The following is a 125303-nucleotide window of genomic DNA, read 5'->3' on the forward strand; positions in this document are numbered from 1 at the left end:
ATAGCCTGACTTCAGAAATTTTACATACACTTTACATACATTCACATAATTTTACATACACTTCCTGGCTACTCAGGTGGATGAGCAGTCACTGGAAAGTCACTAAAAGGCCAAAAACTGCAACGTGTCGTTAGAAGATTAGAAATTCGCTAAACTGAACAGTTAGCATCATGGCACCAGATGGTGGGTGCTTTATTATTCTATTAGCATCTCTTTGAAAATCGAAAGCAGCGAAACTGCCATTACACGCTGTGGCATTATGTACGTGGTAGCAGACGTTGCCTCGGACTGCAGGCTTCGTAACACTGGTCGAGGCTGCCGAAGTTATTGGCATTGCCGCCGCAGCTACCGTCGACGAATCCTTGACACGTTCTGAGGCCGGCTTCATAGAAAAAGCGATCAAGGTAGCCGGAACATATGCCCCGGTACGGTGGAAGGAAGAAGGCCCGGTTTGTGAGAACTGGTATCAGGCAGAGCGAGAAGAAGAATGGATCGTAAGAACGGTCTTCAGCGATGAGGGGAGAGAAAATCCGCGTTGAAGTTTAAATGCTTACGGTTATCACCTGTTCCCGACAATTGAGCGCAGTACCGCGGTTGGCGCGACGGCAGTTTGAAAGAATGCAACAGCGTAAGAAAAGCTGCAGCTAAAATTTGTTGAAGATTTTACTTGCTTTGCGCACCTCGGTGTACAGGGGCGAATTTTAATCACAGCTGTTTGTTTCAAATGGTTAAGCCGCTACATCTCAGCAGCCACGAGTAGTCTATGAAAAACATCTCGTCTCACTGAGTGCAATTCTTCTATGATCGACACCATCCTTATGGTCAGGTAATCGGTGTTTGACATTTGAGCCTCTGAGACACAATGCGATGAAATTGCGCGTCGCGTTACACGATCTAGCAATGTTCAATGGCCAATATTTTGCAGCGAAAAGCTTGTGCTTTCAAAGGCCTAGCGTAGTACGGGTGGCACCTAAGTTTCCACACAAGTCCGGCAGGAGAAAAATCTGAAAGGAAATTATATCCTGTAACGCGAGGTTACAGCAGCGAAAAAGTAAACAAGTTGATAATTACCATTGAAATCAGGCAGCACCCGCATGAGCTCAAGGGATCAAGGTGACCTGGAGTGTTAGACCCGTGGTCAAAGTGGTTGTAAGAATTACAAAACAGTGCCCTTTTACAAATACCCGGGTGCATCTTACATTGGGAAGAAAACAACATGCTTCAGGTGAAGCAGGGCTTCAGCAGTAACCTTCTATAACGCAGTTGATTGAGATTTTAGCGGCATGATGCTGAAAAAGAAAATAAGCAATAAAAGAAAAAAATGTTACCAAATTAACTCCACAAAATGCATAGTGGAAACGCCAAGGCCCGCGCCGCCAGTACCACACAAATGAGCTCACTGCGCGCACGGTGTTTCAGTCTCAGTTAATGGTATCGGTAATAAAGTTCTCAGATATATTTAGCATAATATATGCGCTTACAAATAATTGATCACTACTTTCTTGGATACATCTGAGTTTCAAACGATTGTGACGGCACGAAGGACGAGAATTCTTGTAAGGGAAATTCGAGCATTGAGAACGGGCTCGGAAGACACAATATCTTCTCTGCGTTACGCCATCGTGCCCTAGCAGAGCCGTTCAGCAGCAAAAGTGCCGATACTTGAAGAAACCCTTACTGAAAAGTTATTAAAAGATTTAGTCTACTTACCGGACCACATAAGGTTCGGCACATCTGGAAAGGGCAAAATGTCGTTGTTGAATTCTCGCATCTCCTCGGGTCTTGCGCCATCTGTAGAAGCTGCAAAGATGCCAAGGTATTTGTTGGGCGAGGTGCGTCGAGAATGGCCAAGTAAGCTTTCCGCCATGACAATTTCCAACAACTGAGTGGTGATAAGCTTGCCGAATCGAAGCGCTAACTTCTGATGTCCTTCAGTAAGCTGAATGCACGACGCTACGCATCTTTTATTGATATTGTAATGGATATTGTAATGCGGATGCGGCTGTTCTCGCTGTGGCGGAGCGTCACAAGTAGTTAGACCTCTCGGCATAAAGTGTTCTAAAAAAATATATTCTTGTGCCCTGCTCTGTCGTGTGCATGAGGAAAGGAGTCGACACATTGTGTGCGCTGAACTGTTCCGCCACGCCAGTTGTCCTTCCTCGCAGTTTGAAAATCGCTCTCTTCGCTGAAGCCGCTTGTAGCTCAATAGCGGCGCGAACTGCGGACGTTTGTACAGCTTGCTCTCCTTGCGATAATCGCCATTCTGAAGACATTATGCTTGGCATGATTATGCTTGGCTTGGACAACCTGGACAATCGTCCACTTTCAGAACTAAAAGCTTTAGGCCAATGCTCCGAAAGAACATCCGCGTTGAAGGCCTTATTCGCGCTATTAACGTTCTTGCGGTCTACGGGGCTTCACGACAGACTCTAAGAATGCCGCCCCCTACCGTTCTGTAGTGTACGCGCTTTGTTCGTGCTTGTCTCCCTTTCTTTCTATCTCCCCCTTCCACTCTGTTTCTCTTTTTATCCCTCTTAACCCTTCCCCCTGCGCAGGGTAGCCAACCGGAACTACCTCTGGTTAACCTCCCTGCCTTTCTCTGCATTATTTTTTCTCTCTCTCTCTTGGCATGATCAGCAAGGCTCTCTGTACATTGGAAGGCAAGCACTGGTACAGGTCCTTGCCAGGCATGAGGCTGCATTCGACTTCACGCATGGAGATGCACCACTTCATTCACCGTCATCCCGCGCTCATCACACAATACATACCGGCTCAGCACACCACATCCGCAGAAGCCCTACCGAGTGTCATCCTCCAAGTGCAAAGTTATTGAACAGCAAGTCAAGGAGAGGATGAACAGAGGTGTCGTTCAAGAGTCGTCTAGTCCATGGGCAGCCCCACTAATCCTGGTCCGAAAAAAAGATGTCTTCTAGAGATTCTGCGTGGATTACAGACGTCTAAACGCAGTGATGAAGAAGGATGTCTATCCGCTACCTCGAATTGATGACGTCATTGATTACTTACACGCTGCTGTTTACTTCTCAACACTTGATTTGCGATTGGGGTATTGGCAAATACCTATGGAACCTGCCGACAATGGAGGCGAAATGCAAAAGCGCTCGTGTGCTTCAATTTTGGGGCAAATTGAAGAATCCCAGGTGATCGAAATTATTCTAGATTCCCCGCTTAGGGTGCGTCACATAATCCGATAGTGTGTTTGGTGTGATATACCCCAGAATTTATTATGATTATTATTATTAATATTATTATTATTATTATTATTATTATTATTATTATTATTATTATTATTATTATTATTATTATTATTATTATTATTATTATTATTATTCCTTCTTTGTTCCGCCACACAGACTACGCTACTCGTGGGCGGCCGCTGCCCGGCGCGCTCACGAAAACGTGGCTTGCCAAAAACAAATATTTTGTGTAGCTGACGATATAACAACGGATCATGTGCTGTATCGATTATGCTGACTGTGAATGTTAGGTAAATTTACGTCATAAATGTGAAAAAAGCATCCTTATAGATCAGGCATTCAGTTTATACGTAATTCTTTGTTCTCTAAAACTGTCGCCTCTTCAATATGAAAGACGAAGCAAATTGGGTCGCATTATTCGACCCGCCGGTTTTCTTGTTATTCTATCGCCCACGTCTTCACCGATCCCCCTTTGTAGGTATGTGCCATTATCGGGTATCATCATCATTATCATCCTCATAACCGCCCCCATTATTACTTCATAGTGGGCATGCGCCATCAGTAGAGAAAAATCGAACCCAACCGATCGAACTCCGAACCGGTAAGCGCTCAATCAACATAGCATAAATGGATCGTAACTGTCCATGCCAATTAATTATGAAGTAGTCGTTCGAAACAGCGAAGTTGGTACCTTCAAAACGCACAATTCAACAGCGAATGCCTCTTGATTCTCTTGTTGAAGGGAGAGTCTACCGGTGCGTGCGAATGCTCCAGCTCATGTGCTGCATTTAGCTTGCAAACGGTCGGTTAGACGTCACCAGAACATCAGTTTCCTTTTCTGGCAACGGTTTCAGTATGTAAGAAATACCTTCTTGTTACTCTGGAGTTTCGTTCCTCTCCTTATTCCTCTCCTCCTCTCCTTTTTTGTTTTTCTCCTTATGGTTCCTTACAGGAACCTTTTGCGTTTTATTGCACGGCTACCCTGCCGCAGTTCGGAGACCGGCATGTAAATGAATATTTCATTGCATTGATTACAGAGTAATAAACGCTAGGCCTTCCTTGTCTCTTTCTAACTTTGAGGGTGCTAGCTTCTGGACAATGTGGTGGGGCACGGAGCCATCGGTTACTCACTGGTGAACCATATGGACGCACGCTGTCCCCGGCCTGAAAGGCGGTTTTAATTCCTCGGTGAACAGTTGTAGGAAAAGCGTCCACGCTAAAGAAATCGCGTTCAACCCTCTGAACGCCACAAAACCCTGTAGAAGAGTGCATGCGGCGGTGGTGGACGCTCAACTAAGGTGTCTATCTCCCATTCCGGAGATACCGGACAAACCGAGCTCCAATACAAACAGAAATGGGCCCAAGCGCGCACCGTGCACGGAGGTAACAAGAGGCGCAAAGGAAGCCTTGATCGAGCAGGAGGGTCTTCTATAACCAGCAAAACAATGTTTAGCACGCGAGTGGACGCTGGCTTGTAGCAGGAAGTAAAGCGGCGTCAGCAGGCAGGAACCAAGGGCGGGAAAGGTCAGTGGACGTTTGCTTGCAAATGCATAAACCTGGTGGCGTCCATACGTCATGATGAGACATCAGCGGAACGGTAACGGGTCATTCACTGCTGTATGCAAGTACTTTCGTAAATGCGTCATGCAGGGCAAGTTATCTTCGGTGTACATTATTGCATATGGACCCTGGGTGGTGTTCGAGATCAAGAAGGTCACCTTAAGGGAAGCATTTTCTCGCCTAAACGTGTCCAATTTTGTTATTTGGTCTTAAATTGCAAATGGCCGCTAAACAAGATCAGTATCTTTAACAAAGAACCGAACAAAGAAAGCTTCGCGTATATTCCTGGAGATCTTATGATGTACATTAGCTTTATGAGTGCTATGTCGGTTGTTTTAAATGCAAAGTATAGTATTTCTGTCATCTCTCAGCCGCTAATTCTCTGTGGCTGGTACGGAAATCTAAACAGAGATATCTCTCATTGTCTTAGTTTCTATAAAACAAATTAGTACTAAGCTCGAGGGCGCGGAATCAAATCCCAGCCACGCCGGCCATATCTCGACGAGGCGAAATGCAAAAAAGAACGTCCGTGTACCGTGCATTGGGTACAGAACCCCAGGCGGTGAAAATTTTTCCAGAGTCTCTCACTACGACGTGCCTCACAATTATATCGTGGTTTTGGCACGTAAGACCTCAGAACGTGTAAGTAAAAGAACTGTTGTTTCAATAATGCACCAGGTGTTATTCATGTTTGATACCTGTTGAGCTAGTTGTGATGATGCAGCGGATCTTTAGCAATAGTGTAAATATATAGTTAAATAATGTGTCCATCATTTTGTTTCTGCCGTCCTGAGAAAAAACGAGCACAAATATCTTTCGATGTACAGCTCTGCACGGCGGAGATAAAGGAAACTAAAAACAACGCCGTAAAGGAAAACGCCCGCGTAGGGACGGTTGATTTAAAGATGAAGTATTTACTATATTCACCTTGCACGCCAAATTGCACACAATAAACAGTAATAATATGCTGTATTGCTGCCACAATTTATTTTCGAACCTCCAGTCAGACGTTTGTCACTAAGCGCTCCTACATCACGTAGGTGCTTCACATTGACTGCACTATCCATGGCCGTTCAAGAATAGCGAGTTCATTTACTGGTCATGACAGTACAATTGCATGTTTACATTCCCCCTTAGAGCTGGTACTTGATATAGAAAGCAAAAAGGGCATGCATACTGGGCTCCTCAATATTGACTTGAAAATACCTATGGATTCGATATATCTAACGAAGTTTAGAAAGATAAGTCTTTAGCAAAATACTTCCGGAATCTGTTTTTAGGTTATTGCACGAATAGCATGTCTGAAAGATTGGAATATGACTAAGGTGAAGTTTGTGTAGACAATTAGGAGCATACACTACGTCTAAAATTACAGCTTTAATTTAGCGCAGGACGAACAGAGCTCGGTGCGGTGTGAGCGATAGGGTCTGATTTTTTGGCCGATGTGTATGCAATGTCGTAGCGAGTGGATTTAAGACGGGAATTTCGCCATCAGAGGCTAGAATTATAACTCACAATTTGACATCCATTGCTTCTTCTCCGCCACTACTACTCAACCAATGGTGTCAAAGCACCAACTTTTGCGACAACTTTGCGGAGCTGCGCTTCTGCTACACCAAGGCGAGCCTGTTTATGCGCTCGTCTCGCAGGTCGCGTCGTTCCAGCCATGACTGCATACAGCCTGGAGGTGCCCAGCGAGTACGGCTACGTGGTGCTCGTCGGGGTGGGCTCCACCCTGGTCAACACGTGGCTCTCCTTCCGCGTCGGAATGGCGCGAAAGAAGTACGACGTCAAGGTGGGCTGTTCCCCCCCCCCTCTCTCTCTCTCTCTCTGGAAACGTGCGTTTGTCGGAACACCACAATTGTCAATACTGCAGAGTCAATCTCGCTTCATTAATTCTTTTAACCAAGTTTTTGAAGCGAAGCGTTCCTCGCCTCTGGCAGGCGAGGAACGTAAAAACAGTGAAGAAGAAACTAGGAATTGGCAAGAATCAGATGTATGCGTTAAGAGACAAAGCCGGCAATATCATTACTAATATGGATGAGATAGTTCAAGGGGCTGAGGAGTTCTATAGAGATTTATACAGTACCAGTGGCACGCACGACGATAATGGAAGAGAAAATAGTCTAGAGGAATTCGAAATCCCGAAGGTAACGCCGGAAGAAGTAAAGAAAGCCTTAGGAGATATGCAAAGGGGGAAGGCAGCTGGGGAGGATCAGGTAACAGCAGATTTGTTGAAGGATGGTAGACATATTGTTCTAGAGAAACTGGCCACCCTGTATACGCAATGCCTCATGACCTCGAGCGTACCGGAATCTTGGAAGAACGCTAACATAATCCTAATCCATAAGAAAGGGGACGCCAAAGACTTGAAAAATTATAAACCGATCAGCTTACTGTCCGTTGCCTACAAAGTATTTACTAAGGTAATTGCAAATAGAATCAGGAACGCCTTAGACTTCTGTCACCCAAAGGACCAGGCAGGATTCCGTAAAGGCTACTCAACAATAGACCATGTTCACACTATCAATCAAGTGATAGAGAAATGTGCGGAATATAAGCAACCGTTGTATATAGCTTTCATTGATTACGAGAAAGCGTTTGATTCAGTCGAAACCTCAGCAGTCATGGAGGCATTACGGAATCAGGGTGTAGATGAGCCATATTTAAAAATACTGGAAGATATCTATAGCGGCTCCACAGCCACCGTAGTCCTCCACAAAGAAAGCAACAAAATCCCTATAAAGAAAGGCGTCAGACAGGGAGATACCATATCTCCAATGCTATTCACAGCATGTTTGCAGGAGGTATTCAGAGGCCTGGAGTGGGAAGAATTGGGGATAAAAGTTAATGGAGAATACCTTAGTAACTTGCGATTCGCTGATGATATTGCCTTGCTTAGTAACTCAGGGGACCAATTGCAATGCATGCTCACTGACCTGGAGAGGCAAAGCAGAAGAGTGGGTCTAAAAATTAATATGCAGAAAACTAAAGTAATGCTTAACAGTCTCGGGAGAGAACAGCAATTTACAATAGGCAGCGAGGCACTGGAAGTCGTAAGGGAATACATCTACTTAGGGCAGGTAGTGACGGCGGATCCGCATCATGAGACGGAAATAATCAGAAGAATAAGAATGGGCTGGAGTGCGTTTGGCAGGCATTCCCAAATCATAAACAGCAGGTTGCCGTTATCCCTCAAGAGAAAAGCATATAATAGCTGTGTCTTACCAGTACTCACCTACGGGGCAGAAACCTGGAGGCTTACGAAAAGGGTTCTACTCAAATTGAGGACGACACAACGAGCTATGTAAGGAAGAATGATAGGTGTAACGTTAAGGGATAAGAAAAGAGCAGATTGGGTGAGGGAACAAACGCGGGTAAATGACATCTTAGTTGAAATCAAGAAAAAGAAATGGGCATGGGCAGGACATGTAATGAGGAGGGAAGATAACCGATGGTCATTAAGGGTTACGGACTGGATCCCAAGGGAAGGGAAGCGTAGCAGGGGGCGGCAGAAAGTCAGGTGGGCGGATGAGATTAAGAAGTTTGCAGGGACGGCATGGCCACAATTAGTACATGACCGGGGTTGTTGGAGAAGTATGGGAGAGGCCTTTGCCCTGCAGTGGGCGTAACCAGGCTGATGATGATGATGTTCCTCGCCTAGCCACCCCAGGGTTATGGCATGTCGTGTTTGTTGTCGGCTGTCTCGCTAAGTAAAAGTTATTCCTCAATAAAACAAAAATACTGTGCGTCCCATGGTGCGTTTCGAATATTGGTCAACTGGCTCAGCAGCCTGATACTCGACCACTTCTGTCCGGTGTGTAGTGTTATATTCTGCATTCTGTCGCACATCTTCTTAGGGTTAGAGTGCGGCGAGGTTACGCTGAGCCATGCGTTTCTAGGTGAATACACGCCGGGCTTCGTCGTGCCGTCCGTACTCGCAAATGCTCGTTAAGCGTAAAAATTATTGCTCAGAACCCAAAATAAGCTTGGTCTAAACGTATGCCGATAACGTCTGGGAACCGAATAATTTTTTTTGCTAACCACCAGCAAAGAAAATGTGAATGACACCACTCCCACTTTTAAAAAGCAATTCTGCAGTACCCATGTAGGAACTTTTTTGTTTTCTTATACAATCAAACGGCAGAATAAATACCCATTGATAAGTACGGAGGCTCATGGGTGTCTTAGTTTCTTTCTCCCCGCCCTTTTGAGCTGTAATAATTAAGAAACAATGAACCATAAGATTACTGCTGTAACGCTGTTCCGTGTGTGCGGTGGCCAAGGTGTCTCGCACTAATTTGGCCAAATTAGAGCGTTTGAATTTAAGAGGAAGCTTTAGCTCGAGTGCTCCTTTGTAAATAAATGTTAACGGAAAATTCGTTTTTCTCGGCAACGACTGCACCAAACTTGACAGGGTTTGTTGCATTCAGAAGACAAACTTAAAATCTAGTGACATAGTTACGAGGTTTGTATTTATGTCGATAATGTTTTATGAAACTTGGCAGAAATCAAAACTTTTTACAAAACGAAAATTTCGAGTTTAGAAATCTGTACCTCAGCGAGGAAGAATGATATCGCAATTCTCTGAATTGCATCTAATAGTGCATCTAAAGCTGACCAAATTTATATGTTACACATGAATCTGAAAAAAATTATTAATATGGAAATACGGCTTTTCCCCATCCCTTGTACATACCGTAACAAATTCACGTAAGGTATGAACTGACATATCCAATTTGTCCGCTTTTAATTATCTTATGGATGCCGTTGACAGTACCGCGATATCTGTTCTTGATGCAGAGCTATTAATTTGTAAACTTCGGGTGTCTATTTTGTTCGAACTTGCGAATTCTTTAAACTTTTTTCCACAGAGTTTAGGCATTCAATTAAAATTCCACTTGAAACAGCCACTAGAATTTATCTTTCTCTCTCAAGTGCGACAACTTTCATTAAAATTAGTCTAGGAAATATCTCAGAAGACCGTTTTTGCATCTTACATGTATTTTAATAGGCCCCATCGAAGTTGAGCCCGAGCTAAAACTTCCTCTTAATCGCACATGTGATCACGCGCGGAACGATATGTTTGCCGGCATTGTTAACGAGTGTTCCACTATCTTCATTAATCACGTGGGCCAGGTGTGTGATTTCTTTATTCGTCTTTGCCACGTATTTTTGCAAATGTAGAGACAACCTCAGAGACAAAAATGTGCAGGCAGTAAATGGAGCACGATTCTCATTAGAACTCAAGCGACTCGCGTCGAGGCATGTAAACGCCAGCTACGTGCTTTGGTATTTTTGTGGATTCCTTCACACCCTCATATTATTTAAATAACACTACCCTACTAGAAAAGTTTAACTATTATGTCGCTCCTGGCGTCCTTTTGCAGTTATTACGAAAGCATGTTCAATACCGCATGCATCGAGCAGTTGTAAGCAGTCAAGCATCTTATTTAAAACGGCTTAGTGCAGGGGTGCGACAAGGAATAATATAGGGACATTTTGCTTTATCGCGTATATATAGTAATGATGTAGTAACTACTGAAAAATCCGGAATATTTATTGTGATATGCACATAAGACGAGCACACTTGTCACCCAAAAAAATCCTACAGATGTCATGATCAAAGAAAATGAGGCACTAACCAAACTATGTAACCAAAAATGTTAACGAAACAAAGGCAGTTTTCTAAGGGCGAAAATTTGAAATATTCACACATGTGCACCACTGCAGCTTCATTACTTCATACCAATTGTTCTATATGTCAAGTGTCTCGGTGCTGTGTTTCAACAACTTATGATGCGGAATGCTCATGCGGAAATGGTAAACGGTAAGCTGCTTCAGCTTTCTGCAGTACTTTGCAAGCTGCGTTTATTTTTAGTTTGTTTTTTCTGCTGTACAAATAACTTAACTTATTTAAGCTCTTATTTAAGTTCTTAACTTATTTAAGCTATTGCTATTTTTCCTGAGGTACTACAACGCTATTTAATAATAATACACTTCATACCACACAGAAAAGGCCTTAGGTTGTATCCTATGTGTTCCTCACACTTACAACAATGCTTTATTTTAACAGCTCAATTTCCTACGAATGCCGAATGTGTATGAATGAATTTTAACACAACGCTACGCAATCGATATTAGAAGAAATACCTACACCTTATAACGTGGCTCTAAGTTGATTCGAAAGCATAAGACAGTCAAAATAAGCAACATTGAATTATGGGACCTGCCAAGGGCCAGAACAGCTTATACATATGAAATGCTTCGGTTTCAACGCCCTTATCATCTCAACAAAGCGAACATCCCCCAACTTATTCGGTAACCACCAGAAGTATGTTGACATGTCTAATTGTTTATTTTTGTTAGGTGACCACGTTTCACCATCTAAGAAATGTTATCACTGAGGCCAAGACGCCTTTGCATGTATCGGAAGTTTCTCGAATGTTATCGACGGTTATATGCGCTATCTGTTGTCATTGAACCTTGTGTAATCTGATGGCTTGTATACGCGACGCGAGTTGTGTAGAACTTTCTGGAAGACACGCTGGCACCAGCGATTATTCTGGAACCTACGATGACTCATGTATAAAAGCCCACGCGCTCGCCCCGAAGATCACATTTCGACGATCGCCGACCGTGTTCGCTGCTATCGCTCTGTTTTAAGTGTAATTTGCTTTTGTGGGCACAAGTTCGCCCAATAAAAGTTACTTTCGTCCTTCATAGATTTCCAGCTTTATTATTCACCATCCCTACTACGTGACAATACTGCCGTGAGAAAGAAGAGGTCAGCAGGATTAGGCTGGCACCGATGAAGAAGAGGTAGAGGTTGCTCATCGCCATCTTGGCTGCTGTTACGCCTGTGATGCTGATGCTAGCATTGTAAATATTCCTAATGTACGTGTTTTTTGTGCCACATTTCTGGTGGAGGTGCGGGGTACGCTGTAGGTTCATCTAAAGCCCCTCCATACACGTTTACGCCGACCAGGTTAAGTACCGCCAACCTACCCTCCTCCTCCACGGTCCTCTCCCACTCACCCCCTTAGCTTCCGGCGTCAAGCGGAACTTACGTAGCTGCAGCTTGCTGTTCCGAGTGGAAGTGACGCTATGTTTTTTATCGTTGTTTACTTTCGCGTCAATGGAGAGGCTTTAATTGCACTAGCTGCGGTTTAAACTATGAATGCTATTCCATCCAAGAACCACCGCCTATTGTAATCAGCGGCCTGATCGTGTTCGCTGTTTCGCGTCAACCTGCGACGCGTTGTGCCACGAGAGAAAACGTACAGTGGAATGTAGTGCCTGGGCGCACTGCCGTTTTTCGTGCATTTGGAAAACAGCGACCGCGAACTACTACTTCAGCGGAATACAACAACCTGTCTCCTTTGCATTCTTCTTATGGTGACTGCCACAGCTCTGCTAAGCACGCGCGGGCGTCTCATCATCGTCTAACAGTAGTCAAAGCGGAAATTCCCGCAGCGCAACTCGATGAAGTGGAAACACCGGAACCGGAAATTTTGAAACCGGAAATGCCGAAACTGGAAATGCCGGAACCGGAAATACCAGAACCGGATTTGGTGTGAGGCGAAAAGGCGGCGCACAACAAAGGTTGTCGCTACTTAAGAAAGCGGCGGTGTCGCGTGGATGGAGGGGCTTTAGGTTCATCCCCACCACCCAAGCACGGAACTACGAAGTGGTCGCCGCGTTGTTCCCTCGGCAATGGCCACTGATAGACACACCGCACCGGAACCTACCGTGCGGCAGCCGTCTACACAGTCTCTCATCTTATCACTTCCAAAAGATCCAGGCACATTCTGTAGCAGAGATGACGTGGACGTCGAGGATTGGATCTCATGGTATGACCGCGTCAGCAAACAGAACAGGTTGGACGATACGCTTGTGCTGGCAGATGTGGTATTTAATCTTAAGGGAATCGCGCGCGTCTGGTGCGAGACGCATGAGCAAGATCTGACCAGCTGGCACCTATGCGAAGAAAAACTGAACGACTTGTTCAGCAAGCCCTTGGGTCGTCAGCTAGCCGCTACGAAAGAACTTGGCTCTCGTGCGCAGTCATCTACTGTATGATATATTTTCTATATTCGTGATATTCTAGCGCTCTGCGTAAAGCTGACGGTAACATGTTCGAAGTAGACAAGATTGCACGCAAACTCAAACGCATCGCCGATGACGCATTCAACCTCTTGGTATTCTGGAATTCTGCTACTGTGGATGCTATTGTGAAAGAGTGTCGGTGAATCGAACAAGAAAAATGCCATGTTATCGTCCAGCAATTCACCAGGCTCCCCAATGCTTCCGCATCATCAGCATATGAATAACCGCCACCGACTTTACAATCGCCCGCTTCGGACACTTTGAAACGTATCGTTCGTGGTGAAATAGAAACAATGTCCCCAGCCCCTCTTGTGCCCTATGTATCGATGGCGAACGAGCCTGTGGTTTCCTTTAGTCAACCCGTGGTTTGACGTGAGGTCGCTAATTTGAGACTCTTCTCTGCCTGCACCATACGCGTGCCACCAGTCACGCCAGTCACACCACCAATTCGACCCGTCAGACCGAGGAAACAGTCCTTTTACTCGCGATACCGCAATCCAGCTGAGTCGAGGACCCCGGATGATACACCCAATATGCCTGGCGTGCTCTCGAGTCGGGCATATTGCACGGCACTGCTGGAAACGTTGGACGTCGCCGACTGGCTGGAGCACCCAGAACCCTCGTGCTGAAGGCTACTCCCGTGCAACATCGTCACGCTCTCTACCGACTGACACGCCCGATGTCGACACTCGCACCAATGTGTATAGCAGGTCGCGATCCCCGCACGACCGCCAATCTCGCTCGCCTCAAGCCCGCCCTTTCCCGTGGCCTGCCAACCCTGACCCCTACGCATCGGAAACCTAACGAGTGCAGCACCCGGAGGTGGCACTGCTTTTTTGACCCGGCTTCGAAATCTTCGTATGGCTGTCCCTACTCGCTCTAGTTTGTTCAAAGTCGAAGTCGACGGTGTTACTGTTACCACCCTTATTGACACCGGTGCACAAATCTCGGTGATGAACGCTAGTCTTCGTGAGAAGCTGAAGAAAGTACTGACACTTGCCGTGCAGCGTACAGTACCAGTCACGGATGAAAGCACACCTACTGTTGTTGGAACGTGTACTGCCTGCATCACTATATCTGCCCATCGGACAAGTGCTCTGTTTCTTTTGCTGGAACAGTGCCCATACTACGTGATCTTGGGCACTGACTTTTTGTCTACACCTAAAGCCCTCGTTGATTGTGGCACCGACGCCCTCCAACTTGAAATTCCTTATGTCCCCGAGACTCTTTCTGCTAGGACTACGCAACTGTGTACTCTAGAATTCGTGCAATTGCCACGCCAATCTACTTCTTGCGATCTTTTGGTGCCCTCTACCTCTGCTCTGACAAAGCTTGCGTTGAATCTTCTATTATTGACGTTGTCTTGGCACACGATGTGGCCCTACCACGCACGGTTGCCGAAAGCGTCAATAATTAAGCTTATCTACCTGTACTCAACTTTGGCTTATCCGCCCACGTTTTATCTCCCGGAATTGCGCTTCCAACGTTGTCGTCCCTAAATGACTGCCAGATCTCCACGCTAACATGTGGAGCCCCTTCAAGTACCACCTGTGCAGCAGGAGCCATGACATTGCCCACCAGTGAACTCAACAAAATAATAGCCGGGGACCGTTGATCGCCGACATGAGGAAAGTTCGAGATAGAAAGAGCACAGGCATCGGTGTCAGGGTTGGTCTTGTCGGGCGGATCAACAGCAGATCGGGATAGGCAGTCCGCGTCCTGATGTAATTGGCGAGACTTGTGCATGACGGCAAACGAGTACTCTCGTAAGCGCAAAACCTAGCGTCCACCTGCACGCGCTGGTGAGCTTTGCCGTGTGCTGGCGTCATACCGGTATGTGTTTGGCTTCGACACACACCCACTTGGCCAGACAACGGTTGTCATGCATTGAATCGACACTGACGACGCAAAGGCTATTCGTCGTCGTCCTTATCGTGTTTCTGCTGCTGAATGGGCGATTATACAAAAAAGTCGACAAGATGGCGGAAAGAGACATTATAGAACCCTTTAGTAGCCCTTGGGCATCTCCAGTTGTGCTCGTCAAGAAAAAAGGCGGCGCCTGGCGTTTCTGTGTTTGTGGTATTGTGTCAATTACAGGCACCTGAACAACATCACTAAGAAGGCCGTATATCCGTTGCCACGCATAGATGGTGCCCTTGACTGCCTTCTTCGAGCGAGTTGTTTTTCGGGCACCGACTTGTGGTGTGGCTATTGGCAGGTCGCCGTAGATGCTATGGACCGCGAGACGACCGCATTTCTAACACCGGACAGCCTGTGCCAATTCAAGGTTCTGCTTTTCGATCTATGTATTGCGCTAGCTAAATTTGAGCGCCTGATGGATTCGCCTCTTTGAGGCATCAAATTCTTGACCTGTTTATGTTGTCTAGGTGACAATATTATTTTGTAAACGACATTCAGCACCTGTCGGCCATTCACCAAGGGTTTCGTCGGCGCTGCGTAACCCTTGCTGCCACTTTGGTCGCAGCGAAATAAGGGTGCTCGGTCACCTTGTTAACGGTGTAGGTATCCGACCTGACCCAGAAAATATTCGAGCCATGAAGCATTTTGATGTACCTTCCTTAAACACACACGTTCGCTCCTTCATTTGCTTATTTTCTTACTTCTGTCGCTTTGTCAAAATTTCACCAACATCGCCTGTACACTCATCGAACGTCTTAAGAAAGATACGTCTTTCATATGTGGTTGTAGAGCATCTCATGCATTTTCTGCGCTTATCGGCCACCTGACGACTACTTCTATCTTCGCGCACCTTGACCCATCTGCTCATACAGAAGTTCGGACGGACACCATGGGACACGGCATCGGAGCCGTCCTTGACCAGCGCCAGCATGGTCGTGAATGCATTATAGCGTACGTCAGCCTCCTGCTCTCTGCCCCAGAGAGCAATTACTCAATTACCGAGCGTAAAGTCCTTGCCTTTGTTTGGGCCATCTCAAATTTCTGCCGTACCTCTTTGGCAATCCATTCATGGTAGTGACTGACCCCCATGCGCTCTGCTGGCTTTCCTCGCTGAAAGATCCCTTGGACGCTGGGTTCCGCGCTTACAAGAGTACTCGTTTTTCATCGTGCACAAGCCTGGCCAATCACATCAGGACGCGGACTGCCTGTCCCGACATCACGTTCATCCACCCGACAACAGCAGCCCTGACACCGATGATGCCTGTGTTCTTTTTATCTCGCACTTCCTTCATGTCTGCGATGAACAGCAGCGTAATCCGGCGTCACGTTCCATCATCGACCGTCTCAGCTCCGGGGCCTCTGACAAGTCGCTCCGGATATTTGCATTACATAGTGGAACTGTATACCGCCACAGTGTGCATACCCCGAAGGTCTTGAGCGCTTGCTGGTGGTGACCTCCCACATGCGTTCTACCGTCCTCCAGCAGCTTCACGACGAACCCACAGCAGGCCATCTTGATCTTATGCGCACTTATGACCACGTGCGGCGCCGTTTATTTTCGCCTGGGCTTTGTCGCTCCGCACAGAGTTATGTTGGCAGCTGCGAACTGTGTCAACGACGCAAGAGGCCACCGACGCTTCCCGCCGGCCTTCTTCAGCCTATTGGTGTCCCACTGGAGCCGTTCTTCTGCGTAGGCCTGGATCGGCTCGCACCTTTCGCTACATCAGCATCAGGGAACGAATGGGTCGCTATCGCGACAGATTATGCCACGCGCCTACGCTATCACAAGCGCACTTCCAAGCAGCTGTGCTACCGAAATCGCCGACTTCTTTCTCCACAATGTGATTCTGCATCACGAGCTCCTTGTCAGCTGCTCATCTGTTGCGGTTCTTACTTCTTGTCCCGTCTCATCAATGACCTCCTCCGCTCATGTTGCGCAAAACGCAAGGTCACCACCGCCGGTAACCCTCAGACAAACGGTCTTACCGAACGACTGAATCACATGACAACCGCCGTGCTCTCTGTGTATGTTTCCGCCAACCACCGCTACTAGCATGCTACACTGTTCTTTGTTCCATTCCTCTATAGCAAGTAAGGCCACGATACTGCAGGTTGTTCATCGTTTTATCTTCTTTTTGGTCGTGAACCAACACTCCCCATGGATGCTTTACTACCATCCGCTCCATAACAACCATCCGAGTATGCGCAAGATGCCATTGCAACGGCGAACGCTGCGCGTCATATGGTGGGTGACCGTGGGTGACCGCCTTACGATGTCTCATGTTGAATTCCAATGGTAGATCGCGAGCGCTCAGCCAGATTACGAACGGAGCGCATCGCTCCGACTGAGATCGCTCTCATCTGCTCACACCATATCTGCGAAGGGAATGCGTGCGCTCCCGCGGGGGCACTTAGTACAGGAAAATCAAGTGAGAGGGCGCTAGGATAGAGAGAGGAAGAAGCGCTTGGAAGCACAACCCACCACCCCATTTCACTGCCCGTGTCAGAAGAATCATCACTCGACTTGGAAATCGTACTGTCTGAGTCGGAGCTGTCTAGGAGCGCGAAGCGGTGTCCACGTTTCCCATGTCGTCCATAGCTGCCCGCGACCGGAAACAGTCGACCGTGACAGGAAGCAGAGGCGGGTGAAGGAAATACGTCACGAGGACTTCCGGTCAAATCTGCCGATTTTGGCGGAGCAAATATTTTTGCTCCACGGAGCAATCCGGGATCATCGGCTGGTCCCAATCTGTCATTGGAACACACAGCTCACGCTCCGATTCTGCGATTGGAATAGGATTGCTCCATACAGAGCAGAAAAACTTGATCTGGATCTGCCATTGGAATTCAACATCAGTCATCAGAAGTTGTGTTGCGATTGCCGTCACGAGGATGTATATTACGCTCCAGGATCCTTAGTGCTCCTATGGTAGCCAACGAAGTCACGTTTCCCTCAAATGCTCTCTTTTCAGCAGAAGCCCACTCTTGAACCTTTCATCCGTGGCGGCTATTGGCCGATAGGCGACATCAATCAAGAAGGGTGTTTGGATCAGTGCGCTTCTTCCTGCTGTTACTGCGTATATTGATATAGTTTACTAAACAGGCTGAAATAAGCCAGAATCTGCTTCCGAATTTCTGTAATTATTACGTACACCGAAAGAAGCCGAGGCCACCAGCATAGGAAATAAACTCTGGCCACCCTACATACCGGTGACGTAATCGTCGGGTCTCGCTGATTTATACTAGTCTTGAACATTCAACTAGCCTCTAAACATGTAAAACTTCATATCAGACCACACGCACGATTCCCAGCGCGTGCTTACTCCTGGCCGCTCCTGGTTATACGGCTTGGCAGACTTCACTTTGTATTGTGCTATTGGTAGCGCTTCAAAATGCTCAATTCGGATGTGGCTACTATCCGTCCGTCAAGCTGGTGCAGGACAAAGCCGGTGCGGGCCCCGTAAGCACGGCCAGACCGGAGCATAAGGAGAGCACGCACACAAGCACTGTCAAGCATAATGCAGAAGCTGCGTACATGCACTGCACTTGCATGTGGCTGCGGTCTGCTATACGTAGCGTAGATACCACGGCCGCGTGGTGCTGCCAAGCTGCCACGAGTCCACTGGCTCAGCGCACTGTGGTTCGCTGAGGACAACCTCGTTTGGCTTACGTTTTGCGCGTCGTAATTGCCAAAATCACAATTAGTGGCGTCTACGTGAACATCCAAAATCAAATTTGAATATCAGCAGCGCTTGCTGATATTCCGTAGGCAGAGCATTGTAGGCACGCCCTGCCGCGCAAGGCATTGAAGAAGGAGCGGAAGCATCGTGAAGGGGGTGTTTGATTTCCAATAACTCCGCTTCTGCTGAATGCACCGAAAAACTTTTTGTGACAAAGCATTTCTGAAATTACTTTTGCGTCAAGTGCATTTATCCAATTCAAAAAGACGCGACTTAGAGCCCCTTTAAGGAGACAAGCTACAGCTTTCAGTCACACAAAAAGCCTGCAAAACATTTCGTAAGTAATCAGAGCGCGGAACCACACACACACATGAATAAATAGAAGGAGGATGCGCACGCGCTCAATCAAATCGCCCGGCAACAAGTTATAACAACTCATACTAAGTAGGATACAAAGGTAAACGCGGGGTCACAAGGACCGCCAAAAATACTATTAGAGGGGGATAGTGAAGTCACAAACACTTTCGCCACGCACACCAGTAGCTCCCTTTCCCAGCCTAAGCACTTCTGCAGGTGAAGTGCAATGACTGGTGCATGCGGATGGGGGCTGGTTTACACTACCACCAGGGGGTTATGGGCTGGTTGGTGATCATAATGGACCGTGTGAACACGGGCGAATGGAGCACGAAGAAACCCGCAACAAAGTGTTATACGTTGCTTCCGCGTTCAATATACAGCATTGTCTTTGGTACTTGTTCATTGCTCATTTGGTACTTGTTCATGATGTTCCCTAAGTAAATGGCAAGCGTGCCATAGGCCGGGAGAAACAAAGATTATGTTGCACGTGAAACTAAACTTTGACTACTCAAGCGTAAACAGGTTGGTCTAGCAAAGTTTTTTTTTACCTTCTTGGCAAATTCACTGCGATACTTTCTTAAAAATGTGCCATGTTTTCCACCTAAGTTTCCTAGATTTCCGCATTCCTATTATAGCAGTTCAATCATACTAACAAATGCAAGTGGTACTGCAAGAATGCGTTCGCGTAGTTTTACCACGAGTTGCCTTACTGAGAGGCAGCCGAACCTATACCAGTTCCTGCATTTTTCTAAAGCGCAGCTCTTAGGCAGTCGTTCCTGCGTTGAGCGTCGGCGTAACTGAGCCATCGAGCACCGCGAAAGATGAAAGAGCGAACGCGGAGTGCATCGGAGGATGTGAGATGGCGATAGCGAAAACGGCACGAGGAGGAAAGCGAAAGAGGAGAGTACGGTGAAAGGGTGACGAGGCATGTGGCAAGTGCGTCCATCCATACCATATATGGAAAGAAAGCGTGGCGTGGGCTTCGGAGCCACTGCTCATGCGCTACTCCGCCTGCGCCGCCGCCACTAAAAATGCACTCCGCGCGAGCCATACGGTCCCCTGTTCACGCTTTCATTCTGAAAAATGAGCGACGAAACTGGTGGAGTTCCTTCGTCTGCCGCTGCTGCTAAACTAGCTACCTGAGCTGAGGCTCAGCGCCGCCGTCGAGCGGACCCTCTCGTTCAGAATGCAATTCTTCGCCACAATATACAGCGAACTCAAAACACCTAAACAGCTGCGCTCTAAATTCGTATTAAGGAGTATTGTAATCGTCGGTTATTCTTTTTCTGCAGTACCCGGCCATGTACTCGGACACCAGCATCGTCTTCAACTGCATCCAAAGATCCCACCAAAACTTGTAAGTGCAGGTTCATTTATTTTGTTATTGGATCTTGTGATCAATTCACGAGTTGCAGAGCGTCCTTCCCAATGGTGAGAACCATTTGTGCCGGAAACATGTACACACATTTGCAGGAGCAATATTTTGCAAATAATCCCTCTTCGGCAAGTTCGCTTGCCCGTAACATTCACGGAAGGCAAGTACAATAGGCATGGTCAGTATTCCAGATGTTCACATTGGAGAACAGCTAATAACTGAATTACGAAAATAATCATCTATTTTTTTCCGCCATATGCCCACCTTGTTCATAAACATGCCGCTTGGCTGCAAATTTCCTTCACAGCGTTTAGTTTTATCACCACCCTGCATGCAGTATGGTTGAACTGTGTTCTCGGTGGTAACTACTGTAAGCTATAACCATGCAGGTAGTCGCTGAATATAGTGCGGAGATTCACTGGCGTCCCATGAAACGCGCTCTGAAACTACTTGAAACAGATTGCGATCCCTGTCCTTCCCGCTTAAAGTGGTACTCACGTGACATTTTTTGAAGAAACAGCTTGAACATGGGACACAGAGGGCAAGAGGCAGACACAACGCAGAGCTAAACTAACAACGATTGCTTTGTTGCTTTTCCAATCTTTTCCAAAATGAAGCGCACGCGCGAATAGCCATTGTATTCAGGAATAGAGCCAGGGACCATTGAGTGAAGACTACGAAGTTCGGTAGCACGGCGAGCGAGAGCTAGCGACCGACGCTCTTGGGCCAAGGCTGTTGTTGTGTAGCCCTGCTTGTAAATAAACCCCCTTACAGTTTAGTGGAGGTGCGGGGTAATCTCTCAGTCTCCCAACCTGGAACTACGAAGCCGTACCTTAGCTCAAGCCGCAGCGATGCCAGAAGAAACCACCACACAAGGCTGCCCGACTCAAGCCACCGCCTGTCCCAGCCTGCTGCCTCAGCGTCACCCACCGATATTCAGCGGTACTGACGACCCAGACGTCGAGAAATGGTTGGCAACTTACCAGAGGGTGAGCGCAGTCAACAAATGGGACGATGTGACTAGGTTGACCAATGTATCATTTTACTTGACTGGCGTCGACATTCTCCGATTCCGAAATCACGAAGCGGAATAATAATTGGGCATCGTTCAAGACAACGTTTTCGGAAATCTTCGGGTGCCCCGCGGAACCCAAGCTCCTCGCAGAACAGGGACTTTGTGAACGCGCTCAAGAAGCCGGTAAAAACCTCACCAGTTATATTAAAGACGTCGTCAACTAGTGTAAGCGTCTAAGCCCGTCGATGCACGAGTCGGATAAGATCAAGCACATCCTGGAAGAAATAGCCTATGACGCATTTCAAATATTATTGACCAAAGATGTTCTGAGCGGATGTTGTCAGCTTGTGCCAGACTTTCGACGGATTGCGCAGGAAACGAAACTCTGGAACAGAACGACTCAATCGCGGCATTGACTATGGGAGACCAGAATACCCTGTTAATTCAGATCAAGCGGTTCGTGCGTGAGGAGTTCACCCGGTGTCTCTCAATTTTATCGAGCATGCCCGAGCCCGCACAGGCACTACATCTGGCCCCAATCATGGGACAAATGATACAGGAAGCGATCCCCGTCGCTTTTCTTTTAGCTCGTCCGCCCCCTCTGGAGTCTGCGCCCTTGTCGCACGCGCAAGTCGCCACTGCCGGGTCGCCCCGTCAACCAACCTATCCTTCCTCGTAGGTAGCCGTTCGGCCACCACCAGTTCCGTTACGCCGACCAGCCCCCACGTTTTCCAATCCATGGCGCACTGCGGACAATCGCCCTATGTTATTCTCGCGGCTATGAAAGACATGTGGCACGCTACTGTCGCCGTCGCCCTTCTTTTCCAACTGAGGCCATGCGCCTGTCTACTCACGATTCCAGACGCTTTAACAGCTCAGTGCGGCTACAACGATCCTCTTCGACCGAAAGCCTGCCATCAGCTAGTCGCCGATCTCCGTCACCCCGACGTCGCTCACTGTCACCTATGCACCATCAACCCTGCCCTTCTGACGCGGAAAACTAGATGCCGCAGTCCCCGAGGCACGAACTGCGTCGGGCGTCAAAAACTTCAAGTCCCCGAATTTGTCCAGCAAACCTTATCGAAGTTTTTGTGGATGGCTTTCGTACCCTTGCGCTTGTGGACACTGTTGCTGCCGTTTCACTGATAGATATGAAACTTCACCGCTTGCTAAAGAAGGTTACCGCGACGTCAAAAGGATTGTCCCTCTGTACCGCTAGGGCACACCATGTTCAGCCGTCAGCGGCCTGCACAGCCCGCGTCGTCATTCAAAATGTTGTGTATCTCAATGATTTTCTTCGGCTACCGGCCTGTTAGCATGATGCGGTCCTCGATTGAGATTTTCTCTCTCGCCATCATGCAGTTATTGACTGTGCTCGTGCCGAAGTGGCGTTTCCTGCGGTGTGTTCCGCGTCGTCTGAACCTACGTTGGTGAAGTTGTTTGTGGCCGGCGATACAAACATACCACCAAGTTTTACAACCCTTGTCCCCGTGTCCTGTGCAGGTGTTAGGGATTCCATAGTTCTGTTTACGTCCTCCAAGACCGTTCGAGGCCGAAAGAATCTCGCATTAGCATTTGCCCTTTTCGACATGCCTAACGGCGCTACATCCTTGTTTGTTACGAATCCGTCGCTAGTTCCCTCAACCTTACTCCGTGGAGAGTGTATGGTCACAACTCAGGCATTCGACGTATCATCCATGTTCTGCCTTGACGACGCGGAAACTTGCAACTTACTGCCTTGACACCTTCTACTGGTACACCTGATCACCCACCTTTAAGCATGTTGGCACCACCAACGACGAAGTTGCACAGGCACACCATGAGAAACTTCTTGCACTTTTGCACCAGTTTTGTGGCTCGTTTGGTTGCCAGAAGACGTCATTAGACCAACCGCACACTGTTCTCCATCCGAGTTACACCGGCACCCAAGCGCCTCTGCAACAGCGCCCTTACCGCGTATCCCCTGCTGAGCACCGTGAGATCTCCCAACGAGTCGACGACATGCTTCAGCAGGGCGTGATTCAGCCGTCCTGCAGTACGTAGTCGTCGCATGTTGTTCTTGTCAAGAAAAAAGACGGCTCAATTCGCTTCTGCGTCGATTACCGCCGATTAAACAAAGTTACGAGCAAAGAAGTGTCGTTGTCTGCCACGCATCGATGATGCCTTGGACTGCTTGCAGGGGGCCGAATTCTTTTCATCACTAGAATTAAGGTGCGGCTATTGGCAGGTGTCTGTGGAACCATCCGATCGCCCGAAAACGGCCTTCGTAACTCCAGATGGGCTGTACGAATTCATCTCCGTCGTCTGTAGGAAATATTGAGCTGTTTGACGCGCGCAGGACTTCAGCTTTATATCATGAAATGCCGGTTCGGAGCTCATCAACTCACCATGCTGGGTCACGTAGTCTCGAAGGACGGCATCCTTCCCGATCCGCAGAAAGTTCGTGCTGTGGCTCTATTCCCGAAAGCTATCACTGTAAAAGCGCTTCGCAGCTTCCTTGGTCAGTGCTCATACTTCCGTCGCTTTGGGAAGAACTTCGCTTCCATAATATCACCACTAGCGAAACTGCTCACCGGCGATGGCCATCTGTCTGGCTGGTCGCTGGCGTTAGATGAGGCTTTCGCAACATTAAGTCGTCTCCTGACTTTGCCACCCATTCTACGTCACTTCGACCCTACCGCTCCAACCGAGGTACACACGGATGACAGCGGGATCGGACTCGGCGCTGTACTTGCCCAACGAAAGCCGGGCTTCTCTGAGTACGTAGTTGCATTTACAATTCGTTCCCTCACTACGGCAGAGTGCAAGTACTCGGTTACCAAAAAGAATGTTTAGCAAGTCTTTGGGCTTTGAAGAAATTTCGCCCTTACTCGTATGGTCATTCGTTTGATGTCGTCACCGATCACCACTCGCTGTGTTGGCTGGCTTCATTAAAAGATTCGTCGGGTTTACATGGACGCTGGGCGCCCAACGTTTACAAGAATTCGATATTCGCGTCATTTACAGCTCAGGACGCAAGCACGCCGACACACTTTCCCGTTCACCCGTGCCTTCTGACGTTGCGCCTGTTTCCCTTTCCGCGACTTCCTTCGCTCACATCAATATCACTGACATGCCTCAGAACAGTGCAAGGACCCTTGCAAAACCTCGTTGATGAACGTTCTCTCTACGCCTTCGGTGACAACATCGCAGCGGCTCTCTCGTGCCCTTCATCGTAAAGTACCTCATTATGCTCTCCGGGTAACCATGTTGTACCGCCGCAACTATCAGTCAGGTGGTCGCAGAACGCTTCTTGTTATACCTCGACATTTGCGCTCCGACCTGTGCACGCACTTCCACCCACAAAACATGCGCACTGGCGTTTTCAAAACCTATGATAGACTTCGCCAGCGATTCTACTGGCGATTCTACTGCACGCACACGTCCGCAAGTACATACGTTGCCGGATTGAGTGTCAACGCTGAAAATTAACTTGCCACACGCCTGGCCCATTGCAACTTTTGTCGTGTCCAGCTCGCCCGTTTGATAGAATCGGCATAGACCTGTATGGGCGCCTTCCTTCCACCCATGCAAGCAATCAGTGGAATATTGTGTCCGTCGACGATCTTACTCGTTATGCCGAAACGGCCACTCTCCCAGCAACTGGAACTCGTGATGATGCCTTATTCACCTTGCGCAGCTTCTTTCTTCGCCACGGCGCGCCACTCGAGCTGCTTAGTGACCGAGGCCGCGTGTTTCTTTCGCAAGTCGTACAAGAGCTTCTCAGTCAGTGCAATGCTATTGCACTGACTGAGAAGCTCTCGTACGATGAATACATCGCACCACTACAAGCTATCATCCGCAGACTAATGGTTTGACGGAACGCTTCAACCAAACACTCTGAGATATGCTCTCCATGTACACAGCCTCCGATTATTCTAATTGGTACTTGGTGTTTCCTTTCGTGACATATGCCTAAACGCAGGCATGCAAGCCACCCCTGGATTTTCCCATTTCTTTCTACTGTACGGACGGGAGCCTTCTTCCACACTGGATACGATACTCCCATACCGCCCGAATCTATCCGAATACCGCCCAGCCTCAGAACTCGTACAGTGTGCCGAAGAGTACCGCCAACTAGTACGCTCATTTACATCCGTGACACAAGGTCTTCAAAAAGAACGCCTTGACCTGGCTATGTATATATATATATATATATATATATATATATATATATATATATATATATATATATTCTAAAGCGAGCAAAGGACAGAGCAGAAAAGCAGTAAGAAGCGTTCGCAGCGTTTTTAAACAAGAGCAGCCCAGGCAATCTCGAGCTCGCACCTCGCCGAAAAACTGGTGATGTGGCTGCAGAGCCAAGCATTCCTCTTCACTACAGCTACCCTCATCAGAAAAAGGAGCCACCATGACGACTCATGGTGAACATAGTATCCGTTAGTCGTAATAAGGCTTCAGACGCTGTACGTGCATGGTTTCACGGCCGCGGCAGAGTTGGTTATTAGGAGGCATGGCATGCTCGACGATATAGTTCACAGACAATGTCGGCGCTACAGCACGGTCAGGTCCTTGATATTTGGAGACGAGCCTGGATGAGAGGCCAGCAGGAACAGCTGGAACTCAAAGCCACACAAGGGAGTCTGGAAGAAAGTGGCAACGAGGGTGGTCATCGTCATGTTGATATTTATGTTCCCATTGGTCGACGGTTATAATGGAACGGACGAGCTGACGGCATTCCTTGGCATGACCGGCAGCTTCAGAGATGGGCGTCTTCAAAGATGCGTCGGGTCGGTACGGAACAACGGTGCCAAGTTTGGTCGAAGGTTCACGGTCATGCAAGTGGAAGAATGGGGAAAAGTTTGTGGTCGCCAGTGGTGCAGTGTTGTAGGCGTACGTGATGAACGGCAAAATAAGCTCCCAATCAGTGTGATCAGAGGCGAGTTATTCGGAGAGCATGTCGTCAAAGATGCGGTTTAATCTTTCCGTCAAACCATTAGTTTGAGGATGGTAGGCACTGGTGGTGCGATGGACGATGCGACTTCGGCAAGGAGCGCGTTTACGACTTTGGAGAGGAACACACGTCCTCTATCACTCAAAAGTTTGCGAGGTTCGCCATGACGGAGACTGAAGTTTTTCAAGAGGAAGGATCCTACATCACGGGCTGTGGCAGCAGGCAGAGCGGCTGTTTCTGCGTACCATGTCAAATGATCGATGGCAATGACTATCCAGGGAATTCCAGAAGTTGTGTTCGGAAGAGGCCCGTACAGGTCAATGCCATAGCCATCGAAGGACTTGGCAGGGCACGGAAAGGTTTGGTGTGGACCAGAGACATGCTGAGCAGGAACCTTGCGGCGTTGGTAATGAGGGCACAATCGGATGTTTTTGCTCACAAAGGAGTACATGCCACGCCAGTAAAACCTGCGCGAAGTCGGGCGTGCATCGGGATCACACCCGCATGTGCACACTGTGGGTCAGCGTGGAAGGCCGAACCGATTTCATCACGGAAATGTCGACGAGTAACCAACAACCACTGGCGGCCGTCAGACACGTAGTTCCGGCAATAAAGAAGGCCATCCCACATTTCGAAGTGAGAAGTTTTACGGTGCAAAGCTCGAGAAGAAGGGGGAAGTGTCGACGGGTTTGAAAGGAAGCGGAGGGGAGCGCTAATCCAGGCATCCTTTCGCTGCCCCGAGCTGTGTTGCGGCCTGCTGTAAACGAAAGTACCTCGTCATTGGCACACAGGCAGGCAGTGCTTTCGATTAACACGGGCGAACGGGAAAGCGTCTCGGCATTGGTGTGGCGGTGGCCAGACCTGTAGACAACGCGCACGTCGAAATCTTGCAACCGCAAAGCCGAGTGAGCTAATCGACCTTAGGGGTCCTTCAACGTGGACATCCGAAGAAGCGCATGGTGGACTGTAATTACGCAGAAGGCCTGGTCATAGAGGTAGGTTCAAAATTTACCAAGCGCTCAGATTTCGGCCAAACGTTCTTTCTCCGTAACGGAACTATTCATCCCTGCTTTGCTGAGGGTGTGGTTTGCGTGTTCAACGAGGTGCTCGTAGAATCCAGATTTGCGCTGCGCGAGCACAGCGTCAAATCCAACATTGCTGGCGTTGGTGTGCACTTCGATCGGAGCTGTAGGGCCAAAGTGGCGCAGTATGGGTGGCGAGGTTAGTAGACGGCGCAACTCTTCGAAGGCATTTTCACAAGCGGGCGACCAGGCGTAAACGCTTGAGTCACTCCGTAGAAGCTGGTTCAAGGGAATGGTGATGGACGCGAAATTCCGAATGAAGCGGCGAAAGTAAGAACAGACGCCAAGGAAGCTGCAAAGTTCTTTTATAGAGGAAGGTTTGGGAAAATCAGCAACTGCGCGGAGCATGGCGGCTTCAAGAAGAACACCGCCTTTAGATACTACATGGCCAAGGATGGTGATCTAACTTGCGCCAAAATGGCATCTCTTCAGGTTGAGCTGAAGGCCGGCGTCAGATAAGTACTGTAACACTTCCTCTAGGCTACACGGATGGGTGGGAATGCAAAGGCACGTCTTCCACTTGAGACCACGCAAAGGGTTGTTCATCACGAGCTCAAATGTTGCAGGGGCTTAGCAAAGCCGGCAACAAAACGAAATTCATATAGTTAATCTGGTGTTACAAAAGCCGGTTTAGGTTGGTTTTCTGGTGCCATGGGAACTTGCCAATAGCCGCTGCGCAAGTCGATAGAAGAGAATAACTCCGCACCGTGGAGGCAGTCAACGGTAGCGTCCATTCTGGGTAGAGTGTTATATCTCTACGAGTTATGTTAAAACGGAGGTAATCGACACAGAATTGAATCGGTCCTTCCTTCTTAACAAGAACAACTGAAGATTCCCAGGGGCTACCCGAACGCTGGATGACGCCGCGCTTGGGCATGTCAGCTACTTGGTCGTCGATAACACGGCGTTCTGTCGCGGATGCGCGATATGGTCTTTGTCCTGGTGGCAGGCTGGTACCGAGTCGATGCGATGACGAAGAGTTGACGTGTGGCGCAACGACACATGCTGGCAGTCGAAAGAAGAACGGAACTTGTCGAGGAGGCGTAGAAGCTGGGCGCGCCGTGAAACAACGTTTCGGCGATGGAGCTATTTAGAAGATCGGGCGAAGTTGGCTCTTGAGCGGGGTTGCAGGCCAGCCCGGATACCTCATGAGTGGTTATGGAACCAGTTGGCATGTCAGTGATGGTAGCAGGGTTGACACAGTGGACGCGGCCAGCGCACTCCCCCTAAAGCAAAGCGAAGGGGCAAGATAATTGGTTGGAGACGAGCACTCTGCTGTCGCCGGCATGAACTTCTAAAAGAGCGAAATGCAGCGGGGAACATTGGCGACGGAGAGAAGTGGCAGATGGCATAAAAAGCTCGCTTGTATCAGCAACAATGTTGCATGACACCGTGGCAAGGGCAGAGAAGTGCGGTGGAATTGCGACGTCTTCGGCAACAAATACTTTATTTTCCGCTGCGCAAGCGTCAGGGAGCGGGGCGTCACAAAGCATTTGAAATTCCACTTCAGCGCGAGAACAATCGATGACGGATTTAATTAGAAGAAAGTCCCAGACCAATATAATATCGTGAAAACAAGAATAGAGCACCTAGAATTGACGACGTAGAGCAAACCGTTAATCACAGCACAAGCACTGCACAAAGCCACAGGCATGATAAGGTCTACGCTGGCAGTACGAAGGGATAAGTTTGTCAGTGGCGTCGTAACTTTTCTGAGCAAACGGCAAAGCTTGGCGCTAACTGAAGCTGCGGCACCAGTATCGACGACGGCGAGTGCAGCGGCGCCGTCCACATATACGTCAATAACATCAGTCGGAGAAGAACGAAGGCTTGGTCTTTTCACGGATGACGCAGTTTCTGCCTCTGGAACTGCGACGATTAGGTTTCCTGCTCCGGGGTAGAGGTACGACGACGCATCGGCGAAAGCGAGCGGCGTCTAGGCAGTGGCGAAAGGTGGTCAACGATCGGACTATGAAGACATCTGGCCGGCGTTACGAGATGCATAGGACGACACGGACGGTGACGCATATGGAGCAGGGTCGAAGCTATGGCGGTAAGCTGGTGCGCGGCGGCGGCAAAATGGTTCGACGTGGCCAGGTACACCACACACAAAACACAGTGGCCGGTTGTCGGGAGTGCGCCATTAACCACTGCTGCGTGGGTGCCTCGGCTGAATGAAGCGAGGAGCTGCATACAGCGGCAAGGCTGATGGGCATAGCGCAACGGTCTGGAGGTTGTGGCCGTGGGAGAGCCTCAGCATAGCTGAGCGGTGCGTTCACCTAGGTATAGGCAACGGGAGTGGGTGCCAGCGGAGTCTCGCGGGCACTAGGCAGAGCTGGGCAAACTCGCTCCTGTATGACTTCGCGAAGCTTGGCAGGCAAAGTAGAGAATGGTTGAAGAATCAAGATTTGGGCGAGTTAGTACTGATTGAACATCTTGAAGGGGCAGCGCAAGACGACAAATACAAAAGGCAGGAAATAGACAAGGCAGAGGATGGTTCCCCGCAGTGGACAGCAGCGAGAGCTGGCGAGCGACCTTGGCATGAACGAGCATCTTTACCTGGTAAGGCACTGAGTCAATGTCAGGAGCGGTGGCCACGCTCGAGAGAGTTTCGTCGGACGCAGATGGGCGCTACGTACGAAGACGCTATCGACGGAGCTCGTCGAAATTCTGGCAGAGCCGAATGAATTCAGAAACAGTGCCAGGGTTTTTTGACGGCCGTACATGAAAGGCATCGTCGAAAATTCCCTTCATGATATGACGCACCTCGTCCGCCTCCGCCATCGTTGTGTTGACACGCCAACGGAGATCGACGGCGTCCTCTATGTAGCTGGTGGACGTTTCACCAATTTGCTGGGATCGTCTTCGGAGGCATCGTTCAGCGCGATGCTTGCGCATGCCCGGGTGGCCGAAAACTTATGAGATGCTAGTTTTGAAGCTAGCCCACATTGGAAATCTGCTTCGTGGCTTTCAAACAACAGCTTGGCAGCACCCAGTAAATAGAAGATCGCGCTGTTGAGCTCCAGGAGACCATCCCATTTGTTGGTGGCGTTCGGTCTTTCCTACGATTCCAGCCAATCTGCAACGACTTTCTCATCAGTACCGCTCAAGATGTCAGGATCTCGCTGACGCTGGGCACCGGCACATACGATGGCTGGTGAAACCGGTGGAGATGTCAGACTAGTGTTGTCAGGCATGACGGGCGGCAGACTGCGGCTACGTAATTTCAGATTGGTCGAAAACCGCAGAAACCTCGACCAAAATCTAAAGCGAAGGAACGGACAGAACACGAGGCCAGCAGGCAGCGTGTTAGCCAAAGCAGCCCAGGCAATCTCGAGCTCGCGCATACCCAGAGAACTAGCGATGTGGCTAGTTATATATATATATATATATATATATATATATATTGTTGCGGTGGAAGGGAAGGAAGAAGTTGGATTGGACGAGAGGAAGACGACGTCTGGTAGTTGCCTGAGCGCCATTAACCTCACTTGTAAATATACATTATTTTACACTCGTGCGCCTGCTTTCTTCCTGCAACATTTTGGTGGAAGGTGCGGGGTACAATCACGGAACTTCGCAGCGGACGTCGTCTACCTGCCGCCACAATGGCAAATCAACCGACACAAGCGACAACGCCTCAGCAGCCCCTGCCAACAGTCATCCTCACTCATCCGCGGGACCCAGGGACATTTTGTGGCACGGGCAACGCCGACGTCGAGGACTGGCTTACGATGTACGAGCGAGTGTGCGACAACAACAGGTGGGATCCAACAATGATGCTAGCAAACGTGATATTTTATCTAAGAGGAACTGCAAAGCAATGGTACGACACACACGAAGCTGACCTAACGAGCTGGGATGTCTGCAAAGAAAAAATGCGGGACCTGTTTGGCATACCTGTCGCTCCCCTGCTGGCAGCAAAAAAAGAACTTGCGTGCCGCGCTCAGACGTCCACAGAATCGTATGTCATGTACATACAGGATGTGCTGGCCCTCTGTCGCAAGGCTGATGACAACATGACCGAGGCAGACAAAATTGGTCACATACTGAAAGGTATTGCAGACGATGCATTCAATCTCCTGATGTGTAAGGATTGTGCCACTGTCGATGCAATTGTAAACAAGCGAAGGGCAGCCGCGTCGCTCAAACTTTCGACCGATTGCCCAATACCGCCGCGACATCTTCTTGCGAAGACCCGTTGCGGTTCCTTCAGCCCGCAGGACCGGAAGATATCACGCGCATCGTTCGCCGTGAGCTTGAGGCCATGGCTCCAGCTCCAGTTCGTCCCGACTGTCGGGAAAGCGTGCCCGCTATCTCCCTTATACAAGCGGTTGTTCGGGAGGAAATAGCAAGTTTGGGCATTCCCTCTCTCTGCTCGGTCCGCCATACAAACACCTACCAGATTTCTCCAGCCGCTCGCTCCCAGACGCGAAGCTTTCCGCCACCCCGTCGCAACCCAGCTGACTGGCGCACAGCGGATGATAAACCCATCTGCTTTAATTGTTCCGGTATTGGACACATCGCCCGTCATTGCCGCAACCACTGGTCGTCTCCGAGTCACTACCGCCAAGTACCAGACAATCGCACTTTCTCGCACTATACGCCGAGTAGGAACATCAACGCGGACAGTGCTCCGCCAAGATCTAGCCGCTCCCCGTCTCCACAAGGTCTTAGGTCCCGTTCGCCTCTCGTTCACCGCTCTTCGTCCCCTTCTGCAACCGGTCGCTTCGCTTCGGGAAACTAGGCGGTGCAGCTTCCGGAGGTAAAGCTGCAACTACGACCCGGCCCACAAATCCTCTGTTGACCCTGCCTACATGTGGAAACCTACTGGACATTGAAGTTGATGGCGTTCCTGGTAGATCTCTCGTTGATACAAGAGCGCAGCTTTCAGTTATGAGCGCTGCTCTCCGCCGAAGGCTCAAGAAGGTTCTGACACCCGCCGTACTGGGCACTGTGCGAGTCGCCGATGGGAGTACTGTACCTGTCCTTGGAATGTTCACAGCACGTGTGAGCATTGGTGGCCATTATACCGTTGTTCTATTTATCGTCCTTGAACACTGTCCGCACAACCTAATTCTCGGCCTCGACTTCCTTTCGAAACACTCTGCCCTCGTGGCGCTTCTGCGTTCACTACCGTCACCTCAACAGGATAACAAAGAAGGATGTTTATCCCCTGCCTCGCATTGATGACGCTCTTGACTGCCTTCACGGATCCCAATACTTTTCATCAATTGACCTTCGCTCCGGTTATTGGCAGATTAGCGTCGATGAGATGGACCGCGAGAAAACCGCCTTCATCACACAGGACGGTCTGTACCAATTTAAAGTCATGCCCTTTGGATTATGCAATGCGCCAGCTACATTCGAGCGCATGATGGACTCTCTCTTGCGCGGCTTCAAGTGGTCTACATGCCTCTGTTACCTCGACGATGTGATTGTGTTTTCGCCGAACTTTGAGAGCCATCTGCGGCGCCTCACAACCATACTCTCCGTGTTTCGCAGGGCTGGCCTTCAGCTAAACTCCTCCAAGTGCCCTTTCGGTCGTCGTGAAATTAACCTGCTCGGCCATCTCGTAAACGCCGCCGGAATCCAACCTGATCCACAGAAAGTTCACGCCGTGCGAAATTTTCCTGTACCTTGTTCCACAAACGATGTACGTAGTTTTCTGGGCTTATGCTCTTATTTCCGGCGATTTGTGAAAAATTTTGCCGACATCGCTCACCCTCTCACTGACTTTCTTAAGAAAGACGTCTCTTTCTCTTGGGGACCTCTGCAGGAGAAAGCCTTTTCTACCCTTATTGAGCGGCTTACAACTTTGACCCTTCGGCGCCCACTGAAGTACGAACTGACGCGAGTGGTCATGGCATCGGCGCTGTCCTCGCTCAGCGTCAACAGGGCCAAGACCGTGTCATCGCTTACGCTAGCCGCCTTCTTTCCACGCCCGAGCGAAATTACTCCATTACTGAGAGAGAATGTATCGCGCTCGTATGGGCGGTCGCGAAATTTCGGCCGTACCTTTTTGGTCGGAGCTTCTGCGTCGTAACCGATCATCACGCTCTCTGCTGGCTCTCCTCTTTGAAGGACCCAACTGGACGACTTGCACTTTGGGCCTTGCGTCTACAAGAATATACATTTTCTATTATGTATAAATCAGGGCGCCTGCATAAAGACGCTGACTGCCTGTCCCGCAATCCCGTGGATCAACCGGACGATACCGATGCAGACTCGGACATCAGTGTTCTATCCATCTCCGGCTTCCTCCATATTGGCGACGAGCAGCGCAAAGATCCTGTTCTTCGAACACTTATGAACGCCTAAGCTCCTCGCCCAATGACCAGTCCCTCCGGATGTTCACCTTGCGCGATGGAACTTTATACCGTCGTAGCGTTCGTCCTGACGGCCCGGAGCTCCTCCTAGTCGTTCCCAAGCACCTTCGACTAGCCGTGCTCCAGCAAGTTCACGATGCTCCTACTGCGGGATATCTGGGCATCACTCGTACATACGACCGCCTGCGGCGACGCTTCTTCTGGCCCGGCATTTATCGCTCTGTGCGACGTTATGTCGCTTCTTGCGACCTGTGTCAGCGCCGGAAGACGCCTGCTATGCCTCCCGCTGGTTTGCTGCAACCAATTGATATCCCTACAGAGCCCTTCTTCCGGGTGGGCCTAGACCTCCTTGGCGCCTTTCCAATTTCCATCAAAGGAAACAAATGGATTGCTGTAGCAACCGAGTATGCCACGGGATATGCCATCGCACGAGCGCTACCAACCAGCTGCGCTACAGATGTCGCCGACTTCTTACTATATGACGTCATCCTGCACCACGGCGCCCTTCACCAGTTGCTGACGGATCGCGGCCACGACTTTCTATCCAAGGTCGTCGACGATCTGCTCCGCTCCTGTTCTACAGAACACCAGATTGCTACCGCGTACCACCCTCAAACGAACGGCCTCACCGAGCGACTCAATCACACGCTAACTGAGATGCTGGCCATGTACGTTTCCGGCGATCACCGCGACTGCGACGTCGCTTTACCATACATCACTTTCGCATACAACTCGTCCCTTCACGACACTGCCGGATTTTCACCATTTTACCTGTTGTATGGCCGCGACCCCACCTTGCCCTTTGACATGTTGCTACCTTCCGCAGTACAATCACCCAGCACTGGTTACGCTCGCGATGCTATTGACTTAGCCGCCCAGGCCCGAGAAGTCGCCCGTCATCGCCTCGCAGTCTCGCAAGCTTCTCAAAAGCGACGCTGCGACCTTCGGCACCGAGACTCCCATTTTTCACCTGGTTCCCTTGTCCTTCTCTGGACACCTTCACGTCGCGTCGGCTTGTCGGAAAAACTACTTTGCCGTTATTCTGGTCCGTACCAGACCTTACGCCAACTGTCCGACGTGACATACGGGATTGCCCCAGTCGGTCAGCCTTCAGTGCCTCCCAACGTCACCAGCGATGTTGTTCACGTCACCAGGCTGACGCCCTATGTCCCCCCATTAAATGATGCTATATAACTTGCCCCGGGACGGAGCTACTCCGCCGGGAGGGTGATGTTACGGTGAAGGGAACGAAGAAGTTGGATTGGACGAGAGGAAGACGAAGTCTGGCAGTTGCCTGAACGCCATTAACTTCACGTGTAAATATACATTATTTTACACTCGTGGGCCTGCTTTCTTCCTGCAGCAATACATACATATATATATATATATATATATATATCTGGGCTCATGATAAAGACCCTTGGTGGTTGAAAGTGGCCCGGGACTCCCTACTGCCATGTCACCACTAGAACTTCATTTGTTGTTGGCCGTTTTGTCTCAAAAATAATTTTTGTTCTCTTCTTCTCATCACAGAATTGACCCGCCGTGGTTGCTCAGTGGCTATGGTGTTGGGCTGCTGAGCACGAGGCCGCGGGATCGAATACCGGCCACGGCGGCCGCATTTCAATGGGGGCGAAATGCGAAAACACCAGTGTTAGATTTAGGTGCACGTTAAGGAACCACAGGTGGTCGAAATTTCCGGAGTCCTCCACTACGGCGTGCCTCATAATCAGAAAGTGGTTTTGGCACGTAAAACCCCATAATTAATTTTTTTTCATCGCAGAATTTGGGCATTCAAACGGTAGAAACTTAGGAAAGGCGCTTTTTTTTCTTTCCCCCCTCCCATGTGCGGCGTACGTGTATCCAATTAAATCTCTTGCTTCTTTGTTGATGCTGCCGACGCTTTTAAAAAATTACACATTTTGGGGCTTATCTTGTTCCCACAACGATAATCGTCATGAGTTTTGCCCGCATTTCCTTTTTTAACGCTGCAAGCCCGGTACTTCCAAGTCACGAATCGCTCGCGCGTTATCAGCATGACACAGCATTCTCGACAGCAAAGTAGGAAGCGCCGAGTTCTCAAGAAACGCAAGCAAGGAACATGACGTTACTGTTTCCAACATACATACATACATACATACATACATACATACATACATACATACATACATACATACATACATACATACATACATACATACATACATACATACATACATACATACATACATACATACATACATACATACATACATACATATTTATTTCAGCAGCTCACATGTTAGATATTTCGTGCCCACATAATCGCAACTCGCTTGACGGTGGGTCACGCCAGACAGGAGGCGTTAGCTCGCTCCTTTGAAGGCAGAAGTACAACATATATATCCATGGAGCAATCATCTTCAAAAGTACACTAATCTTTGGCTGCCTTAGTAGCGAATAAAGAAAACAATCGGTTTAATTTTTGGCTTGATTGCTCTCCCGTTATTTCTCCGGTATCTGGTAAAAAAATTTAACGAAACATACCTAAAATGAACACAATATTTTCATTGTTTACGAGACAAAAGTGAAATTAATGATAGCAACACTTACATTAAAAACACAATGCCAACAAATATTTTAGCCAGAAAGCAATTATGCTTTAATTTGTTGTTTGGCTTCGTGTTGTGAATGTTCTCCAATGATTTCTTTGGTCAACTGGTTAAAATAAAAAGGAACGTAACATTCGCAACGCCTTTTACCGTAGTACGCATATATGTGCAGTAAATTATAATGGTATGTTTTACTAAGCATTTTCGGTTTACTCTGTATTATTTAGTGAAGATTCGAGAAAATATCGCGCAGAAGTATCGCTTGCAAAAAACACATCCGGGAAAGTTCCGACACCTGTAATGTTACTTCTTGCGTTATTGTCTGAACAATCATAAGCAGTACCATACGATGTCCTTGCAAATATCCTAATAACTTATCCTCTCGATCGACTTTCGTCTGTGTCCAGGAACCATAAACTGAAATACCATATTTGAGCACTCACTGGCCCAGAGCACTAAAAGCTAACCTTCGCAACTTAAGATGGGCGTTAAATTTAAGCGTGTGTAACTGTGTTGCTACTGTTCGTAAACGTTTCATTACTTACTCAATGGGAACATCCCACAGCATACGCTCGTCCATATGAACTCCAAGGTACTTAACAGAAAGAGATAACGGCAGACACACGCAAGAGCAAGATAGAACAAGATAAGCATTGCGAACCATGTAATTTAATGGGCAGGTCTAGGTTAACAGCCTTATGAGTATTTCTAAAACATATCAAGGTAGTTTTTTCATTGTTTAAATATATTTGGTTAGCATTTACCAATCAACCACACGTATTCTGTCCTTTTGAAGTAGTTTTACGGCCTCTGAATACGATTCGTGTGAAGTCGTGTAACGTCATCAACACATTGAAAGCTTGCAGCATTCAGTTGTATATTGGCTATATCATTCACGCAAATGTTAAATAAAAGAGGTCCCGGAACAGACCTTTGAGGTAAACCATATCTAATTGATGTAAAATCACCATATGTTTCTTTTATAGAAACAACATGCAGACGGTTTGACAAATAATTCGAAAATAATTTCGAATAACGACCTCGGAAACCAACACGTTCTAGCTTGATAACATGATGTTGTATTCTATTGTTTTAAAAGCTCTTGTCAAATCTAAGAAAAGCCCCAGCATAACACTATATTTATCAATGCCTTTACATATAAAATCGTTACATTCTTCAAGTAGGTCAATTGTACTTCGACTACGTGTAAAACCGTGTTGGGAAGGAGTCAGAATATCAAATTTATCGCAGAAGGATATCGTGCAAGTGTAAAGAAATTTATCCATTATACGCGTCAACACGTTGATTATTGCAATTGGTCTACAGTTATTTTCATCTAGTTTACTACCTTTCTCATAAATTCGTCTAATTACTCAGGTCTTTAAACATTTCGGGAGTATGCCTGTTTCGAAATAACCATTCAACAGAAGTACGTTTTGTAGATGAAGGAAATTGTACTTTGTCTTGGGCTCTTATTCGGCCATAACATGCGGGTTTATTGAGTGGAAATGCGTTAATCAACTCCCACAGGCCCCTTGCATTAATGAATGGTAGAAAGCAAAGTTTGGAATCATGTGTTCTTGGACAAATATACATCCCAAAGGGTGCAATGTTTTACGAGTGTAGCATACAATTTCATTGCATTGCTACTACGATACCTTTATCTGGGTACTTACAATTTGTATTTACTCTATTCATACAAATTACGCGCCTTATCTAAATGTGGCGTCTATTGCTTGCCTCGTGCAGCCTCGAGAACTACCCTCAGTTCTTGATGACGCTGTTCCTCGCTGGATTTGAGTTCCCGGTGAGTGCTATAAACCGTCACTGGCGCAGCGGAATAACAAGTCTCTGGTACTACTGCGCGCGAGGTAGTGGGATTGATAAACCGTTGCATTGGTAACGTTTTGACGCGACCGCAACGAGGAAATTACTTTTATACGAAGGCATCCTGAAATCAAAAGTTTGAAGATAGCTTCTGTTGTCTGGATTGAAGATGGAAAAAGAAAATTAAGGACATTGAGCGGAATGAACTCTGAAGGGAGGTGTGGTGACGGGCAGTTCGGTTGGACCATTTCAGTGTATAGACTCCGAGGCTTCCGGGGCAGTGCATAGACTTCGAAGACATAGAGAAGATAATAGCTCGTTCTCCAAGCGGTGCTCGCATTCTCCCCGGGGCTGATCGCAACAGGCTGCGACAAAACAGAATAAAAGCATGAATGTTTCGTAGGGTACGGAAAACATTGATACATATTTTCTTTCCTTTAAAACTTCATTTCTGTCGGCGTCCTCCTCATCTTTCGTCCTTATAAGGACCCACTGTTAGCAATTAAAACAGCACAACCGCGACTGTGCGAGGTTCAAGGCTCCGCTGCTAAAGAGACATCATAACTTGTTTCGTCACTGACTGCGTGTGGTCTTAAATGTCACCGCTTTATACAGGCTGTGATAGGTAGCGGTCAGGTGTGTTGTTTGTGCTGTAGTTTGTGGCAGGTATGCTTTCCTGCTGTCCTTCAAACAACAATATACTGGGCATAATTCTTAAACTAAACAGATCGGCCACAGTTGGGCGCGAAGTCAGCGCCGGCAATGCCTCTCCCCAGGCTCTTCGCGCAGCTTACCGCAGGGATAGTGCATTGATGCATGCAGTTGCACGTGACGGTGTGATAGATTTGGCACCATATCGCATTTGCACCCCAAGCGGTCGCGCTGCAAGCCTGGATACCATAGCCTGCGCACTCGTCGGGTCGCCAGTACCTGGTGAGCGGACGACAGATACTCGACGCGTCTGGCAGAGCTAAGAACAGTGAATTCTGCCCCTGGTACAGCAGCGCGATCGCCTAACGGGTCAAGTGTAAGGGCCCTGAGGCTGTCAACCTTTTTAATAATGGCAACATTTATGCGCGCGCACTTGGCAACATTATGTTTCCGCCATCATTGTAAAGAATATACGTGCGTGTGAGCCCAAGATGAGCGTAGAAAAGTTGTTCGTGGGATACAGGCGCTATGCTACAGATTTCGTTTAATGGACTGCAGGGCCCTCACGTACACTAAGTGTCTTCCCCTCATAGCCTCTAAAACAAGCTTCGTTTCCCGCATTGAAATGGGTAGAACACCTTGGCATGTTCCTGCGCCTGCACGATGAACGCGTCGTTAACTACAACAAAGCAAAAGCAGCGATGCAGAGAGGCCTTGACTACAGGAGCTACAACTTCTTTGTCATTCAGGATTCCGTCAAAGCAAACTATTAGGAAAAGAGCCATGTAAACCGAGGAGTGCAGCATGCTGCGATATCTTATGTGCTGGCGTGCGCGATCCTGCGAGACCACAGTACAGCGAAAGTGTGACCTCGCAAAATCAAGCGTATTCGATCACATGATCGGTTCAGCTTCTCGCAGTCACCGTTACCCGGCATCTCACCCTTTCCCCGAGAGAGAGAGAGAGAGAGGGCTCTTTATTAGAAAAACAGAGAATTTTGCCGGCGCGTATGTAACCGCTGGCATGCTACTCTGTATAGGGATGGGGAATGGGATTAAAAGATTCCCGAAGAGAGTGGGAGAAAACGAGGATAAAAATATATATGAAATGTCCGAGTGGACCTGATACTAATATTTACAGGTGACATGGCGGGTAAATTAGGCTTTTGTATAGAAGGATGCAATTTTTAAAGCTTTCCTATTTGACCAATTTCAGTCAGGTATTTGAATAATAAATCCAAAACCCGTCGCTGTTTTGAAGGGCCAGGCATTGGACCTAAGATGCTCGGTAACGTTAACGGTTCGTGGCAAATCGTGTACATTTGGTGCTCAAAAAATTGTCTCTCGTCGCGGTACGCGGGGCATTCTAGTAATATGTGCTCAATTGTCTCTAAGTTGCGACAGTTATCACAGTATGGGTTAGTGGTAAGTCCTATGCGGTACAGATAATTGTTCGTATATGCCACGTTCAGTCGAAGACGATGGTACAATGTCTGTAAGTGTCGAGGAAGTTGTGGAATTTTCGGTCTCATTCCTGGGTCAGTGTAACGTAGGAAGTTGTCTTGGTGAAGCGGCAGATTCAAGATGCGGTCTTTTTCTTGATAGGCATGTTTTTTTGCCATGTTTGAAGCGTCGGCTTTTGTAAAATATGTTCTTTTGATTTCCCCGAGGAAGGTGACTGTTGTCCCTTACACGGCTTGGGCAAATGCCGCAGATGATTACGAGAATGTAGTAGCTCATATTGGCCAAAAACGGATAACTGGGCGTGTATGCTGTTCATATTATTTTAGATATATCGGAGGGACTTGCAATTAAAGCTTCTGCATTTACCTGTTACGATTATTGTGAAACACGGGCGAACGGTCTACACGCCTATTTCGCGGCCGAATTCACATGTGAGCTTGGTGCACTTGCCAGCATTACGGCTGAAACTATATGTGCAGACACCCCTCTTGCAATGTGGCACGAAGCAGCATGTCGGCACGTCGAATTTCGTTACAGAAACAGCCGCGAAAGAACTTCGCTGAAGCCCATCTCACGACAATTGTCGATGGTACTGCATTTAGCACTGAATAAATATAGCGACACAACGCATTGCCACCGTAGAAACGAGTTTTGTATTAGGCGTTTATTGCAGTGGGATTCCTCTTTCGCGCGTCCTTAAGAACAGTCAGCGCCATCTAGTGCCACCACCGCGAAGCCTGCGCATTGCCTCCAAAATACATGGCGCACCGTGCGCGTCATTGGTGCGTCACGTCACGCAAACGGCCTTCTGTCTCGCGAATCTTTCTGGACAAGCTGCACCATGTTGTGGCATTGTCGGGAAGTTCGTGCGTGGCTTCCGAGACAAGAACTATGGCGCGCTGGTGCCTGCGAACGCTGAGAATTGTTCCCTCCCGTTACACTGGCTAACCGCCCTGTCTTTGCTCCTCTTTTGTCTCTCTCTCTGTCTCTCTCAGTGACCCAAGTTGGCGAGCAGCAGATTAAAGAGTGGCACATACCAAGTGCATTCATGGCGCAGCTCAAGAAAATGTTGACGTGAAAGGCTCTCATTGAAAAGCGATGCATACCCAGCGCATTTGTCGCACAGCCTGCTAAAGCGGGGGGTCGCCGTCCGTGAGTAAGCCTTGTGACCTGGGTTGGATTCTGCACAGCATCGGATAAATTTAAGGGATCTTTTTCGTCAATGTTGCACGGCACATTCTGAGTGACACATTCCTGGTTACCCAAGATGGCGTCAAAGACGTTCTTTAGAGAGCAGCACACACCTACTCTAGCATACCCAGTGACTCAAGTTGCCATGAAGTAGGTTCATTGGAGGCCAGCACAGACCGAGTCGAACATACCTAGTGATCCAAGTCGGCATCGCATAATTTCTTCGAACAGTGGTGCCTACTAAGTCCAGCATCTTAGCCATGCCAGCGTGAAAGACGTTCATTGAACAGTGGCACAGGTGTACACATTGCTAGATAATCAGTGACCGAAGTTGACTGGACGGTTGGTTTCAAACCCTGTTCCCTCATCCCAGCAGCACGATGCGCTACCCATCTGACCACGGACTGCCCAGTGACCCACGTCGGTGGGAAAGCGGTTACACACAAACATACATAGATACAAACAGATGGCCCTCGGAAACTGCGTGAAGTACGCTTAGAATGCTAACGCACCAAAATGAGTCTGGTGGCCACATGCCGCCAACCTCCCAATAAGTGGGTGTCCTTGCAAGGGTCTCGAACTCCCGTAGTTTCCGAGCGCGTGGGCGGGTGGGCGCTTGCACGTATTACGCCAGTAGGCACCCGGCAGTAGCACTGATCTGCCTTCCATAGCAGCGGCGGATGCTCGGCTGCTTCACCGAAGCTGTGTACATGGGGCTCCCAGACACCCTGTCAAAGAAGTATAGGGCCCCCTTTCAACATGAAGGATTATAAACAGCCAAGTACCCTGTCTTAATAGATCTCTATACAGTAGAAAAAAGCAGTAGGCTTCCGGTGCCACCACGAGTCGTACCCAGTACCTCCCACATACATACGAGGTGGACGCTCCACCCTTTCACTATCACTGCGGTTTTTCGTTCACGGCCTCGTAGATAGGAAAGCAGCGACAGGTACACTGACACGCAGATGCCAGATCCTGTAGTGCCTGGAGGCACAATCCCCGAGCCGCGCCGACGAGCCGACGAGCGTCGCCGCCGTTGCGGCAGTGGGAACGCATGGCACCTAGAACGGCGTGTTTTGTTAGCAATCCACCTAGAACGGCGTGAAGGTGGTATCAGCCGTGCGGCTGATACCACCTTCACGATGGGAAGGAGTGGTAATTTGTGTGTCTGTTATCAGCCACTTCACACCCTGCCGCGGCAGAATCGCTGTGTAAGGAGCTGTCTCACGTACGGCATTTGTCGCGCACGTTTCTGAGTGGCTCGACTGGCATGGCTAAGTAGCTATTTGTGCGGCAGAGGCCGAGTGAAAATCTGTTTCTACGCGTGGATGTTGTGCTCTAAGGGTTCTTTGGCAATTTGCCGAAGGACACACAGGCTACGCCTGCTGCGAGATTCCAAAAGCGTGGGTGAATTAGAGTCACACCTTCAAGGCTCATAAGATAATTAGAGAGGCGAGCTCTTAGTTACTACAACGAGCTAGAAGCTATTCCCAACTGTTTCTATTCCATTTCTGCCACTTACCACAAACCAACTATTGGCGGCGCACGCCCTCTATGCGCAGCCCGTGCGTTAGTGCTCGTTTCTGATTATCTATGCCTTTTTCGCCATCAGTCCTCCGCTACTGGTAAACTTTTTTTTTCGAGCGGCGCCCACTTCGTCGCGACGTCATAAAATCGCAGAAAGTCACCGCATCAAAGTGACGTATATGCACTAAATAGCCTTTAATGTGCCGGCCAAGCCTGCCTAAATTGAAAGCGAAAACTCATTCGTCTCCTTCGAAAAACTGGAGAATGGGGGTGCTATGCAGGCAGGCCAGAGTTTGGAAATACTCATCTCCGCGAGCTCTCGAGACGCCCTTAGATGGATATCAATGGATACCGATGTTATCGAGACATAAAGTTCAACTCTCGGCATGCCTGCAGTTTCATTCGCTTAGCTAGATTTATTCTTGGGTTATCATCACTTACGTTACCATCATCAGATTTATTCTTGGGTTATCATCACTCATCATACGTTACCTCGTAGGCGGCCGAAAGAGGAGGAATCAGGCGGCCAAACCGTCAGTGCCCTCTTTCGTTCGTTTGTCGTTCCACTTAGTACATTACCTGTGCAAGTAAGGTATAGAAGATATGTTTTCTGGTGTATTTTTATTAAGCACTTTATGGTAGTTTATCAGCATTTGAAGATGTAGATTATGTGCACTAAATGTGCTTTAAAATAATTCGCCATTTATTAAATTTTGCGTTGCATTGCGAGGGAATGGTGGATAGACAGATACTGTCCGAAAGAGGAGACACGTCCGTGACTAGGCTTAGAAAGGCGGGGCAGGTTGCTTGCGCCGATTGTGTAGATACATACGAGGGTCTTTAGATAAGTATGGTAAAAATACAATAGATGGCGCTACAATTCTGTTTTTCTAAAGGCAGCGCGCAAGAAGCACCCTTCGTACGACGGCCGAACTTGTTTACGCTGGTACCGAGAGTTAGTAAGCTTCTGACAGCCATTGCCACTGAGCTGTGTGATTCCCGCTATAATGAAATAAGGTGAATTTCTAGCAGTGATAAAACCGTCTTATTTAAAGCACTGGACGGTTGCCCAAATAAAGCCGAGTTGTGCGAAGTCATCACTAAGCCCATTTACTACTGTATAAATGGATTCAAACATGGCCGAACTTGGACGCAAGTTGAAGCACGTCCTGGGCGTCCAATGGAGGTCGCGACGCCAGAAAGGGTATCGAAAGTTCATGGAAATATCATGGAAGACCACCGAGTGAAGGTACGCGACAAAGCTGGAATTGTAGGCATCTCGGCAGATAGAGTTCACAATATTCTTCATGAGAAATTGCAGATGAAGGAGGTCTGCGCACATTGGGTGCCGCGACTGCTGACGATCGACCAAAGGCGCATGAGGGCAGACATCTAGAAGCAGTGTTTGTCGATGCTTGATCGCAGTGCGCAAAGCTTTTGGAATCGATTTGTGACAATTGACGAGACGTGGATACATCATTACATTCCAGAGTCTAAACAACAGTCAAACCAATGGAACGGGCCTAATGAATGGGCCCAATGAATGGGCCTAATGAAGCCGAAAAGGTGATGGCGACTGTATTTTGAAATTCACGAGGAATAATTTTTGTAGAATACGTACAAAATAGCAAAACGATGAAAGTACCATATATGGAACACTCCTAGATAAAGTAAAAATAGTGCACAGAACTACCTGAGTTAGCACGGAAAGAACTCCTCTTTCACCAAGACAATGCTTGGTGAAATAGCTTGCTGCAATGTCTGAATTGCACGAGTTAGCTTCGAGTTTGTGCCTCATCTACCCTATTCTCCGGATTTGTCCCCATGCGACTATTTCCCCTATCCAAACCTGAGGAATTGGCTGGGTGGAAAGAAATTTTCTTCAGATGAAGAGGTTATCTCAGTGGTAACTGACTACTTCAAAGGCATCGAGCCATCCAGACTTTTTTAGGGGATAAGAAAATTGGAGCACCGCTGGATGAATTCTGTGGAGATGGAAGGGAACTATGCTGAAAAATGAAATATTGCTTTCTGCAAACATGGTACCTTTAAGGGCTCTTTACCTCAGTTATAAAACGACCTTCGTAGCAGCACACTCACGGTATCTCTATAATATGATATTGCGTTGATAACAATGAGCGGCGCTGGCGCGTAACATTTCCCAGTTCTCTGTGTTTGAAATGAGGAGGTGGCGAGCGCAGGGTGCGCACATGTTGACAGGCGTGGCTTCATCTCACCATATCACCACTGCTTTAGCGCGCTCCGCGCTATCATTGTTCGCTGACTGCCGTCGAGCAAGCTCAGCCAAGAGCAAAACTGCATATGCATATCACCCTGGAGCCCTATGACGTAAAGCTATTCCTAACTGTTTCTCTTTCATTTCTGCAATCAGGCCGCCACGAGTGGTGCAACATATTTCGGGCCACCCTCTCCCCTCTTTCAGCTGTCTGTCACTCGACGACGTGACAAGAACTGCGAGAGCTCTGCATCTGGTATGAAGTGCGCGCACGGATTAGTCATAATTGGAGCAAATTTTTAAAAATTCGATTCAACGCCTTTGTTATCACTAGCATTCCGCTATTGGTCAAAAAATTTCTGGTCACACCCACATCATCGGTCTATCGTGAACATCGCAAAAGCACGAAAACCCATCACGTCAATGTGACGTGTACGCATTAAAGAAGCATTATTATTCCGAACAAAAGCGATTTTTCTTTCGGAATAGCCGGAGATTGTCCCCTTCCGAAAGGAATAGAAGGTGGCTGGGAGCCGATCGCTCTAGCACCGGCTACTGGAGCAGCTGGCGAGAATGTTTGCTTTTTTTCGCTTCTATTAAACACTTTTGCGTGGCAGTACACTCTTAGAAAAATTTACACCATTTCAGGCTTATCTTGTCCCACAACAATAATCCTCATCCGTCGTGCCTGCATTTCGTTCCTTTAACGCTGCGAGCCCGGTACTTTAAAGTCACGGACGGCTTCCGAAAGGGCGCCTTTACTCCACTTCTCCAATTCTTCTCGAGCGGCAGGTTGCAAAGGTAGCGCAACGAAACAGTAGGCGAAACAAAATGGCTATAAGTACGCCTGGTGCAGAAATGGCAAGGTTTTTCTCCGTGAAAGAGATGGGTTCTCTGCTCGTGTGATCAAACAAGTGGAGGACCTTGTGGGTCCAGTACAGCTGTTCCTTGGCTGGTGCTCGCGTATTCTCTTTATCCTCCACACTCATGGATAGTTTTTTCTCTTTTCCTGCCTGATCATAATCTTCTACTTACAGAATTCCCTGCGTTGCTTCTTACATTGTTCCACTTGAATATGCAGCCAGCGCAGAACAAATATGAGTAGTTTTGTGTTTTCTCAATTAAATAAATACTGAATTCACCACTATCATGCTGATAGAAACATGGTTTGTAAGTCACGGTGATGTGTTTCATCTCTAAGGGTACAGCAGTGCTTTTTTAAATAGGGAAACAAGATGAGGTGGTGGTGTTTGCTTAGATTTGAAAGAATTAGTTACGAACACACTGACGAGTTTTCTCGGTCTGAGCCTGATGTAGAAATGATTTGTGTGGAATCAGGACGCATTATACGCGCCGTGCACGCCGACGGACGCGCCACTGGTGGCGGCCTTGCGCAGAACACGCGGGAGAGGCGCCTGGCGCGCGCCGTCGTTTTTTGTGCTTCTCTGTCTCGTGCTTCTCTGTCGTGCTTCTTTGTCTTATTCACGTTTTCAGAGCAAGATAGGCAACACCATTCGTACGTGTGGGGTGGCCAAAGCTTCAGGGAATGTTGAAGAAGAATTGTTGCAGGGTGGGGGGCTCAAATACCGGTGAAAACGTGCCGGCGATACGGTTCTTATCGTTCCCGGAAAAGCCTCATCAGCGGGAGCAATGGTAGCAAAAGTGGATCGTCGCTTCGAAGGGAAATTTCTTGTTCTCGTCCTTTCCTTTGTCTCGTCGGTGTTTTTTTCCACTCGACCATAGTTAGACGCGTGAGCAACGAAGTTCTTCTGCAGTGCAGCGTGAGGTTTAAAGGCATTTCGCTAAATTTCGGAATGCTGTTTGCCGCTTATATTGTTTTCCGCTTCTTTACCGCGTTGCGCTACACTCTAAGAACAGTTTACACCCTTTGGCGTGCCCCTTCTGCCACACAACGATAATCGTCATCTGCCTTGGTGCGTTTCCTTTCTTTAACGCTGCGAGCCCGGAACTTTCCAGTAACGAACGGCACGCGCGTTATCAGCATAGAACAGTTTACACCCTTTGGAGTGCCCCTTCTGATAACGCGCGTGCCGTTCGTTACTGGAAAGATCCGGGCTCGCAGCGTTAAAGAAAGGAAACACATCAAGGCCTATGACGATTATCGTTGTGTGGAAGAAGGGGCACTCCAAAGGGTGTACACTGTTCTATGCTGATAACGCGCGTGCCGTTCGTTACTGGAAAGTTCCGGGCTCGAAGCGTTAAAGAAAGGAAACGCATCAAGGCAGATGACGATTATCGTTGTGTGGCAGAAGGGGCGCGCCAAAGGGTGTAAACTGTTCTTAGAAAGTAGCTAGGCAGCCCGACTGCACGAGCGCATTGCGTTGTTTGTTAAAGCTACTGAAGTTTACAAGAACTGAAATTGTTGGTTTCATGTGGCGCGGTAAATCCTCGCACCAGCTCTCGCGCACTTTAGGTTTTTACATCTATTTTATGCGTGGCTTTGCACGTTTAACTGTTGCTAGTTACTCCATGCATAACTCTTGTCGATTCCTTTGAGCTGCGAAGTTTTCACCCTGCGTTGTTTGTAAAGGGTATAAATCACGGTGTGTTTTACCCTGTGTTTTGATACCAAGGAAGTGCTTCTTTAACAGCTTTATTCTTTTCGCCCGAGGGCATCTTAGATTTTGTTTGCGTTTTTGGAAATGTGTTTGGAAAATAAGTAGTTCAGGGCGAGAATTGCTAATAGCTGCTGCATATGGTATTTTTGTTCCATTTCTCGCTGGAAAGTTCGCGTCCCGTTTGGGAAGTCATCACACCTCGATGCTGCCTGAGCAAGTTTAACACGCCGAGTGATTTATTTGTTTCACAACGTAGTCCCTTCTTGCATGTGAGTTTTGTACTCAACTGAATTATTTCTTGTACTTACGCTGCAGACGACTAAACCGGGCCTTGCCGCCAGCGCTCATCTACTTTGACTGGCGCTGCTCTGCCTTTAAATATATCATGCGGCACCTCTTTGTAGTAATATAAAAAAGTACTGAAAAGTTAGTCAGTATTTAGCTTTGTACTTTTCCAAGCAACTCCCTTGGGGAACTTAAAATTGCACTAACTGCAGCGGGAGCGGTAGTTCATCGGTGTATGCAGCAGAATTGCATCGGCGGTAGAACACTAACACGCGCTTTTATTAACCCGTGTGCTTGGTGACTTCGTTGCCTAGTGTACGCGTTTCCATCAATAAATTGGTAATTATTCTTCTTGAGGCGACTTCGACTGCACTTATTCGGCGATGTCACATGTATTCATCGGCATAAAAATCACAACGGCATATGCAGAGATTGCACCGTGCGGATTTCTTTGATGTAAGTCTGCACTAATGACGGGTGCTTATTATTCAGGTACAGAAGCAGCATTGCGGCAAGGGTAGAATAAAAAAACCATCGAGAGATCGCATCACTCAACAAAATTTATCGGATAGTGAACATGAGCTCCACGTCATGTAAATGGGGTTCATGGTGTTTGTCTGCGGGGCACACCTTGCACGTATGTGGACCATGTTGTCCCAAACACCAGTAACATCGTGTTCATACCCGCTCGCACAGATGTCAGCATCTTCCCCACAGCTGTTACCGCAGAAGAAGCAGCCTGGCACCCGAACAAAGGAGAAATCGCAGCCGCGAACTTCAGCCATCCGTGCTGCAAAGGGTCGTCGTCGGCTCCTGCTCCCGCGTGTACTGTTGGAAGCGTCCGCTAGGTGGCTTTCAGTGGCGCCTCTATAGGCGGTGCACGAGGCGTATACTTGTCGTTGTGTACAGGTGCCCTGATGGTTCTGCTGAAAGATTTTTATTGCTGCTAGATGAACTTTACTTTGTTTTGACCCCCAATTATACATTAGTGCTTGGCGGAGGCATCAATATTGACATGCTGCAGAGAACTTCCAAGCAAACCTAACTAACTATCCATGTTCCTTGGCTGATAAGTGGTATGCTCACTGGTGCTGCGCGCACAACTTCAAACACTGCTACACTTATAATGTTTTCCTGACAAATTTGTCACAAGACAGTGCACGTGCATCTACAATTGCAGTATCTGAGTGACCATTTGCCCATTTATCTGATTGTTGGCATGCAAAAATGGCTGGGGCATAAAACGATACCGTCCACCTTTGTTCAGAACATAAATGCAGGCCCTTTACGTCCATTTAGGAATGTAATTAGCAATACGAATTGGGACAGCGTACTCTCCTCTTTTTCTGTGGAAACCGCGTACAATAGCTTTATGGAAATATGTAGCTGTGGTATAAAAACATTTTCGTTATAAGAATATTGAGAAACCAAGACGCGCGCGTAAACCGTTGATGATGCCACACTTGTTGAAAATGATCAGCCAAAAAAATTAACTGTATAACATACTTCTGAAAAATCTAAATCTGCATGCATTACAGGCGTTCAAAAACTGTAGAAATCTTCTAAACAAGACACTTCGAAGCGCTCAACGCGGCTACTTATCTAATATGTTTGATGGCATCAAGGCTAGTAAACATTTCTGGCAGCAGCTTTCTTCAGTTATTATTTCTGAGAATTCAAGTACCGAGTTGAAAGAGTTAATTATAGAAAACAATATTCTAAACGGACAAATGTTAGCAAACATTTTTAACGAATACTTCGCATCTCTTCCTCAGAGTTCCCACAACCCTGTTATACATGACTATTTAGAAGCCTGCGTCCGAGTCATTTGTTAAGCTCCAACAGACAGTAGTGAAGTGTTCGCGGCACTTAATTCGCGGTACTTTAAAAAACAGATGTGAAGACATTGATGTATAAAAATGAAACTAGTAATATTCGTCCCGGACATTGTCACTCCTTGTATAACCCACGTTTATAATCTTGTTTGTGGTACCGGTATATTTCCTATGATAATCACGATAGCAAAACTAACACTCTTGTTAGAAAGCGGCGACAGAAATAATCTAGGTAACTATAGACCAATATCTATGTTGCCGCTGTTTTCTAAGCATGTAGAAAAGTTAATTCACTCAAGACTCTTTACTTTTCTAGATAAACATTCACTTATTATGTGAGGCTTGGGCTGAACGCAGGAAGACTCGCATAGTAGGGTAACGGTTTAATGCGGGTTAAGGTTACATTTAACACACCGACTGATCACTCCAGCGGCAATGGCTTGACTGACGCCCATCGCGGGCAAACAGCAAAAACAAGCGAGGCTCCCGGAAACGGAAGCAGGACTAGGTAGGTGACGATGTCGGTGCGGCTACTTGTTGCGCAGGTCACGTTGCGCCATCTGTAGCAGCCCACACCAACTGGCCAAGCCCCATCACGTCACTCACATTCCACCCCCGTCCGGATGACCAAGTCCCTTGGTCTAACTTGGCGTCCATATAGTCACTCAAGAACGAAGTCTGGCAAGTGACGGGGAAGGTGGCGCACACGCTGTTGGCGCTGAGGCTGTGTTTGGTGGATGGCAGTTTCATCATCAGGGACTGTAGTGGCGGATGTTTCCCCTTCAAGGCTGGACGAAAGGTGTGCCACAGGAGATGACGGAGGCACATACAACTTAATTTGCAAAACATGCACAGTTCTTGGCTGGTTAAGCAGGCGAGCTGCCATTCCTGACACACGCAAAGCCTTGAATGTGGATGCAGTCAACTGCTCAGTGAGACGGTAGAGCCCTCTAAAGCGCGGTGCCATTTTCTCGGGGGGCGCTGGCGCTTGACGTTTGATCCATACTAGGTCACCTACTGTGAAGCTATGAGAGCGATGGGTACTATCATAGTGGCGTTTGCGGGTGGCTTGAGCTGCTTCTGAATTGGCAGATGCCTCTGAACGTTGCGCTGTTACATCAAGGACGCGCTCAACAAGGCCGGTTTGTTGGAGCGACCGTTGTTGCTGGAGAGGAACCTTAGGCACGTAGCTGAAGAGTAACTGGAATGGCGAAAAGCTGGTGCTCGAATTCACCGAAGTGTTAACCGCAAAGGCTGCTTCATGGAGCTTTGCAGGCCATGATAAAGGTTCCAAAGCACATATTTTCCGTAATACTGTAAGTAATGTTCCATTGCTTCGTTCAACGAGGCCATTCCCTTCAGGTCGGTAGGCTGTTGAATAGTGCAGCTCAACGTTATGTAAATGCATGAACCGCTTGAACTCTGTCGACTCAAAGGCCGACCCATGGTCTGAGAGACAGTGGTCAGGTGCACCATAGCAATAAAATACTTTATGCAAAGTCTGAATAACTTCGCGTGCCGAGGTTGACGGAACGGCTCCTGGAGCAATAAAGCGAGTTGCAAAATCAATCACGTTCAGTATGTACCGTGATGAGTTGCTGGGAGGCATAGTTATGTGGTCGATAGCAATGCTCGAGAATGGAACATCTGAAGTTGGCATTTTGCCAAGAAAACCAACACTTCTTGAGGTTGGACGGTTATACTGCTGGCAGCATTGGCAGGATGACACGTAGCTCTTGACTGTCTTTTCCATACCTGGCCACCAGTAGCGGTCTTGCACTTTGTGTAAAGTCCGCTTGACGTCGAAGTGACCTGCACCATCATGTAGTGCCTGGAGAATGGCGGGACGCAATGACGATGGCGCTACAACAGCATATGTTCCTGAAGGTGTCCGATGGTATAGCACGTTGTCGATTAGGTTGAACTCGGCCGGGGCATCTCCATTAGCAAGGCTTTGAAGAATTGCACTGCATTCGGGGTCTTTTTCTTGAGCGGTAACCAGCGCTTGAGCGGAGTGTGTGACTGCACACGAAAGTCTAGACAAATGGTCAGCTACAACATTCTGCCGTCCAGGCAAATGTCTGACCGAGAAGTCAAATTCAACCAAGTCCATGAGCATGGAAGTAAATCTGCGAGATGGTTTCACACACTTCGTCAAGCAAGCAACAGTCCAGTTATCTGTAACTAGGACGAACTTGATTCCGATTAGATACTGACGAAATTTCAGTGTTATTGCCCAATGTACTGCGATGCCTTCCCACACGTTACTGTGAAGCTTGCGTTCGTCTAGCGTCAGGGATCGGCTAGCATAGGCAATAACACGTTCTTTGCCATCCTGAAATTGTGACAACACTGCTCCTATGGCAGAAGGATAAGAATGGGCTGGGGTGCGTTTGGCAGGCATTCCCAAATTATGAACAGCAGGTTGCCATTATCCCTCAAGAGAAAAGTGTATAATAGCTGTGTCTTACCAGTACTCACCTATGGGGCAGAAACCTGGAGGCTTACGAAAAGGGTTCTACTCAAATTGAGGACGACGCAACGAGCTATGGAAAGAAGAATGATAGGTGTAACGTTAAGAGATAAGAAAAGAGCAGATTGGGTGAGGGAACAAACGCGAGTTAATGACATCTTAGTTGAAATCAAGAAAAAGAAATGGGCATGGGCAGGACATGTAATGAGGAGGGAAGATAACCGATGGTCATTAAGGGTTACGGACTGGATCCCAAGGGAAGGGAAGCGTAGCAGGGGGCGGCAGAAAGTTAGGTGGGCGGATGAGATTAAGAAGTTTGCAGGGACGGCATGGCCACAATTAGTACATGACCGGGGTTGTTGGAGAAGTATGGGAGAGGCCTTTGCCCTGCAGTGGGCGTAAGCAGGCTGATGATGATGATGATGATGATGATGATGATGATGATGATGATGATGATGATGATGATGATGCTCCTATGGCTTCACCAGAAGCATCAGTGGGTACTGTTGTTGCTGCATATTGATTGAAATGAGCAAGTAGCGGTGGCTTTGTAAGGGCTGAGCGAATAGCTTGGAAGGCACTTTCGCATTCTGGGGACCACAGAAATGTGGACGACTTGACAAGGGCTTGAAGAGGGGCTACCACTTTAGCGAAGCCCTTGATGAATCGACGGTAAAAGCTGGCTGTCTGTATCCAGGAAAGGACTTCCTTTTGGTTTCGGGGAGTTGCGATACGGTACATGGCAGCTGCTCTTTCTGGATCCGGGCGATGGCCTTCGCTTGAAATGATGAACCCAAGAAATTTGATGCAAGCGAGACCGAAGGAACATTTCTCAAGTGAGGCCTTAAGTCCACTGGTATGCAGCAACTGGAGGGCCTCTTCCATCAAGTCTGCGAATGTGGCGAATGACTCTGCATAGATAAGGATGTCATCGAGATATACTCGTATGCCGCTTTTATCCGGGCGAGGCTGAAGGTGTTGGAATACCAGTTGCATGGCTCGCTGAAATGTGGACGGCGCATTCTTTAATCCGAATGGCATTCGGGTCCACATGTAAGTTCCGTGGTGGGTGATGAATGCGGTTTTCTCATAGTCCTGGGGTCTCAGGCTGACTTGCCAGTAGGCGCACTTAATGTCCATTGTGGCGAAGTAGGCGCAGCCAGCGATGTCCTGAATGATGTCATCCACCAGAGGTAGGGGGTGCACAACCTTGATCGTACGTTCATTAAGTGGAATGTAATTCACACATAAGCGTTTCTTCCACTGCGAGACACCACAACGACTGGGAATGCCCACGGGCCAGATGCAGGGAGGATGATATTTTGAGCAAGAAGCTTTTTAATTTGCCTTTCGAGGAACTGCCTGTCTTCTAGCGTATATCTGTAAGGGCTGCGGCTGTACGGCACGGTATTGGGCAGCAAATCAATGCGATGTTGAGTGTCAGTAAAGTGACCAATGTCATCTTCATGGCGAGAAAAGACGGCATTGTTCTTGGCCAGTATGTCAGCAATGACAGACTGCTGTTCAGGCGAGAGCTGGCTGCCTAGGCTGGCTGGTGGAAGTTCGGGGTGGATGGTCACAGGCACCGTAGTGCAGACTTGTGTGGCAGTGCTGCTTTCCAGCGGCACTGTCTTCGCCGCCAGAACTTGCCAGGGAGGCTCTTCCGGAGAAGGTAAGGGTTCTCGTTGTAGACAGTCTTGTAACGTTGCTTCTGCCGGCGCAAAAAGTTTTGAGCGGGCTAAAATGACGGCATTGGCCATTCGCGGGACCAGACGCTGAGTGGCTAGAATCATTACACCCGTGGCTGGATGTTGTAGCTGAGTGGGCTCTGGTGGCTGGAAGATCAAGCGGGCTCGCGCTGCCAAAAACCAGTCTTCACCCAGAATAAGAAGTAGGACGTTGTTCTCCAAAACTGCTGCCTCAACCACACCAGTGATAGGGTCAATAGTTATCTTAAGGAGGGCGGACCCAACTGGTAGCGCTGTACCACCTCCAACGACGGCAAGAGGGAAATTAGTCCATCGCAAGATCATTGCGGAAGGTAGGATGGCTTTAGAAATCAATGTCACGTTCGAGCCAGAGTCCGGATATGCTTCATGTTCTCCGACTCCTGCAATAGCCGCCGTGAAAAATGGACATTGATGTTGGGAGCCTTCAAGTTTTTCAGGCATACTGTGAAAGGCCCGTGGCTGTTGGGCATCAGGGATGGTTGACGGTGGTGCCCTGTTGCTACGCGAGGGACATGCCGACGCCAAATGCCCTAACTCTTTGCACTTGTAACAAGTTGCTTGTGCGATGTCTTGGCCGCTCCGGAATGCTGGGGCCCCATACTGTGCAGAAATGGCTTCGTATCTTCGTTCCTGTTGTTCCTTGGGCAACTCGGAAATGCGCTGTCTTGGCTGGGCTGTTGTAGCTGTTGGCGTAGCTGGTGGCTGGAAGTTATATTGCTGACGTCCTGAATTGCCACTTTGAAATGAACGAGGGGGTGGCTTCTGTGGAAGCAGCGGTTGCTTTACGCTTGCCCTGTCATGGGCACGTTGAGTGCACATGTCTAGGCTTGTGCACGTGGACATGAAGTCACGCACTGTTAACGGCCTATTAGCCGCGATGGCAGCAATGACATGTGGTTCTTGAAGACCTTGTAGGAGGTAATCAATCTTCTGGGCGTCGGTAAGGGTGACGGGGCAGCTTTCAACTACACGCAGCTTTGCGTAAGCGTACTCTTGTAGACTCTCGCCTGGGCCCTGTCTGATCTTTATGACGCGTTCCTGCCATTCGATGAGGGTCAGCTCCGATGAAAATGTTTCCCTCAGGGCGACGCTCCATGTTTCCCAAGTTGAATGGTGATTTCCAAAAGCGAGGTGCCAATTACGAGCTGTGCCTTTCAGTTTACTTGCGGCAATGAGACGGGTGGTGGCGTCGTCCCATGCGGCAAGCTGCTGTACCCGGCGGACGTCATTGAGCCAGACATTAACATTTTGTGCTGGAGACTGATCGAAGTAAGCAATCGATGACGATAGGTGTGGCAGAGTGGTAACTGTAGTCGAGGGGCGTGGCATCTGCTGAAGTAGAAGTGCCAGACTTTCGAGCGTCGCGGTATCAAGGGTCAAACCTGAGTTGCCGGCGGTAAACGCCCTCTCCACGCTTGACCGTGGCGTTGCCTCGCGACGTTGGTGAATGTCAGCTTCGAGGCGCTGAATGAGCTCTTCTTTAGAGCCGGTGCTCTCTAACTCTCGCCGGGCCAATTCATCGCGGATAAGGTCGACTCCGAGCCGCGACATGGTCGTTGAGTCAAGCTCCTCCCAAATAATTCCTGGCATGATGCACCGCAAAGCGAGGCTGGGCGCACGGGAGACTAGGCGAGTGAGCGCTAAGCCACAGGTTGTGCGCGGGATTCAAGTTAGTTCCGGGCTAGTTGTGAACATTCACGGCAGTATTCATCTGACGGCCGTGCTTTTCTTCTGATGCGGAGTGAACACAGACGAGCGGTAAAATGGCTGAAGTATCTTCAGGCGTGAGTCTTCGGCGGCGTGAGGGCGCGACTACAATGCCGAATGCGGCTGAAGAGGCGTACTGACCGTCGTTCTTGCGCTGCCGTGGCTGAATGGCTTGGCAGAGGTTCGGGGTCGACTGCGCCAGATGTGAGGCTTGGGCTGAACGCAGGAAGACTCGCATAGTAGGGTAACGGTTTAATGCGGGTTAAGGTTACATTTAACACACCGACTGATCACTCCAGCGGCAATGGCTTGACTGACGCCCATCGCGGGCAAACAGCAAAAACAAGCGAGGCTCCCGGAAACGGAAGCAGGACTAGGTAGGTGACGATGTCGGTGCGGCTACTTGTTGCGCAGGTCACGTTGCGCCATCTGTAGCAGCCCACACCAACTGGCCAAGCCCCATCACGTCACTCACAATTACTTCATCTCAGTACGGTTTTAGACCTCAATTCTTAACGAAAATGGCCTTATTGCACCAAAAAGAATTATTATTACGCCAAATAAACAATAAACTGCTAACACTGAGTGTTTTTATTGACTTTTCTAAAGCGTTCGATCGGATAAATCATATGACTATGTTAAAGAAAGTGTGTTGTTATGGAATTCAAGGTATTGAAGCTCATTTGTTAAGTAGCTACTTATCAAGCAGGTATCAATCAGTTTGCATTGACCGAGAATTATCAACAGCCCGTGAAATTAAATCTGGCGTTCTACAAGGCAGTATTCTGAGGCCTCTGTTGTTCGTTATACATATGAAGATTTTGTAAGCCTTGAAACTTCAGCCAGTTACATAATATATAGTCACGTAGTTGTGACGTCAAAGAACACAGTAGCAATACTGTTAAACACAAAACTAACTTCTATTGGGCGAACCTGTGCCCACAAAAGAGGCTACACTTATAGCACAACGATAGCGGCGAACACGGTCGGCGATCGTCGAAAATCTGATCAGCGGGTCAAGCGCGTCGGCTTTTATAGAGCAGTCGTCGAATGTTCCAGACTAATCGTTCGGACCCGCGTGCCTTCCACAAAGTTCTACACCATTCGCGTCAGGTGATGAAATCAGATAACATAAGGTTCGGCGACAACAGACAGCAGATAGAAGCATCGATAACTTTCCAGAAACTTCGGATACATGCAGGCGCGTCCCACGCTGTGCGATTACATTTGTTAGCCGGCGAAACGTGGTTGCCCGATACAGATAAGTAGACGTGTCAATATGCAGACGACACAAGCATCTTTCTGGCAGGAACAGATGCTAATGACCTTGTAGAACGTGGAAACCAAATTCTGTATAAACTAAATGCTTGGTCTGTCGAGAACTCACTATTATAATTTCTTCTAAAACAAAAGCTGTTCTTTTCCGCCCGAAATCCGTACCATGTAACCTCGGTGACGTTTTGCACTCAAATGACTATGTCATTGACATCTCTCTTGTAGCTAAATACCGCGGTAGCTCAATTGGTAGAGCATCGCGCGCGAAATGCGGAGGTTGTGGGTTCGGTTCCCACCTGCGGCAAGTTGCTTTTTAATCCTCTTTAATTGCAATTAATTTATCGTTTCTTTATTTCACTTATTAAGCACAAGTAATTCCCCCTATGGCTGCCCTTGGTGTCAGTGTTTGTTGGCTTCTTATGACACGACTAATAAAAATCGGGCCCCTCGGTTAACCCTCTTTCTTCTCGTTTATTGCATAACGGGGGTCTCGAATCCGGCAACATTGATGCCTTCAGGTAGCATATGTGGGTTTATGGACCAGTTCCCTTCACCCAAAAAGATCGAGTTCTCGTGACGCCTGCGGCAAAAAGGACGTTCCATGTCCGCCGCCAAGGTCTGTGAGTGGTGGCGCTGGATAACACTCCCAGGGTTCTACTAGGACACATAAATACCCAAGAAAGTGGATGGGAAAACGGCGCCATGGTAGCTCAATTGGTAGAGCATAGCACGCGAAATCCGAAGGTTGTGGGTTCGGTTCCCAGCTGCGACAAGTTGTTTTTTCATCCACTTTAATTTCGATTAATTTATCGTTTCTTTATTTCATTTATTAAGCACAAGTAATTTACTCTATGCTGTCCTTGGTGTCAGTGTTTGTTGGCTTCTCATGATATAAATCCTTGGAAGTAATTCTTAACGATTTCATGCTTTGGGACCACATACGTACTAAACTTCCGAAAGCTTTAGGCATGCTAAGGAAGTGTATGTATTTTCTCTCAGTCTTCCACAACCATTTAATACACACTGCCTTGTTTGAATCGCTTTTGCATTACTGTCATCTCGTATGGGGGAAATAGCGCTAGCAAAGCTCTGTATAAGCTTATTATACTGCAGAAAAATCCTCTATGAGCGATTGTCAAGTAGCCATATGATGCGCACACATCTCAGTTGTTTACTAAACAGTACATTTTCAAAATAGCCAAATTATATAAATTTGAGCTACTGTCTGCCTTTTAATGCGAAATACGTAAGAATACACACAATGTGAGAACACTAATGATATTTGGGGTTTTACGTGCCAAAACCACTTTCTGATTATGAGGCACGCCGTAGTGGAGGACTCCGGAAATTTTGACCACCTGGGGTTCTTTAACGTGCACCTAAATCTAAGCACACGGGTGTTTTCGCATTTCGCCCCCATCGAAATGCGGCCGCCGCGGCCGGGATTCGATCCCGCGACCTCGTGCTCAGCAGCCCAACACCATAGCCACTGAGCAACCACGGCGGGTAATGTGAGAACACTGTCAAACTTGCAATATAACGCTTCCTTACACTGCTTGAGGCGCACAGAGCTTTGGCACGTAGCAAGATCTCGCAGCAACTATGGTTTTCAGATGATGCAGTTTAGCATGCCGCAGGTTTTAAATAAATTCCATCTGATGTTAGACAATTTGCGTATACTTTCGAGAAATGACTTGTATGAGCTTTCTGCATAATGCTTGTTATCATTAGTCTTTTAGTTCATTTGGTTACATAATGCAGTAGTTTCCATCCTATACGTATTATTTAACAAGTATTGGTACTTTTAGTTTTTGTTAGCATGTTTTATTTACTTCTGTTAAAGCGTCCGCTTTTCTTTAACAAACAAATATCGAAACTTTAACAGGCTCTGTGTACTTATATTATTTACTTCTGCTAAAGTGACCGCTGCTGGGTACTGGGAGGTGGGGCCAGTCAGGCTACATGTATGTCGCTTTTTTCCCGCTTTCCCAACCATATTTCATGTGCAATTTTCTTTTGTACTTTGTGTGTGGTAAAATAAAGTCAATCAAATGTGGCGCGACTGCCTCGCTGATCGGGAGATCACGCGAGGCAACGGGTGGGTGACGCATGGGTGCGATTCACAGCAGCCGCCGCAAACAGACCTCCGCTCATGCAGTGCTTAGTTTTCACATATGGAATCGGTGGACGCGCTCGCCGCTTGTGTTATCGATGGCGTCAGTGAACAGACGACGCGCCATCTCGTAGCGATCGTCACGGTACAACACGTGTTACGCGGCTCGACGCTTTTCTTTTCACGCTTTCATCACACCCTCCTCCTCCGCTTTCCTCCTCGCGATCTCTTGGTTATCGCCGTCTTTCATCCCCCAGGGCACTCCGCCTTTGCTATTTCATCCTGTGCTCGCTCGCTAGGTTACGTCGAGGGACGTCGACGCTCAGCGCAGGAACGGGCGCCTGAGCTGAGCTCCAAGAGATTATAAGGCATTACAAAATAAACAAGCTCATTTGTAACCGAGCCACAACAGAAAGACAAAAAAAAATAAATGTATTTTACGAATGTGTTCAACGCGTCAGCCTCGCTGCGCCAATAATAGGCTCGTGCTCAAACTCACTCACTTCTTTCAGGGCATGGTTCACGCAGCTCGCAACAATAGATAAAGCGACGCTTTGCGTGGATAGCAACCACTTCGTCGAAATTGTGCATGAGTGACCCCACGGCAGTTCATGCCTTCGCCACGTTTCGATATTTTTCATGTTTCTTCGCCACTCTCCAAACTCTCAGTAACAACTTCAAAAGAATACATGCCAGGAGACCCTAACGTACGGTAGACGCTCCTCGAAACGCTTTTTTTTTAATATTTGTGCTAGAGTTTTCAAAATGCCGCCGTTTATAGAGTTTTTTTATGCAGATTTAAAATATGTCATTAGCTTTTCTGTAGCTGGTGTAGCTGTAAGTTTTTGAGTAATTGGATGCACAATGTCAAAATATAGTCTCCGTTGGCACTTTTTTCGTAAACATTTTTCACAAGTGTCTTGCTGTTTCTCATTTAGATCTTTGTAAATGCCGATATCTAGCCAACGAGCCTGTACGATTATTGTAACTACGCAATAAAATTGGGACACTTAAAGTAATTTTTTTCTCAATTTCCTGAAATTTTCGCCGTTATTTCTATGAGATATTTCAATTTAAAGTAGATATCAGCATTGCGCTTATATTCAAGAGTGTGTGGGAGGAATTTCGCTAGTATGGAACAATGATAAGTGTACAAGGCTATTTTCACGGTATTGTGAAAAAAAGTTTGTTGAAATGTACTAATTATTTTTATAGTTCCTGTAATATTACGCGCACTTTGTATAGGCATCGGCTCTTCTGGGTCTAGAAAGAGATCAATAAGCAGCAGCACAATCCTTTTCGCGAAAACTTAATGCACCATAATGTGCCCCCATCACTGTATTTTCCCATTTTGTGGAATATAAATCAAGCAATATTGCAGTTACACAAAAACTAATGACAATTGCAAATATACTTTAAAAACGCTATACGTAGGTCAATATTCAAATCTTCAGTGCAAATGTTAAAAATGCATTTCTTTCGAAGAGCGCCTCCCCTTAAGACATCTTGTATGCCTCTTCGAGGTTAGACGCCGCCGCGTGCTCCTTGTTGAGGCTTATTGCGCAAGCGTATGGGAGCGTGTGATGGGGGAGCGCCTAGAGCATGACGTCATCAGCGTTACCATACATTTGGATCAATGAATGATTGAGTGTGAAACTGTATGTTCAGAGGGACTTTTAGTGGCCTTTAAGGTGTGCTACTTATTGGGAACAGCGTGTAACGTGGAGCTTGTTTTTTATCTTACAGAAAGTCGCTGCTGGTGCGGGACTTGTCTACCTGGTCGGCAGGATTGTCTACGCCATCGGGTACTCCACGGGAAGTGCGTTCGTTTTCTGAACATTGTCCTGGGGGCTTCAACTGGTATAATTTGTCCGGTGATTGAATCCATGTGTGTTATTATCGACACCAATTCTGCTATATTCTTGAATTGACTTTCTTGTGTTTTTGATTGGCTCACAGAACAGCTATGACTTCATTCGATGCGACAGCATGACGGAATTCGATGCGACAGCAAGCCCAAATTTAACTACGCCGGGAATGACACTCTGGGAACTGAATAAATCAGCTGATTTGCTAAGAGCCTATAAGCTGTCTCTGTGGCTTTTAAAGTATCGAGGATAATGTGTTGATAATGTTGTGGCTTTTAAAGTATCGAGGATAATGTTTTGCGCGCACAGAAAATTTTGGTAGGAGGTAGAGGATTCCTTGCAGGCATTTGGCTTCCCATGTCCACACTGTGTTACGTTGGCCTCTCCACAGCCTTCACTCAGAAGACGAGCTACGCAAGAGGGTATAGGTGATGAAATAGTATATAAGCGAGAAACCTGTTTGAAGGGACAACATGAAAAAGGAAGAATGGGTAATGCATGTTTATTGCATATGTTCTTGATCACTGTCTCCTCGCCTCAATATTTGCTCCGCGGCTATTAGCCGGGCGGTCTTGGTCAGTTCTCACGTACAGGTGAAGCGTGGGCATGGCGATAAACATTACGGCATCTCTCGTCTGTGCCAACAAACTATACCTGCTGCACCAGTAGCCACCATTTATGGCGCGCCTTGTGGTGGCGCTTTATAAGTGCCGACGCTGGTCAGTTTCGAGAATATTTCATCTAGGCTCTGTACAATTATCCTCAACCACTTGGTGGCGCCCCCAACGTCAGCTCAAGATCCCTCTCTAGCTCTGCTGCTACTCATCGGTGTCGTCGGCTAATCAAACATTGTCGTCATCGCTCTCATGGTCACCAAAACCACTATAAGCGAGGTTTCGCTGCGTTGTAAATCTTTTAATACAACGGCAACTATGGCGACACTCGAGCACGTTGACGCAGTAAGCGTCGTTGCAGTGCTATCTCGGTGTCGCCAATGACGCGCTAGTGGTGCGGCTGGTTGACTAACTGATTGACATCGAGTGAGCATCACGTAAGCATTACGAGATGCCAAATAACTGTCAGGGGGCTTTTCCTCCTACACAGCAGCAGTTTAATCGCGTGCTGCGTCACGCCAACATGTCGCCTCTGCGTATTATTGAAGCGTGCCGGAGCGATTAGTTGCGGTGTGTAGACCTCGCTATGGCTTTCAATGCTTTCCAGTCGAATGAAGCTGCCCATATTTTGCTAGTAAATAAATCACCAGACAAAAGAAAGCAGCCGCACATTGCTGTCCCGTGCGGCATCGACGCAGGCAGCGTGCAAAAATGTCTTGGAAATGACCAGACATGGCGACATTACATGGTTGTTCTTTAAAGTATCGTGCATAATACTACAGCGACACGAGCCGTGGTAGCTCAGTTTCCATCAGGTGAGCAGTTTAAATCTGGCAGCAACGTGATCTTCATGACCTCCACTCAGAGCCAAGACGTATGCGAGTTAGAAAAGGAGACTATGAAATTTTTCTGATATTAAAAGCGGCCACGATACCGGTAGTAATGATAGTTGAAACGATGGTGCCGATCTCTGTGACAGTTCGTGAACGGGTTTGAGGTGCTGGGTAGAGAGGAGAGCAGCTCTCTTCAGTCTTCAGTTGAGTCACTAGTTGAAACTTCCACAGGTGGCACAGTCAGTGTCTAGTGCAGCAGTTATCGCTGTACACACTTGGTGGCTTCAAAACTCAAGAAGAAGCTAGCTGTACACCAGTTGCCTTCCTTTTTGAAAGGATCGTCCCTTAATCCTGCACTTGATGTTCGCAGACCCGTCCAAGCGGATGCGTGGCGGCTTCCAGTACTTCGGCGTGGTTACCTTGCTCGGACTCACTGTGCGTCTGGGTCTGCGCATGCTGGATTACATCTAAGCCGCCGTTGTTCACCCCAGCAGCGAGTTGGTCAAAGAAGCCGGCGCTCAAACACTGCGGTCACAGCGTCTATGGAACTGACTTGTCCGCATCCAAAGACTGTGCTTGTCGCCCATTATCATGGACATTATCGCGAAACCTTTTGTTGAACTGACGGGAGGAGAATGCGCGGGAGTTCGGCTGATTGTGTGCAAAGAGTTTGTCAGTTTGTGTAGTGACAAAAACTTAACGGAAGGAAGAGGAGAAAAAACTAAAGAGGTGACCACGCGGGTAAGAGATGCTTGAGCTGAGATTCGAGTTGACTTTTTTGTTCAATAAATTGGTTTTCCAGAACGTGGAAGCCAAACTTACCGAAGGGGGCTGCTATAGTCAAACAGTGCTGCGCTAGCATAGTTTCAAATGTATAAATGCCTTCAATACACCAAGCGAAAAGGAAGGGGATTAACCGAGGGGCCCGATTTTTTATTAGTCATATCATAAGAAGCCAACAAACACTGACACCAAGGACAACATAGGGGAAATTGCTTGTGCTTATTAAATGAAATAAAGAAACGATAAACTAACGGAAATGAAATCGGCTGAAAACTTGCCGCAGGTGGGGACCAAACCCACAATGTTGTCCTTGGTGTCAGTGTTTGCTGGGTTCTTATGATATGACTAATAACAAAATCGGGCCCCTCGATTACTCTCCTGCCTTCTCGTTTATTGCATAACGAAGGTCTTGCATCCGGAAACATTTATGCCTTCAGGTAGCATGTGTGAGTTTATTGACCGGTTGTCATCGCCAAAAAAAATCACGTTGTCGTGACGCTTGCGGCAGAAAGGACGCTCCACGTCTGCCGCCAAGGTCTGTGATTGGTGGCGCTGGATAACACTTACAGGGTTCTACTAGGAAACATAAATGCCCAAGAAAGGTGACGTGGAAACCCCGCCACGGTAGCTCAATTGGTAGAGCATCGAACGCGAAATGCGAAGGTTGCATTTGCAGGTCGGAATGCGACGGTCCGGAGACGTTCATGCGCTGTCCCGTCATAAAATGGGATATCGCATAGGGGTTCGTTACAGGAAAGATCAAGCCAAGCTTTCGAGAAGACAGTGTTTTACTTTAAGGCCCTCTGCAACACTTTTTTGCATTGTGTACATCCACGATCCGTATACAACGCTTTACGAACATTGAGCCCCATATTATCTCAGTAAGCTGCAGTCTTCTGGACCGTTCTTCTATGAAATGAAGTTTCTAGCACGAGCAATTAAGAGGAAGCTTTAGCTCGGGTGCTCCTATCTAAATACATGTAAAAGCAGAATTCGTTTTTCTCTGCAACCACTGCACCAAATTTGACGAAAGTTGTTGCATTTAAAAGAAAAACTAAAAATCTAGTGACTGTTGGTTTCGGATTTTTTATTTAGGTCGTCAATTTTTTATTAAAAATTGGCAAAAAGCGAAAATTTTCAAAAAACGAAACTATCAAGTTTACAACTCTGTGACTCAGCAACGAAAATTGATATTACAATTCCGTGAACTGCATCTAATAGTACATCTAAAGCGGACAAAATTGATACGTTACACATGAATGTCAAAAAGTATAGTAAAATGGAAATATAGGTTTTGCAGAACCCAATGTAAACAACGTAACAAATTCACGTAAGATATAAAATGACGTATAGAATTTGTCCGCTTTCAATGATCTGATGGATCTCGTTTACAGAACCACGATATCTGCTCTTGATGCAGAGTTATGAATTTGTAAACTTCGTGCTTCTATTTTTTTCTAACTTTCGAATTTTTGAAAATCTTTTTAACAAAATTCAGGAGCTAAATAGAAATTGCGCGACCAACAGTCACTAGAATTTCACTTGCCCTCTCAAATGCAATAAATTTCATTAAAATCGGTCCAGGGGTTACCTCAGAAAAACGTTTTTGCGTTTTTACATGTATTTGAATAGGCCGCGTAGAAGTTGGGCCCGAGCTAAAGCTTCCTCTTAAGTCCCCTTTGCTCGAACATCAGAGCGAAGCTTCCAGCGCTGCCTACATCTCCATGATACTGTACTCACTTGCGGCCCGATCCATGAAGGATTGAACAAAATTGAATGATGCTGCCTTTTTAGTGCACTAACGACTAGAAACCCAAAAAGCCTTCAGCCGCGTCATTATAAGCGGAAACAGGCGAAGCAAAATGTACATAAACTTGTATGGTGTCCACGCAAGTTACGTTGACCCAGCTCGTACATTTACTGCAACTTAACGCAGCAACTAAATGAAGCTTTCTAGCGTGAGCGGTGCCTAAAAACAAGAAAAAGAAAGATTCTTACCAGTAAAGCTTAATGTAATCAGCTTTCGTTATGAATGGCTAGTACATCGTCAATATGGGCATTAAAAATATTTCTGATTTCGTGGTCTCTTCCTTAGATTGAGTAAGACAGTAGATTCTTTTTATATAGAACTACGAATAACTTTTTGGACCAAGCGCATGAAATATTTAACTGAATTCACGTGTTCCAGCATGCATGTTAATGTTTGGTATTTTTCTCATCATGTGCGCAACCATTCATACTTTCAAGAACATCACATGAACTGGTATTCCAGCTTCTCCATTTATAACCCTTCTCAGCAATGCACGCAAAATCTAGTGCAGAATCTGCAAGGGGCGAAACTTCGCTGGGAATGATTGCTAGGCACAGGCATGCGACGTGAGCTGTAGGACATTTTATTAAGAATTGCAGACTTTCTTAAATAAATCGTACTTGCGATTGTTTTTACAACTTCGCATTTCATGTTGTTTATTTCGCATTGATTAATACGAGTGAAGCTCATTCCTATTTAATAATTTTCCATATTACTCTAAATCATTATGTAAGCATCTGAACGATAAGTGGCGCACAGTGTCAAATTAAGAGTACAAGAGCGAAGGCCGCGTAAGATCATTCGGGTTTTCTTTGGCCGCTGCGTTCTTTCTTCGTAAAACTAGTTGGCAACACTGTTATGGCATCATAAAACCATGGGACAGCCGACGAACGCCAACCGTACTGCGATGACTTAAGATCATTTCTCCGAACGAAAGCTCATGCACACAGGCACATGCCTTCTGGTGGAATATTTTAGTAAACGGCAAAGCGGTGGTAGTCAATGCGAGCTGCACATCCTTTCACTGCCCCTTTGTTGTTACCGGGCATTTTTGTCTGACGGCAGTCATAAAATGTTACCAAATGTGCACTGATAAAATAAAAACCATACTAAAAATAGGGAGCCATACACAAATTGTTCTTGCGTGGCCTGTGGTGAGGTAGCTACGTTGCCTCATATGATCTGGGAGTGCGGGTCGCTGGGCCCAAAGTTCACCAAGGAAGAGTGGGACGCGCTCCTGCGAAGTCCCGTCTTTGAGGGCCAAATCCTGGCCGTCCAGCGCGCTCGCGACCGGGCCGGCAGACTAGATATGTCAGTCCCGTCGTGGGATTAGCCGGGTGCGCGTTTTATCGCACTTTGCTAGACCAAATAAAAGTTTATTCACTCACTCATTCACTCATAAGGCATTGCTATCGGAACCACCCAGCTGAGAGCAAACTATTTGTTCAGGGAAATTAAAGATTGTACTTTGTATATAACTGTTATTATTGGGTCAGTTTAAAAGTTTTCTGGGAAAACATATACGTCTGGAAGCTTCATTATGGTGTGTTGTCACTTTGGAAGAGTGTAACAAAGACCGCTTTACAAGGTACTACTTTCAATAAATATTCTAAGTGCCATGCGCACACACAGCCTGCAGATGACGCAACTCCAGACTTCGTAGACATCACAGAAGCCCCGGACAAGGGGCCCCTTTCCTATATCCCCTTACCTGCCACTAGAAATGTTTTTATCATCATTAACCAGCACCGACTAGGACACCTCTAGCGGGAGCATGAGCATTTCTTAAGAAAAAAATTACCGACGATTACGTTACTTCCTAATGCGAAATTTGAGCGCAGCAAATAAGCTATTTCACCTTTTGGATAGATTGAGGCAAAGAAATCGAGCAACACATGTATGCGCTATCACATAATTTTTTTTTTATTTTTCACACGTATTCCTTTAACAAAGACTCCACTAACAGTTCTTGACAGTCATGAAGGAAGCTTTGTGGTCGGAGAAATAGACTGATATATGTTCGACTTGGTACACCAATGCTTGATTCTCAAAGACGAGATCTATACAAGTGCCTCGCGAGGTTGTCACAGCCGTGGGGGAAGCAGAGGCTAAGCGCCGCCGCCGAGAAGACCCTGCCGTTCGCGCCGCCGAAGCGGAGGCTCATCGCCGCCGTCGAGAGCAACCAGCAGTAAGCGAGGCTGAAGCAGAAGCTCATCGCCGCCGCCGAGAAGACCCTGCAGTTCGCGCCGCCGAAGCGGAGGCTCATCGCCGTCGTCGAGAGCAACCAGCAGTAAGCGGAAGCGGAGGGGGGCGGCGTGTACACCCAGCGGCAAACGATGGGGGCAGAAGCGCGCGCAGCAAGCGGACAACACGATAAAGGGAGGAGGGAAGAGATAGCAGCGACTGACTGATGCCGCTGACGGCGATAGTGAGTCAACCCCAGCTATCCGCCACACAAGAACAGGGGGGGGGGGGGGCACCCTTTCGTCCTCTTTCTGCATGGCGGCGACGGTGTTCTATGCAGTCACGTTATCTTGACTCTCTAGCGGCGTCAGCGGCATCCAGCGGTATCAGTCGGTCGCTGCTAGCGCTGGGGGGATCAAAGGGGGGCGGAGCTGGTTACGAGGCCGACGACGACGCCGACGACGACGCCGACGCGAAACCCAGGAACGGACGCCAAAGAGCTGCGCTCTAAAACAGCGCAAGCAGAGGTTGGACTTCCACTGTGATTCCGCGGGCAGGCACGTAGACACCAATGTTGGAAACTCTAGAAGCGCTCTTCGTTTTCTTTGGTTATGGCACTTCACATCTTAACCGATAACCTAGACTCTTGATATTAGCTGCGATGCGTCTGCGTCCAAGAAACGAGACCTCCTGTGCTTTCGGAGGCAACAGTATTTAAAGCAATCCTCCAGGTATGATGCCTTTTACGAGCTCGGATATCAGAGAGGCAATGTCGCGAACACTGGTTTCAGTTGGTTTCTCGAAGAAGGCCAGCTGCATGCTCGGCATTTTCGTTAAATGTATTGTTATGACAAACGTGCGCATCATTGATTTATCGTTTACAGTTTCATTTTTTTTCACTACAATGAGCTTGTTTTGTCCTAGAGACCGGAAGTAGTGTGCACAAAGTTGTTGAAAGTAAATTCAAATAATAAACGGCCCTTAGTGGCGCTGTAACGTTAAAACCGCGATTTATATGAGCAAATTCTTCCCGTATATGCTTAGAAATGTCACTCACCGTCTCGGTTTGCAACGAGGAAAGACATGAGGCGCGACGACGAAGTGATACGACGACAGCAATACGACGAAGTCTTGCGCACTGCGATCCGATTGTGCATATTGCTTTTTAAGAAAGTGATCATGGGCCAAGCAGAGCAAGTACGTGTCCATAATCACTTAAACGCTTTTGACACGTCAACGAATGAAACAATCATTACCGAACACGACCAGGAATTAGGTGACGATAGTGTTGATTCAATGGCGTCCCCTTTGAAGCGGGGCGGTGAAGAATAGTAGCCTGGCCTTCTTGATTTAATCAGGTATGCTGCACATGTTTTATCTGGTTTTTGTGTGCATCTCCTTAACCTTTCTTTTTCCTCCAAAACCTACCTTGTACCGCTAGCCATGACTGTAAGAGGTCCGGTCGCATCAATCTCTTCCCTGCTTTTTTCCACCAATACTCTAAACGTCTGTTGCTTAACTCGACTGCTGACTGGTTAGTGCTTCCGTCCACTTTAAGCCCAAACGCTTCTGGAAGGTGTATGTTACCTACGCTTCCCTCAGGGTGAATCTCTTCGTACTCACACGAAACACCACCCCAGGCAAGGACAAAATAAATAACAAGAGCGCTGCGTCCGCATCATGCCTCTGTCTCTCGTACCTTTTCGTGCGCTAAAAACCTCAGTTATGGAGTACCAACACGCCCTAGCCTACGCTCTTTAAGTAACAAGCTCCTGCGCAATCTGGATGACGGCACCATTCAATCTCTTACTGACCTCTTGAATTATCATTGGGAAGCAGGTACGCTACCAGCAGATTGGAAGCACGCGGACATCATACAGCTTAGAAAATATGAGACCAATATCAGTGATTTCAAGCCTAGGGAAGCTCCTGGAACATACTATTCTTAACCAACTTTAGCCTTACCTAGAATCCAGCGACCTCTTTCCCGAAACAATGTTCGGACTCCGGCCCCACCTTTATATCCACGACATCCTTCTTCAGATGAAGGAACAAGTTCTTGAACAAATCTCACCACACAACACAGGAGCGATTTTAGCACTCGACCTGAAAGGCGCTTTCGACAATGTGGCTCACCATACCATCCTTACAAACCTAACCCTCACGAACTTTGGTTGTAATACTTACAAGGGCATACCTGCCTTTCTAAGCAACCGCACGGCCACAATAGACATTGGCTCACTCAGAACACCGACGTTACCTACCCTCAACCAAGGAACCCCACAAGGTGCTGTTCTATCACCCACCCTTTCCAACATTGCTATGATGAAATTACCAAGTAAACTCAACGCAACACCAGGAATGAGGCATGCAATATGCCCCGATGACATCCCTATCCGGACCGCCACTAGTTCCGAAGGAGAGAAACAAGACACCCTCCAACAAGCGACTGACGTCGTCCAGCAATATGCAAAAACAAGTGGTCTCCAGTGCTCCCCCGAGAAGTCAGAATTATTAGTCGTTCGACAGATATCACGAAGGAAAACGGAATGAAATACCCCACATCACACTCACCCTCGACGGAAAAGAAATACCCACAGTAAACCGCGTCCGCATGCTCGGCCAACACTTACAACAGGACGGCGGAGGCGAATACACCATCCAACGTCTCAAGCAGACCCCCTTCCAAATCATGCGAATGGTCAGCCGCATCACCACCAAACAATATGGACTGAAAGAAGACGACATAACACAGCTCGTCCAGGCCCTGATGATCAGCCACATTGCCTACGCTGCCCCGTGCTTACCCCTCACTCCCAAGGAGATAGATCAATTAGACGTACTTCTTCGGAAAGCATACAAGCTAGCGCTCGGCCTACCACAGAGAACAGCCACACTCAAGCTCGAAGCCCTAGGAATCCATAATACTATAAGAGAAATTATAGACGCCCACCTCACAAGCCAACGAGAACGCCTAGCCCTAACACCAACAGGAAGAACAGTCCTAGCGCGCCTAGGCTACCCCACACACGCCAAAGGCCACGAACAAGCAATCTATCTGGCCCCCAGCGTCCGGGATCACGTCAAGGTAGCCCCTATCCCCGGAAGCATGCACCCGGATCATCATGCCGGTCGTCGCCAAGTTCGCACAAAGACACTACAGACAAAATATGGCAGTCTCCCCACCACACTAAACACAGATGCCGCGCAGTACCCCCAAAAAGTAGCCACGACGGCCAGCGTTGTCGACCATAACCTTCAAGAGGTCGCCTCGATGACGGTCCGCACTGCCAGCGCCCTCGTAGTGGAGGAGATAGCCATCGCCTTGGCCATCAGCTTTAGGCTAACCAACGAGCACGCCACAATTATTATTTACTACCAAGTAGCTTGCCGTGAGAGCCAGAATATCTTCCATCGCCAACTGACTCCTCAAACAAGCCTCCCGATTCCCGGACGTTGAAATAGTACGGACTCCAGGACACGAGTCCCTTCGTGGAAATCAGTGTGTGCTTGTTGTAGCCCGAGCTCGTGCCTCCCGGGCACCACAATAGAGGGATACGGCCGCATTTATGCAGCCCGTACCTTTACAATACAACGTCATACTACAACACCACAGATTGAACAGACGACAATACCGACTTCCACACAAGACCCTCTCACGCGAAGACGCCGTAACATGGCGACAACAACAAACCAACACATACCGCCAATTAAGCACACTACAGGCAATATGCCCTACACTATACTCATACATATGTCCTCTTTGTAACGATTACGCCTCCCTATATCACGCCATGTGGGTGTGCCCCAACGTGAAGGCAGCCCCACAAATACCCAACCCCACACCCGAGCAGTGGGAGGCCCTGCTGACTGGTTCGGACCCTCGTAACCAACAGCAACTGGTGCGGCGGGCCCGGGAGACAGCAAAATTCGCAGGAGCCCTGGACTCCCCCTGGTGCCTCCCTGCAGAAGTAGAAAGACACTTGCTTGTCCTTTATTTATGTTTTTTTAAATGGGTTTTTTTTTCTTCTCCTCCTTTTCGCCTTCCATTAGCATGTGCTGAGTGGTCTCCATATTTTTTCGGCAGCATACACATGCATCCTCTATTTTCGAATATTTGCTCCGCTATTCTTTTGTCCTTAAGCAACCGGCTCGAGCATCAAATAGCAAGGCACTGGCCTTTGTGTTATGGTACGGATTTTTCCTTCTAGAGGATCGCTAAACATTGCCTCGAGTGGTCTCCCTTGCAAACATGCGCGTTTTCTACACCAGAGCGTCGTTTTTCGCGAGTGATTAATCGTTGAAGCCATCTTTCAAAAAATTCCCGTGGAAATAGACTCGCGCCTAACTCGACATCTCATGTAAGCGGTACCTTTACTCCCAGGCGAAATAGGGGTCTAGTTTGCAAGCGAAGTTTGAACTATGGGAGTCTATGGAAACGTTAAAATTTCGGAGGCTTTGTTGGCCAGTAAAAAGCAATTTGCGATGAAACTATTACATCGACTGGTATATTTCCGAGAATTCATCAACTTAAATGACAGCCTTCAACTGGTTGCAGTAGCAGCTCTTAATATGGCAAGAAGGCCGCTCCAAAATCAGTTTTCAAAACAACGTCGCGGAACTTATTGTGCTGGATACATAGACCTTTTTTTCCTGCCACAGCGTTTTCAAGTGATAGCAGAGCGTTCCGAACAACGGCAGATCGAAAGCACTCATACCACATGCGCCCACTACACGTGCAAGGGCGTCATCCGAGGCGTCTCCCTTACCGACGGGCCCGCGGCGATCGACAAAAAAACTCGTCAACCCGACAAATCCTACGGCGCCGGGCGCCAAAAGAATCAAGAACACCGGCACCGTGGTGGTCCTGTTCAAGGGGTACCGGCAACCAAAGTTTGTCTCGTACGGCGGCACTATCGTCAGGTGCACTTTATTTCGCAAGCAAATGGACGTTGTTAAGAACGGCCAGCTGCAGTACAAGTTTTGACAACCAGTTGCGACCGCGGGCATCACCTTTTCCTGGAGCGCCGCCGCCAACCTCTAGCCACAGCGTCACTATTTCGACTTTGTGTCAGGAACAATACGCCCATCCTCCACTCTCCGTCGCTTCAGCTAGGATGCGTTTGACGAAGCAGGCTGAAACCGCCACCGTTACGCTCGAGCCTCGTCGCCGTTGTGATTGAATGAGTTCGGCGGGCCAACTATTGTTACCGCACTCCCCAACGCGGACCTGATCTGCTATGAGTGGGGGAGTTGCCGCGGGAACGTCGTCGGACACCCCTTCCCACGTGCCGACCAAGACGCAAGACAAAGGCGACCCGAGCGCACTACGCGGGGCTCCGAGTTCTACGAAATTCGTATGATGTCGGTTTCGGACTGAGAACCTGTGTGCGTGTGCGTGTGCGTGTGTGTGTGTGTGTGTGTGTGTGTGTGTGTGTGTGTGTGTGTGTGTGTGTGTGTGTGTGTGTGTGTGTGCGCGCGTGTGTGTGTGTGTGTGTGTGTGCGCGCATGTGTGCGTGCGTGCGTGTGTGTGTGTGTGTGTGTGTGTGTGTGTGTGTGTGTGTGTGTGTGTGTGTGTCTGTGTGTGCGCGCTGTGTGTGTGTAAACCGTCCCACGGAGCGGCGGCGTGTTTACGATGACTGGACGAACGTTTCTGCCACCTTGGAATCGGGAGAGGACCGAGTGTTTATAAACGGCTGTTGTGCGGATGCTCGATACACTTTCTTAAGCAGTCATGTTAGAATAAGACACTCTCTCAAGCAGTCGTGTTAGACTGACATACTTTCTCTCGCAGTCAAGCTAGACTGATGAAGTGCATGTAAATACTGTAAATAAACCCTTATTCCTCGTTCTCGATGAGAAGCACTCCTTCCCTTCATCAACGTCCTCAGTGTGCATAAGTTGGACGACGGCATGGGCCAGCTACCTTCGAATTCATGCAGGACTCCAATCTTGACAACAGGTTACGAGCGATGGGATTGAGCCCCCAATCCTAACAACGTGTGTTACAGCTGCGGCAGACTCGGGCACCACTCCGACGTCTGCCCTTCCCCCAACGACGCCATCTGCAGAGGATAAGGAGAGGCAAATCCCGACACTCAGCATAGGTGCGATCCCAAATGTAAGCTGTGCGGAGGCGACCACCTTACCACCGCCAAGGAGTGCAAGCGACATTTCAGACATCGTAACTCGTCAGGCGCAGACGGGGCGAACGCTCCCGCACCCTCAACGCCGAACATTTCCCGCCCATGGAGGACGCGAATCAAGCCCGGCAAGCATCACCTGAACGCCAATACGGTCGCAGCCGCTCCCGGTCCAGGGGCAGATCTAGGTCTCGTGGCCGCTCCAGGTGTCGCACCAGGAGCCGCTCCGTTTCCAGGGCCAGGTCGATGTCAAGATCCCGAGTCCGATCCAGATCCGGTTCCAGGGGCCGCCCGTGTTCCAGAACCCAGCCAGCATCTGTACCTCAGCCCGCCTCCACACGCTGCCGGAAGCAGCCGACCCTCGTTTCGGCCGACCTGGCACGTCCCAAGCCCGGTGCAAATATAGAAGCTGCTCAGGCACCTCGTAACGACCCGCACCCAGAGTAAGCTAGGGACGCGGAAGTCACTCGCTTACGCAGAGAGAACGATGATACAAGAGCACGATGAAGAGGCTAGTTAATGAAATGGCAGAGAACAGGAAACTCGTTTCGAATGCGTCGGATAAGGGTGCGCCAGGCAATGCCACAGAGACTCCAATCCCAGCTCCGGTGGACGGTACTGCGACTTCCTCCAAGCGCAGAGCAGTAGTAATAAAAACAGGTGAATTGGGAGCGTTGTTCGCAGAAGTCAGCGAGATTGAAGGGAAGCTGAAACATATTTGGAAATAAATGAGTTCCCTGCGGCATTCTACAGTTTTGAGTCCGCTGAACGCGAATATTTCGTTTAAAAAGGGCGGAAACAAACGCAAGCGGCTGTTTTTTGCAAGAAAACGCGCACCAGCGCCTCAGAGAATCGCGCGAACGCCGCTGTTCCCTGTGATTGGTCTGGACCGCTTTGACGTCATTCACGGGGATCGCCGGTCGGCGCCGCCGTTTCAGAGCGTAGCACGCTGTTCTCTTCTGGCTTCACAGCTGAGTTGTAAGCATTATGGAACGTTCTCGCTGTCTCAGAGAGCTTGTATTTTCGCCGTACATGTTCGAACCAACAGCCGATACAGAAAACGATGGCGGCGACGGGGGCAACGACGATGTTGAGTGCGCTAACAGCGAGAGCGATGTGTGCACCTTCTCGCGCGTTGAAAATCTTAGCTGGTACATATGCATTTTCATGTAGCTGCACGTTCCAATGACGGGAGAAAGAACGCGCAAAGTGTCACTGGGAACTTGCTGCTGGAAGAATGCCAAAGCACTAACATCTCATTAGATTGTGAACACGGGTGCAAGTCCGCGATGGCATGCACCTTGCCGCTGCTTGTCTAAAGTTCCGTGGTTTTTTGCGTGTTGATACATGATCGCGAACATAAGTGCCGCGTTTTGCTACTTCAAACTTTTCTGCATTACCTGCCTGTGTCACACTGGCTGCTTCAAATTCTTCGATTTGGTGGAACAGGTTCATCAGGGGCTCGGTTCTCAAGATGCTCTGCGAGAACCTGAAAGAGTGCATGGCATAGATGTCATGAATTTCAGCATGTCATGCGTATCAGCAAACATGACAACAGTTGGATTACTTACAGTAATTGAAATACTTTTTCAGTAACTTATGTGATGGATTAGTTGTCTAGTGATTTAGTAATGTGAATTATTTGGTGTCTGTAATTTCATGGCTAAATTAATTTAATAATTGCGTTAAATATGCACCAGTAAGCTGTGTATGGCGCCAGAACGTTGGTAGTGTAGTGAGGTGTCGTGGAGGCAGATGGGGAGGGGGGGGGGAGGGCATGAAATCTTGGCTAGTGTATGTTACCTTGAAGAAAGGTTGGCGTCCCTTTATACTTTGCTTTTTGCTTTTTGTATGCATGGAAACTGTTTGGAAGCAATCGTAAAGTAATACCATTACTTTCTGGAAAGCGGTAATTGTAATGTAATTCAAATCAATGAGCGTAATAATAAAGTAATGAGTAATATATTATATTTACTTTGAAATAATAATTTTGCCATGCGCGATGCATAGCTAGTTAAAGGCAAGGAAACATTTTTTGTCCAGCAGCGATGCCTGTATTGGGCTGTACCACGGCGAACGCTGACAAGTGCAATACCTGACAACGTTACTTCATTATTTGAGCCCGTTCGCCTTGCCACGGGCGCGGCTGTGCCGTCGCTCGTTTTTGCGGCATTTCGCTGCTGGTAGTAAGCTGTGAGTGCGAAATCTACGGAACGAAGTTTTTACACGACGAGTTCAACTACTCTAACGCGAGCATGAAAATATTACAGTAATGCCTTATGTCGTGCGATTTGAACACGAATGCTGAACAGCTAAACCTGCGGGCACCGCGTGGTAGGACGAATAGCAGATATCACTGAATGCGCAAGCGTACCCCCGGGCAGTTATTTCACCGTACCAAAACAGCGCCGATCAAACAGCCGTAGTACAGTGTTCCGTGACAAAGGGGAGTGGAAAAACAAGATGAAAACGGCAAGCACTTTGCACGCATGTGCACATTCCCGGCTGTGCCTCCACCTCGCTTCGTCATAGGCCACTGTAAGGCCGTTTGTTCGACACTCAGGTGATCACCCGTTCAAAAAATTGCCCGTGTGCACATTAAAACCCTTACCTCACCCTTTCTTCTCTTGGCGAAGGCCGCTCTTGGAAGTGGCGAGGTGTTTCTCTTGTGGGAGAATATAGATGGAACAACGCCGGCCTTCAGTCGCGCCGATTTATTTGGAATACCGATTGCCCGCATCGTTGTCTAGTTCCGATGATAATCACTGTCGCGGAAATAGTCCAAACACAGCACAGTTGATTTCGTCGGCAAGAAATTATCTCTCCTCACCGCACGGACCCACTGCGCTGCAACTTTCTTGTCCTTCCGGAACATGTGAAACACCACATCGTCTCGTCCGCTTGTGTTCGCACAGCCGAACGCTACACAGAACGCGGGCATGTTGGGCGCCCTTGGCTGTAGGCACTCACGCAGCACAGAAAGGAAGCACAGTTCACGAAAATCGCAAAAGAAAACAAACGTGAGCGGCGGCAGATCTCTCCTAGCGTCGTTTAGTAAAGCGCAGGACAGAAAGAAACATGCCAGCACATGCGAGCACGCCGGTCCGGCAGTACGGTCCCCAGGAATGACGTCACTCTCGCCGGTTCTCTCCTCCGGCTGCCTCCTTACCCGGTGCTCCGGAAAGCGACGGGGGCATGTCCGCGGGGGGGGATTTAGAAAGCGATTTCTGCCACTTATATTGCCAATACAAAGAAAAAATTCAGAACCGTAAATTAATAGGGCTGTTCTTCCCAACCCCAGAACTTCACGGAAATTGAAAACCGTTTTAGCTTCCCTTTAAGCAAACCCTCATTGGGCTGGCAGATGGCCTCAAACAGGTCACCGCTAGCGTCAGTTGTCTCATCGATAACGTTCGCCAAATTCAGGTTGCACTCGGAGACCCCAACAGGGGCCTCGGAGCACGCACTGATCGCATCGGCGCCATTGAGGCTCGAATGGCTTCATCCGCCTCCGTCGTACAACCGCTAACCGTTCCCGCCATACTAAAGGAAGCAAGATTTCAGTATCCCACCAGGGCGGCGACAGGAGGTCCCAGTCATTGCGCAGCCCTAACTGCCCCGCTAGGTGGTAGTCCATCCGGTCCGCCATAATGGATAGGTCCAAAGAGAGTTTTCGCATTTGCCAATGAAACTGCAGGGGGTATTCTAACAAAAAAGCCCATCTGCAGCATTTTTTCAGGCCTTTCGCTGACAAACCTCAAGTCATCGCTCTCCAGGAAACAGTTTCCGCCGCCTCGCTCCAAGGCTACAGGGCCGCATCGGGTCGGCACGGGGGGCGATGGATTTGCACCTTGATTGATAAAAGGCTGATTCATCTCACCAACGACCTTATGCTGGCAAGTGGTAGAATTAAATATGTCATGGTTGAGATCCTGCTCGACGTACCACAGCGGACTCAGCGCAGAAACAGCGTGTTCGTCCTCAATATCTACAGCAACCCCAGGGACTCGCGCCAGCAGTTCAAGACCATCCTCAAGAAAGCGACCGACTTGGCCAGCCCTCGACCCTTGGTCGTCGTCGGTGACTTCAACGCACCGTACGGCATCTGGGGTTACGTCTACGACACTACCAAGGGACGCAACCTGTGGCAAGACGCCAACGAGATGGACCTCACCCTGGTCACTGACAAGGATTTTCCTACGCGCATCAGCAACTCCGTCACCCGGGACTCGACACCCGACCTCGCGTTCGTCAGGAACGTTGAGGACGTTGGCTGGGAGAACACCGCCATGGAGTTTGGCAGCGACCACTACATTCTCGAGACCAACTTCAAGGTGTATCGGAGTAGGATCAAGGAATTCACGTTCATCGATAGGGACCACTTTCGCAAGATTCGCGAAGAACCCAGCAGAGCCAGGGCACCCGCCACTCTCGAAGGATGGTGCGAAGCCGTCCGGAACGACGCTTCCGCGGCTACCAAGAAAGTGGAGACCGATCTCGACGTCGAGCGGATGGACAGCAGCAGACTTGCCCACCTGATCAAGGCCAAAAACGCCCTGCTCCGCCAATGAAAGGGTCAAAGGCTCAATCGCAGACTCCGAAAAAAAATCTCGGAGCTCAACAAGGTCATCGATGACCACTGCAAGGCGCTATGCCAGCAGCAGTGGGACGAACTCCGTGAATCGACGGACAGAGGCGCAACGGCAAATCCTGGGGTATGCTGAAGCATCTTCTCGGCGAAAGCGGCTCGAAGTCAAATCAAAGGCATACGTTGGCCCGTGCCCTTCACGAAGCCACCAGGTCTCACACGGTCGATGACCTCGTCTCAACAGTCATACAGAAGTACTTGCCCGTCCGTCGCGACGGAGATCCGGCGACCCAACTCCCGGACTACCGAGGCCCTCCACGCCCCGAGCTCGACGAAGACTTCTCCGTTGCCGAGGTGAGACAGGCCATCTTCGCGCTCAACCGCAAGTCTCAGCCGGGTTCGGACGGAGTCACCAACAGAATGTTGAGAAACCTTGAGGACACATCGATTGTCTTTCTGACCGACAAAATCCACGAGTCCTGGAATAGCGGCGTTGTTCCTGCAGAATGGAAGATGGCCTGCACGGTGCTCATTCCCAAGCCCGGCAAGGCCCCAAACATCGCTCTAACCTCCTGCGTCGGCAAAGTCACTGAGCGCGTCGTCCTCAACAGGGTCGACGGGTACCTCGAGGACAACGAGGTTTACACGTACAACATGATCGGCTTCCCCGCCGGACTCTCGACGCAGGGTGCAATGAAGCTAATAAAGCATCAGTTATTGTGGATGGCCATTTTAGAGACGTCAAGACTTTGCTCGGTCTGGACCTCGAGAAAGCTTTCGACAACGTGCTCCACAGCTTCATCGTAAAGACCATTTCAGACCTGGGTCGCGGTTCCAGATTCCATAGCTACGTCTACTCTTTTCTAACGGACAGGAAGGCCAAGCTTCGCATTGGGGACTTCCGTTCCGACGATGTGCCCCTCGGAAGGCGGGGCACTCCTCAGGGCGCCGTCATCTCACCCGCACTGTTTAACATCTGTATAATTGGTCTTTCCGAGAGGGTGGCGCGCGTAGAGGGCATCAAGCACACCATATACGCCGACGACATCACCTTATGGTGGTCCGGCGCCTGCGAGGGCAGAGTCGAAGAATCCATGCAGAAGGCAATCGACGTGATCGAGGAGTATCTCCGCCCCACCAGACTTCGATGCTCCCCGCCGAGTCAGAGCTTCTGCTTTACAGAAAAGAGAAGGGACGAAGACCCAAAGATTGGAAGCCAGTCTCCGAAAGCAGCATTAGTCGTCGCACTTGTGACGGGGGGGAGGTGGGGGGGGGGTGATACCCAGGGTCGACGTTATTCGGGTCCTGGGCATGTTTGCCGAATTCAACGGCGGGAACGCAACGGCTCGCCGCAAGATCATCGCAAAGACGGACAACACTTTCCGCTTCGTTCGCAGAATAGCAAACCGGCACCGGGGAATAAAGGAAAACAATCTCCCCAGGCTTATCAATGGCTTCGTACTACGTCCCTTTACGTACAAAATTTCTGTGCACAACGGAGCGAGACAATGCAGCGGAGCGAGACAAGCTCAACGCTTTCATCCGCAAAGTGATCAAGAGGGCTCTCAGACTACCATCAGGACCCATACCGAGGACCTCCTCAAGCTGGGAGTGCACAACACTGCCGAGGAGATTGCCGAAGCCCAAGAACGCGCGCAAATCACTCGCATGAGCATTACAGCGGCAGGTAAACGCATCATCGAAGAGCTGGGTTACCGCCCTGCGGGATTCCCGATGGTCAGTACCCCGATCCCTAGGTGCATTCGAGACAAGTTCCGAGTGGCCGCTCTGTCCCGAAACGTCCATCCCGTCCACAACGAGGGCAGACGCAAGGCCAGAGCAGCAACCATCCTCAAACAGATCAAACAACGAGACATTAGAGCAAGCTTCGTTGACGCCGCGGAGTACAGCGATGGGAAAACCGATGGGTCGACTGCAGCGGAAAGGTTTCCTATAGCGCCTCCATTCGCACTTCAGACCCCGGAGTCGCCGAGCAAGCCGCGATCGCACTCGCCCTGCTAGACGGTCATGGGTCCGAGATCTATAGCGATTCGAAAATGGCAGTTAGGGCTTTTCAAAAGGTTTGCATCGCCAAGCAAGCTGCTCGTCTTCTTAGCAGCTCGAGTCCATATGCTCTCACGCATCATTCTATCCACTGGTTTCCCGCTCACGTAGGGTCGGTCGAGGGTGCTCCCCCGAACCTCAATGAGTCTGCTCACGAGGCTGCACGTGACCTCACCGACCGCGCTTCCTCTGTAAAGCGCACCAACTGCCCTCCTCCCTACGGCCACAGGGACGCTCCCACTACTCACAACGAGGTTATTAAATTCTTCTACATGTCTAGAAGGACCCTCTCACCCCAAGTTGAATAGGGCACAAGCCGTTTCCCTTAGACTTCTATACAGACTAACACATATCCGTGTCTGCCCGTTCTGCAGGAGGCTTACCCCAACGTGTATCGAGACGACGCCTGCACGTCCTGCGGGCAGACTTCCACTCTGGTGCGCGTGCTCTGGGAGTGCGGGTCGACATACACCAAGTTCATCAAGGAGGAGTGGGATTCGCTTCTGCGTAGCCCCGCTCTAGAAAAGCAAATCCTGGCTGTCCGGCGTGCCCGCGACCGGGCCGGTGGGCTAGACCTGCCGGTCCCGGCGTAGGACTAGCCGGGCGCGCGACGAGTTGGCATCCTCGCCGGACCTGCAATAAAGTTTCTTCCCTCACTCATACCACATGCGCGAGTTCACTTGTTCGGAGCTGGCTGCCCCTTTCTTTTTTTATCACTTTGTTGCTGCTTAGTGTGGGAGTTTTGCGCCAGATGGCATATTACGAATGCGGGCCATTCAGTTACGGTTCTTGTTTCGTTTCTTTCTGCCTGCATCAAACTTTTCGTACAAAAATATGGTACGCCGGTTTCATGAACATGCGAACGTGCTTCCAAGCTTCTTTGGCACTGTAGGTATGATGTCCTTTAGACAATAAACTCGGATAATCTGTTTCTGAATGATTATTTGATTCTTACGGAGAATATGTATGAACATATTACTAAGAAATATTACTTTCCTCTAAAGCTATGTCACGACGAAGGCGTGTATGTGCTACTCTTGTACTGCTTGAAACGTACCAAAAAAACTGCGTCCAGTGTACGCAGTTAACAGACACAAATGTAGAAGATTCGCCAACTGCCCCAGACGCAGTACTTGTACAAATAAATATAGTTGATGCCATTTGACGGAGTGCACTCGCATTATATCAAAGCAGGATTTTTGCGCAGCTGACCTCGGGTGTAAATGAAGGCTGTCCGAATTGTTGCACAAGTTTGTTTGTTTAGTAGCAACGGGCACCTCGATTCTAAAAATTATCTCCTCAATATGCTGCGCACGCGTCTTGTCATTTGAACCATTCCCATATAGCTTCACGAAATTTCTGAAATACTAAAAGTCTTCATATCCTATTACCACGGCATACGCAGAGGCGTATAGGAAATTACGCATGTGTTAATCGTGAAAAAAGAGACAACGACTCGAACCGCAGGCCTTTTTTGAGTTACATCCATAAAGTTCTACAAGAAGACCTTATAGTCGGTAACAATCATCACAGTTGCCATAGCATTTCTTGACTCACTCTGTTGCTGAATTGCTACAGTTCTTCCGTAATTCTGTGAGCCTTCTTCCGTAATTCTTCTAGCCTAAATTTAACGCGTTTGAACAAATTAAGAAACAAGATAGAGCACCGTGAGGGTTTGCTAGAAATGTTTCCTTATTATGATCGTTTACGACTCATATCGGTTCGGCGGGTTTGTCATGATCACGCCAGCGCCCACTGAGCACCATTTCAAATTATTTCCGCTGCCTGCGAATAAAATCTAAAGGTGTATTTCGTTGTGCATGAGTAGCACAATGGCAGTTGAGCCTTTCATGTGGTCCCACTAAGACACAAATTTCCTCGTCTAGCATAGTGCCACAAGACATGGCAATTTCAACCTTGAATTTCGCCCTTTGAGTCTTCCAGAAAGCTTAGGGAGGTACACTAGATGAGCAGGCCAAGTTTTTAAATAGCCCTGAGGTTTCATTATACTTCATTTGTTCACATATATATTATACCTCATTTGTGCTAATAACGATGAAATACATGAGAGTTGAGTTGCTATACTTACTATATCATGTTTGCGATGGTTGTCTTCAAAATTACCTAGGTGTAAGCACTGCATGACTTTGGCTGGAAGGCCATTTATTTAAAGAATTGAGTACAGAAAAAAGAAAATACTTGTACTCAATAGCACAGTCGCCGTCAAAAGTTTAGGCGGCCGAGGTTCTGCGAATAAGTTCATTTCCAACGCAGCTAGGTCCACAACCTGTACACCTACGCACAACTGTTTTTTACTTCAGACGAGTACATATTGTAAATCCGAATACCACGCTGCATGCCTAAGGGATAGAAATATAAGCATTTCTTTTAGATTCCACGTTCCGTAAGATTTTGACGCTGACTATACCTTCTGAAGACCAGGCCGCTATTTTGGCTTATAGGTGATGACAAGCGCCGAGCTCTTGATTATAGAATGGTGGAACTTATGCAAGGTCAATGCGACTTCAGAACGCAAATCTAGCGATAAAAGCTCAGCATGCTTCTCGTTCAGTAACACTGATGATGAATGAAATGTCAGAGCGAATGAATGTTACCGTCTGAATGTGGACGGACTCGTGTACTACATAGGTTCCATATCGCCTTCTGTTAAGTTATTGGGGAAAAGAATTTGTAGAAAGCCCTTGTCGGCGTTACAACGTTATCACCGGTTCCAAAAGAAATTGACTGTATAAGTACATCTTTCTTGGGCATAGTTCATTTCGCATACCTACCACCGCCTGACCTTTACATCCGCTTCGATGGCGTAACTTATGTCGCCAAACAAAAATAAATACCGTTTCTAAGGGATGAACCATCACAGCTTCCCGACAAAGCTCGGTACGTTGGCGGGAGTCGTCATCTCTGATGACGATTAGAGCGGCAGCCCGTCGTTCAAAAGTGACTTGTCACTGCCCGTTTTCCTTTTTTTTTCTCAAGGACGCAACTAACCCCTAGAAGGGCAATTCCAACCTTGACATGATGCTTGCGACCCTTCAGCTGCCGGACGAGTGCGTTCCTTTACAGCGAAGCTGTATATGGCTAGCCGATTCGTCCATCCCTCTGTCTGTCACCTGTACGTCGAAAACTTGTCCGGTGCAACTCCATGCACATGCGTGAAAAAAAAGGAAAGAGGCGCGCTATCGGCTTCGCCAGTAGCGACTTAGTTGCTCTCCGTCGCAGCCGAGCGTAGGCACAGCAGTTTCTCTCCGGCTCTGAAATGGGTAGGCCACGCGTCACACGTACTTCTGAGGAGCAGGCAGCTTTCTATCGGCAACACCTCGAGCAGAATCGGGAAGGAGCTCGTCTACGCCATGCTGATGCTGCAGCCCGGGCACGAGAACAGGTTCGTACAAGCGAGCGCAAGCAGCAACTGTGTACCGAGGATCTGGCAACTTATAGCAAGTCATGGTTCAATGAACCGTTGGGATTAACCCGGTGATAAACACTGGGGCCACACGTTTCAGCCTCGCTGGGTAACATGGGTGCTTGGGTGGTGATCTTTTGTATATTTCTGGCGCATGTCATCGGATAAAAAAATAATGCAGTGATTAAAAGTAATTTTGTAATCATACAATTTTAGCTGATGGTAAATGGAAAAGTCAGCGCGCACTCGGAAAGCAGCTTTACAACTATACAATATTACCTGATACTGCAAACTAAAAAGGAAAAAAAGTCAGCAATTAATAAACTCAGCACGCTAGTTAACGTTGCATGAAACTTGCGTTTATTAGTACTTTTTAGTATTTCTTTGGGGACGCAAATTCATTCAAGGGGAATGAGAGGCCAAGAAGTGCTTAAGAAAGTTAATGTGACTGGATTTGATACCTATTTTATACATCTGATCAATACGATGGGATTCATGTTACGATGTAGTTATCAGTTTAAGAGCTAGAAATTCAAAATTAGTTTCCTATGCGGTTAGAGTAGCTATTTCATCATAAGATAAACATATAAACTAGCGGAGTAGTTTTGAGAAGTTCTAGTGAGATAGTACATTTAATGTAATTTCACACGGTAGGTGTATCCTTTAATTTTCTTCGTATTAGTGTTTTTAAAGTGGTAGCATGAGAGAGGATGGTGGCATTATAAAAGCGGTGGAGCAAATAACCCAAGGTTCGATTCACATTGTCACTAATGCCGATATGTCGAGATCGGATTAGCGGTGACATGAACGCTTACTTTCGTGAATATACAGGCTTTAACGTAATGTTAAGTAAGTAGCTCGAAGAGCTGTTTTGAATTGGAGTTGCTCAGATGATCTTTCTCCTGCGACTGATGTGCCGCAAGGCTCCGTTTTAGGGCCGGCTTTCTTTCTTGTTTTATTAATATTTGTGCTGTTATCGAAAGTGAGATACAAATTTTGCGGATGATTGTGTACTATGTGCAACGGCATCTAATGAGACACTGTTTTCTATTGGCGGTCAACGTGAAGCGAATTAAATTGAACTGAATACTGGGGTCTTACGGGTGAAAACCACGATTTCATTATGAGGCACGCCATAGTAGGCGACTATGGATTAATTAGGCCCACCACATGATCACATTCGATCCCATTAAGAATAGGGTCATCCCATGTAAACCCGCCGTGGTTGCTTAGTGGCTATGGTGTTGTGCTGCTAAGCACTACTCACAAAGCGATAGGGGCAAAATGCGGAAACACCCATGTACTTAGATTTAGGTATACGTTAAAGAACCTCAGGTGGTCAAAATTTCCGGAGTCCCCCACTACGGCGTGCCTCATAATCAGATCGGGATTTTGGCACGTAAAATCCTATAATTTCACCCCATGTAAAACACAGCTACCTCTTAATGCCTCGAGAAACACGTGTGACCCTTTCCCATTTCTTTCCGCAAGCATTAGAAGCGTTCTTCCGAAACATGATTCACTTCAATACTTTGTCGAAATAACTGAGTTTAAAATAGTTGCGCTCACTGCAACATCGCTAAATTCGTCTGTTGACGATTCTCAACTGTTCTGCATTATGCCCGATTTTCATATTCTTTGGAGAGACCGAGATGGCAGGCGTGGTGGTAGTGTTATGCTGGCTACCCACCATAGCCTTAGCTGCTCATTAATTGACACAGCTATGACAATATTAACCTTATTTCTTGTTTGTAAAGCTTCATATCCACCTGTGATATTCGCTGTGTGCTATCGCCCTCCTGACACTGAACCTTCCTTCGTTGTTTTGCTACAAGAATGACTTTGTTCTATACCGTGCGCACACCGCGACACTTCCATCATTTCATAGGGCGATCTTACCTTTCCCTCCATAAGCTGGCTTGATCTGCTAGATCTACATCAAGGAATATGGAAGAATGCAAATTCTTGAAAACATGCCTTACATATGGTCGTACACTGCTAATCTTGAAACCAACTGGACTTACTGATAAAAACGCGCACACTCTGTGTCTTATGTTGACGTCACATCCTAATAATGTCTCGTCACTAACAATATTACCTGGGTTGAGTGATCACGTAATTGCTTACGGTTCCATTCATTGCAAGCTATTACGCCCTAAATAGGGTAGGAAAATATTAATACTGTACGAAAAGGGGGATTATGTCAGCATGAAAAGACTTAGCTGATTTCTGCACTTGGATACTAGTTGATTTTCTGGGTAGATCAGTTCAAACAAACTGGCTATTGTTTGCAAACAAAATGCGTCCCCTAATTAATAAATACAGAGAGAAAGCGAGAAAGAAACGTTTATACGAAACAGTGTCCCGAGCGAGGCCGGGTATCATCCTAAGGTGGTAAGGCTCTTCAGTCCAGGAACCCTCTGGCTTCGACTGCCCTCTTGGCCCTGGCGACGAGTTGTCGTTGGTCTTCCAGGTCCCCTAGGGTTAGCCTGGCCTCCCACGTTTCGAATAGGTGGTTTGCTTCTATTTCTCGTTCTGCGTACGTTTCTGGTTGCATTTCCCTGCCTTCCTGCCACGGGCATTCCTGGAGCAAGCGTGCCAGAGTAGGTGCGGTGCATTATCGTTCCGTGAGTGTACGTATTACATTGCAGGCGTCTAAGGATCAGGCTTTCTTCTCTTCCGAGTTTAGGGTGCGGTGGAGGGTACATTTGAAGCTCGAGCCTGTAATATTGCAATATGGCCGAATAGTTGGTGGGTACGGTCTCCACATCTTCTGTCGCGGGTCGGAGAGCGCGTGGGGAAGGGGAGCCCAGCTGACTTGCTCGCGGGCAGCGGCGTGGGCCACTTCTTTCCCCTCCCTCTAGCCCCTCGTGTCCGCGTACCCACGTTACGCAGGTGTACGGGACCGGAGTGCTTCGTCTTTTTAGTATCTTGAGTGCATCGGCCGATATGCGGCCCCTCAATAAGTTTCTGCAGGCGGCCTGAGAGTCGGTGAATATATATACATAAATACATACCAACTATTTATGAAACAGAGCGTGCATGATCCCCTTCGTTCAACAAAAACTTAAAACGTCTGAACAAAAAAAAGAACAAATATTTCCGAGCTGTCAAAAATTCAAACAACGCATGCACTTGGGTAATATGCAATGCGGCCGAAAAAAGATTACAGCGCTTTGCAGCGGAAGCTAAGCAACGATTCCTTTCTACGACATTACGTACAATGTTGCGGTGTAATCCAAAACAATTATCAAAAATAATTAAGCCAGGCCACCATAAAACTGTCTTGTTATGCGACCATCATAATAACGCTCTTCCTTAAGCCGATGTTTAAATGTTCTAGTACAATGACACTTTTTCTTCTGTATTCCCCCTCGAATCCAGTGATGAACTGCCCGATTTCGAACACTTAATTAGCTTACGTAGCCCGACATACTATTCAGCGCCCACGTTATCAGCAAACTCACTGACACTCTTTAGCTGTCATTTTGTGCAGTCATCGATGGAATTAACTCTGATGTGTTAAAGAATACCAAACATTATAGAAGCGTCATCTTGCCTCATATTTCCCAACAGTTCCTGTCACTAGGAGTGCTGCCACAAGACTGATAGCCGGGCAAAGTTGTCCCAGTTCCAAAGAAAGACAATAATTCATCACGTAACAGCTATCGACCCATTTCCATAACGAGTGTACCCTCAAAATTAATGGAACACGTCGGTTATTTGCATATAACCAAGTTTCTAATCACTCCGTTTTTGTGCGCATATATTTCTTTCCTTTCAATAAAATTTTTCAGCTGTGAGTAAGCGCTTTGTTCTGTCCACCCTCTTCGTTTCTCGTGTGTGTGGGCTTTTACAATGGCGAGTAAGATGCAAGTAAACCAAGTTGCACTAGCCTAGTTATCTATTCTGTTGGCTTCTTTAACCCACAGCAACATCGCTTTCAAAAAGATTTATCCTTTGAGACACAGAATAGCATTATTTATTCATGACATCAGTGCAAGCATTGATCACAATATTCCCATAGACATTTAAGAACGTGCCTTTGACAAAGCGCCACGCAAACGGCTATTCCGTAAGCTCTCACACCTAAAATTTAGCCCTTTGTCTTCGACTGGCGGTGTGACTTCCTCACAAAAGGGGAACAGTTTGTTTGCACTAATGGGCATACTTACTCGTTAGCACCTGTTATATCTGGAGTTTCTAATTTTTTTCACTAAACTACCGATTAGCATCTCCTCCTGTAGTCGCCTATTCGCAGACGATTGTGTCCTTTACCGTCCTATCTATAGCTTCCATGCCAACATTTCCCTTCGAAACGATTTACTATCAGTTGCTGTAGAACTGTGTTAACATCTTTAAATGTCAGAACAAATTCGCAAATGTCTTTTCATCGCCGAGCGTTCTACGAAGCACATAGGCACGCCGTTTTTTGGTTTTGAATTATCTTCGGTATCCTTAAGTACTTAGGTATCAAATTATCTCATTAACTCAGCTGGTCGCATCATATAGCAAGTATAGCAAATGAAGCTAACCATGTCCCTGGCTATGTCCGACATAATCTTAAGTTTGCCCCTTACCACGTAAAACTGCTAACGTACCAAACGTTTATTCGTCCCAAGCTAGAATTCGCATGTGCAATGTGGGCCCGCATCAGATTAACCTACAAAAACTCAGTGCCCTTCCACTCTGTGAAGAAGGATGACCAGCGAAGTCATGTAGGTGTGCCCCTCAATGGCGAACTGCACCTCCGCCGCTGGTCGGCCCGGCATTACACTATCTCCGGGATTTGCCCACGTATGGAGAGTTTTTTTCTTACCACGCCAACGACACGAAAATTTCCTTGGACGGTAGAGGTATACAGCTTCTCTGTCAAGCTCTTGAGTCCGTCCAAAACCATGCTATTAGGTTGGATTTCTCAGATTGTTCTCACTATTCTAGCGTTACTGAACTAAAACATGGAGCTAATCTTCCCAGTCCTGAGTCACGCAGAAAGGTAGCGCACCTCTCTCTCCACCGTAAGTTTTATAACTCGTCTCTTGCTCGCTCGATTATCACACTTGCTCATCGCCTTTCGCTCCGCAACAGTCATTCTAAAGCTCTATACCATCCGCCTACGCGCACTACTACACTTTTCAACTCATTTTATTTTTTTATTCGAACAGCGAACAACTGGAATCATTTGCCCACGGAAGCTGCTCACTACTCCAATTCGAGCCACTTTAAGTCTTTCATCGAAGACCTCGCACAACTATGACAACCCATTCATCATGTGAAACCCCGCACTAGGGACGTTTGAGGTATCAATAAACAAATACTTACCGTGCGCCGAATGCATAGGACACGGGTGTTTTCGCCACCATCGCAACGCGGCCGCCGTAGCTGGGATTTGATCCCCAGACTTCGTGCTTACTAGCGCAACACCACAGCTGTTAAGTCACCGCCGCAGGTAACCTGAAGAGCGTACAAAATTGGTGTATCACTGATAGTATGTTCCTGAACATAAATAAATGAATACACCTTAGCTTTACTAGAAAAATCAGATATTATACCATAACAGATTAACGTATTTGTTAAGTGGCCAATAAATAAAAAAATATCAATCAAATATTTAGGCATTATTCCGTCAGAGAATGGCTCTTGGTCATAACATGTTAATACCGTAGTTAGAAGTGCAGGGGAGTTGGGAGTCAAGCCAACGCGGAGTGTAGCCAGCGTGTCACGGAGCTCTTGTTTTGGCCATTATAGGGTATTACACCCCTGTAATCTCGGTTCGTTACATTGTGCGGCATCGAGACACCTCCTGGCACCTCTTCGAGTGGTCGTCACCCCGGCTAAAGGCCTAGAGGCGAGCCCTGGCCCCTCTGAGAATCAGAGGTGGGAGTTGGGCCTGACTCCCAGCAGCGTTGGTCGGTCCCGCGGTCGAGAAGGTGCGTTTAATTCGTGCGCGCCAGCGATTCTCCAACTATGCTCGACAGCGTCACCGCTTATGGCTACCGTGAATGCAACGCCGACAGTGTCTCATGACTGCTGTGCAACAGATACCACCATGGACATTTCTTTACCGTGAGTATGTACAAAGTTCTACCAATGCTGGCACACGCCGAATAGACGCGTCGTCTCCTGCATCAGCCACATCGATGGCGCCCCCGGCGTCTAAGGGGGATGTCTTAGCACTCTAGAAGCGTTCCCCTCGTTACGTGTAACGCCTCCACTATTGGCTCTGTTACGTGCGTCAGAACCCCTCTACAGTGTGGCCATCAAGCCCCACTGGTTTGCTTTGACGTTACGTCGTTCTGAAACCGGGCGCTCCAACATGCCCTGAATTCATGCCTAAAGACAAACAACTTTTGAGGCTTTGCCATCCATAGACCCAGAAACACTCTATTTGTTCGGGTGCGCTCTCTCCAGGACGTAGAGCATATACGGACGCTCCAGGCTGTGGCCAGTTCTCAAACATCCTCAGTACCCGTACAAGCTTATCTGACATCTGGTTCGGACCTTCGGCGCTATGTTGTGAGCGGTGTGGACCCTGGTGAAAACCCAGAGAGATTGGGAAGGATTTCATTTGCTCTTTGCATCAGGTGGTTAGTGCCTGTTACATGGGTCAAGGGCACACATGCCTAGCCACCCTTCGGGGTCCTACAAGGCCTCCTGAGTGCATTGTTTACTAGGGCTATCTTCTACAGTTCCGCCCGTATCGGCCAGCAGTGGTCCATTGCTATAAGTGTTTCCGACTGGGACACATGCGCGCCTCGTATCCACACTCATCAGACTCTAGCATGGCACCCGAAGAAGCCGCTCTCGCCAAAATGTAGAATCCCTCTCTAACATGCTGGACGGTAACATGAGCCTGCCTCAGACCTGGAACCTATTTCGCCATCTCATCGATTCGACTCAGTCCAAGACACACCAGAGACACAACCTCACCAAGTTCATATAGACATCCGAGGCCTCCCTGCAGGAACTCCTCGAGACGCTTTGTGATCTCATCATCATCATCATCATCATCATCAAGCTGGTTACGCCCACTGCAGGGCAAAGGCCTCTCCCATACTTCTCCAACAGCCTCGGCCATGTACTAATTGAGGCCATGTCGTCCCTGCAAACTTCTTAATCTCATCCGCCCACCTAACTTTCTGCCGCCCTCTGCTACGCTTCCCTTCCCTTGGAATCCAGTCCGTGATTTCTACTTCCCTCCATTTCCTCCCTGCAACCACCCCGACCACACAGGCTCCTCCAGTGACCTCCTCAACCAAACCATCACTGAGTCAGGGCAGAACTTCGGCGCCTCAATATGTCCTCATCTCCCTGTCCCGATGGCGTGCACAACATTAAAACTTCTTTCTGGGCATGTTGGTGCATACTTGACATAAAAATTGTTAGAGCGCAAACACATGCAACCACAAGTATCAAGGACGGGACACAAGCGCTGACTGTCAACTTAATTTTATTTATGGAAGACGGATACCTTATATAAGGGGAAAGGCAGAAGTGAAGGGGGAGGGGAGTGATACAGTCGGGGAAAATTACATTGCGCATCGATGAACGAACGTGCCAGCAGTCAACGATACAGAAGGGGTGCTTACGCACCCCTTCTGTATCGCTTTTTGCTGCAGAGCTTCATTTTTTGGAAGCGACTGCTTACTGATTTGATTGTATGTTAGTATCCCTCGCCTTTTTCTAGTGTTTTTCTAGTTTTTTTCTCGCTTTCTTGTTTTTTTCTGCGCCTGATTCCGTTGACTGCTGGCACGTTCGTTCATCGATGCGCAATGTCATTTTCCCCGATTGTATCGCTCCCTTCCCCCTTCACTTCTGCCTTTCCCCTTATATAAGGTATCCGTCTTCCGTAAATAAAATTTAGTTGACAGTCAGCGCTTGTGTCCCGTTCTTGATACTTGTGATCAAATGTTTTTTGCGTTGTAACAATTTTTATGTCAAGAGTGCTCAACAAGACACTCTATTCCCCCTCCATCACAACCTTAGCCGACTACTTCAATGAATGTTGGCTGCGCGCCGCCCTCCCACCTCAGTAGAAGGGTGCTAAGGAAGTCTTCATTCCCAAATCAAGCAAACAACTTCTCCCCGTTAATTTCTGTCACGTTTCTCTTACGTCCTGTGGGGGAAAGCTCACGGAGCACGTTCTACAGACTCGGCTCAGCCGGTATCTGGAGAACAACCTCTTGCATTCGTGACTATTTGGTTTCCGCCCGGGCTTGTCCACCCACGGCATCTTTCTACAACTCAAACACCACAACCTCGACTCCCCCGCGGGTGACACTAAGGCTATCCTCGCTGTCGACCTAACAAAAGCTTTCGACAACGTTACCCACGCAGCCGTAGAAGGCCTCCACGTCCTAGGCATAGGCGCGGGGATGTACAATTAGGTCCATGACTTCCTCCCCCAGTGCACAGCCACACTCATTCTGGGCGAGCACCGGCTCTCCGGTGTCTCATAGGAGCGCGGGGTACACCTCAGGGTGCTGTTCCGTCTCCTATCCTCTTCAACATAGCACTGCTCCAACTTCCCCACCAACTCGCCCAAGTCCCCGACATACATTTCAGCTTCTATGCTAACGACATCAATGTGGCGCAACCAAGGCAGTGATGCCGACATGAAGCATAATCTGCAGTCGGCCCTCCGGATCATCGACTCGTACGTTCGCGCCCGCGGCCTAGCCTGCTCCCCTTCCAAATCCGACTTATCCACTACCACCCCAGGCCGCACGACCCCTCCAACCCTTCCATCTCACTCACGCTAGGGAGCCACCCCATTTCCCTAGTATCTGGGATTCGCATCCTGGGTCTCGTGCTTCATTCCCCCGCCGTGCACGGCGATGCCATCCAAACGCTCCATACCAAAACCCAACAATCCACCCGTCTGATTCGGCTGATGGCAGACCGGCACGCCGGTTTGCGAAAGCGGAGCACTCTCTGCCTCACCCAAGCCTACATCACGAGTCGCATGGCGTATGCATTCCTATACATCCCCCTAAAGCAGGCGAGGGGCCACGCCAACGCGTTTCTCAGGAGCAGCACGAAAGCCGCCCTCCGCCTATCCCCAAGCGCCTCTACTACCCGGCTCCTCAACCACGGCACCCACAACACGTTGGAGGAGCCTGCAGAAGCAACCCTTACACAACAGCTGACTCGCTTGTCAGATGCCGCTACAAGCCGCACTCTCTCCGTTAGGCATTGCCCTGATCACCCATCCCACCAAGGCAGTCCCCCTACCTCCAGCCCTACATTCCCGGATTATCATTCCTCCCATTCCCAAGAATATGCACCCGGTGCGCGATGCGAAACGCAGGGCAGCCCACACCAAAGCTCTTCACAAGCAGTACAGAGACAGCTCTTAGGTAGCCTACGCGGGCGTGACAAGGTAGTGTAGCTCCTGCGTGGTCCTCGCCGTCGCTAACAATCAGGCCCGATTACTGGCATCGGGCTCCTTCACCACAGACTCATCTGAAGCTGCAGAGGAGGCAGCCATTGCGCTCGCTCTCATACGTCAGCCACTAAAATTCTTTCTGACTTAAAATCCGCCATATTGAATTTTGCGAAATGCCTGGTATTCTGCACCATGGCCCGGTTTTCTTGGCTTGTGGCACCCCAACCACCCCAAAACACTCATCTGGACCGCCGCACACGCAAGCCCCGAGGGTAATGAGGAGGTCCACTGTCTCGGCCGAGGTCCTACTCCTCGGGGCGGAGTCGAACCCCTGTGCCAGCCCGGCAACGTCTGCTTACCTTCAGAGACAATTTTACCCACTAACGAGATACCTGGCTTAATTATGCGCCGCTGGCTCCCTCCCTAACCCTAGCCCAAGCCTCCCACTGGCGCCGACTCCAGACCCGATCTGCTCCCTACCCTCTTCTCCTTCATAATGGATACCCGGATCAGTTCCTGTCCTCTTATAAGCTCTGCGGGAAACCGGGAGACTTTCTTCCCATCAACCTCAGGTGCCCTACTTTCCCGCACCCTCCACCCACAACCACGGTGGAGACACACTGCGAGACCTCCGCTGCCACAGACCAGCGCCGGATCATCGCCGACGCCCTGACGCGGGTAGCCCTCCAAGGGCACTCCGTTGCTCCATAAGGGCGGACCCCCAAGCGCTGCCTCGAGCCATGTAAGGGGGATTTTGCCCCATCTCTGCATTTATTTGGTAATAAATGTTTTCACGACCACCACTACCCTCACTGTCCCTCGCAAGACTGTGTTATCACGCTTTCCTTGTCCACGCAAGCCCTCGCCTGCGTTTAAAGGGACTCTAAAGTGAAAAATGATTTCTTCTGCATCAGTAAATTACCGTTCTACAACACCATAAACACCACTCTTATAACGATAAGACGTATTCTAAGCCAGAAAAAGGGCAAGAACGAAATACGGGTGGCGAAGCCTACTTAAGTTCCCGCACCTGGGGGCTGTGACGTCTTGGATTTTGATGGCATCTTCTAGGGCCTACTAATAATATATAGCGGTACTGATTGACTACATTGCGTTCTAAAGGAACCAAATATTAAAAATGGCGAGTTTCGGGAACCCTAATTCAGTCAATGCCCCCCAAATGCGAAAACATACTTTGGAATTCCTGACGTCACGCTGACGTACCGGCGCTGGGGTTACGGCGCGAAATTCGAATACTGATATTTCGACCTTCATTTTCTCATGTGATAATCAAACTATATTTTTATATGACTGCCAACAGGGTTCTCAAACAATGCTTCATTAGTCTAAACTGATCTATTGTTTCGCTTTATTGTCCCTTTAAGTTGGCCCACCCCACGTTACAAGTTAGACCGCCTGTACATTTCAAGTTGGCTCACCTTCAATTTTAAGTTGGCCCACATGCAAATTTCAAGTTAGTCCACCTCCAAATTTGAGTTGGCAGACCGCCAAAATTTCAAGTTGGCCATCCTCTAATTTCGGTTGCCCACCCCAAAATTTAAGTTGACCCACCCCTAATTTAAGTTGGCCCACCCAGAAACTTCAGTTGGCCAGGGCGTCTACCAAGTTTATATTTTCAAATTCGCTGAGTTTCCCAGGTGTTCCGTTAGTGTTCCGTTACTGCCTTTGAGAATTTCCCTGAGTGACACAGAACTCTGCTTTATTCAAGAAGGGCTGACAGACTCGCCCGATGCTGTCCCTCTCTAGTAAGCATGTTAAAAATAAAGAACATGACTTAATCCAGTTTGAATAGTAAGGAGTAGTGTTTATTTTATGCAAAATAGAAAACTCGAGGGATCTGTCAGTAAAATGCACAGCGAATCAACTATCTTCGAAAAAATGGTAAAGCCCATTGTCAATCGAGTCAAATATTTTCAAATACGAATAAAAAGAGATAAGCTCACTAATATTAGGCCCAAACTTTGGCGCAAGATAGATGCTCTCAGCAGCTGGAAAGTCAGACTGAACTGTCTTGACATACTCTCATCCCGCACACAATGCCTCAGTGTTGGGTTTCACTGCTTTAAAGAGTATGTTTTGGTTTGGTTGAAGGTCACCTGCATCTCGGCGTGAGCCAACACTTGGCTTTTTGAGCTCAAGTTCCTTCAAAGAAGAGGCAGCAGTGTTCCGTTCCCGATCATTCCTCAATGCGACCGTCCTTTCTGTTTTCGTCCTCGTTCCGCCATGCATTCGCGCCACGGACCATTTGAAACATCCTCTTGGTCAGGTGTACAGTCAACCTCCTCTTTTTCGGACTCCCTAATGGCCTCGAAAACGTCCAAAAAATGAATGCATGTCTTTTTTATTATTTATTTATTGATGTATGTATTTATTTATTTTTTTTTTCATGATACTGAATCCCCAAAGGGCTATCGCAGGAGTATAAAAATACAATACATGGAAAAGCATAAAAGAGCACTGAACATCACTGATTAGTAATATACAACAAAAAGTCATCGAGTGGCAAAGGTCTTGCGCCACCAGGCAGAGCATTCCACCATTGTATAAACGAACAAAAAGAAAATGTTGAGAAGAGGTTTATTTGCGGCTCCTTATGCAAAAGCACAGAAGAAGAAGAGGATCGAGAAGACGAAGAGCGGTCGAGCGGCCAGCGACCTTCTGCCCTTCTGCGTTCGACGCTGCAGAACGACGCTCTGTGGACGTCGACGGTGCTCGGCGTTCGATCTCCGCCCCGGTGTGCCCAAGTTGGAACTTACTTGGGGGTTTGGCTGAGTTTTGGGTGGATTTCACCTTGTTATCTTACTTATATTATTTTTGTAGGACTCATCCGTGATTGAAACAACGCTGATGTCTAAAAACTCTCCTGGGCAAGGGCCTAGCCCTTGGTCAGCCTCCCTTTCCCCTGATGATTTGCCTTTGCAATCTTTCTTCCGCAGCGGTGTTAGCAGCATCCCTGTCGCGCTGGTGCCCTCGAACGGTGGATTCATCCGGCTGAACAACCCACAAGCTGTTCAGGCCGAGCTCCAGGCCATGACGCGTCATTTCCAGCTGATAAGCGATGTCCGACAATTTGGAAGAGGTGGGATAGTCTGTAGGTCATCAGATTCGACCTGTGTCGCAGACCTCCTAAAGTGTAAGACTTTCGCATCTGTCCCGGTGAGTGCGTTTATTCCTCCTCATCTAGCATGCACTAAAGGCATTGTCCGGGGCGTAGACTCTCGATTGAGCCCAACTGAGACTCTGGAGAAACTGTCTGATGCTGGCGTCATAGCTGTATACCGGTGTAACCGACTGGTCAATGGAGAAAAAGTGGCCACAGAATCAGTTATCGCTACGTTTGCTGGCCTGTCCTGCCCTTCTGAACTGAAAGTGTGGCCGCTTATTTTTAGAGTGGAACCTCTCGCTTCCCGTCCACTTCAGTGTCGGAACTGTTGGCGTTTTGGCCATAGTGCAGGAGGCTGCAAATCAAATGGACGCTGTCGCGCCTGTGGGGCCGATCATTCTCCGAATGAGTGCACAGCTGAAGCCGAAACTTGCTGCTTATGTGGAGGAAACCATGCGGCTGACTATGCAAACTGCTCGGCTAGAGCTAACGAAATACAGGTACTCGAGGTAATTGACAGGCGACGATGTTCGCGGCGAGAAGCTATTGCAGTCGTCAAGGAAAGAGCCTTTGGATACGCTGGCGTCACTGCGAGGCAATCTATTTTACAGGAAGACAACTTATCGAAGCTCATTGAATCAGCCGTAGAAAAAGCAATGACAAAGGCTATGCAGCATATTGTCACAAGTGTTACCGACTGTCTTTCCCAAGTGTTTACTGCGCAGATGACACAGCTATTGCAAACAGCTGCAACTCCAATCACAAAATCAATTGCTTGTGCTGCAGAACAGGTAGCCAGTTCAGTCCTGGTGCCGAGTACCACATCGGATCCAACATTTCTTGGATCCGATCCTTGTTCTTCGCGTCAGTCAGACTCGCAGGTCGACATGGAAACAGGTCATGATACCAGGCCGCAAAAACGAACTGGGTCTCCAGTAACTGCTTCTTGTCCATATACCAAAAACAAAAAGGGTAATCCAATTTCTCATTCTGGCATCCAAGAAAGTTCATTGCGACGGTAGTCGCTGAAGTAACTATATCAGTTAGATCATCACCATAGCTTCTTTAAAAGTGCTACAGTGGAACTGTCGTTCCCTGTTTTCTGCTTCAACGGACTTATATTGCTTAACAGCTCATCTTAATCCTGACGTCATAATCTTACAAGAAACCTGGCTTACTCCTGAGAAAAATTTTCATTTTAAAGATTTTCGATCTTTTCGATTAGATCGCCTTACACAAGGAGGTGGCTTAATGATTTTGTTGTCATCTAAATTCTGCCATAAGGCGAAAATAGCTTTCAAGTTAATGTCTTCGGAATGTGAAATTTTGGCAGTGCACCTTAGTATCCCAGGCTACCGTACATTCTCAATTATATATGCTTATTTCCCTACGGGCGTACACAGTACATATCAATTGGATAGTGCGCTTGCCATCTGCAAAAATGAAGTCATTCTTACTGGTGACTTCAACTCGCATCACGTGTCTTGGGGATACAAAACAGATTCAGGTGGGACACGTCTGTGGAACTGGACCATAGATAAAAACCTTTCATGCCTTAATAGCAGTGGACCTACATTTGTCCGCGGACAATCTCGCTCAGTGTTAGATTTGACGTTTTCTAGCACAAGTGTCACTGTGACATCTTGGACAACGATTGATTTCTGTACAAACAGTGATCATCTCCCGGTATACTTTGAAATTGCATGCCCTTTGACATCAGTTGAACGACAAGGCAGAATATTTGTTAATTGCAAAAAATTTAAAGACTGCTTGCGGTCCACCATTGCATCACTAAATAATAATAATGACGAAGAAATTGGCTTGAATGTTTGCTCAGCATTACAGACGTCCCGACAAAAGTCCGAATTTGTAATTCAGACAGCTAAGCGTTCCTCATCTAGTCCCTGGTGGAACAGCGAATGCACACGAGTTTATAGAAGAAGGAAAGCTGCTTGGAAAAAACTTCTACATAATCAGAGCCCACAAAATTGGAAAGATTATCAATTTATTTCGGCAACCTTCAAACGTACTATTAAACATGCAAAAGATGAGTACGATAAAAACCATTTTACTTATCTATCTAATTCCAAAAACAAACGTGCTTTATTTAATTACCTTCGTTTTAGAAACAAACTCCCAATGAGCATTAATGTAGACTCAGTCGTATATACCTCACAGGAAATGCAGGAGTCCTTAGAACTACTAGCTAAAGGACTGGAGAGTCGATTCGCAACGCGTCTTCAACCTTCTGCTTTTTCTCCTGCATTCTCAGGCTACAAGGAGATATCCTATTCGGAAGTAGCAAAGGTTATGTTACAGTTGCCAACTACAGCGCCTGGCCCGGACGGCATAACAAATGCAATGTTAAAGATTTTCTTTCAAGAAGCTCCACGTGAGCTTCTGAAGTTGCTAAACTACTCTGTTAGTAATGCATGGATTCCACAAGAATGGAAGATCGCCAAAATTATTCCGTTAATTAAAAAACCAGGGGCAGGGTATACTATCGACAACATCAGACCAATTGCGTTGACATCAAACATAGTGAAACTTATTGAAAGAGTGCTTCTCGGACATATTTTAGAGTTTATTGACGACAATCGATTGTTGAGTCCGTGTCAAATTGGATTTCGATCTGGCTATTCAATATGGCACGCGCATGTAGACCTTGAAAGTCGCATAAACATCGCCAGACAGGAAAAACAATACGCGGCTCTAGTTACCTTAGATATATGCAAAGCCTATGACAGCATTGAACATACAATTTTAACGAATCGGTTACAGAGCCATTGCTTTCCAGGCTATATAATAGCATGGGTGCATGAATTTTTAAAAGACCGGGAGTTCTATTGTTTTCGAAGCGGCTATTCTTCCAGTAAATATAAGCAAACAAGAGGTGTGCCTCAGGGATCGGTACTTTCACCAGTGTTATTTAATATTTTACTGAGCAGAATCCCCGTTCACCCAGCTGTCAGTACATACGTTTATGCTGATGACATTGCCTTTTTTGGTATGGCTAGCGACATATACTCTCTTTACGAAATACTGCAGTCGTATCTAAGGGAACTGGAAGGCTGGCTGGATAGCTTACACTTGAACCTGAATGCTAATAAGTGTGCTATCCTCGTTTTTCCCGTTAAAGACCCAGTATACATATCGCTTAACTATCATCTCGAAGATATCCCACAAGTAGAATCACTAAAATACCTTGGAGTGATTTACAACGGATATCTTAACTGGCGGCCGCATATCGAATATATTGCGACAAAAGGAGCTCGTTCAATGCGCATTTTGCGCAAGTTGAGCAACCGAAGAACAGGTATGCGAAGAAAATCCCTCTTGATGGTGTATAAGATGTATGTTCGTCCGGTGTTAGAATTTGGATGCGTTTTATTCTCAGGTGTCCCAGCATACAAGCTTCGGCCGCTAGTTTTGTTGGAACGAGAGGCGCTACGTCTGTGCTTAGGCCTCCCAAAATTCGTTTCGAATGCCGTACTATACCTGGAGGCAAGAATCCCACCCATAATATGCCGATTTCGCCTTCTGACAGTTCAGACTTTCCTAAGGCTATATGAATCCCCATTAAACCGCCTTCAAATTATTTTCCTCTCTAATCCAGAATTATTTTTTCCTATTCATTGGCCCAGGTTTCATAGACCACAGATTATATTTGTGCAAACATTACTTGAACCACTAAATGTGCACATTCGCGAGGTGCTTCATGATAATACGCATTCAAATTACCCAGAGATCAGGTTTGATGACATTTTCCCAAACCACGCGAAACTCCTCCCTTACGGCATTTTAAACGCCATGTTGCAAGACCACCTGAGCAGCCTAGAAACAAACGTTATCATTGCAACAGATGCCTCACAGTGCGAGGAAAAAGCTGGCATTGGAATATTTTGTCCTGCGCTCGACTGGTCTTTTTCTTTAAGGTTGCCTGATTTTGTGCCTATTTTTCTGGCCGAGTTGTTAGCAGTAATCCTAGCTTTACGTAAATTAGACCCAATTATTACAACGGCTGCCATTCTGACTGACTCCCTTTCGGTATGCTCTTGCCTTACCGCTACTAATGAGTCACCCATGCTAAAACTATTCCGCTTACTAGTTCCTGCCCATGTGCGATGTGTTCATTTGATTTGGGTGCCAGGGCATAAAGGTTTGTTTTTTAATGAAACTGCTGATTCACCGGCAAATGCATCACTATCCGGCCCTGTTCTTCCTATTCTACCAGTGACAGCACAGATCACGGCGACAAGATTTCGGATGCGATCAATAAGATTAGCCTTATCAAACCCACATTTGACTGCTTCTCCAAAGTATAAGCACCTGGCATTTCCCTGGCATAGCGAATCCTGTGACACAAAGATGCTGGAGGTCTGCCTCACCAAATTACGCTGCCGCATACCCTCGCTGAATTTCTACTTACACAGGTCGGGTTTGGTTCCCTCCCCCCTCTGTTCTTTTTGTAATGAGGAAGAGACGATACACCACTTTCTTCTATCTTGTCGCCGCTTTACTGCGCTTAGAAAAAGATGGTTGGAAATCCCTTTTCGAAGAATTGGCCTGGACTTGACAGAACCTGCAATTCTTTCGTTCGGAGCGTCCACTTTGGGATTCAGCCACACGGATGCATGCTTCGCTGTCCGAACATTCCTTATGGAATCTAAACGAATGCCCTGCTAAATTCCTTTATTTTTGTTTTTACTTTTAAGTTAATTATTACCAATTCAATATTACCTTCCTGATGTTATTTAACAGGCAATTCTGCGCTATTCAATGCTATTTCAATAACTATTAGGAAATTTATGCTCCATAATAATTTCGAATAATCCACCCATCTCTTGGCCAATCCCCCATCGTGGGTAGGAGCCACACGCATCACAGGCCACAACAACAACAACAACAGCGACCGGGAGCGGCGAAACAGCCCGAAGCAATGTCCAAAAGACGCCAGCAAACAATAGCGTGAGCCGAGCCGAGCCGTGCGTTGGCGATGCGGCTTTTGCGCGACATGCGTCTTCTTCACAATCTCCCCCGGACAAAAAGAGCCATCCTGGCGCCTTAAGAATGTACAGGCAGAGGGTCGCGGTAGGGCTTGAGACGCAAGACCTGGACAATGTCACGTCCACGCCGGCGCAAGTCGTCATGTGGTGACAGTGACTCAATGAGAAAATTCACCGGAGATGTTCGCCCCAAGACTCAGTAAAGCCCTTCGAATTTGGGGACGAGTTTTGAGGAAAGCCCCGGCCTTTGGAAAGGGACCGACAACCACACAAGAACGCCTGGAGCGTAGGTGGTGTTTGGAAGCGAGTCGGTGCGGTTTTCTTTCTGGCGCTGCTGTTGCTCTGCCGTAAGGGAGCGCGCTAGCTGGCGGCGTTCTTCGGCTTGTCAGGCGACGTCGGACACAGGTAGACACTCGGAGGCGTCAGGACGATATGGAAGGAGCGTGTCGATGGTATGCGTAGGCTCGCGGCCATAAAGGAGGAAGAAGGGTGAAAGTCCCGTAGTGGCCTGAATCGTGGTGTTGTTCGCGAACATGATGAATGGAAGGATGCGGTCCCAGTTACCATGATAAGATGCCACATACATTGAGAGCATATCACGAAGTGTGCGGTTAAATCGCTCTGTGAGCCCGTTAGTCTGAGGATAGTATGCCGTGTTTGTCCGATGAATAATGTGGCATTCCGAAAGCAACCCATCGACGACGTCGGAGAGGCAGGTGCAACCTCGATCACTGAGGAGTTTTGAGGTGCGCCGTGTCGAAGGATGAAGCGATATAGGACGAAAGAGGCTACATCCCGCGCTGTAGCACTTGGTAAAGCAGCAGTTTCAGCGTAGCTTGTCAAATGGTCAACAGCAACTACGATCCACCGATTGCCGTTTGATGTCATAGGAAGCGGGCCGTATAGGTCGATGCCGACGCGATCGAAGGGTGTGGCAGGGCAAAGGAGCGGCTGCAAGGCAGCAGACGGGCGTAAAAATGGCGATTTTTGGCGTTGACAGTCAAGTCAGAACCGAATAAACTTTTGTACAAAATTGTACATTCCGCGCCAGTAGAAGAAGTGGCGAATTTGTTCGTGCGTCTTGAAGACTCCTGCGTGGCCACACTATGGAACGTTGTAGAAGGGGGCACAGATTCGTGACCTTAAGCTGCAGGGAATCAACAGAAGCCACTGACGGCCTTCAAGAGCGTAATTGCATTGGTGGAGCAGCTGGTCACGAATGGCGAAATGAACTGCTTGGCGTAGGAGAGTTCGGGATACAGGGATGGTCGATGATCCAGATAGATAGTCGAAAAAAGAAGCGATCCACGGGTCACGACGTTGTGCCGTTGCAAAGGAGTCCATGTCGAGAGATGGCACGCAGTGGGCGGAAGTTGTTCCCCAGGCCAACTCTGGAGGTAAAGGTGAACGAGACAGGGAGTCTGCGTCTGAGTGTGTGCGCCCGCTGCAGTATACGACGCGAATATTGTACTCCTGGATGCGTAATGCCCAACATGCTAGGCGGCCACTGGGATCTTTCAAGTTGGCGAGCCACAAAGCGCGAGGTGAAACGTGACAAGTCGAACGGGCGCCCGAACAGGTATGGTCGGAACTTGCAAAGTGCCAATACTAAAGCCAAGCACTTTTTTTCGATAACGTTGTAATTGGCCTCAGGCTTCGTAAGCGTGAGACGCGAATTGGCGACTACGTATTCGGGGTAGCCGGGCTTCCGTTGAGCGAGGACGGCGCCGAGACCGAACTCCTAGCGTCTGTATGTACCTCAGTTCCAGCTGACCGGTCGAAATGGCGAAGAATAGGCGGGGAGTTTAGAAGACGGCGCAGCGTAGCAAAGGCGTAGTCACATGCAGGGGTGCAGGAGAGGGCGGCGTCACCGCGTAGAAGCTGAGTCAATGGTGCCATCATCGATGCGAATCCCAATACATAAGTCAGGCTGCAAAGACGACCCGTCCAACTTTCGGTTGATTTCGCTTACGAGTACCGTGTGCAGACTTCTAGAACACATCATACTAAAACATATAACCGTTTTCTTAGACAAGGAGAGTATCATATCACCATATCAACATGGCTTTCGCAGAGGCCTTTCTACAATCACTCAACTACTAGAACTAACCCACGACATATCATTTAATATCGACCAACACAGACAAACAGACCTCATCCTACTCGATTTCTAGAAGGCATTTGATCGGGTATTACACAAAAAGCTCATAAGAAAACTTGAGGCTACATTAGGTACAGGCCCCATAATTGACTGGATTTGCGACTATCTTACTAACCGTACCCAGTTTGTGGAAGTGAATGGACAGATTTCCCAGACAGCCCGGGTAACATCGGGAGTCCCCCAGGGAAGCGTTCTGGCTCCCCTTTTATTTCTAATTTTTATTAATGACCTACCCGCAAAAATCACAGGAAACATTAGGCTGTTTGCAGACGACTGCATCCTTTGTCGAAATATTAACTCGTATGATGACCATATAACATTAAACCACGACTTGAAAGCTGTGTCTAACTGGTGTGCCCACTGGCAGATGACCATCAATACTAAGAAATCTGCTGTTCTTTCAATCACCAGAAAAAAAAAATAACTCGAGCTTTATGTATACCGTTAACGACGTGCCACTAATACGAGTTCATGAACACAAGTACCTCGGATTAACGTTAACACATGACTTCAGATGGAACTCCCATATAAATAATGTTACAGCAACTGCAATGAAACGCCTTTTCTTTCTTGGAAGACACCTCCGACTAGCACCACCCGATACAAAACTTCTGGCTTACAAAACTTTCGTCAGGTCAGGCCTTGAGTACGCAAATGTTATCTGGTTTCCACACACTAAACAACTACTTAAAAAACTAGAAGGTGTACAAAGGAAAGCTCTACGGTATATATACAATAAACATAAATTAACAGACTCGCCCACCGAACTACTTAACAAAGCCGGAATCCTAACAGTACAAAACCGAGCTGTACTAGCCCGTTCTAAACTTATGTACCAGCTCTTACACAACAAGCTTAATATTGATACCTTTAGATACATCTCCAGAAATGAAACACGGCCAACGCGGCATAAAAACACACAAACACTCAATGAGCATTCTTTTCATAGCGATTGCTTTAAGAATTCATTCTTTCCTTTAGCGATAAGAGAGTGGAATAAACTGAGTGAATCCATTAGTAACAGCTCCTCATTAGATACATTTGCTAATTCAGTGGAAGAACACCTCCTTGCCTTACAGCTCTGACTTACATAGTCAGGTTTGTTACCGATCTTCATAGCCTAACTCATTATTCTATGAGTGTTCCTTTTGTATGATGCATCATACGCACGACTGCATCCTGTTTGTCATGTTCATTAGGTATTGTATATCACATGTGCTTTCAGTAGTATTTTTTTTCTTTTTTCTTGTTTGGTTTCTTGTTTTCTCAGATTCTTCCTTGCTATAGTATATTGTACCCAAATATTGCATTTGTGATGAACTACTTAATTATTTTGTTTAGTGAAACCAAAACCTTTGCAATAACACACTTATGATTATATAATCTATTTATATTCTTTCTTCGCAAATACTACCATATGTACTTGCCCTTCCTGTTATAATCCCATGAGGGATTGACAGTATGTGAAAATAAATAAATAAATAAATTCCGAACAAAGCACCGGAAATATGAGCATAGGCCCACAAAGCTTCGAAGTTATTTCATGGTCTTGGGCTTCGGAAACTCAGCGACTGCTCGATGTTTGGCAGGATCGGGTAGAACGCCGTGCTTGGACACAATGCGGCCTAATATGGCGAGCTCTTGCGCGGCGAAGCGGCACTTTTTGAGGTTGAGTTGGAGGCCCGCGTTCATTAGACAGGTCAAAACATGTCTGAGGCGTAGCAGGTGAGTCGAAAAATCAGGCGAGAAAACCACGACATCGTGCAGGTAACTTAGTCATATAGACCACTTGAGACCACGCAGCGTGTTGTCCATGAGTCGTTCAAACGTGACAGGGGCGTTACAAATCCCGAAAGGCATCACGTTCAATTCATATAAGCCGTCAGGCGTAATGAATGCGGTTTTCTGGCGATCAGCTGCAGTCATCGGGACCTGCCAGTACCCTGAACGCAAGTTCAGGGACGAGAAGAATTCTGCTCCCAGAAGGCTGTAGAGGGCGTCGTCGATGCGCGGCAAAGGATAGACGTCTTTGCGCGTTACCTTATTTAACCGACGGTAGTCGACCAAAAAGTAAATAGACTCGTCCTTCTTGCGAAGGAGAACGACAGGGGATATCCAGGGACTGTGCGAAGGTTGAATAACGTCACGGTGCAGCATATCTTCGACTTGGGTGGTAATGACACGACGCTCTTCAGCATAGACGTGGTACAATCCTTGACGTAATGGCTGATGTGAACTGGCGTCAAGGTAGTGCTGCACTTCCTACGTGCGGCCCAGTAGAGGTTGTGAAATGTCGAATGAACTTCTACAGTAGTGCAGGAGATGAAGAAGGTCAGCGCGTTCGGCAGCTGTGAGGGTATCGGCGATGACACTCGAGAACGCATCCCTGGACCTCTCCTCATGTGCGGAAATCGAAGATGCTTGGCCGGAGTCGACTTCAAGAGAGTCTACGTGGACGTCAACCAAAGACGAGGAGTCTAGGAGTTCCACGAAGCCAAGGCATTCACCAACGAGCAACGTAATAGGCGCAAAGAGGGCATTGTAGAAGTACATATTGCTGCAGCTGCCAGCGATTTCAAGCGTTGCGAAGTGTAGTGGCAAAGGTTTACGGCTCATGAAGACGTCAGACGGTGTGAAGAGGACCCTTGCATCAGTGATGACATCGCAAGAGACGGGTACGAGGGCGAAGGAGCCAGGCTTAATATCTGTTCTCTCGCGCGGTAAGTTTAGAAGAGCGATCACGATCTTCGTGCAATGGTGCGTCACACAGAGGAGAAAATTCTACTTCGGCGCGTGCGCGGTCTATCATGGCTTTATGACGGGATAAAAAGTCCCATCCGAGTATGACGTCATGCGAGCAGGCGGGCAGAACAATACATTCGACTATATAAGCAATGCCGTGAATAAGCACACGTATATAGGCTACGAGCTGAGTGACGTGCTGCGCGCTTGCCGTACGAAGCGACAGTCCAGAAAGCGGCGTGGTCGCTTTGCGCAGTGAATGGCACAGCTTGGCGCTATCGCAGAAACTGCTTCGCCGGTATCCACAAGCGCGAATGCAGGAACACCTCCTACAGAAATTTCGGCCACGTTAGCAGGACAGGCGCGAGGACTTAGACAGTTCGAATATGGCGCAGTTCTTGCCTCGTGAACTGCGACGTTCAGTTTTCCTGGTCAGGCGGTGCGGGTCGCCGACGCATTGGGGATAGCGAGCGTCGGCGAGGGCATGGCGAGCGACGCGAAGGAAATTCTGGAAGGTCAGCACGAGCATACGGTTGGGGGGGAAGGAGCGGCGTATTGGCGAAAGGGTTGGCTGCTGTACTGGAAGGGCCGAGAGGCGTCGCGGAACGCTTGAGGGCGACGGCGGCAATATCGGGCGATGTGTCCGGGAGTGCAGCAAGAATAACAAATGGGACGATTGTCAGACGTCCTCCAAAGATTACCTCTCGGTGCGGTCCAAGATGCAGCATGGGCGTCTGGTGGCACCGGTTGGGACTGGGTCGAAAAAGACGCCGGCGGAGGCCTGCGTACTGCATGCGCATACGTAAGAGGCACGGCCACAGGCAGGACTGGCTGCGCATAGGTGAGAGGCGTGGCGACAAGCTGCACTGCCAGCGCAGAGTTGAGATTCGCAGCTGCAGGCTGCTGATGATGTGCCGAAGGAACAACTTGAGCGACCTCTTCGGAAATGAGGGTGCGGAGCGTGTTTGGAAGACGGGAGGAGGTGGGCTCCTGAGTGAAGGGGACTAAAGAAAGTTGGCAGGCAACTAACTTCCTCATACACAAAATCTTCGACCCGCTGAAAGAATGAGAATGGGTCGTCCATGCTGTCACGGCTCGCCAACGAGTCATCGCTTCCCGGAGCACGCCGAGTCAAAGCGCGTTGCTTTCTTAACTTATCATAACTTTGGCATAGGCTGACGACTTCGGAAACGGTGCGCAGATTCCTGGCTAGGAGCATCTGGAACGCGCCGCCGTCGATGCCTTTCAGTATATGGTGAATTCGCCCAGCTTCGGGCATGGCGGCGTCGACTCGTTTACAAAGGTCCACGACGCCTTGAATGTAGCTCGTTAACGTTTCTGCCGTCTGCTGTGCTCGGGCGCGCAAGCGTTGTTCAGCGATCCGCTTGCGAATAGCGGGTCGGCCGAACACTTCCGTAAAGGTTGTCTTAAAGGCTGACCATATGGGTACGTCACTTTCATGGTTGTGAAATCAGAGTTGGGCAGCACCAGCCGGATAAAAGATGACGTGGATTAACATCGCTGGATCATCCCACTTGTGCGCGTTCACCCGTTCGTATGACGCAGGCCAGTCTTCTACGACTTCGTCGTCTGCACCGCTGAAGATCTTGGGGTCCCGCTGTCGTGCAACGCCGGTGCAGGTGACGGACTGTGGCATCGGCGCCGTTTGGGGATGAGGTGTTGGTCATGGCGGGCAGAAGCGTTCTTGATCACAGCTCCTGGGTTTCAAACGACGGGGTTTAAATCCCAGCACCTCCACCAATTCAGAAGAGTTTTATTTGCGGCTCCTTATGCAAAGGCACAGCGACCGGGAACGCCGAGACAGCCCGAAGCACTGTCAAAAAAGACGCCAGCAATCAACAGCGCGAGCCGAGCCGAGCCGCGCGTTGGCGCTGCAACGGTGCCGCGAGACGCCTCTTCTTCTTCCCATTGTATTTAAACGCATCAGTATGTTGGTGACAAGTGGACATGTTTAACTAATGTTGATGTCTGTTTGTTAAGGGTCTAGCTGGTGTGATGTATTGGCGAAGTAGAAAGAATAGTGGGGAGTTAATTATAGTATAAAGGAACTTCAAAGATTCAATGCGACGACGAGAAGAGAGACTGGTAAGCTGAAGACTACGAAGATGGGAACTGGGGGAAAAATACCTGTCGAAGCGACGTTAAATGAAGCGCACAGCTTTCTTCTGGACAGATTCAACTTTGTTCATGTCAGATATTTTGTGTGGGATCCATAGGACCGAGCCATACTCCAGTATTAGACGAACCAGTGTATTATAAGTGAGGAGTCGTCTGCTAAGTCGGGCTGAACGTAATGTTCGTGGCAAGTAGCCTAGACTTCTAAGCGCACGGTTGCACATCAGTTTGATGTGATGCGGCCAAAATAAATCCTGAGTGAATAAAAGACCTGGATATTTATACTGTGACACATCTCCTAAAGGGTAGCCATTATACGAATAGGTAAATGGAGAAAGGAAAGAACGTTTGATGAATGACATAGGTACAGTTTTCCGGAAGTTGATTTGCATTTGCCTGGTCTCACAACCTGAATCATCATCATCATCAGCCTGGTTACACCCACTTCAAGGCAAAGGCCTCTCTCATACTTTTCCAACTACCCCGGTCATGTACTAACTGTGGCCATGTTGTCCCTGCAAACTTAATCTCAGCCGCCCACCTAACTTTCTGCCGCCCCCTGCTACGCTTCCCTTCCATTGGAATCCAGTCCGTAACCCTTAATGACCATCGGTTATCTTCCCTCGTCATTACAGGTCCTTCTCATGCCCTTAATAAAATTATGCAAATGAATCGTTAAGGATAGTGTGATCATGAGGAGTTTTATTCGTATGGTACAAAACACAATCATCTGCGTACATGCGAATATTAACAGGAATATTACTTGGTGGATCATTTATGAAAATCAAAAATAGAAGCGCACTTAATATTGAACCTTGAGGCACGCCAGACGTTACACTGCAAGAGGAGGATTGATAAAGAGTACGTACTGAGACCAACTGGATAAAAAAGAAGAAATGCATTTAACTAATGCGTGGTTGTTAAGAATAACAGTGAGCTTTTTTAACGATTCGCAGTCTGCCACAGTGTCGAAAGGTTTTAAAAATCAGTAACTACTGCTTCAATTTGACCACTTGCATAGCGGGCCTGGATGATATCGTGAGTGAATTCACTGAGCTGAGTTGTGGTGCTAAATCTACGTCGAAAATTATGTTGAGCGTCAGATAAAACGTAATTGGAATCTAGAAATTCAATAACATATTTGTAAATCATGTGTTCAAGTATTTTGCAAGAATGAGATGTGGTAGAGATAGGTCTGTAGTTTAGTAAGGACTGCTTATTCCCAGATTTGAATAGTGGATGAATTTTAGCCATGTTCAAGACAAAATGGATAACAGACGTCAAGAGAGATTTCTGAAAAAATAGCAGTTAAATATTGTCTAGTCTATATGACGTATCTAAAGATAAATGCAATGTCTATATTGTTGGGACTACTTTTCTTTTTCGGATCCAGGTTTATTATTAAATTCAGCCCACCCTTGTCCGAAATCACAATGTCGTTAATAGAACTGTGCATCTGCTCTAGAAAAGGAGGAACAACGTAGTTATCAAGTGTAAAAACAGATTTAACGTAATTATTAAATACATTTGCAATTATAGAAATGTCACTTGTAACTGAGTCGTTTATTTCAAAAATGTCAGTGGTAGATTCTCCTGGCAGAATAGAGCTCCAAAACTTGCATGGATTACTACTAAGCAAACCTGGAAGTGTAACCTGGAAGTAAAAATCACGATCAGCATTAGTTTTGCTTCGAAGTTCCTTATTAAGAGCAATGAATTGTGCCGTAAGAACAGAGTGACCAATACGTTTAGTACGCCGCAAACATCCAAGTCGTCGCGACAGCTGCAAAATTTCCCATGTGATGCAAGGCAGCTCTCAATTCCTTGTGAATCCTTAAGGGCTCAAATCGCCATAGGAACACCAGAAAAGCTCTGAAGGCCTGCCAGTACACTTATTAGGCATATCGTTGCTCATACTGTGACAGGAGATTGGCGGGTGCACGCGTGTATATTTAGGGAATACGTAATGTATCCCATGACAATCGCCCCTTCACACGCTTGTTAAGCTTCAGCGCAATACTTTACGTACGCTTCACCGCGTAACATTTCTGTGCCGAGGCAATGCTGCCTTTCTGGAACCGGCATTATATAGTCCGCCGTGCTTTCTAAGCTTCGAAGTCAGTCGCGATGATTACAGAGGTGGAGTCGGTGCCATTGCTGACAGCCGCGAATCCTTTCAATGGAAAACACGACACCGAACGGCAACAGCCTTAATAGCTAACGTCGAAGTAGCTAGGCTTCGCGTTGCCGCGGTGGTGGCTACAGCTGCCAGCGGATCTGCGCGCGAGAGCGCCGGTTCGAGGTGGCGAGATAATTAAAACGATGGTGTTGGCTTTGATTGCCGTTTCGGGCCTGCGGTCGCGGAAGGAAGGCCGGAAAATTGGACGGCGATTGGTTCTTGCGTCCGAAATTTCGGACATTCTCATACATTGATTCTATGGTGTACGGAGTGGCGCCGCGAAGCCGTCAGCATTATCTGGCATGTCCCTTAAATCGGACGTCCAGAAAATCGGTCCTTGACTGTACACTGCCAACTCCTCCAGCCGACGACACGGTGTCAAAGACAATTCGTTACAATTCCCCTCTTTCACTCGAGCCAGCATTAAGGCGACTTTCGTTCCCTTTCACCAAAGTGACAGCTAATTTTCCCTAATAGAAGCAAAAATTCCCTGAGTTTTCCTGAGTATTTTGAGATATTCAGAATCCCTGAGAATTCCTGGTCTTCCCGGTTGCTATACACCCTAGTTGGACCACGTTCAAATGTGAAGTTCACCCACCCCCAAATTTAATTTGGCCCATGTCGAAATTTCTAGTTGGCCTACCCCCAAATTTTAAGTTTCCGCACCCCCTAATTTAATTTGATCCATCCCACATTTCAGGTTGGCCCACACCCAAATTTCAATTTGACCCAACCCCAAATTTCAAGTTGGCCCAATCCTACTATAAGCTTCTCCATTCAGTTATAAGGAGTCCTACATGTATCTATGGGTATTCTCTTTCTATTAGCTTTTTTTATTTAAAAACGTTTCTTGTCCCTTGAGAAGAAGAAACGAGAGCGTGCGTCAATATCTGCTTCTCCTGCTTCTCTACATGATTAAGGTCGAGAACTTGCTTCAATCTTAAAGATGTCGGCACCAATTGACGGCTAAAGTTCCAAGGATTCCGCCGTTACCAAGTTTTCAACGGTGGGTGGACATTTTCCCAATCGCTCGAGGGAGGACCTTTCTGTGCGACCTCTGCCCGGCAGAGGCTCGGCGGGCGAGCTCAGCGCGGTTCCGCACGCTCAAGCCACGATGTCTACAGCTATGCAAATCACCGTTGAGGGTGAGGATATCGCTCCCGATGAAGTCAATGAAAGCGCTGGGTGGACCACGGCATTACACAAGCGAAAACCCATCATCCAGGACCCGCTCGGGCAGGGCGGCCGAGTCACCGACATGCGACGTGGCGGTAATAAAAGCCAGGCTACGGCGAGTGTCAAGACACGGCTAACGACTGCTTCGAGATTGCCTCGCCTACTGAAAGAGCATGTTCGAATCATAATCCGTCCCCGTGGAGGACTGGACATCAAGAAGATGGGCCACTTCAGAGTTGCCCAAGCCCTCACTACCGCTGCTAGACTTACGGAGGCGGATACGGCGGAGGATATTATATGTCCGAACATGGTGCAAAACATTGGGGGCAAGCACGCCATCAGAACGCAACGCCATGGCCTACGCCGATGTGAAAGCTATACTCATTGGACAAGCAAGCTACGAAGTTAGTACATATATCGCAGCCCCCGAAAACTCAAGCAAGGGAGTTATTCGTGACATTGATCCCACCATCGATCGAGAGGAGCTCAAACGCCTTATCATTCAACCCAAGAATCCAAGCGCCCTCGAGGTGAGACGAATCAAGAACACAAGCACGGTAGTCATCCTGTTTGATGGACTCAAAGTCCCGGACTACGTAAAATGCGGTCCCAGTTTAATCAAATGCTCACTCTATCGCAGACAAACTCACGTTTGCTATGCAAGTGGAAAGCTTGGCCATAGAGCTGACGTTTGCCCAGCCCTTGAAAATGCCATCTGCCGCGGCTGTGGTGCGAGCAACCCGGACGATAAGCACGAATGTACACCGAAGTGCACCCTCTGCGGAGGCCCTCATCCCACGGCTGACAGAACCTGAAAGCAAAGGTTCCAAATTCCGTTTGTAGTTAGACAACGGAGAAGAGAACGGTGCAACCGCGACCAATCCAAACAACCAACTGGGTCGCCAATGCCTCTCAAGCCGGCCCTCAGCAGCTCGCACAGATCCAGGAGCCGATCCCGAGACCCTGGCGGCGAGGATAGCGGCTACCAGGACCGTGTCCCTTCTAGGGGTCGCTCGACGGAACGCTCGTCTTCCAGGGGCCGCAAGGCCCCCGGGACCCGCTCCCGCTCCAGAGGCCACTCTCGTTCCAGGGGGCCTGCAGTTCAGATCCAGGAGCCTGCTCATCGTGGTACCACATGGGCTGACCGGGTCAACGAATCACCGAAAAAGGTAACGGGGGGTCAACCGCCAGAGCACGACAGGATTGCACAATTAGAAAGAGAAAACGCTTCGTTAAAATACGCAATGGAGCAGCTAAAAGCAGAAATTGCAGAACTAAAGAAAGCCAGCAAGCGAGAGTCAGTTCAACCCAGTCAGGTCCCTGCAGTAGAAACGCCCATGGAGATCCCCGTAGCGGAATCGACTGCCAATGGTTTACCCAAAAAGAGGGCGCTGGCAGTTCATGCCTCAGACAAGAGCGCCAGTGTTCGAAAATTGGAAAAAACGATAGATAAAATTGATGAATCCCTCGAAAAAGTTCAAATTGTTATGGACAAACTTGCGGAGGCGGTCAGAGCACTAGGAATCAGATGCGATAATCTGGAACGCCACGTTTCTACAATGGCTTCAGTTACACCGTTGGAAAAAGTGAATAACACCGACCCTCAATGGTCGGCAGCGGCTGCGCTCCGCAGCATTTTATAATACAAGCTATCTACTACGTCCCACCATGGCGGCACATCACAGGGTAATTAACACCTGGCAGTGGAACTGTAGGGGATTCCATCGTAAAAGGAACGTCCTCCAACAGTTCATTCGGACCCACTCGGAAAATCCACATGTAATCTTATTACAAGAAACGCTCACGGATAAGGTCACCCTTCCAGGCTATAAATCGCATACCCAATATGCTGACGGGAAGAGGGGAATAAGCACATTAGTCACGAACAAATGTGCGTTCATAGACCACGATCTGAATCTTGAATCCAATAAGGTTGAACACTCGCTTGTTGAAATCATCCCCAGCGGACCATTCAAGACAAGTATATCTATACTTAACATATACAGTACACCCAAAGACCTCAGGCAAAGATTCGCGGCAATTATTAACAGGGCTACAAGCAAGGCCAAGACATTTCCACTCCTGGTGGCCGGAGACTTCAACGCTCCGCATCAAGCATGGGGGTACCAACAAGCTAACCGCAAGGGCGTTGACCTATGGCAAACTACAGTCAATAATAACCTCACGCTTATAACAGATCCGGCTTTTCCGACCAGGATCGGCAACTCCTGCTCTAGGAATACCACACCCGATCTCTTTTTCATACGGAATGTGGAATCGGCATCTTGGTCCAACCTCCAAGTTGACCTTGGCAGTGATCACAACATCCTGGCCACCTCCGTCAACGTGAGAAGCGGGGACCTCAAAGAGTTCATTATTACAGATTGGGATTACTTTCACAAGATTCGGGAAGAGCGAGCACAAACGCATGACTTAGCACTTAGCCTGGAGCAGTGGGCTAAACAGTTAAAGGAGGACATCAGCGCGGCGATAAAGAAAATCCAGACTGAACTGGAGGTGGACAGGATGGATAGCCGCCTCGCTCATCTTCTAGAAGCTAAAACGTTACTGTTGAAACGATGGAAAGGGCAGAAACTCTACCGAAGGCTCCGAAAAAAGATCGCGGAGCTCAACGGAACTACAGAAGATCACTGCCAAACCTTGAGCAGACAACAGTGGGATGAGGTCTGCAATTCCATGGATGGCCAGATGAGAGTTGGAGCTAAATGGAACCTACTCAAGCATCTGCTCGATGATACCAATACCAAGTCAAACCAAAGACAAGTGATAGCGAAGGTTCTACACCAGGCATCGCAATCAGAGACATTGCAGACCGTACTCGACAGATTAGCTCGCAAGTATCTGCCACTGGGCAACTCGAGTGACGAAGACTATCCCCCCTACAAAGGCTCATCTTGCCCCGAGCTAGATAACCCCTTCAAGGCATGCGAAGTAAGGGAAGCTCTCCAGAATCTAAATGGCAGGTCTGCCTCTGGTCCTGATGGCATCCCCAACCGCGCCCTCCGAAACCTGGACGACTGCTCTATAGAATGGTTGACGGAGGAGATTATTGGAATATGGGAAGACGCAAGACGTCATGAAACTCATCAAATGTCAAATCATTGACAACACCACAAGAGATATAAGAGGCATCCTAGGCTTAGACCTAGAGAAAGTCTTTGATAATGTATCCCATGCTCACATTCTGAACTCCATCTCAGAGCTCAATTTGGGAGACGCCTTCCACAGATACATAAGGTCGTTCCTACGGGATCGCAAGGCCACGCTCCAAATCGGTGACCTCAAGTTGGACAATTTCAGTTTGGGCCCCAGAGGCAGGCCACAAGGAGCGGTAGTCTCACCACTGCTTTTTAACATCGCCATGAAGAAATTATCGCAAAGGCTCTCCAACATAGAAGGGATCAATCATACGCTCTACGCTGATGACATCACAATCTGGTGCACCGGAGGAAGCGAGGGAGCTGTTGAATTAGGCTTACAGGAGGCTGTAGATCAAACAGAGATGTACCTGGAAAATACGGGGCTTAGATGCTCCCCGAGCAAGTCTGAGCTCCTCCTCTACAGGCCAGTCAGGAGAGGTCCCAAACCTGGAGGATAGAAACCGTTGTCTGAAATAAACATCAAACTCCACACTAAAAGCGGCTGTACCATCCCCAGAGTAGACACCATTCGGGTCCTTGGCACGTTCATCGAATCCAATGGCAGTAATAATACTACGCTCAACAAACTCACAGCCAAGACTGAGAACGTGATGAGACTCATCAACAGAGTCTCGAATAGGCGTGGAGGCTTAAAGGAAGACAACCTCCTCCGGTTGTTCCACGCCTTCCTCATGAGTCATATAGTTTATGTGGCAGCCATTCACAACTGGTATAACTCCGAGAAGGAACGATTAAACACTCTCAGCAGAAAAAGTATAAAAAAGTACTAGGCATTCCGTTACGGGCGAGCACGGACCTCCTTATGCAACTAGGAGTGCACAACACATTGGACGAGATAATCGAGGCCCAGGAGTCAGCCCAACTGGCCCGTCTATCCTGTACCCCGGCTGGAAATAAGATCCTGGCAGTTCTTAAGATGAACCCTATCCTCATGGATGAGCGGAAATATGAAATATCAGAAAATCAAAGTTTCCCCGTAATGTTCATCCTCGACACAACGTAGGCAGACGCAGGGCAAGAGCCCTCGCCCTCCTCAAGCGTACCAAAGACGATCCTTACTCGGCATGTTTTGTCGACGCCGCCCAATATGGACAGTCGTCTAACTTCGCCATTGCCCTCGTTGATCACAACGGACAGATAGTGAATGCGGCTTCCCTGAAGTGCTCAACACCAACCAGAGCGGAGCAGGTCGCAGGTGCTATAGCACTCCTAGACAACAGCAGATCACAAATCTTCACTGATTCGAGATCGGCGGTCAGGGCTTTCGCTTCAGGATCCATCGCTGAGGAGGCTCACAAGATTCTCAAGAACAAGATAATCTCTCCGCACACCATCACGTGGTTTCCGGCTCACCTCGACCCCCAGCTTGACTCGTTTCCCAGTCTTAATGACATTGCCCACTCCCAAGCGCGCGCACTAACCCACCGCGCGGGAGCAAGATTGAGCTCAGACTCCGGGGCTCTCGAGTTTCGGGACACTCTCACTACTTTCAGCGAAATTACTACGCACTATCACCTGGGTAGGAGGACTTATCCTCCCCCTCACTGCAAACTGGCTAGACCTCTGGCGTCCACTTTACGTATGCTTCAGACGCAGTGCTATCCGAACCTGGCCCTTTTCCACACGATCACTCCAGAGGCTTTCAGCTCTACTTGCCCCGACTGTGGGGCTGTTAGCAATCTCGCACACATGCTCTGGCGATGCCCCTCGTTACAGGGACCCAATCGCATCACAGAACAAGAATGGAGCTCTGCCATCCGGAGCTCAGAATATGCACGTCAAACTTGGGCTGTCCAGAGAGCCCACGATGCGGCGCTTAGGCTCGGCCTACCAGTCCCCACGTGGGAGCGGCCCGCAGCTCTGCCCTAGGGCGAAGCTTCTCAGGACCTTGTTATTAAAGTTCTTTGTCTGTCTGTCTGTCTGTCTTGTCCCTTAAAAGCTGCCAATCGTCAACATGTACGCTATCATAATGGCTAATTCTCGTAACTTTACAAATTAGTCATTTTTGAGCAGATAAAAGGTAGTAAACATTTTGTGTGACAGGGCAGGGGAGCTCGCCATAGATTGCTTACGCATTGAAATTGACATGTTAGTCAATCGTCTTGTTGATTTTTATTCTTTCTTTTTAAGCTCCTGCTGTAACTGTTTATGGAAACAGTTACAACATCTTGAGCGTAATGGTTGCATGCGCACAGTGTTATCAAAGTTCACGTGCAAATGTTTGCGTGTTAACGTAAGCTTTCAGGACCAAACAGGTTATGCTGGCAGTTTGGAAATGTAATATGGCGTCGTGTGCTCTTTATAAAAAGCTGTGGTTGCTGCAATAAAAATTCACTTGTAAGAACAGCGCTCATCTAGTGTTCCGTGTTTTCCTCGTTCTTTTTTTCCTTGCGCTGCGTTCCCCACCTAATCGAGTAAGCCTGTTCCTGAAATAAAAGTCTCCGTCTTAAGAAACCTCATACTGTTATCTGATGGCATCTCGTGAAAAGCAAGCGAAGCCAAATGATTGTCGAAAACGAGGTGGCATTGTGTAGTGAAAGCGTGTTCGAAGGTGACTCCTTTCATTTTTTTCTTTATCCATTAAAAATATGAAAGCAAGGCCTCCTGTGCTTCGGCTGAATACTTGTTCGGTGCTTAAGATTGCTGACAAATGAGATCTATTTTGACAGTTCGCGGAGTGGTGTTCTGCGCCAAAACACGCTAACAATGTTATGACCTGTAGTAAGGCTGATCGCAGCCCTAAAGACACGGATGCTCGAGCGATTGTATGGCACAAGCGTTGAATGGCAGAACTGAAGTGTTAATTTTGCACTGAGTAAAATAAAAAAACTTATAGGGTTTTACTTGCCAAAACCACGATCTGATTATGAGGTACTCCGTAGTGAGGGACTCCGGAATAATTTGGACCACCTAGGTTTCTTTAACGTTCACCTAACTCTAAGTACACGAGTACAGTCGCCCCCATTGAAATGCGGTCTCCGTGGCCGGGATTTGATCTCGCGACTTCGTGCTTCTTGCTTCGCAGTCCAACGCCACAGCCACTAAGCAACCGAGGCGGTTGCCGGTAACATCCGCTGTCTCGTTCCTGATTCCCGCTCGCCTTGCGTATCGTATACAACTGCATTAGGTTGGCCTTTGTTTTTTCAGCGAAGCTGTTTATGGCTAGGGTTCCGTGTATTTTTCGTCTGTGCTAAAACTCAGCTTCCGATGTGCACAAGATCACATTTTTCGTATGTGCGAAAACTCAGCTCCCGATGTGCGCAAAATCGATGTGTGCAAAAACTCGGATCCCGAATTGGATGCAAAATCACTTCATTCTATGCAAAAGCTTATACGTCTTGTGACGTCTCGTCATGTTGAGTAGATTAGTTATCAATAGGCACCATTTTCGAGATTGGTCGACTATCACGTATATAGTATTTCATCTGCTTGCTTACGGAGGTATGATCCATTGCTTATGGGAGTACGATCCATTCATTGTCATACGTGACGGTCAAATTTCTAGTCGGGTAGACATAAAACTTCTTACGCAATTAATAACAGAGCTAATACGAAAATTTGTGTGCGTACCTATCGTCAGGATGGCCACCGATCAGGACAATGGATGTGCTCATATCTTTGTTCAAAATTCTGTGTCACCCATTTTCCGAGAGTGGAATGGCTCATGATTTTTTTTTATTCTTCCTTGGCGTGTAAGCCTCTCTCTCATTCCCTTTTCTGGCGTTGCCACCTTTCTGACCATTGTGCCTTTCTTGGTTTGTCATGCCGCATTTGCTGGTATCTGAGGTCATGATGGTTGCCTCGAGTATATCTTTTTTGTGAGTGTTCTGTCTGTCTTACTCCACTTTCTTAGCTCAGAATAAACCCTTCATTTACTAATCACTGCTTGTGTTGTCCTCCCGCTCGCTCGTGAATCGCTTGCACCCTTCATCACGCCCACTGGAACGATGCCAACGCGTAGGTTGTGTGCTGTGTGTTGGCGACTAATAGTTTTGGCGTAGTGCCAACTGATCGGTCACACGACTCCAACTTCGTGTAGCGTTTCCGCTTCAAGCTGCATGCACGGGTGGTCGAACTTTGCTCGTCTCACTGTATGGCCGACACAGCGCAGTATCCATTCATTACATTTTAATTAAAACTGAGAGTTAGATGAGTTAGTTAGAAACGGCACCACAGAAAAACACAAACATGGAATGACCCTGGTCCCATGTTTGTTATTTTCTGTGCCACCGCTTCAAAGAAAGTGAGCAAAACGTGAACAAGGTGAATGCAGGAGCCAACGTTTCGACAAGTGGACTTGTCTTCTTCAAGACTTGTCTTCTTCAAAGAAAGTATTACATGTTCTGAGCCTATCATAAGGACGGGCAACATCCTATGTAATATTTTGCAGTACTAGTACAGGCAATCTGGTAAGTTCAAGGACCACATATGAACTTGTTCAACTGTGCATTGTACTGACTAATGATTGCCTTTCTGTTCCTAGGTTTCCTTTCACTGTACTAGGCTGAGGAAAGAAGTCGCCAACAAAATTGATATAAACATTTTACAAATAAATGATAACTTCATATATCTGTTTGTTTCAGCAACTCACTAGCAACGCCTTTGCGCATTGCTAGGGGCAATGCTTATCTCAGCGAAAGCTCTCTGAAACGTATTCGCCCTTATTGTACGAAGAAAAGCTTGAAGAGTAATTATAAGGAGCAATTACACACCATTTGACAAAAATCAGTACCCCACCTTCCCAGGAAAGTATTATACTGAAAACGAACTGTAAAGGTCCGGAAAAGTTGCTTCAAGAATGTCCTAAGGTTGTTAAGATGCCATACAACAGGATTGGATTGGATTGGATGGATGGATGGATGGATGGATGGATGGATGGATGGATGGATGGATGGATGGATGGATGGATGGATGGATGGATGGATGGATGGACGGACGGACGGACGGACGGACGGACGGACGGACGGACGGACGGACGGACCCCTTTGAAACGGGGTGATGGCAGTTGCCACATGCACAGCTCCTTATTTTTGTTTAATTGTGTTCTGTTATTAAAATTCGCCATTTTCTTTAAATACTTCTTCCTACACTTTTAACCTTTTGTCACCTATCTGCTTTTGAGCGACCAATCTTCCAATCGCTTTTTGCGTATTTCCACCGCAGATTTATTTACATAACCATTGTTATCTCTAAACCCTAGGGCCTCAGAAGACTGTGCCCGCATTGACATCGGAATGGATACCATCGCATTTCAGTATGAGGTGTTGTATTATTTCTACAGAGTTACCACACACAGTACATGTGTCTTCTTCTTCGTTAAATTTCTTTTCATAGCTGCGCGTTCTAAGACATCCTGACCTAGCTGCAAAGAGTAGCTGCCTCTTGAGTTATCATAAAATTCTTCCTTCCTGATCTGCTGTTTCCGGTATCGATATAGTTCGACGCTATGCTTCTTTTCCATTCAATTTATCCAATTCTTACCTTCCGCGTTTTTAATCTGTCGTTTAATGCGCTGTCTTTCTCCCTCTTTGTGTCTGACACACTTAATGATTAGCTTCCTAGTTCTTTTCCGCCACTGAGAGTCAATCCTCTTTCTGCATAGGTATTTAAATATCTTAGCTGCCCGCCTTTTATCGCCCAATTTGCTCAGGCGTTTTCTGTATAGAATTTTAGTCTGAGCTTCCCGTGCTTCGAACGATGCCGAGCCCATATCCCCCTGTACTGCCTCGTTTGTGGTTTTCCCGTAGGCATCTAGAGCTAATCTTCCAACAGATCCCTGATTTACTTCTAGTCTCAACTGAACTTCTGCCCTTAAGCACAGGACCACATTCCCGAAAGTAAGCTTCGGCGCCATTATTCCTTTCCAAATACCTCTCAGTACTTCATACCTGTTGTATGCCCACAATGACCTATGTTTTATTATCCCGGCATCTCTTCGCCCTTTTGCTATGAGAGACTGTTCGTGCTATTTATGTACATCTGCCTTTTTGTTTATCCTTACCCCGAGTTATTTTTATTCGGACACTCGGTGAAGTTCATGGCCTTGTATTGTAAGCTCCTGATCAGTTGCATCGTTGAAAAACATCCCACCAAACTTAGCTGCGTTAAAACTGAAACCTAGACTGTCTCCTTCGTCTCCACAATAATTAATCAGAGTTTGCCAATCTTCCTGGCTATCTGCTAACAGCTCAATATCGTCCGCATACATTAAACCCGGTAATCGTTGCTCAACAACCTTTCCGCCTAATCTGTACGACACATTATACCCTAGATTGCTTCCTTGTAGCCTTCTTTTCATACTTATCATATCAAGCATGAACAGCAGCGGTGATAGAGGACAACCTTGCCTTAATCCTTTGTGTACCTCAACAATTGTCGTACTCTTAGTTCCTTCCCAAGTTATTTCAACATTATTTTCTCGATATATTTCCTGTAGGAAATCAATTACTTCATGACCGATACCTTCATCTTTTAATATGTTCCAAAGGAGTTCCCTGTTCACGATGTCGTATACACCGCTTATGTCAAGGAAGGCTATAAACAGAGGTCTATTTTCCGCCTTAGCTATTTCTATGCACTGGGTAAGCACGAAAAGGCTATCATCTAAGTGTCTACCACTTCTGAACCAGTTCTGAAGTTCTCCGAGAATTCTATCACTTTCTACCCATGACTGCATTTATAATTTCACCACCTGCATCGCCAGCCTATGTATAACTGATGTTATCGTAATTGGTCGGAAGGATTTAAGTTCGTCTTATCGCCTTTCCCTTTATACATCAAATTCCTTTTACTCTGTTTCCAGCTGTGCGGAATTCGCTTATTTGTTATGACTACCTCCAATGCTTTTATCAGCGTTTCCTTGCTTCTTGGGCCAAGTTCATTAATTAACTTGATTGGAATTTCGTCTATTCTTGCGGACGTGCATTTTGGAACATTTGCTTCCGCCTTTTTCTAGTTAAGATTGGTCAGTTCTAAGCTGTTTTCTATTGTGCTATCCTGTGTTGCTCCCTCATTTGGGGCGATTACCCTATCGTCTTTCCCAAATGACTCAGCTATAACTGAACCGATCTAGTTCACAGCGTCATCTCCCTGTAACCATTTTCTCTCGGCATCGTGAATCTGTTCTTGCTTTCTGTGATTCGCTTTACCTAGCCAGCTTATATAGCTCCAGAATTTTCTTGACCTCCGTTTAGTTCCATCGCGAACTTCTGCCAGCCAGCGATCAGAGGACTGCTTTATTTTAGCCTTGACGAGGACCTGCACTTGTTTTTTTGTCGATAAGATTCCCATGTTTGGCATATTTCCGCTTCAGATAACTGCACCCTCCTTGCTTCTCTGTGTTCCCGTGATGCCAACCGTCGTTGTTCAATGGCCTCCCTAATTTCCTTATTCCACCGACATCGTGGTTTCCTCTTTCCTCTCCAGCGGTTTACTCCGTTTACTTCTTTTATTTTTGTGCCAATGAGTAGTTCTGACTGATTACAATCCCACTTTTCCACGTGATGTTTCTCTATTGCTTTCTCTATGCCGGCCGCTATTTGCGCTATTTGTTCATTTAATTTTGCGTACTCTTTTTGACTTCCCTGCATTTCTCTTTTGAGCAGGGCTCCCAGCTGTAGACTAATACGCTTATGATCACTTCCGAGGCTGTACTTCCCCTCTTCGTCTATTTCCATTATTGCAAGCTTGCTATACATCCCCTGCGACATTAAGCAGTAGTCGATGGTCGTTTCCTGTTACGGGATTCTCACGTGATTTCTCCCTCACACTTAGTTTCTCTATTTACTATAACTAGGTGGTGTCGCTCACAGCAGCCTAGCTTCAACTTGTCGTTACAATCTGTGTATCCATCCAGATTCTTGATATGGCCATTCATGTCACCCAGCAGAATAATACCGGCACCTTCTCCAAACTGCTTTATATCGTTATTGAGACACTTCACTAGATCCTTGTTCTCTTGCCTGCGTCTGTACCCTGTCCCTAAATAAACTACTCATAGACACGCCTTTTTACCCGTAATTGCACCTGATACTAGGACATGTTCTTTGCAAGTTGACTTTATTCTTTGCCAATTTGTTCCTTGATGTATCAGTATAGCTACTCCTCCTCCCTCCCTCTCCGTTGTTGTTCTGTTGCTCCCTTCCCAGACGTAGCCCTCAATAAACGGTGGTTCTTCTATATCACTGAAATGGGTTTCACATAGCGCGTATATACCTATTTCTTCGTCCTTTAACTGCTGTTCTATTTCTAACTTCGCTCTCTTTCTAGCGATTTGCCTGTTTATGTACCTGATCCTGGTGTTAAATTTTTTTTGTAGTTTTCTTCCTGGACCTCCTAGTGGCCATTTTATTGGCGTCAGCCTCTATTGTTGCACTTTCTACACTGTTTCTACCTACCCCTATGTCCTGAGTCGCAGTGGACACCCTGAAAAAGCTACTTCCCGGCCTGCCAGGCGCTTGCCGATCTCGGTTCCTAGCCTTCCGTTAAAGTGGATGCCATCTCATGCAAAGCCTCCGCCAAAGCCTGCTCTATGCACGTGTCTGCTTATGTCTGCCACCTCAAAGCCTTTCTCATGGCTTAGCTTTCTTATCTCCCGATTAACAGTCACAACATCCTTTGCAATTTCTCCGTTCCGTCCTTGCACCTCCGGAACTGTGCATACCACGATCTAGACTTGCTGTGCTATCGCCCTTAAATCGTCAACTCCCTCCGCTAATCTTTCCAGTACTATTGCGGCTTCATCATTCAGGACATCATTTAGCCCCGCCGCTACCACTACCAAATTACGCTATGCAACATTCTTAGAAAGTTCGCCTTTTGTCTCTCGCAGTACTGAGTCCATTGTCCTGCCTGGGAACGCCACGACTGCTACCCGCTTATCACCCTTTACACGCTCCGTTATAGTTCTTTCGCACCTACCCATATTTGAGTCACCGCCGATAAGCACTAGGCGGTGACTAACTACCAGATTATGCTGCCTCTTATCATTGACTGTGACCTCATTCCTTGGGGTTAGCTTGTCCCCCTGCTCTCCATCGCCTCCTGACTTCCTAGTTGCCACGTGTGCGTAGCTTCTTTCCTATCGCTGTCCATGCCAGTTCAGGCTCCATCCACATGGCTGGCGCTTGAGAGTCCGCCAATGTGACTTCGCATGGCGGTGTCAGACATTTTTTCGTCCAACAATTTACTAAGCTGCTCTTGGAGTTTGCACTTCTCTGCCCTCTCTACCTGTAGGTCCTTTTCTAGAGCATCCATACGTAACGCTAGGCTGGTGTTTCTTCGTCAGCCCTGTCCAGGCGTGCACTTAATACGAAGCATCTGCGCATAAAATCCGAGCCTTCGGCCTCCTCTACAGATTTGAACCGTGTTTCCTTCCAATTCCCCGACGCCTCACGCTCCTTGCATTTAACCTCCACTTGCTTGACCATCTTAGCAGCCCTATTATCGCTCCCACAAAAGCTAGAAAAAAACCACTTGAAACCACGTGCTCAAATAAAATTCTGATTACCGCAAAAAGCTGATCACCTAGAAAATAAATACTAACTACCTGTCTAAACTAGTTAACTCACAAGTGAGCCATGCAAATCTATAGCTGCCGGCTTGAAAAGAACCGCCCGTTAGGTCACTGACCTGCTCTTTCGCGAGCACTTCACCTGACTAGCCTAGATGTAAAAACTAGCCTAAATCTAAATTCTCAAAATAATAAAGAAAATAACTCATCTATTTGATGTAGTCACGGCGCTCTCGCAGTCATCCGTCCGTCCGTCCGGTCCCGGTCACCACGCCTAATCCGAAGAGCACCGAAACAAGCGTCCGCACCCCACAACTGCCAACTGCCAACCACCTGAATTAGTGCAATTCACTCCACCTTGCGGGTTTCCGCAGAACTACTACGTCAAACACTTGCCTTTGCTTCGTGTTGTTGACAAATTCGACTTCGCCCTGCCATCTGCTAGCCGCCTGGATAGCTCAGATGGTAGAGCGGCTGCCCCGGAATGGCGGTGGTCCCGGGTTCGAGTCCCTGACCAGGACGAATTTTTTGTTAACTCTGAGGCCTTTCCAACCATCGTGCCTTATTTTATTTATATTCAATAAAGTTTTTACTCTCTCTCTCTCTCTCTCTTTCGAGGAAACCGTATGAGTTTCCTTTGTAGCAACTGCTACGAACGGGTGGATGCCCGATTTTTCCTTTATTAGTGCAATTCTAGTACCACTAGAGAACATCCTGACGACGTCCTAACGTCCCCAAAGTGACATATATAATCCTGAGGATGTAAGCGCGTTGTCTGGATTACGACAGCAGTGGGTCCATCTTATTGATTCACAAATTTTTTATATAAACGGGCGGATTGTCGTGAGTGCTGAAACGCAGGACACTGCAGACGCAATCTGCTAACTAGCGTACGACACTGACACAATTACCATTTCCAAACCACGCTCATCCAAATCTCTAGGTTCCTTAAGAATGAAGGGAAATGAGCAAGCTCGACTCCTAGCCTGCGATCTGTACAAGCTCTGTGCAGCTAGCAAGCTTGTCCGCTAGGAATCCTGCGCCCCCAATCCGAGGCCTTAAATCTATTCGCCTAATATTGTCCAGCTGACCACCATAAGCAATACCACGCTCTACTCAAAGAAGGGCACTAATATGGCGTGCTGCTGTCGTCATCATCATCAGTTTCCACGTGCAGATGCATCTCTCATCCGAAAATCTCAGGTGCTCAATCTCCCAGACTCTACCACGCGTTTCTTATGAGCCACGTTAAAGGGACACTAAAGTGAAAAATGATTTCTTCTGCATCAGTAAATTACCGTTATACAACAC

At 47.8% G+C, this 125303-nt stretch overlaps 1 protein-coding gene across 2 annotated transcripts; it reads left to right on the plus strand.

Annotated features, from left to right (window-relative positions):
• The first annotated feature begins 3743 nt into the window (after positions 1 to 3743).
• LOC142584141 (glutathione S-transferase 3, mitochondrial-like) lies at positions 3744 to 63212 on the plus strand. 2 transcript variants are annotated; one of them, XM_075694314.1, is made up of 6 exons: positions 3744 to 3816; positions 6425 to 6570; positions 20134 to 20198; positions 37934 to 37991; positions 60823 to 60895; positions 62762 to 62961. In XM_075694314.1, the coding sequence occupies exons 2-6, from the start codon at positions 6442 to 6444 to the stop codon at positions 62860 to 62862; spliced, it is 426 nt and encodes a 141-aa protein (XP_075550429.1). In that variant the 5' UTR covers positions 3744 to 3816; positions 6425 to 6441; the 3' UTR covers positions 62863 to 62961. The 2 variants fall into 2 exon arrangements, with proteins under 2 accessions (XP_075550429.1, XP_075550428.1); XM_075694313.1 differs by lacking the exon at positions 37934 to 37991 and having other exon boundaries at positions 62762 to 63212.
• The last annotated feature ends 62091 nt before the right edge of the window (positions 63213 to 125303 follow it).

Source organism: Dermacentor variabilis, chromosome 6 (genome assembly GCF_050947875.1).
Source record: "Dermacentor variabilis isolate Ectoservices chromosome 6, ASM5094787v1, whole genome shotgun sequence".
Lineage (NCBI taxonomy): Eukaryota > Metazoa > Arthropoda > Arachnida > Ixodida > Ixodidae > Dermacentor > Dermacentor variabilis.

Excerpts from the sequence above, each read along its gene's own strand:
- LOC142584141 (XM_075694313.1), top strand. The coding sequence starts at position 6,442 with ATGACTGCATACAGCCTGGAGGTGCCCAGCGAGTACGGCTACGTGGTG. Across the intron at positions 6,571-20,133 it reads GAAAGAAGTACGACGTCAAG|TACCCGGCCATGTACTCGGA; the intron begins GTGGGCTGTTCC and ends CTTTTTCTGCAG. Across the intron at positions 60,896-62,761 it reads CATCGGGTACTCCACGGGAA|ACCCGTCCAAGCGGATGCGT; the intron begins GTGCGTTCGTTT and ends TGATGTTCGCAG.